This window comes from Leopardus geoffroyi, chromosome D4, assembly GCF_018350155.1.
Source record: "Leopardus geoffroyi isolate Oge1 chromosome D4, O.geoffroyi_Oge1_pat1.0, whole genome shotgun sequence".
NCBI lineage: Eukaryota > Metazoa > Chordata > Mammalia > Carnivora > Felidae > Leopardus > Leopardus geoffroyi.
In genome coordinates, this window is record NC_059342.1 from 26,361,956 (window position 1) to 26,506,134 (window position 144,179).

Sequence of the window (144,179 nt, forward strand, 5' to 3'; positions counted from 1 at the left end):
TGGCCGCTCACAGGGCTACCGTTGATGCAGGTGGTGATGCCTGGAGGCCCAGCTGGGACTGTAGACTGGAGCTGAAAAGGGAGTGGGACTTTTCACATAGTGCCACTTCCCTTGTAGCAAGGGTCCTAGAGAAGCAGGCAGAACTGCATGATCTTTACAACCTAGCCTCAGAAGTCATACTCTGTTGACTGAAACATTCATAAGCCCATCCAGATTCATGCTGTAGGGACATAGACACCACCTCTCAATGTGAGATGTGCCAAAGAACTTGAGTCTCACTTACTTGATCTACTTGGTTCCTATAGACTTTTGAATATAACCCGCTCCCTCACCCCAGGGGCTGGAATGAATATTGATAGAAACACATCTTCCTCTCCCTGTCCCCTCCCTGCTCTCTGCCCTCCCTCAAAGTGGGTGGGGGACATTTTTACTGGGCACCACCAAATGACGTTCCTTTATCTTACAAATATTTGTAGAGCACCTATCTTGTGTCAGCCACTTTCCATATATTTTTGCAAATTTAATAATCACCGTAGCACTGTGTGATCCATATTATCCCATTCTGCAGATGTGGAAACCCAAGTTCAAAAATCAAATATTTTGAATGGGGTTGTAAGACTTTGAAAGGGTAGACCCGGGATTCTAAGTCAGCTGTTGCACTGTGTTCCATACCAGGAGGAATTATAATTTTTGCTTTGGTCCCTGAACAATATCTTTACAAATGTGTGCTGATGTACTGCGTCTCTAGTCAGAATAACAGACTGTCCTCATGTCCATGAACCCCCTGGTTCCTGTCTCAGTGGAGATAATGCACGAGGCTCCCCACCACCCCCCCCTTTGAAGAGCAAGTGTTTAGAAATTCATGGATCTTTGTTTGTCAGCTGTACCCTGAAAAAATCAACATTTCTTGTATGAGGATCTCCCCTCACCCCTGAAACATAAAGCCACAGTTCTGGCATTTGAGGCCCCCAGCCACAGGCTCTAGAATGCAGGCATGGGCACAGATCCATGCGGTGGGCTGTTTCTCATTCCTCTTCACATTTTGGGTGGCTGGGAATAAATAAGAAATGAATCAAAGAGGCAGAGACATAAGAGAGGCGTGGTATGCAAGGGGGGATAGTAAGTATTTGCAGTCTCAGCAAAGTAAGATCCAGGGCAGAAGTTTGGGGGAATATGCCCAAATTCTAAGGGGACCAGCATTTCTATGTTCTGACACAAGGCCCACATTGCACTGGTATGTTCTCTGGTTTGAGGTTTTTGAAGCCCATCTAAGTCTCCTTCCTTACCAGCTGGTTCTCTTTCTTCCTTCCAGTAATGTTGTTTCTTGGCATGAATAGGAAGGCACCTCTGTTCCAAATAACACAAGAGTCAAGGAGGGGATGAGAATTAATATTTACTAAGACCTTGGGCATCTGGCACATCATGATATTCATTGCAAGTCCCAAGCGTGGGAGAGATCAGCTCCATTTTTCCCTTCTTTCTTTTCTTTTCCTTTTCTTTCGTTTTTTGACATATAACTGAAATACATATATTAGTTTCAGGTGTACAACATAATGATTTGGTATTTGTGTATACTGTGACATGGTCACCACAACGAGTCTAGTTAACATCTATCACCACACATAGTTACAAATGTTTTTCCTCGTGATGAGAAGTTTTAAGATGTATTCTCTTGATCTATTGATGGCATGGATGTACACGAAGGGGTGAAATTAACAGTAGCCATCTTTGGAAGTGATCTACCATAGTATGTATCATGTATTGATATTTTTTGAGGCTATTTTAAGTTTTCTGAGGACTAGAAATTTATTGAAAATTTTAAAACATTTTTTAATGTAAAAATAATACATGCACAGGAAAAAAAAAAAGCTTACAAACTATAATGGTATCAAAGGGAAGGATATAAAATAGCAAGTAAACTTCCTTCCCAATCCCACTTGTCGTTTCTGGGGGCTTCTTTTTTATTTTTGAATTTCTTTAATGTTTATTTTTGAAAGAGAGAGAGAGAGACAGAGTGCAAGTGGGGGGAGAGGCAGAGAGAGAGGGGGACACAGAAGCAGGCTCCAGGCTCTGAACTGTCAGCACAGAGCCTGATGCGGAGCTCAAACCCATGAACCGTGAGATCATGAACTGAGCCGAAGTCGAATGGTTAACCGACTGAGCCACCCAGGCGCCCCATCTGGGGTCTTCGTAAGCTTCTCTTTGTCTATCTCCTTTTTACATCATATACATATATGTAAACTATATTTTTCCAAATATAATATCATGTTTAAATATGATATTTCCAAAAGCCTGTTCCACCTACCCCCATCAATCATTGTGCTATGCAAAAATGGTCACCTTTTAGTTTTTAGTTGCTTCTTGAAAACTATTATTAACTTTCAATCCTTTAGAATACTTGTTCTTGGCAAACAGTAAGTGCTAAATTCATGTTAACTAAGTGGGACTGGATTCATGCAAATTCTCACAAACCTACAGTATGTTGCCCTTAAAATTCTCTTCTTCTTTTTCTGTATCTTTAATCATCACTCTATCCCCCATTTTAATTCCTTTTGGCCTTCCAAACAGCTTTTTGAAAATATAGTAAAATCTCATTAAATGTGAAAATAGATAGAGAAAGGACAATATGAGGAGTGCCCGCGTGGCTCAGTTGGTTAAGCATCCGACTTTGGCTCAGGTCATGATTGTGAGGTTTGTGGGCTTGAGTCCCATGTCGGGCTCTGTGCTGACAGCTCAGAGCCTGGAGCCTGCTTTGGATTCTATGTCTCCTTCTCTCTCTCTGCCCCTCCCCTGCTCATGCTCACTCTCTCTCTCTCTCTAAAAATTAAATAAAAAACATTAAAAAAATGGGCAACATGAAATAATGAAAAGTCCAAATTATAAAATAATTACTAAGAACTGAAGGACTGCACTTCTTTATACCAACTGTTCAAACTAAAAATTAACAAAGTTTGGAAAACCCAAGATTGATAGCCAGTTGTTTTCATGAAAGAGTCAATGTCATTTGAAATTAGCATATCAATTATTTGCTTCCAGGTAGGTGCATGGAAGTCTTGAAAATTCAACTCAGCAACCATTTATTGAGCGCAGACCATGTATTCATTGTTGTCTGGAATTTAAGATGACGAGGATAGAGCCATGCCCTTAGAAGAATCTACTATTCAGCGGTGCCTAGATGGCTCAATTGATTAACCATTTGACTTTGGCTCAGGTCATGACCTCACGATTCGTGAGTTTAAGTCCCACATCAGGCTCTGTGCTGATAGCTCAGAGCCTGGAGCCTGCTTCGGTTTGTGTCTCCCTCTCTCTCTGCCCCTCTCCCCCCTCTCAAAAATGAATCAACATTAAGAAGAAGAAGAAGAAGAAGAAGAAGAAGAAGAAGAAGAAGAAGAAGAAAAGGTCCACTATTCAAAGGAGGGGAGAGATAACAGAAATGAAGAGTACAAGGGAATGATTATGGGACTGGCAGAGAGGGAGAAGTGTTAGAGGGGCATCGGTAGGTATCCTCAGAAAATTATTATTATGGTTCCACTGTTAAATTCCACCTGGACACAGCGTTCATGGTAGATTGCTCATCCTGAAATCTGGTTATGCATATTCCTTTTTACATTTCTTTAGAAAACGCAGGGAAGACAAATTTAGGCCCAAAGTAGCTTTAAAAAAGAGTCACACATTCAAAATCATCCAGGTTCAAAAGGATACCGCTTTTTACAGCATAGGGAATATAGTCGGTGGTATTTTAATGGTGTTACATGGTGACAGATGGTAGCTACATTTGTGGTGAGCACAGTATAATGCAGGGACTTGCCGAATCACTATGTTGTACACCTGAAATCAGTGTAACCTCGTGTGTTACCTATACTTCAATTTAAAAAATAACAAAATTAGGGGCGCCTGGGTGGCTCAGTCGGTTAAGCGGCCGACTTCGGCTCAGGTCATGATCTCGCGTGGGTTCAAGCCCCGCGGCGGGCTCTGTGCTGACAGCTCGGAGCCTGAAGCCTGCTTCCGATTCTGTGTCTCCCTCTCTCTGACCCTCCCCTGTTCATGCTCTGTCTCTCCCTGTCTCAAAAATAAATAAACGTTAAAAAAAATTAAATAAAAAGATACCCATTTTCATTATACATATGACGACAGTCCGCTAATGTCCTAATTTCCAGTAATCATGAGGAATCATTCTTACTAGATAGCTGAGTTCCGAAAGTAGTGGACACTTAACTGTCCACTTACTTAGCCTGCAAACTATTCATTTTCTGACCCCTACCTTTAATACCCTACAAGTCTCTGACAGACTATTGGAACACCAAATGAGTGTTGACATGGTACAAAATCTTTAAAAAATGCACCTCTTGTCAAGGTTTTCTGGAAGAGAATCCAGGTCAGATGCACATTGCCTAACCCGAGGTAGATAACAACCTAGATTATTCAAGGGGGGTGGAGGGTGTGGAAGGGGGGAGAGGCTGGAATGTTAAGAAAGAATCAATTAGAAACAGATTTGTATTCTCAGAGTGCTATATAGAAAGCACAAACTTCCCTTTGTCTTTTTAAGCATGACCCCTCCCCCATTAGATGCTCATCATGTAGTTATTCTTTTTATTTCTTTTTTTTAAATTTTGTTAATGTTTTTTTTTATTTATTTTTTGAAGGAGAGAGAGAGAGACAGAGCATGAGCAGGGAGGAGCAGAGAGAGAGGGAGACACAGAATCTGAAGCAGGCTCCAGGCTCTGAGTTGTCAGCACAGAGCCCAACGCGGGGCTCGAACTCACAGACTGCAAGATCATGACCTAAGCCAAAGTCGGACGCTCAACCGACTGAGCCATCCAGGCGCCCCTCTATCTTTTTATTTCAACTTTCCTGTACAGGACAGCCATGTTGTGCTTATGAAACCTCACCATGGAAAAAAGAATATGGGAGAAAAGAAACTCTGAGCTGAGGCACAATGAAGAAGTAGGAACCTGTTATCTTTGATGTCCTTACTACCCTTTCAAATGCCTTCCATACCCACCTGTCTCAGGACGGCTGCTCCCAAAAGCAGACCTTGAGACTGGACAATCATTACAAATAGTTTATTTAGGAGTTGATCCCAAAATCTCTGTTTAGGGAATAGGGAAATAAAAAAGGAGATATTATCAAGCAAATTGGAACTAGGACATCTGAGGCTTAACGCAGCAAGAACACTTCTGAAGAGTCTAGAACCTTTGAGTTATCCCCAGCAAGGAGCGAGGAAGCCGGGTTATTCACCCACCAACCGCCATCCTTCATGGACTGGACTGTTCCCAGAGGCATTAACTGCCCAGCTCTTCTGGCCTTCCCCATTCGAGACCATGAGAAAGCCCTCAAATGGTGAGTTACTGGTTTACAGTAGGAGGTTGTGGGAAGGCCCTAGAATGGTATGTGCCAAGATTACATGGGCAGGACACAGACAGAGGCCACTGCACCATCCCATTTTTTTAATTCACTCAGAATGCCCCAAATCTGTTCTCGTCCACATCTTTCTATCCTTCTCCCAGCATTTTAAAGTTAGATGTCTTTTCTTCTGTAGGGGGAAGAGAATATGGGAGGTGATGAGAAAAAGAACAGTTGAGAATTTAGTGATATTAAAAAACCTGAATAAGAATTATTTTGATGAGATTTAGGCCATAGGGGAGGGTTCCTACAGAACCGATGGGACTTCAGGGGAAAATTCTTGTCTTGTATTTGTACTAAATAACTGCTCTGATTAACAGTAATGATTGTGGGAATGATGCAGTGAGCTTTGTTTCTTCTTGTCTCCTTATCTCACATACCAATATCTGCAGTAAGAAAAGAAAAATCAGTAAATTCATACACTGTGTTTTGTTTAAGCCTTCTACTCCCAAAGCAAATTTTTTCGTGAATAACCTAAATTGAACTGGAGCCCCATGTGGGCCAGTCTTATGATGGCATCATATTAAAAGAAACAGTTGGTTCCGATTACCAGACAAAAAGTAACTGAAATACTTCAAATCTCTGCCTGCTCTGTTGAGACTTCATGCGCCCAACATCGTTTTTACAATTTTCTCTCCCCATCTCTCTGCCTCCTTGGTATCATTTGCAGGAACAATAGCTGTTCCCCCAAACTTTTCTCCACTCCTCACTTCCCACACCTCAAAACTCTCCCACTTTCAATCCCCACAACTTGTTTCTGTCCCCCAACTCCCACCTTTTTTTGGTACGATCCACACAGCCTGTTTATCATCTTTGGGTCTTTTGTTGTTGTTCTTTTTTTCCATTGCGTGTAATCTCTACAATGAACGCTCTCCAGAAGCATCTCTTCTTCCAGCTGGGAGCCAGAGGGAGATGTGTGTGTGCTGGGGATGGGGGAGGGTTCAATGTATGGAGTAAGAAAGGTAATGAATACTGGCTTACAGGTTAACAATTCTGTTCTTGTTTTACCTTCTTTATCTATCAATGTATATTTATCTATATCTGTCTGTTGAAAGGGTCTAAAATGAGCAAGAGTAGATAGTTCCTTGTTTCTTCTTGCCTTCTACCTTCACCTCTTTTCTTTCTTTTGGCCAGCTACCACTCGTACCTCATGAATTTTGACTAGCCAATAAACCCTAAGGCGTGCATAAACAGTTCTTGGAAAATAGTGTTCTGCAAGGAGCACAAAATAGGAGTGATTCCCAACCCCGAGTGTCAGTGAATGTTGCAAATTGCTGCCTAAGCCAAAATGGCAAAGACAGGGACGCAACTTTGCCAATCTTGGGAAGCTTGAGCCTGCTTCCAAGGTGGAGTCACCAGGTCTTCAGGTGAATCAAGGAATCCACTGGACAAAGCCCTACCTACCTTTATTTGAGTCCCTTACATCATTTTCTTTTTGCTTTACACATACAATGTGTGTATACACATATCCATCTACCTGTGAGGTGTGTGAAGGCAAATTAAGTTTAAAGCACTGTCACATTCACAATACTTACAAAATGCCAACAATGAAGTAAATGTCAGGATGAATTATTTTCTTCATTCTACGAGTGAGAAAATTAAAGCACAGAGGAGTTAGATGGATTGGTCCAAGGTCACACAGTTTGTTACTGTATGTTCGAACCTGGACTGCTAAGCCCTCTGCATTTCACTGTGGTACACCTTAGCATTCTCTGTTACTTTTGAGGAATCTCAAAGGACTTTGCCACTCTTTATCCTCCATACCAAGGAGCACCCTAAAATCCATGATAAAGTGAGGACAATCCAGAGCCTCAGAATCAACAAACTCTTCATTTGGCTATAAGTGTGTATCGACAATTGCATCCATGTTTGCATGAGTGATTTGTGATCATATACAATTTTGTCTCATTGTGGAAAAGGAGAAATTGCAGAAAATTGTAAAGAAGACAAAAATCACCCTTGCTTGATTGAATTTCATAATCACTGTTAATAGCGTACGTATATCTTTCATCAACATACACATTATTGAATCTTAACTCTCGCTATCAAAACAAGAGATAGATACTACAGGAAAAGACCATGATAAGCTAATTTCATTCATGTACAGCAACACAAAATTCTAACCAAAAATCTTATCAGGCTGAATTACACAATTTATAAATAAGATCATACGCTGTGATGTAATTGATTTATTCCAGAAATTTGGCTAGATGTGACATTATGCAAGTCGTTATTGCAATGTACCACATTAAAAGACTTCTTTAAAGCAGGAAGAAAGTATGATCTCAATAGTCACAGAAAAAGCAGTCAAAAATATTCATTCGTTCTTGAGAGAAATGTGGAAGTAGGAAGAGAAGGAAACTTCCCTAGTCTGGCAAAATGTATCTCCCATAAATATATCATATGCAATAGCAAAATATTAAAATCGTTCTCTTTTCTATGAGAAATAAGACCGGCATGATTGCTTCTCTTCAGTATTCTCTTAGAGGCTCTACCCAGCACAGCAGAAAAAGAGAAAAATATAAACATATGCTAATTAGAAAGGAACAAACAAAACTGTCACTATTTACATATAATTGTCTATAGAGAAACGTACTGGAATTAACTAGAGAATTTCGCAAAACTTCTAGATGTACGTTTAATATATGAAAGGCAATTTCATTTCGATGCTCCACATCATGTGGCCTCAGAGAAGTGCAAATTTAAAAAATTAAAATAATGTGTAGAATACAGCTGATACACTTATCAGGATGGCAAACATCCAAAACATCGGCAACACCACACACTGGTAAAGATGTGGAGCAACAGTACTCTTACTCCCTACTGCTGGGAATGCAAATTGGTGCAGACACTTTGAAAAACAAGATGTCGGCTTCCTATAAAGCTAAACATACTTTTACCACACCATCCGGCAACCATGCTCCTTGGTTTTTGCCCGAAGGAGCTGAAAACTAGCCCCACAGAAAAACATGTACACAGACGTTTAGCAGCTTTGTTCGTAACTTCCAAACATTGGGAGCAATAACGGTGTCCTTCATCGTAGGTGGATGCATAAATAATGGACAATGCACTGTTGGACTGTGGACGAGGGACAATGGACTGTTGTGAGTAAGCACTAAAAAGAGATGAGCCATCAGGTCATGAAAAGACGTGGGGGAACCTTAAGTGCATATTACGAGGTGGAAGAAACCAATCTGAAAATGTTTTATACTGTGTGATTCCAACTATATGATATTCTGGAAAAGATACTATGGAGACAGTAAAAAGATCAGCGGTTTCCACAGATCGGATGGTAGGGAGGGATGAATAGGCATAACATAAAGGATTTTTAGAGCAATTGAAACTATCCTGTATGATACTATAGTAGTGAATACCTGTCATTATACGTGTGTCCAAACCCATAGAACGTACAACACCAAGAGTGAACCCTAATGTAAACTACGGACTCTGGGTGATAATGATGTGTCAGCGTAGATCCATCAATTCGAACAAATATACACTCTGATGGGGATCCTGGGAGAAAGAATATATCATATGATAGAAAGCAAAAGTGGTCCTTTTCCTGCGGACATCACAAGAATAAGCTACTATTCCTACCTTGTGTTTAGAATAATAGCTGGGTTTCTTTTACATTTAGTTTTATTATATTAGAAAAGACTATTGATAAAGGGTAGCGTGTGGTACCTTGAGCCTGGGCTCTGGCTTGAAACCTTAGCAGTGATGATAGAGGCTGGGTAAGCTGCCATTTCAAAGCTACCGTTTTCTGAACTGCAAGAGGCAGGGCTTTGAACACACCTCCATTCAAGGTATTCCCTTTTCTGGAAGTCAGCTCAAATGGGCCAGACATCCATGCAAATGTCAAGCAGAGGCTAATCAAATAGTGACTCTGCAGAGCCAGGTGCTCTGTGTGACTATGCAGACGGCGGACGCTGTAGGCAGGATGACATCTCTACAGGCTCTCCGATGTCTCTGTTTGATGGCTCCGTGCCTCACCCTTGCTCGTTCCCCAGCAGTTAGACATGCTCTCATTCAAGCTGATGCTCCCAGGAAAGCAGAAATTTGGGGAATCGGAAGAGTGCAGGAAGGACAGGCGGGATGGACAGGAAGGAGGACGACGAAAAGAAACTTGGGTGGGCTTGGTAGAGTTTAACCTGGACTGAAGGGCTAATGACCCACATATGGTTTTACTTGAGTCTGAGCAACCCAGATTCAAGAAAATATTGAAAATTAGAAGAGCCATGCTTTCTCTGCAATACAGAGGAGAGATGTAGTGGGAATAGCCTCCCACCCCTTCCCTCCTTACTTTTAATCTTTTTTAAGTGTGTGGTATTATTGTTTTTTGATGTGAGTGTGCTGTGGAGGTCACACATTTTTGAGTTTGGGTCAGGGTGTCCCAGCAAGGAAGTGGCTATTTTTCAACTGTCAACGATCCTGGGAAAAGGAGGGTCCCCAGGGAGGAAATGAAGGCTTAGAGATCTGACCTTAGAAGGAAGAAGAGGAACAAATTCTGCTTTCTGGGTCTTATTTTCTTGGTCATGGAATTTGACGACATGTTTCTGAAATCCACCAACCAGTGAGAAAAAGACAGCCTCTGCCCTAAGGAGACACCCAAGGGAAAAAGGAGAGAGGCAGACCCTAAAGTCATCTGATGAAGCTGGGTCAGACAAGTCCTGTGGGTTCTGAAATCAGCCATCCCTCTGGCTAGAGAATATAGACCTTCCCACCATTTCCTGGAACGCAAGTCAGGCTCAAGCGTAGAGTATGATTTCGCCAAAGGCTTGAATAGACAAGAGGGAGGAAGCTTCCGTTGGATTTGCCTTGACTTGTGGTTCTCAAAGTGCAGTTCCCAGATGAGAAGCATCAGCATCCCCAGGCACTTGTGGGGGATGCACATTTTGGGCTCTCATCCCACACTTACCAAACCCAGAGCTCTGAAGGTAAGGCTCAGGGAGCTACGGTTTATTTAACAAGTACTCTACGTGATTCCAATGCATACCCAAGTACGAAGGAACACTAGGCCTTCAGGAAAATCTCACACAGGTGAAGAGCAGCACATTGAATTCAACTTTGAATGTGACCACATTTGAACCCTCTGCCTGGAAAGGTCAGAGTCACAATCATTAGTGCTGTTCACGTCCTGTTGTTAGCTATCTGCTTTCTGGGCATATAGCAGTATTATATTTCCTGGCCCCCTTGTGGTTGAATGGGACCCTAATACTAGGACTTGCCAATTGTGAGAAGTGAGAGGATTCATTCTTAGAAATATCAAATAAAGGGGCGCCGGGGTGGCTCATTCGGTTAAGCGTCCGACTTTGGCTCAGGTCACGATCTCGCGGTTCGCGAGTTCAAGCCCTGTGTCAGGCTCTGTGCTGACAGCTCAGAGCTTGGACCCTGCTTCGGATTCTGTGTCTCCCTCTCTCTCTGCCCCTCCCCTGCTCATGCTCTGCCTCTCTCTCGAAAATAAATAAAACATTAAAAAAAATTAAAGAAATATCAAGTAAAAGCTGTGCTGTCTAGTTAACAATAGGTTTACAACCTACTGGAAATACGTACAAACCCCTCCCCCACACACAATGGAATCCCAAGCCCTTAGACCCTTCACTTCCTGGTTCTTCCTCCCCTCTCTGTTTTGTGGGGAATGTCCGTTTGTTCTAATCAGACTACTTTTTCCCTTACATGGGCATAGGTGACATCTGGGTAAGGCTGTAACCTCTGTAGGACTCAGCCAATGAGGAACCAGGGGAGGAATTTGCACGCCAGGAGATAAATTGTCTGCTGTGACTGCCCCGAGTGTGCCTGTCCATCAGACACCCACTCTTGCAAGAATGTCATGTAAAGCCTTGCTTCACTGTGCTCCGAGTCTCTGCGTCCCTCCTTGGATTGGGTCAGTGGGACGTCTCACACCAATGACTTGTAAAAGGGAGCATTTGACTGTCAGTGACCGACCCGGCAGACCTTCCTCTTCCCTTCTTTAGTAACATTCAAGATAGTGGCTGCTCCATCAGTCTGGATCCCAGAGCAAGGAGACAGGAAACAGAACAAAACAACTTTTGTTGTTATAAGCCACTAAGATTGACTGGTTAATTGCGGCTGCAGAGCAGAGCTTATATTACCCGAATAACTGCTATCAGGTTAACTGATAGCACCTGAAACTCTGACCGCCGGTTCTATCATTTCTGTCGATGCTCTGATTTCAAATATCCTGGCCCCTCTTTAAAGTACCAGTCCCCATTCCTGTCCCAGTCACATATAATTTGTTGGTTCTTTCTCCCCTGATGGACTGTGAAACTTGGTTCTGTGGTCTAACACAGAGCTGGGGACACCGTAGGAGTTTAATATGCATTTATTGATTGATCTGTCATAATCCACATCCATTTTAAAAGGATGTCCTCCCTTTATAGCCCCTGCTTCTGTCTGTAAAAATCTACCACAAAGCACTGTTCATATTTTCCCCTTCAAATGGTTTCATTCCCTCCTGATAGTACTTACATTCAGCATTTGAGTCTCCTTGCTTTGTTTTAATTATTAACTGTGATTAGATACTCCAAGGGTTCTGGAGCAACCGGGCAATTGAACACGTATAATTTTCCTGATTATTTCCCTGACTCAACCCGGAACAAAGAGAAACAAACAACAGAAGTCAAAGAAGGAGTGTTTGTTTTCTCGGCTAGATCACTGTGGATTTACACCTCTTTCCCATTTGCACTAATGAGAATTACATGAGTAATTCCCTCGCAGCGAACACAACCCCTGAAGTCCTTCCAGGGAATTTACAGCTATTCTGGTGCATGTAACAAAAAAATAGCAACTACCACATCACACATGTGAGGCTAAACCTCTTTCTAGAATTGGGCCTTGGGCTCCTGGAGATACAGGACTGTATCTCCTCCTATCTTTGAGTCCTTAAGACCTAGCATAGAATCTGGCACATTACAAGGTCTCAGTACATGTTTTTTGTTGAGTGAGTGAGTGAGTGAAGGAATGAATGAATGAATCAATCAATCAATGCAATCAAAGTTTTCCTTTTAGTCATTTTACTAAAAGAAACTAAAAACCAGATCTTAATACCTCTATGAGAGAAATATAATTACCATAGGTGTGCCTTGCTCAGTGCAAATGAACTCTTTGTCTAAGGGTTTCTGCCTTGACTAGAACCATTAATCCCTGAAAATACGTTCGTCTCATCCCAGGAACCCCTACCTGCCAGTACTTTTTCACATATTAACAGGCCCCATAAAGGCAAAACCCCCTATTTAAACAGATGAGAATTATTCTCGCATTATTTTTCAGTAAACGCTGACAATACTAATTAAACAAATAAAACCAATGAGAACAAATACCTTCCTCAGGAAAGGAATGGCCATCACACTGGTTCCTTAACTCCGCAATTCACTCTAAGCAGCCAACGGGTCAACAGGGTAACCCCACAGTGTTAAGCCAACGCTCCCGGGGTTCTCTTGTGGCAGAGAGATTCAGAGTTTTATGCCACGATATTTAGATATTTAGCAACCTGATTCTCTGATCCCATGGTCCAAAGTAGACCCAAGGACTCTATTCTCTGGAGGAAGCTCTGGCACAGGAAGTGCACCTAGGTAATGTGAGAGGCACCTCCCTACGGCACCATTTCTTTCATCGTATCTGTTCCTATCCACAATTCTTTTCTGGATAGCTAGGATAATTTGAAGTGGAATGAGACAATTTGCCCAATTAACTTGCGAAAATCTTTTCACTGTGCCTTAATTAAAGATTTGCTTGAAATATAAAATTCTATTTTCAAACGTAAATTAGTCATAGAGTAGAATCATTTACACTGTAGTGTGAATTAGTTTCCATGCCATGTGGGTTTTTTTTCCTGAATCTTTTGTCCACTTAGAATAATAGAATAGTGAGCAGCTCAGTTCTCCTCAACTCTCCTTATCGTGTTTCCTATATAGCATGTGAACAATTATGATATTAGAGAGAGTTTAACAGTGAACAGAGAGAACACTTGTCAATGTCACCTTTTTCATGTTTACTGTTCTAGAGTTAGATCATTAAAGCACTCGGGGTGCTGGGGTGGCTCAGTTGGTCAAGCATCTAATTCTCCATTTGGGTTCAGGTCATGATCTCACAGTTGTGAGATGGAGCCCCAAGTCAGGCTGCACGGTGGGCATGCAGCACGCTTAAGATTCTCTCTCTCTCTCCCTGCCCCTCCCCAAATCTTGAGCACTCTTTCTCTCGCTAAAAAAAAAAAAAAAAAAAAAGCACAAAATTCCTTTGCATTGTTCTCTTTTGATTACATTTATTAGTTGTAGCCACAGAGATCAATTCTGGCTGAGCTGAAGCAGAAATTGTGTTTATTGTAAGAATGTTGGGCAGTTTGCATAATCACCAAAAAGGATGACCACTGGACTCGCAAACAATGCAGGCAGGAGCAACACCCCAAATCAGGTCAAGGAACTGGTGAGATCTCTATGGCCAATGGCTTCCAGCTCAAGATGCCACGGCTTGTGCCACCAGCCTGCTGGTAGGAGGGACTGGAGACCAACATGACCCTCACCACCATCCCTTCCCCTGGAAATTCAGTCCTACTGCTCTGCCCCTGCCCCCCTCCAAATCGGTGTTTCTTGGCCTTCACTGGTTCCGATTTCAAAGTTGGGGGCACCTTCTGCTGGTGGAATTGATCCTGTTGCCTACAAAATAGCAGCCGAGGAGGCTGAGAGGGGACTTTTGGTGTCTGATATAAAAGGCCAATTCTGCTTCTAACGAAGACTCACAAAGTGAAGATACTGACAATTTTCTAGAAATTGTTAAAGATTTTAGTCTCCAAAGTTTGCATACCTGCCATGAAATATGCCTCTTTTCGTGAAGGTATTGACCCATTAAAAAATATGTGTGTACTTATACCCAAGTTTAAATATCCTAGAAGTTTGTACCTTCAGATAGCTTGCACTGGGCAAGGCAATTGTTATGAATTAGGACACAGGGAAGGGAAGGAGTATGACCCAATTTTTCTCATACTGAAGAAACCCCAACATGAGTTGACATGTAAGAGACTTGAAGATCTTTAGGGAAAGAGCCTGCAAGTTAAATCCAGGGATGAATGCACTTGTTTTTCTTCAGGTCAGAATTCATGGCCTAATGTGATGTGCCCACACTGTCGTTTGATTGTGGTAGAGTTGCCCTCAGTGTTTTATCTGGTTTGTGTTATGTTATTTCGGCAACATGTGACGATACCAGAGTCAAGACACTTCCCGGATTATATGCTGTCGAAGTCTGCCTCGACCAGATCTTAACATTTTGGAATCAATAAATCCGGTGGGCAGAGCACAGCGAATTAGATGCTAAGCGGTTTGGGTTTATTCCTGACCTCATTGCTGCATCCTAGAGTCACTGTGGTGGACAGACACGGAAAATAAGTTTGAAATGGCTTTGGTAGAGAGAAGCGAGTTTTCCTACCCGAATTCCCTCTCTGTTCCTCTCTGTGCTTCCTTAAATACCTCCATTTCAGAATAAGAAGTGCAGATCTATTAAGAGTGCTAGGCAAATATCAGGACATTATTACTTGCCTGGAGACAGTCTTGCAGGATGCCACACGGAGTCACGTCCACCGCAAGAGAATCTCGGAATTTGAGTAGACATTCAAAATCACCTACATCAAGTGCCACATAGGACTGTCCTGGTCAGCATCCCCAAAAGGAATTTGCCCAGACTTCTGCTTGAAACCTCCACGGGGGTTCAGTGAGGACTTCATGGCCTCCTGAGTCAGCCCATCCCACTGTTGAACCATGCTCATTGTTTGGAAGTTCTGTCTGCTTATAAAACTCCGTTCCACCCAAAGGTCCCACTTCTGCCATGGGGCCACAAGAACCTTCAGATGACAGTCTTTCAAATATTTGAAGACATCTGCCTGTAATTTTTTTCAAACATCAAATTGTATCAGGTCCACTTTCTCAGTATATCTAGTACCTACCCATTCCTTTCCATTCTCGCTTCCGTTACATCCTCTCCCTTGAATTATTCCTGGTGTCCTAGGAGACATCCCTGCCTCCAGTCTTGTCTCCTCCAATCCGTTTTTAATACATTAGCTTGAATAATACTTCCAGAATAAACATCCTTTAAGAAAAAAAAAAAAAAAACCTCTCAGATAGCTTCTTACCGCCTTCAAGAGAAAGCTCAATGTTTCAACCCCGTTAGCACAATAACGTTTCTGTTTTTCTCCATGCTAAGTACTCATCACTCCTTCCCTTTTGCACAGGACCTATCAAACCCTGATTCACTTGGAGTTCCCAGACCCATCTTGCTCTACCACATGGACTTCAATCCCACCATGCCCTCGTTCCCCATCAACTGGAGAATTCCTGCTCATCTTTTCAGACTCATTCCCCACCATCCCTCTCACAAAGCTAAATCAGGCACTTCTCCCATGGCACTCTGCTCTTAATTCATACTATAAATATTAATGCAGTACATTAAAATCATCTATTCACTCTGTCTCTACCACTAAAATGAAGCTCCATGAAGAAGGGCATTCTACCGCCTTGCTCACTGCTGTATCCCGAGAGGGCAATTCAGTAGTTGGTACAATGCAGGAGCACCATTATTTTCGGTTTAATGACGAATCTAGCTTCTTCAATCTTTCCTCCTATGATGTGATCACCAAATCCATGATTCTGGTTGCTCCCACCCCTACCCCCTCTACCCTCAACTTTATCAGTGTTCCACCTACAATCTGACTTGTGAACTCAACCTGGATCCCAAAGTCAACAGAAGGAGGGGAAAGCCTAAGGAAAGAAATCTAACTCTCTGACTATCCCTCCTTCAATTCTTCTCACTCTGAGGTCACTCCGGACTTGGTCAGAATCCTAACATGTGGAATCCTAATAGGTTAGTGACTCTGCCAAACACCCACTGGAGTTTTTATTTCTCTTATGGGAATTAACAATAACTTAGCCATATACTGTATAACATATGCATTAAGCAGAACTTAATAGCTATTAATAAAATATTGATGCATTTGTTTTTCTGGCCAAATATTTGAAAGTAACCGGGACCATTTCCAGGTGGTGACTTCATCTTGGCATCCTGCAATAGGAAACTCATTGTGGAGTTGTGCTGTTTAGTATATACTTTGTGGGTTATTTTCTTCATGTATATACACAATGATTGTATTACTGAGTCACTGATTCAGACAGCGGGTCCAGAGAGACCTTTTGATTGAGGGATTTCATTCAATATATTTAAAGATTGCTCCCCAAATCTTTTATTTTCAAGTTCTCAACTATAACAGATTTTCTGCTTAGTGTTCTAAAGCTTATATATTTCTTGATCACCCACTGCTTTTTAACACTTCTAATTATTTTTCTTGTTTTTCAAGTTTCCTATCCTTCTCCATCATCATCAACACTGAGTCGCAGTTCAGTTTGATAGTCCATTTCATCTTTCCTCATTAGCATTTCTTCTTTGGCTTCTCAGAGTTCTTGTACATCACTTAACCATTTGCACACATCTTCAAATTTCTACCCCTTCAAAACGGTACATGAATGTCAAAAAAAACCCACACAAAGTTCTGTTATTTAATAGCAAAACACACAGAAATGCATGCAATTCTTGCAAACAGTTACTGCATCTTTCATCGTGTATAACATCTATCAATAAACAGACAGGGTATCACATGATCAATGGAGACCTCCATGTTAATTGGCAATTTGACAGGTATGATCCTGTGCAAGTTATACACAGCTGCACTTTGAAGAAACTTACCTAAGCAATTTAGATGATGGAAGAACAAATAGATGGAAAGAGAAAGAGAGAGGAGAGAGATAGGGAAGAATGAGACGGAGAGAGAGAGAGAGAGAGACTGACTTTCCTTCTATCCACTTTATGATTTGAAATGAGCTTTAGGATAAAATCCTTTTTCTCTTTACTGAGCATAGAGTGATGAGAAGGGACAGGAGATCAGCCTTCCTGAAGAATAAAACCAGCTGAACAACTAAACCAAATATATAATCTTGAGCAGTAACTTTATCTCTCTGGACCTGGTTTCCATATGCACAAAAAGCAAAACGCTTTGTGAGGTTCTTTCTTCTCCCCAAAGCTTATGATTCTATGATATTAAAAATTACTCTGCAAGTGCCAAATCATGTATGTGGTATATGCTTTTATTATACCTGACGGGAAAGATATGTAGGAGGAAGGGGGGTGTGGGAATGTGGCAGCTCTGAAGACAGAGAATCAAAACAACCATAATTAATTGTCACAACCTGGTTTAGTCAGAGGCCGGAGGAGCAAACCCTGTGAGCCAGAAACCCAGAAATGGGATGGATTCCCCAGGACAGAAGAATCACAGTGATAGAAAGAGACCATCGGGATAAGTAGACTGGATGAAAACCGTCAACATTTATTGGTCGCTTAACCATTGCTCTTTAAACACATAGAGAATAATCTTGAAGATCAAATGAGTCAATACTTGCCAATCACTGGAACAGTTCTTAGCACATTGTAAGTGATCAAGACTTCTTAGCTGTCACTGTTAACAGTTTCACATATTTTACAACAGGTAGATTTCTAGAAATACCGTGAAACTCAAACATAACCCGCAAATGCCTTGCTCCATTGGTAAGGTTAGGTTCGGGAAAGTTGGAAGGTTCATTGGCCCACTGGAATTTGGAAATTCCTTTTACTTCTTCAGCCTTTCCCAGGATGAAAGTGTCAACAAGTGGAGAGAAGAAGGGAGATGGTTCTTAGATTCTTCTTACTTCTCTCCAAAGCTAAGGGCTTGCTCTCTGTGGAACAAGCCAAAAGGAGTGAGTGGGTACGAATGCTAAGAGAGCATGTCCTGGGTGACTCTTGAAGGGAACAGAAGTGAGCACATTCTGTGATGTTCTGGAGAGTAACATATACCAGAAGGCTTCCAGGGACAGTCCAGAGGAGGGATCCAGAGCCCAAAGACCCAGAGAAGGTAAACGGGTGTCCCCAGCCTGAGGTGGCCAGAAATTCTCACTGTTCCTGCCCATGTTGACTCACAAGAGGTATATCCTGTAGTGTTACCTGCCAATATGAGGTGTGCTTGGAAGAAAAGCCACGTAAACAGGAAGCCTCTGGAAGAACAGCTCCCAGGTGTACCATATTCCAAATGAACTGGATGGTTCCTGGGAAGCATGAGCTGGGTGGCCCTGCATGGAAGTCATACATGTCTTGTAAAGTTAAATTATATTTCCAAACGTCCTAAGGACATCATATTCAATGATAACATGAACGATTCAGTGAAGTGAATAATCCTCTTGTGTAGGCATCTATTGGAATGAGTCTGGATGCTTCATATACTGTGGGTTTTTTTTTTTTTTTTAAATAGTGGGATACATAGCTGTACCATGGCAGCTTTGTAAAAAGTGTCTCCAAAATGTAACGTGCGCCTAGATGTGTGGTAAGTTCACATCTGTATCCCCTACATCTAGACTAGTGTTTGGCACGTTAAGAGGTGCTCAGTAAATGGTTATTGAATGTTGTTTGAAAGGAAACAAGCCTTTTCTCTGACCACGATGTGGCCCTTTAGGGAAACAATGGAAGTGTGAGCCCAAAACTTCAAAGGATAGTCTGGCAAAAAAAAAAAAAAAAAAAAAAAAAAAAAAGCCAAACAAGAAGTCACAAGAAACTGCTAATGACATAACAAAGAATGTAAAATGTCAGCCTTCACCTATTGGTAATTGTTCCAGCATATTCTGTCTCTGACTGAATGTTCCACAAACAAGCAATTAAGGTAATCTTCATCACAGGAGGTAGTTTGAAGAACTCAAAGCCACAACATGTTTCAAACAGCTGGGGAACAACAGAAATACTGTAGAAAAAAAAAAGACACAACATCCTGTGAACTGGTGTTTTCGTAGAATTTAAAAATAAATGTCAAGAGATGGAACATAATCATTTATGAGGCACCAAATTAGATTCTTGGGTTGCTGCAATTATTCAGAGGACAGAACAAAGATTTCTAGATGTTATCTGGCGATGAATAGAGCAATTGCTTGTGGGCGTTTGTTAGTTTGTAAAGGTAGCCAAGATTCAAATTCACGGGTCATAATAAAAGAGAAAAACTTCCCATGTGTTTATAATTTGTCCTCCTCTTAAATAGATATTTAAAATAAAAACCATTCTCACCGAATTCTTCATAATGGGAAATAAACTCTTTCTGAATTTTCAAATTCTTTGGAGTGCAGGGTTAATTAAGGACTGATTCCCTCCTCGGTACTTATACGATACCTTCATACACACCCTGCACACTCATGCACAACCACACACATCCCTTGCCTATAGCTCCTGCTGAAGCCTAGTTCTGGCTTAGCACCCTTATCTGGGGTCCTGTGACATCTCACCACGTGGACTGATTGCCCTTCACAAAGAGTCATCTGATCTCAATGACTCCCATTCTGCCAAACATACTGGTTTCTAAACATAACCTTTGCCCATTCTGTTCACCTCAGGAAATACGATATGGAGCTGAAACGAACACGGTTTTATGATTTCCCCCAGGCACCCCTCCCATGTCAGCAGTGACTTCTAGTTGCATATTAGCCCAAGTGTAGCCCATATTAGCCCACAGTGCTTGTCCCCTGTCCCCTGGCCATTTCCCTCCACGACGTGAAAGTTCTGAAGTTTGCTGAATGCAAAGACCTGTGACTGACTGAGGGCTCTCTTATTCTGGCTATGGGAGTCCCCTCAGCTGACCCAGGCCTGGAGTGCCAGGGACTTAGTCCCCCGAAGCAGCCCCAGCAAGAAGTTCCATGATAACTTCTCTTAAAGAAGAACTTTGACTCCTTCATCATGGGACTTCCAATAGTATAAACGTTGTAATTTGTTCGGAATGGGATATTGACATGTCTTAAAGAAAACAGGCACCCCAGCTTGAGTGATTTGGGGTAAAGCACAATAGGGCGGGGACCTAAGGGTTTGATTTAAATGCAGAATTCCTGTTAACATGTTCAGGGCATCCCCGGAACACTCTGCCATGTATTGAATGTAGTTGAATAAAAGTTGTGATCCTTGCCCATAATAGATTTTATAGTCCATGAACTAAACATACAATACTAAAATACATTTGTCTATTTTTTAGAGAGAGAAAGAGAGAGGGTGTGAGCAGGGGAGTGGGGGAGAGAGAGAGAGAGAGAGAGAGGATCTTAAGTAGGCTCTACACTCAGCATGGAGTTGGATGCAGGGCTCAATCCCATGACCCTGAGATCATGATCTGAAGACCCTGAAATCAAGAGTCAGACACTCAACTGACTTAGCCACCCAGGTGCCACCTAAAATTGATTTAAAATAACCAGTTACTTCTCCCAAAGTAATGCCACTTTCAGTTAAGATAATAGTCAATATTGTATATTGTAGCCACTTTACTACCACTGCTTCCCAAAAAGGAATGGGGACTTTGTTAAAATACATCCTTGTGTTATCATTTGTGTCTCCCCAAAATCCATATGCTGAAATCCTAATGCCCAACGTAAAGGTACAAGGAAGTGGGGCCTTCGGGAAGTGCTTCGGTCATGAGAGTGGAGCTGTCATGAATGGGATTTGTGCCCTTAGAAAAGAGACACCCCAGAGCTCCCCAGACACTTCCTCCAAGTGAGAATACAATGAGAAGTCTGGGGACCTGGAAGAAATCCCTCACCCAATCATGCTGGTTCCCTGATCTCAGACTTCTAGCCTCCAGAACTGTGAGATACATATTTCTGTCGTTATTAAGCCATCTAGACTTAGGTATTTTGTTATAACAGCCTACAAGGACTAAGATACCTGGTTTATATATTTTGAAATTATATCCAAATGGTGACAGCAATGACAAGAAATCACATTGGTACTAGCATTTGTTACAGCATTTCATTTTTGATAAAGACCTCTGTATGTGATTGGTAGGTTATACAAACATAGGATCTCTCCAGTGGCATCTGTTCATTGCCACTTGACCCTAGGACTCAACTAAAATACCTTGTCAAGGCAACACCAGTGGTCAGCTTCATGAAATAATTTCTTGCAACGCAACTGAAAACGGCTTATCAAATCTGAGAGATAAGAAACTTGATGGGAGAGCAGATACAAGGGAAGAGAAAACCCAAACCCCAAAAGCTCTTTCTTGGCTATCATCAGATTCCGATTTTGTTCATTAATGGCATTGATATGCATAACAAAAGCAAACTTAATTTGAATTGTTTCTCACCATTTCTTTCTAAACTTGCTCCATTGACCCATTCTTTACTGTATTTGGAGGAAATCTTGCACCTGTCCTACAGCATTTGAGGTCAATCTCAGAAAGTAATCAGAGAGTTCCTTTACTAGGGCATGAAAATGTCCAGGCCGTCTTCATAATCACACAGCGCTCAGTCCAATCCGGGAGAGATTATCATAACTTTGAATTCTTATCCTGTGAGAGCTTCTCCCTACCCAGCTCATGTCCAATCCAGGATTAACAGCCTGGTATGAGGGGCTGGAGTTGGTCAGCTTCTTCACTATCTCCCAGCTCCTTTCTCACTCACCAGCTATGGTTCTCCTGGCTCTGCCCCCTCTGGGGATGGAAGAGGTGGAATGACAAAAGGAATGGAGCCTGAAGAGTTTTGTCTTGACTGTTGCTTGGCGGTTGTCGTCATCGTCATCGGTGCTCTCTGAGCACAGTGGAAGTCCAAGGCTAATTCTTCTTTGTGGACTACTTTTGTGGGTTCCTCAGACATGCTCTGCTGGGCACGTCTGCCTACAGTTGGACACTGTGAGTGTGGAGTCTGCTGGGATTCTCTCTCTCTTTTTCTGTCCCTCCCCTCCTCGTGTGCTCTCTCTCTTTCTCTCAAAATAAATAAAGAAACTTAAAAAATAATAAAAGATGAAAACAACCAGATCAAGTTCCTTCTGCGGGGGGGGGGGGGGCATGGGAAGCATGGGGGCAACGGGGGCCATGGGGGCCATGGGAAGTGTGGACCTTTGGCCTTGTTCAGTAGATGAGCAGCCTTTTCTATATACAGCTGTGTTGTCTCCCATTCATCTGCACATGCCATCCTACTCTTAGACTTTTCCTGGCAACATCTAACACTCTAGGTTCCCAAATTCCACGGGGGTGCCTTACGCGGTTTGAACTGAGAGAGAAAAATCCACTCCATTCCCCATGGGGCAGGAAACCAATGCCCAAAAACTGCATCAACCCTCCTCCACCTTGCCTCTCTTCTACCCTCGTGACAGGTGATAGGCTTGCACTGGCCAGACTTCATAATCTCCTAAAGTAGTCTACATTCTGTATATGTACTCCAATCCCTCTCTCTAGGCCTTTTGGGTATTTGGTGCCTACTTTATTATTCACAGCTTCAGTAGACTCAGCCAAAACTGAGAAAGAATAGATCTCCTTTTAAATACTGCACAAGAATGTGAAATTTAATAATAGCATAATGAGAGGGAGAAAATTATATTCACTAGAAATTCTTGAAAGGAGAATGCTGTATTTGTTTGGAATAAATTCTATAAGAGAGAAGTGGAGATCTCCCAAGGGACCTGACTGTGGGTAGAGCCTCCTTACATGGCAAAGGAGGTAGTTTTTAAAAATTGTGCTAGGGAGGGGAGAAGCTGAAATAAGGCCAGAGAAATGGGAGAGACTATATAAACCCTCCCCGTTCTCATTATACAGGGGGATTTTAATATGCATTAAAGCATTAAAATCCTCATGGTGGTAAAATGCCCTATGTGCATAGATTTCTTGTTGAAAGCAATGAACAGTATGATTTATGGGTTGTGGAAGGCCCAGGTAGAGTGTGAGAGTTCACATAGTTTAAGAATACAGTAATAGGGGGGCGCCTGGGTGGCGCAGTCGGTTAAGCGTCCGACTTCAGCCAGGTCACGATCTCGCGGTCCGTGAGTTCGAGCCCCGCGTCAGGCTCTGGGCTGATGGCTCAGAGCCTGGAGCCTGTTTCCGATTCTGTGTCTCCCTCTCTCTCTGCCCCTCCCCCGTTCATGCTCTGTCTCTCTCTGTCCCAAAAATAAATAAACGTTGAAAAAAAAAATTAAAAAAAAAAAAAAAAAGAATACAGTAATGGGAAAAAGCACAAGCAGGGCCAGGTCCAGGAAAGCGAAGAACTCCTAAGGAGTCACTGGGGCAGTGCCAGGCTGTGGAATGGGGGCTCTACCCAATGTCAACCAGAAGGCCAAGTGGTGGGGCATCTACAGCCCACTCACCTTTGTATAGTGACAAAAATAAGATACTATGTTTATTCCTGTCAACCAACTTTCTAAGGTCACAGTGGAGAGGATTAAGATCACATAATACAATTGACAGACATTCAAATCCCCTCAGTCCCTGGTTCTGCCATTTTGAGTGATCTCGGCAAGTCTCTTGATGTCCCATTCTTAACTTCAGTTTATTCATCTATACACTGATGCTAACACATGTCTTACAAAATTATCTTCAGAAGGGAATCTATACTTGTGAAAGTACCTGCAGGATGGTAGGCATTTATTCAATAAATGCTAGTTTCTTTTCTTCCTTCCTGATGTCCTGATTCCCTTCCTTTCTTCCTGTCATGTGTAAGAGGAATTAAACAGTTGAACTGAAAATAAGCTCCGGGGGCACCTAAGTGGTTCAGTCTGTTGGGCGTCCAACTTTGACTCAGGTCATGATCTCACTGTTCATGAGTTCGAGCCCTACGTTGGGCTCTGTGCTGACAGCTCAGTGCCTAGAGCCTGTTTCAGATTCTGTGTCTCCCTCTCTCCTTGCTCCTCCCCTGCTCACACTCTGTCTCTCTCTCAAAAATAAATACAGATTAAATAAATAAATAAACAAACAAACAAATAAATAAACTCAGTAAGACTCAATAATACAATGTGGCTTCCCAAAAGGTAATGCAAACTTAGATTGCCCTACAGAAGCAGGGTGTCTGGAATAATGGAGATGATGTCCAAACACATACATCTCATTTCATATATTGTTTTTAGTTCTGAGCACAACACTTAAAATCGGGGGGGGGGGTGGGGGCGGGGAGGGGTCAATTTAAAGCATAGATATAAGAGGGCAAATGGGGGTGGTGAAGGGCTTCAAAATGATTTCATTGGAGGCATTTTTTTTTTAAGTTTATTTATTTTGAGAGAGAGAGTTGGGGAGAGGAAGAGAAAGATAATCCCAAGCAGGCTCCACACTGCCAGTGCAGAGCCCGATGTGGGGCTCAAACTCATGAACCATGAGATCATGACCTAAGCCAAAATCAAGAGTCAGATGCTTAACCGACTGAGCCACCCAGGCACCCCTGGAGGCATTACTTTTTAAAAAGTAAGTATGTTTCTCATGGAAAGAAAAAACTCAGTGGAGAGGCAAGAAGGCTATCTAATATTTGAAGTACCAATACCTGGAAAAATGGTCAGATTTGTTCAGCAAGGCAGGCTTTTGGTGTTGTAGCAGGAACAACGGTGGATATAGGTCAAAAGAATTCCAGACTCTTCCCCCAGTCAGTTGTGGGATCTTTGACAGGTCATTTTTATTCTTCTGGGTCTAATTTATTGCATCTGCAAAATGAGGGTAAAGTCTTTAAAATTACCAATGGTAAACAAGTTTTGCACTGTAGTCCAACAGACGTGCATATATTTCTAGGTAAGACAAAATTTTACAAAATAAAATGTACCCTTACTCCAAGTGTTGTATTCCGATATCCTGTTCTATTTTGTTTTTATAAAATGCTGGTTGTACCCCCCTAAATTGGTTTTTATAACCCATTAGTGGTATCTGCAGTTTGGAAAATATCATAATATGACATCTAGAAAGTCCTTCACAATTCCTATGTTTAGCAATTCTGCGAACAATAACTGGTTTCTGGAAATTTCTAGGAAACTTATTTCAGCTCTACATATAGAAGACTTCCAAATGATCAGGGATGTCAATAGAGGCAACGGGATTCACACAAGGCAGTGTGTTCCTGTCTTTGGTGGTATGCAGGCAGAAATTGGAATGACCATTTAGTTGGACACTGCAAAAGGGATTTAAACATTAGGTGGTTAATCTTGATCTACAGGATCTTTTGATTTCTTCTCCAATGTTCAGCATCAATGATTCTATGATTAAGGTAAGCATTTATTTGCAAACAAAAACCAAAAACCAATGTAGATAATTATTTAAAAATAAGACAATGTTTTTACCATTATCCTTTCTTTCTTAAATATTTTGGAACAACTACAAAGGATTAGCAACAGATAATTGGGAAATCTGAGAAACAGAAGTTGTTTGTTGCTCATCTGTCAAAAGCTATTCCAGCTTTCGTCTGGAAAATTTTTTTTAATGTTTTGTCCAACCTGATTTTTCCCTACAGCTTTAAGAAAACCATATTGGAATGACTGAAGGTACTTGCTTGTTCAGAAATTAAAATAATTGGAATACCTCTGGATTAGATCATACTAATAAAAAGAACCATAAGGTTTATGAAAGGATTAACCTCTAACTGAAACATATATTTGATTAGGTCCAGTTGAGCAAGATATCTCCATCTCTTTGAGCCAGTTTTGACACACCTATGAACAGTTTTTGACATACTTATGACCAGGGACGAAACTATTCGATACAACATTTTCTGTTGTAGAATTAGAGGCTGTGACATAACTTGATAAAGCAACAAGTAGAAACACAGCCTCCACATCCCATGGCGACAGTAAAACTCAATGCCAGATAACTGATTTGTATCTAGAAAATGTAACTTCTTCCAAATTCTGTATTGGATTATGCCTTGAAGTGGAGAGACCACAGTAAGGAAGATGAAATGGTTGTGGCTGGAAGAAGGCTTGCTTCAGTAACTATGTCCATTTTTCTCTGATGCACATGTCCTAAAAGGTCATTTCAATTTTGCCACCCCCATTCCCAATCCCCATCTTATGGGGAGGAGCTGAGTCGTGAACATAGTTACACATGAGTGAGGCTTCAAAATGGTTGGTTCTATTTACACTAAACCCCTTCTGGTTATAATTTTGCAACTGGTTATGATTTTGCTACGATCTTCAAATATAATTATTAATTGTTTCTAGTTGGACCCAAAATTAAATTTCCATCAGATCCATTAAAATTGTTTGGTTCCACAATTCACTTAATTTCCAAATTTTCCTACTTAAAACATTCTGGAGTGATGGAAAGAGAGTTTATAGCAAGTCTTGTAGATTTTAATATTTCCATTATCCTTTACCCCTCAGATACATGATAATTTTCTGACTGAGCTTACTCCCAAAGGAAAAATAATTTCTACTGATATTTGATTTATCATCTTTTTTCCTAATATACATAATTAGGATTGGCTTTGGGAGATTTGTGTGCCTTCAAAGGGAAAATACACAGACCTGACCTGGGGGCCCTTGATCATAGCCTTTAATATGGTGGATGGCTGGGGCAGCAAGAAACTAAAGACATGATATGTTAATTATCTGTTGCTGCCTGATATTTGATGGTTTAAAATTTAGTGCCTTCAAAGAGCAAAAATGCAGCTCCTGAATCTGTGGGTCAACCCAGTGGTTCTGCTGATCTGGGCCAAGATGACTCATCTGTCCCCAATTTGCTCTGCTCACCAGTTGAGTGTGGTCCAATGGCCAGAATAAAGCTCTTGGGCAAGAATTTTGTAGTCACCAGTGTTTAGAAGTGAAATCCTCAGCCAGTGTTTAGAAGTGAAATCCTCAGAGTGTAGTCCGCTGTAGATATAACCTCTCTCCCATTTCCTTTGTGACATTTATAACAGTCTACATTCAAATTCATAGCTAAAATTTACCAAGTTAAATTTTCATGTTATCTCATGTATCCTACCTGAGATAGACATGAACAAAATTTCACAGGTGAGGATACAGAAGCTCCAAGGGTCAAGGAACTCGTGTCGGATCAAACCACAGTTAAATAGTAGCAAAGACGGCTCCCAATTCTCACTGTGATCCCTCCACCTGAAATGGCTACCTCTTTTGTTCACTTGACAAACTCCTGCCCATCTGTCTTTGTCCTAGCTGAAAAGTTGTGATGTTTAAGCGTCGGAGTCTTGGTTTCAGCTCAGGTCACGATCTCCTTGTTTATGAATTGGGATCCCACATCGGGGATCCCACGATCTCCTTGTTTATGAATTGGGATTCCCAGAGCAGAATCTGCTTGGGATTCTATATCCCCTCTCTCTCTGCTCCTCCCCCCTCTCTGAAAATACATCAAATTTAAAAAATAAAAATAAAGGGGCGCCTGGGTGGCTCAGTTGGTTGAGTGACCGACTTCTGCTCAGGTCATGATCTCACAGTTTGTGAGTTCGAGTCCCGCATCAGGCTCTGTGCTGACAGCTCAGAGCCTGGAGCCTGCTTCTGATTCTGTGTCTCCCTCTCTCTCTGCCCCTCCCCAACTCTTGCTCTGTCCCTCTGTGTCTAAGAAATAAATAAGCATCAAAAAAATTTTTTTAATAAAAAATAAAATAAAAATAAAATGCATAAATGAAGAGAATTCTTACAGATCTAAGCAAGAAAAAAAAGGAAAAAAAGAGATAAGACAGGAAGAAAAAAAAAACGATTGGCAGTGAGACAGGAGGCCTTCCCACACCCCTTAGAGAGAGGAAGGGACTATAACTGCCTAGCAGATAGGAGATAGGAGGGAAAATGCCAAAACACAACACTGGGAAAAGCATTTGGAGATCTTATCTTAAAATCCAGACTGAGAAGTCAAAGGAAAAACTTTTTACCAGAACTTTAATAGAGGCTCTTAAGTTTGTTTAGTTAGTTGCCAATTCCTGTAATATCAGAAACAGTCATTAGAAGTTTGCCACTGATATTTGGGTACAAAGAGCCAAGGGTGAGCCCAACCAGAGGGGAACTTCTGCACTGAGGCCTAGACCACTCAGCAGTCCCTTAAAAACTGCTCCCTATCAGTGTCAGCAGCTGGGATACCAGGATGCCTTATGGTGGGAAAACTGGATTTTCAAGTCCCATCACTTGTGCTTGGCACATAAGTTTCAAGCAAAGAGAGAAATCAAGGAGAGAGGGAACCCTTGAAGGGGCAGGACTGGAGTTCAAGGGAGTGGGGCTGGCTTAATGGAGGGGGCCTGGGGGGAAGGACAGGAAAGGAGGGAAGTTCCAGAGAGATTAACAGGTAGACAGGCCAGGCTGGGGGGGGTGGGAAGTGGGGGTGGGAGGTGCATGGCTGGGTCTCAGGTCAAGACTCAAAAGGCAGGCAGGAAATGAGGCCTGGCCTGGAGTTCCAGATCCCTAAAGGCTGAAGTGGCCTTCCTGACAGCTCGGCCCTGCTTTCCATTTACTTGAGGAACAAAGGTTCAGAGAAGTACAATGATCTGCTAGAGCAAGCTGTGGCTGACGGTGAGTCCCCCAGCCCTTAAGTTCAGGTGTCCTCCCTTCCTGCCCTGAGACAGAAACTTGAAAGGACCAGAGTGATGGTTTATGGAGACGAGATTTGGCCAGATGCTAGACCCAGGGCACCACATAGACACTCCTCACAGTTGTCATATGACATGTAGGGGCTGAGGGCAGGCCACCCCAGGAAGAGCCACTCTGACATGAAGATTATCTTGAGCTGAAGGCAAGCAAGACCCTTCAGGCCATATATAAACATTTGCCCCTACTTTAATGACATAGAAGAATCTAAATTGGGGGTCTTTCCCAGAATAAGGGTTATTAGCAGAGATAAATTTTATGTAAGTGACCCATCTACAAGGCAGGGAAAACATCTAATTACCACACATCTGCTTCTTCTCCTTATCACCCAGGGAAATGCATTCCTTTCCTCAGAAATCCCAGACCCCACCCCCTTCTCCTTAGCTCAGGATAACAAATGTGCCTTATTTTGCCTGTCTTTGGAATTTCCATGTCTACTTGGATTCCCTGTACGCACTCTATTACATTTGATCTTCTCCTGTTAATCTGTCCCATGTCAATTTGGTTCTTAGTCCAGCTAGAAGGACTTTTGAGAGGACAGGATTTCTTGCTCCCTGACAGACAGATGACGTGAGGATCAGAAAGCTGAAATGCTGGCCCAAGGTGGCAAAAGTAGGAAGCTGAAGATCTGGGATTGAATGTGAGCAGACTCTGTACTCCAAAACCTGCACCAAGAATGCGATATTAACAATTGGAAACCTTCGATTCCATTGAAAATGAAGTATAAAAAATATATTGCAAGCCTCATGGCAGCCATGTTCACCCTTCCCACGATGTTTAATGCCCGACGGCATGTGATTAAGAAGTCAATGGCCAACTGTTTGCATATCCATTAAAACAAATGGTGATGCTCAGTTAAAGCGGGAAGACTGAAGCCACATGTCTCATGCAAACAGGTCAAAAAGAGGCACTGCACCCAACATAAGGTGGGGATTTTTTTTCGGTTTTGTTTTTGTTTTTAAGCAATGCAAGCAAGTGAGAAGTGGGTGGGGGGTGGGGGGTGGAGTATATTCTAACACTCTTCCCAATTGTAACTGTTGGCTCAAGAATCACTAAGTCAAAACCTAAGAGTCGGAAGCAGATTCTGTGGCTTCTGGAAGGATTAAAGTCACAAGAGGCGTAGAACCTGCACTGTTGCAGATGTCAACAACATGTTGTTGTCATCCGTTCCGGGTGTCCAATGGTATTTGAACAATGGAGCACGAAAACGTGTGTACTGATCCTGATTCTCAAAGCGTGTGGTGATGTATGGCCATCTAGGTCGCTGACGTATAAGGTTTCAAGGGCATCCACAGTAAGAATTCCTCACCCCCCCAAATCACCCCCTTCTCCTACCTTCTATTTCAGCAGTGTGGCCCATTCTAGGAGGAGACAACATGGTGTGTACCTCAGAAGTCCCAGACCCTTTGTTAAGAACACATTCTGAGGGGAGAAACAGGGTCTCTGAGAGGGGGAATTTGGCAAAAAGTGAAAAAACCCTCTACCCAGAGAAGAGAAGGATTAATGTGCTTTTGGTCTGTCTTGTGGCCAGCACAGCCCCATGACGCTGCTCCCCCCAAATTCTTTTCAGTAGAATAATCTGTCAGGATGTGAAAAGGTAGTGCTCCAAGGCTTAATTCAGAAGAGCCATGAATGAATTCCAGATTCCACTACTATTTCCGGAGTAGCGGGAATGGCTGATATGTATCACCTACGGTTTACCTGTGCAAGAGTTTGGTTGGCATGCCTGTGTTTATATGGCTCAGAAAGCCTCCAGCTGGAGCAGGGAATGCACTGTGGCGTGTTTTGTCGTCTGCGTTGGGTAGGAAGCTGTGGTGCATGCTTTTCATGTGGTGCATGCTTTTCCATGTTTAGATAATCAAACATCTGAGGGGCGAATTCAGCGCACATCCATTTTGCAGGAACGTTTTCTCTGTGTCTGAAAGCTGAGCTCTCTGAGAGGAACGTTTCACGAGTTTTTAAATAAAATCTTTTTTTAAACAAGATAACAAGATATGTGCCCAAAAAACAGCGATGAAAGTCACAGAATGAATTGGGAGTATTTGTACTCAGTCGTCATATGGGGACATTTTTTTCACTGTTAAGCACCAAACACCAAACAGCTATGGAGATAATAGGCAATTTTTATTCCCGTGCTTTTGAGATGCTGTGTGTCATCTGACCACCAATCATTGGATGACCAAAGCTTTCCACCTGCTGGGTGGGGCAGGAAAGTGTCTAAAAGCTGGACCACCGCTGGAGAATCTGTGCCAAGGGAATGGAAGCCTTAAATCCGAACCTGCAGGCTTTCCTTCTGATAAACTTTCCCTTTTTAGTCAGCACCCCCATGTTTACTCTATGCACACCTTTTCTCAAGGAGGGACCTAAAGTTTATTATTTGGATTAAGGGTTACACGGGAAGAGATGGGCTGCAATCTGTCAGAAATCAAAATCTTAGTGATTCTCCCTTGTAGACAGTTTAGGCAGTGGCCAGGGGAGGTGGGGTGGTTGCTGAGCCTGGGAGAGCCACGGTCGTAATGCAAATCTCTGAGTGAGCAAGGTCTGCATGCCGCCAGAACTGCCTGTGCAGAAACCTGGGACAGTTTGGTGTGGAAATGTCTCTGTGTCCTGATTTTGTTAAAAAGAAAGAAAGAGAAAGAAAGAAAGAAAGAGGAAAGAAAGAAAGAGGAAAGAAAGAAAGAAAAGAAAGAAGAGGAAAGAAAAGAAAAGAAAAGAAAAGAAAAGAAAAGAAAAGAAAAGAAAAGAAGAAAAGAAAAGGAAAGAAAAGAAAAGGAAAGAAAAGAAAAGAAAAGAAAAGATGGACTTGGAAGGATCAAGAGCCAGGGCCCAGGAAGGATGTTTGCCTACCGGGTCTCTCCCACGGGCTCTAACCAGGGGTCCCAGTTGGTGCTATTGTCAGAGGGCTTCTTGTTGACGTTGGTCAACTGGAGTTAGAAAAAGCAGCTTTTTGCTTTTATTTTGATTCACTTTTTTTTTCTTTTTTAAATGGCAGTTTGCACGAGGCCTTAACTTCAAAGAGTGTCTCAGTGGATGTACCTAAACTTCCTTAAAGGCACAGGGTCAGGCAGGGGCTGGGCAGGACCATGCTCCCATGCAAACAAGGTGACCGAGGTGCACTTACAAGGGGTAGATGGGCTATGGGAAACCCAAAGAGTGCCCCTGGGGGAAAGACACCCCACTCCTCCACCTGATGGGCCTAGGGTGTTCAAAGTGTGGTCCCTGGCCCAGCTTGGCCCAAGAACTTGCTAGACAAAGATTTATGCACAAATACAGCAATTGTGGTGTCCCACATGTTTTACACAGCCTTGATTACCAAGAGTAGAAAAATGATTAAATTGGGGCGCCTGGGTGGCTCAGTCGATTAAGCATCTGACTCTTGATTTGGGCTCAGGTCATGATCTCACAGTTCACAGGACGGAGCCCCACATCAGGCTCTGTGCTGACAGCCTGGAGCCTGTTTGGGATTCTCTCTCTCCTTCTCTCTCCTCCTCCCCTCCCCGGCACACTCACTCACTCTTTTGCTTTCTCTCTCTCAAAATAAATAAATAAACTTTGTTAAAAATCTTTAAAGAAATGAAAAGTGATTAGATTACATTTAATAAGATATTGGGCAGCCCACTTAAGAATTAAGGTTTTCGTGGGGCGCCTGGGTGGCGCAGTCGGTTAAGCGTCCGACTTCAACCAGGTCACGATCTCGCGGTCCGTGAGTTCGAGCCCCGCGTCGGGCTCTGGGTTGATGGCTCAGAGCCTGGAGCCTGTTTCCGATTCTGTGTCTCCCTCTCTCTCTGCCCCTCCCCCGTTCATGCTCTCTCTCTGTCCCAAAAATGAATAAACGTTGAAAAAAAAAATTAAAAAAAAAAAAAAAAAGAATTAAGGTTTTCGAAAGAAAAATTTAAGAAAACTTATTAGTTATTTAAAATAACTTATTCTCTCTCTCTCTCTGTCATACATACACACACACACACACACACACACACACACACACACAGAAACATACATATATTTATTTGTAAAAATGTATACTTAGATGAAAATAGATTGAAAGAAAACACAGAAAACTGTGAACAGTAGTGATCTGCTTGGTAGTGAGTGAATTGCCCCCAGGAATATCTTCACCAAGTAACAGCATTAGAGGCGACACGGCCAAAGCACACTGTGGATTCAACAGAAAACGGGTGTTGAGCTAAGACTGATTGCCAGCCAATATCTGTAGCTGAGGAAAAAAATGGAAAGAAGAGGAGTTTCTTCCCTTTTTATTAGAAAGGATACATTTTTATTAGGTTACAGAAGAACTTCCTGACTACCGATGCCAACTCTGCACATTTTCTGTTGATGTATCTGAGTTTTAAAACAATTATTCTCTGAATTGCATTATGTAATCTGGTTAAAGGTATTTCCTATAATCCTGGTTTATATTGTTGGATTATTTTCTTTGGTGGTTCGGTTCGGTTTGGGGGGCTTCTGGGTGGACAGAAGCTCTTAACTTCAGTTAATTTGAACTTATCTATCTTTTCCCGTGTTGGTCAGAGGTGAGTCAGGAAAACAGGCAGTTTAAAAAAAAATGGGAACAAGAATCACCCCACTTCGTTCACTAGAGAGAATTTTATATGGAGAACTAGTCACTAAAGGGATTGCTGAAAAGCCAAGCAGAGAATGCTGAAGCTTTTGGAGATTAGCTAGAGCAGGAAGTGGCCCCCACCCCAAGGACTGGAGGGACAAAGGCAAGAACTGGTTGGCCAGAGCTAAGGAGCGGGCTGCCCTGGGGAGTGGAAGGCAGTGTGGACTGTCTGGCCAGAGCTGGTACCAAGGAAGGAGGGACTGCTGGGGGCAGGAATCATAGAGGTGATGAAGTTGCTGCCAGAAGGGCCCCCCCAAGAGGAACGGGAATTTCTGTCTTCCTTCCTCGCACTCAGCTCCTCCCAGTGAATTCCAGTGGCTCAACCTAGCCAGCTGGCGAGGGAGCGTGGGCACCAGTGTGCAGGGGTCAGCCCCCTACCATACACAAAAGAGCAGAAGAATAGAAAACGAAGCCGAGAGCAAGCAAGCTATCAAATGACAAATCTCTGAGAGTAAATGTCTTTTGGGTCTTTAAAATCCTTTTAGTGTTCTGACAGCATAAATATATTCTTCCCCATTATCTTCTACAGGCTGTAAACTTCGACTTTTTAAGTCAACAATCCACCTGGAATGGCTTTTCGTATGTGAAGTGAGGTAGAGATAAAATTGCAAGTTCAATGTGAAAACACCATTGCTCCTCCATGGCTCTGTAATGCTCTCTTGTCATAAGTCAGTTGGTCTGTATGTGTGTTTCTGGATTCTCTATTCTGTTCCAGTAGTCCACTTTTCTCGATTCTTCTGTGAACAGTATACTTTTTTTTGGTATTATTACTGCTTTATAATAAGTATTAGGGTTTTCTTCAGGTAAAGCAAGTCCTCTCACTTTTTCTGCAAGAGTATATTTGAAGTTATTGGCGTTTTGTATTTCTGTATGAATTTTAGAATCACTTTGTCAGGTTTCCTCAAAAATATTTTCAATTGGGACTTTGACTGAGATGGCCTTGAACCTATAGGTCAATTTAGGGAAAATTAACAACGTTTTTGAAAAAAATTTTTAAATGTTTATTTATCTTTGAGACAGAGAGAGACAGAGCGTGAGCAAGGGAGGGAGGGGCAGAGAGAGAGGGAGACACAGAATTTGAAACAGGCTCCAGGCTCTGAGCTGTCAGCTCAGAGCCCGATGCGGGGCTGGAATCCATGAACAGTGAGATCATGACCTGAGGTGAAGTCAGACGCCCAACCGACTGAGCCACCCAGGTGCCCCAGAAAATTAACATCTTTAATTGGGTTTCCCAACTGATGAATATAGTATATCTTTAATGTCTCTCAGTAAAGTTTTACACCATGTTTCTAGTTACTTGTATGTTCCTGGTCCATGAAAATACATTTAGTTTTACGTTTTTCATATAAGGAACTTGCTAAATTTTATTTAAAATTCTAATAGTTTGTGTGTTCTTTTGACTTTCTACACATGCAAACATATCATCTGTAAGTAAAAATGATTTTTTCCCTTCTACCACTTAAAATTTAAGTTTAGGGATTGGCTAAGGATTCTAGTACAGTGTTGAATACAAGTGGTAATCTCAAAAAATCCTTATTTTGTTCTCAATTACAAAGGAAATTTCAGTGTGACCTAATTTAGTATTATGTTTGATGCATGGTTTTGTACATAATTTTTACCAAGCTTAGGAAATTTTCTCCCTGTCTTCATTTTCTACACCTTTCCTTTTTTTGAATGCTTATTTATTTATTTGGAGAGAGAGAGAGACAGAAAGAGAGACCAAGCAGGGAGGGGGCAGAGAGAGAGAGAGGGAAAGAGAGAATCTCGAGCAGGCTCTGCCCTGTCGGTGCAGAGCCCGACGAGGGGCTCAGTCTCACGAGTCGTGAGATCATGACCTCAGCCGATATCAAGAGTCAGACGCTTCACTGACTGAGCCACCCAGCTGTCCCTATGTGTCTCTTTATTAATTATAAATGGATGTTGAATTCTCTCAGCTGCTGTTTTGCATTCACTGAACTACCACACGATCCTCCCTGGAATATTTCAATGAGTATATGAACTGATTTTCAGGCAACCTGAAATTCTAGATATAAGCATAACTTGGTCATAATGTATCTTCTTTTTTATGTATTGTTAGGTTCAGTTTGCCAATATTTTGTTTAGAATAACATTTATGTTAATAAGTGAGATTGACCTGAGATTTTTCTTCCTTGTAATAAACTTGCCAGGTTTTGGAATCAAAGTTATACAACGTGCTAGTTTTCTACTGCTGCCATAACATACTACCACAGACTTAAGGGCTTAAACAACACAGATTTACTATCTTACAGTGCTGGAGGTTGGAAATCTGACCCAGGTCTCACTGAGCTAAAATCAAATCAAGGTGTCAGCAGGGTGGCGTTCCTTTTTGAAGGCTGTAGAGAAGAATCTAGTCTCTTGTCATTGGCAGAATGCAATTCCTTGAGATTATGGGACCAAGATTCCTGTTTTCTTGCTGGCTATAAATGGAGGGTTGTTCCCAGCTTCCAGAACCTTCTGTACAGTTTGCAGCGAGACCCTCGCCCTCCATCTTCAAAGCCAACAACAGCTGTTCTTTTGTACATCAATCTCATCCTTCTTACTAGTCACATCTTGCTCTGACAGTGGCCAGGAAAGATCGTTTGCTTTTAAAAGTCATATGATTAGATTGTGCCAACTTGGATTAGCTAGAATAATCTGCCAGCTTAAGGACCATAACCTAAGCATATCTACAAAGTCCCTTTTGCTGTGTAAAGTAATCCATTCACAGACTCTGTGGAGTAGGCCATCGGCATCCTTGGGGAGCCATTACTCTGCTTAGTACAACTGGTAAAACCAGGAGCTCACTACCTTCTTCTAGTCTCTGAAACTGTTTATGTTAAATTTCAATTGTTTCACTTCCTTGAATGTTTAATAAAATTTGTAGTGAAGCCACAGGGGCATTGAATTTTCTTAGTGAAAGGATTTTTTCATTCCTACTCATATTATTCAAGATAAGATAGGCTTTTCTAGAGTAACAAATGCATCCAAAGTCTCAGTGTTGTAGGACAGCAAAGCCTTATTTCTCCCTCATATTGCACTTGGATGCAGGTCGGGTGGGTCTTTTTGGTGACTCTTGTCCAAGCTGCCACTCAGTGAAGCGGGCTTCTTCCAAAAAGTCGAAAAACCAAAATGTTCATCAATAGTAGAATGGATAAATAAATCATAGTATTTCATGCTTTGGAATAATACATAGCAATGGAAATGAACAGCCATTCTATGGTATTCAATGGTATTACAGCCATTATTACCCCATTGATGATACTGGGGTCTCAATAGACATTCTTTGACAACCACAAGTCAAAATAATCACAACTTAAAAAGCCAAATCATGGTGGCTCAATCATGGAGTCGGTTATAAGCCTCCAACCCTTGGTTTCGGTTCAGGCCATGATTTCGGAGGTTTGTGGGTTTGAGTCCCACATCTGGCTCTGTGCTGGCAGTTCAGAGCCTGCTTGGGATTCTCTCTCTCTCCTCTCTTTCGCTGCCCGCCCCCCCCCCCGCCCCTCACGCTGTCTCTCTCAAAACAAATAAATCAACTTAAAAAAATAAAACATAAAAATAAAATCGCCAAATCACAACCTGAAAGAGGGTGGTCACATCTTATAGTTAATGTAGCCACGTGTGTGGGTCTGTGACAGGCTGTGATTGCACACAGATGTAGGTGGTGTTTTCTTCATTACCCCTAGGCCTCCAGTTCCCACACTGTTCTCCTCAGACCCCTGGTACTCTTTAAGAGATTATTAGACACGTCATGAGCAAAAAACAAGAGTGGGTTTGCTTCCTTCCTCTTTAGGTTGGGAGAAAAGGGTTAAACAATGTTCAATACTTGCATCAACCACGTGGGAGTCTTCATGGGGCTCAACACATCATGCATTACACCTGCGGGTTTTGGTTTGGAAATGCTACTCACGAGTAGCGATTCTCAGATAAGTTTGATCAGTGCACACATCAACAGAACCAAAACAATAAAGAAACAAAAGACATCAATGGCTTACTTTACTCACCCATATTCAATTTCCAATGAAAAGAAAAAACATCAGTGGAATTGCATGTGTGCCCTGACAAGACCCACATGGGAAACAATAACATTTTGATTCATTTTGTGGTCAGTTGGCAGACTTCCGTGGTGCACCGTGGACATACCTTAGGAACGCTGCCCAAGAGCATGCAGCTTCTTACAAATATTTGGCTGCAACTCAATGGAATCCACTGTGCAGATGTAAACTTAACCTAAATAGCTGATTATGTCAGCCGAAATGCAATAAATTATTACCAGCGACACAGAAAAAAACCCACAACCTTTCCACTCTTTAATCATTATAATCTATTATCTACCACAGAAACGCTTCCTTCAAAAAGATAGTATTTCTATAATCACCTATACTGAAATCAAAACATTTGGGATTATTTTGCAAGTATTCATGATGAAGAAACAGCCACACCATTAAAGCATTAAGTATCTCACAAGCTACTTAATGAAGTATAGGGGCTTCTTTACCCCATCGTTGGAGTTGTTTGCCTTCAAGATAACTGAACTCAATAACCCTACAAAGTGTCAAAGGGGGAAGCATTTCCATATGTTAAATAGCTTCATTCTAAGGAACATGAGACAAATGACCAGGGTGAAGGCTACTAAAACCACATGTTAGTCCTCTCTGACAACAGCCAGGAAATCGTGCCTGTGCTACAAGCTAGTGAGCGTAGAGCATTGCTATACAGCAGGTGTGGCCTCTAGAAATATTTTCATGATTACGAACAATCTTTGTTCCCAACCTACTCCTCACATTCACATGGGCTGTTCTGGAAGGGGGACGGAGGCAGAAGTGTCACCTCAGGCCAGAGCCATGACTTACTTACAAACAGCTACGGACAGATGTGTCTCTGAACTGACAAAATATTTTCTCTACAGTTGGCTTAAACCAGTTCTTCTAGTCCTTCATCAGGTCTGTCCAAACACACACACACACACACACACACACACACACTGTATATTTATCCTCTGAGTATCACCTGTTAGCGACTTACATAACAGCATGGCCATTAGGTCTCTCTGTCAGGAACAAGCTGCTGCTATTGAAGTGTGTTTAAACCAGAAATAAATAAGTTATTGGACAATTAGCCCAAGAACAAATAGGCCGGCAATAATTAACTAGAGATGGTCTTTTTCATTTTTTAAAAATGTATTCTTGGAATAGTAGGAACTCTCTATTAATTATTAGATATATGCTTTTTTTTAATGTTTATTGATTTCTGAGAGAGAGAAAAAAACAACATGAGGGAGAGGAGGGGCAGAGAGAGAGAGAGAGAGAGACAGAATCCAAAGCAGGCTCCAGGCTCTGAATTGTCAGAACGGAGCCTGATGTGGGGCTCAGACTCACAAACTGCGAGATCATGACCTGAGCCAAAGTCGGACACTCAACTGACTGAGCCACCCAGGTGCCCCTAGATATGCTTTCTTTAGTAAAGGCATCACTACTGTCTCTTATAAAACCCCCTGTATATGATCTATATTACGTATATGTGCAAACCGAAAGGCAGAGATGTTTTAGCCAATAGTACAAAGTTGAAGTCAAGCATGTTTTCTGATATCTGATTTTTTCATTCTTCCTAGAAAGGAAAGGGAACAAGTGACAAGGAAATCATATTTTTCATAGCGAAAATGTTTTATTTAGTGGACCCACTAATTCCTTGAATACATGTTGAATATTCACTGTGTGCCATACACAATGCTGGATGAAGGGAATAACTAAAAATCACTGGCAAACTTCCTTGTGTTTTTTTCTACATCATATTCCCTTAACTAGATCAAAGCTCATTAAGTGAGGGTCACAGGTCTTATTAGTCCTTGTCATTTTAGTGTCTAACACAGTCTTGTAAGTCACAACAATCGCGAAAACAATTGCTGGCACTTACTAAGCATTTGTTTACATGTGCTGTTCTCAGTACTTCACATAACTCACTCCCTGAAGTGGATGTCACTGTCGTCTACGTTTTCCAGATAAAACCCAGAGACACTCATGTAATTTGCCAGGGTATTGGAAACCGGTGGTCTTGGATGAGAACGCACTCTTGATCTTGTCTATTAAGTGAATTAATGAATGAATGAGAGAAAAGATTGAGCTGTCTCTCGAGGCTCTCTTGAAGCTTATGCAGCAGACAGAGGGGCCATATATTACTAGAGGGGGTGACAACATGCTCAGAGGTAGAGACCTGCAATGTGCAACAATAGTAATCAGCCACATGAGACTATCGACTGTGTGAAACATAGCTGGCTAGTCTGACTTGAGGTGCACTGTAAGTGAAAGTACTTACCAACTTTCAAAGAATGGTATGAAAAAAAGAATGCAAACTATCTCCTTAGAACAAGAGAACTACGAAACAGCAGGAAACAATTAATAACATGACATTAGTAAATCTTGGCCAACAAGAATTACTCTACATGTGTATTTTTTAAACGTTTATTTATTTTTGAGAGACAAAGCATGAGCAGGGGAGAGGCAGAGAGAGATGGAGACACAGAAACCAAAGCAGGATCCAGGCTCTGGGCTGTCAGCACAGAGCCCGACACGGGGCTCGAACCCATGAACCATGAGAGGATGACCTAAGCCGAAGTTGGACCTTTAACGCACTGAGCCACCCAGGTGCCCCAACATGTGAATTTTTTTTTCAAGTAGGTTCCATGCCCAATGTGGGGCTTGAACTCACAACCTTGAGATCAAGAGTTGGATGCTTTACCGACTGAACCACCTAGGCACTCCCAATCAATAATTACTCTAAATGTAAATGAATTTAAATTTTTCTAATCAAAAGGCATAGACTTCCTGAACGGATTTAAAAAGCAGAACCTTACTATATGATGCCTACAAGACACCCACTTCAGTTTTAAGGAAATACGTAGGCTCAAAGTAAAGAGATAGCAAAAGATACCCTATGAATGTGGAAACCAAAAGAGAACAGGCACAGCTATACTTATATCAGACAAAGTAGACTTTAAGTCAAAAATTGTAACAGAACATTTTTTAAAAGGTCATTATGTGATGAGAAACAGGTCACTCACTCATCAAGAAGATATAACAGCCATAAATATATATGCACCCAACATTGGAGCACCTAAATAAATATATGAACAAATACTCTACTTTAGACCAAATGGGTCTAGCAGACATATGCAGAACATTCTATCCAACAGTAGCAGAGTGCACATTCTTCTCAATTGCACATGGGACATTCTCTGGGATACCGTATATAACAGATCCAATAACAAACTTTGGCAAATTTAGGAAGATTGAAATCATACCAAGTATCTTTTTCTGACTGCAATGGTATGAAACTAGAAATTAATAACAGAAGGAAAATTGTTCATAGCAACATTATTCGCAACAGCCAAGGTATGCAAACAGCCTAAATATCCATCAGCAGATGAATGGATTTAAAAATATGATAGATAATAGATATAGATAGAGACACATACCTATATATGATGTATAATATGTATATGATGCACACACAATGGAATATTAGTCAACCTTTAAAAAGAAGGAAATTCTGACATTTGCAACAGCATGGATGAACCTGGAGGGCATTATGCTAAGTGAGATAAGTCAAATAGTGAAAGACAAATACTACATGATCTCACTTATGTATGGAATCTTTTTTAAAAAATGTCAAACTCATATAAACAGAGAGTAGAATAGTGGTTGCCAGGGGCTGGGGGGTGGAAGAAAGAGAGAAAAGTTGGTAAAAGTGTACAGATTTTGGTTACAAAATGAAAAAGGTCTGAGGATCTAATGTATAAAACACTTTGACTACAGCTGATAATTCCGGATTGTATAATTGAAATTTACTAAGAGAGTAGAACTCGAGTGTTCTCACACACAAAAAACGATAAGTATGTATGTGAGTTAATAGATATGCTAATTAACTCAGTTGTGGGAATCCTTTTACAATGGGTACATCGTCACGTTTTATACTTTAAATATATTACAATTATTTATTAATTATGCCTCAATAAAGCTGAAAAAATAAAGGAAAACAATCAATGCAATTCACCAGATTAACAAACTAAAAAGAAAAATGATATGATTATCTCAACAGATGCAGAAACATCACTTGGCAAAATCAAATATCTACTCTTGATAAAAACTTTCAGTAAACAAGGAACAAAAGGGAAGTTCCTCAAACTAATAAAGGACATCTATGTAATATTTACAATTTGCATCAATCTTAATGGCAAAAGATTGCTCTCAGCCTCCTATGCAACATTATATTGACGTTTGTAGCCAGCAATGAGCAACTGAAAATTAAAAGTAAAAATAACTACCACGTATAAAATAGCTTCAGAATATATTAAATACATAAGGATAAATCTGAATACTTGAAAGATCTGTACACAGACCTATAAAATGTGGCTGAGAGAAGTTAATATCTAAATAAGAGATATATAGTATTTATAGACCAGAAATCTCAATATTGTTAAGTTGTCAAATTGATCAATAGATTCAACACAATCCCATCAAATCCAGCTCACACTTTTTTTCTAGAAATTGACCAGCTGATCCTACAATTCATATGGAAGTACAAAGAGCCTAGAATAGCCAAAACAACTTCGAAAAAGAATAACAAATTTGGAGTGCTCACACTATCTGATTTCAAGACTTATTATAAAGCTTCAATAATCGGGACAATGTAGCATTGATGTAAATATAATCAAACAGAGGATTGGAACAGAATAAAAGGACCAGAAAATACCTCACACATATATGGACAAATGGTTTTTAACAAAGTTACAAAGACAATTCAGTGGAGAAAAATGGCTCTTGTAAAACTGGATATCCGTGTGCGAAGAAGAAGAAGAAGAAGAAGAAGAAGAAGAAGAAGAAGAAGGGGAAGGGCAAGGGCAAGGTCAAGGAGAAGGGCAAGGAGAAGGAGAAGGAGAAGAGAAGGAGAAGGAGAAGAGAAGGAGAAGGAGAAGGAGAAGGAGAAGGAGAAGGAGAAGAGAAGGAGAAGGAGAAGGAGAAGGAGAAGGAGAAGAGAAGAAGAGAAGGAGAAGGAGAAGAGAAGGAGAAGGAGAAGGAGAAGGAGAAGAGAAGGAGAAGGAGAAGGAGAAGGAGAAGAGAAGGAGAAGGAGAAGAGAAGGAGAAGGAGAAGGAGAAGGAGAAGGAGAAGGAGAAGGAGAAGTTCTATCCATACCTCTTTTCTTATACAAAAAGTAACTCACATGGTTCACAGGCTTAAATATAAAATCTAAAAACATAAAATGTCTATGATAAATTTAGGAGAAACTTTTGTGATTTTGCATTAGAAAAAAATTTCTTGGATATGACACCGAATGCACAATCCAGGAAAGAAAAAAAAAAATAATGAATTTGAATCCAGCAAAATTAAGACCTCTGCTCTTTGAAAGATACCATTAATGTAATGAAACTATGAGCTACAGATTGAGAGGAATTACTTGTAAATCACACATCTTATAAAGAATTTGTAAAATATATAACAAATATTCAAAGCTCAATAATAGGAGAACAAACATATCAATTGGAAATGGACATAGTACTTGAACAGACCAAAGAGAATATATGGATGGTAAATGATCACCTATAAATATGCCCAGCACCAGTAATTAGGAAAATGCAAATTAAAACCATAATGGGGAGCACCTGGGTGGCTCAGCTGGCTAGGCAGCTCTTGATTTTGACTCTTGATTTTGGCTCAGGTCATGACCTCACCGGCTGTGAAATTGAACAGAGCACAGAGCCTGCTTGGTTTCTTTCTCTCTCTCTCTCTTTCTCTCTCTCTGCCCCTCCCTTGCTTGTGCTCTCTCTTCTTTCTCAAAATAAATAAAGAAACTTTAAATTAAAAAAAAAAAAAACATAATGGGATTCCACTACTCGCCTATTAGATGGCTGAGATTGAAAAAAACTGAAACACCAAATGTTGACTAGGAAGTAGAGGAACTGGAATTCTCAAAAACACTTAGAAAAACCAGTTTGGTACTTTCTTTCAAATGTTAAGCACACAGTATCACCCGATCCAGCCATTCTATTCCTAGGTATTTACCCAAGTAAAAGGGGAAAATATATCCACACAAAGACATGAATGGAAATGATCATAGCAACTTTCTTGTAATAGCCCCAAATTAGAAACAACCTAGGGGCGCCCGGGTGGCTCAGTTGGTTGAGCATCCTACTTCGGCTCAGGTCATGATCTCACGGTTCGTGGGTTCGAGCCCCGCGTCAGGCTCTGTACTGACAGCTCAGAGCCTGGAGCCTGCTTCAGATTCTGTGTCCCCCTCTCCCTCCGCCCCACCCCTGTTTCTGCTCTGTCTCTCAAAAATGAATAAACATTAAAAAAAATTTAGAAACAACCTAAATGTTCATCAACAGGCAGATAGACAAACTGTCAACATGTTCATACAATGGAATACCACTCAACAATAAAAAGCAATAAACTACAACATGGATGAATCTCAAGTAGTTATCCTAAGTGAAAGAAACCAGATGTAAAAAGAGTACATTTCTCATTATGCCTCTTTATATTATACAAAACTTGAGAACATGTGAAGGACTGTCTAGTGACAGAAAACAGATTAGTGGTTGCCTTGGAGGGAGAGAAGGGGCAGGAGGGGAGCTTCCAAAGGAGCATAAGGAAATTTGGGGCTGATAGAGATGTGCAGTGTCTTGATTGTGCTAATGCTGTCCTGGGTGTATACCTATGTCAAACCTTATCTCAAATATTTTAACTATGTGCAGTTATCATACCAACCATGCCTCAGTAGAGCCTTAAACAGTTAGTGGCTTAAAACAACCACCATTTTATGATAGCTGATGGTTTTATGGGTCAGGAATTCAGAGGAGTAAGAGCACAGATAAGTTTGGGGAAGAAAGGGGAGAAGTGGATGATGTCAGAAGAGAGAGGTTCAGAGGCCAGGTCATGACAAAACACAATCGAGTCGAGGGTAAATGGTACCAAGCTCGTGGTTGGCACTAGTAGATGGAGTGGTGAATGCATTGTAGTGAGTCCTATACATTAACTTAATTCTCCAAATCTCCAGAGTAGACCTGATAAAAATCGCTAATATGTACTAAGTATTTACCATGTGCCAGGCACTGCTCTAGGTGCCTTTCGCTTTAGAGTCGACCAGTGTGTCTTAATTTGGGTTCTCCCCAAACCAGCCCCTGAGAGAAGGGTTTGGGTGCAAGGAGTTGATTTAGGCAGGTGAATAAATGAATGAACAAATGAATGAGGGCATGGTGAATGTGAGACATGAAAGGAAGACTGCTCAATAAAGGATATGTCATTGTGGGCAAGGGGGCTCAATCCTGCTGGTGACCTTCAGAGGAACCAGGTAAGATGCTCTTGGGGCAGCTGCACTATTTATCCAGGACCCTCATTCCCATTGCTTGAAGGTCATATCAGGGCATGTGTTCCCACAAGATCAGACCTTGGCTGTCCAATGGAGAGAGCCTTCTGCTGCCAAGAGATAGCCCTCAGCCTTCTAGAGAAGAGATGGGAAGCAGTCAGTGTGAGAAGCCCACCTGTAGTTAAATTCAGGTGGGCCAGTGCAATCTGGGTCTGGGTATCGACTAGTTCTGCCACAAGCTGGGCAGAGGGGGAAACAGAGGCACAGAGAAGTTAAACAACTTATTCAAGGTCCTATGGCTTTAAAGTAACAGTGAACAAAACACATGGGGCGCCTGGGTGGCTCAGCCGGTTAAGCGTCCGACTTTGGCTCAGCTCATGATCTCACAGTTCATGAGTTCAAGCCCCATATCAGGCTCTGTGCTGACAGCTTAGAGCCTGGAGCCTGCTTCAAATTCTGTGTCTCCCTCTCTTTCTGTTCCTCCCCCACTCATGCTCTGTCTCTCTCTCCTTCAAAAATAAATAAAAACATTAAAAAAAAATTTTTTTAATTAAAAAAAATGAACATATGGGGGGGAGCAGGGGGCGGTTAGTGTAGAGGGAGGAAACAATCCATGAGAAACTCTTAAAGACAGAGAACGAACAGGTTGACGAAGGGAGGTGGGTGAGGGAAGGGCTAGATGGGTGGTGGGTACTAAGGAGGGCACTTGTGATAAGTACTAGGTATCGTATGTAATTGAAGAACCACTGAATTCTACTCCTGAAACCAACATTGCACTCCATGTTAACTAACTAGAATTTAAATAAAAAACTGAAAAATAAAAATAAAAATAAAGTGACAGACTGAGATTCCTACCCAGCACCCTAGCTGTGAAGTCCACATTTTTAACCATGATGCCATTTTACCGGTGAGGTAGGGATGATCAAAGAAGCTAAGAAACAAGCCCAAGGTTACACAGTTATTGACGCAGTGTATATGTGATAAACTTGTGTTGGAAACCACGATCAGCTGACCTAAAAGCCCGTACTCTTTGCAATGTAGCATGCTATCTCCCCTAAAGGCACAGCTCCAAAGCGAATCCTTATGGCACCCAGCAACTTGTCTTACCCAGAGCAACTTTCAGTGAAAGGTCATGGCTTGAGTGAAACTCCCTTTCATGATGGACAATAGCCCATATTGAGTTTTACAGCCTAGACACTCTCACAGTGCTTCTTTATGATCTGGAAGCCTTAATATCTGAAACACATCACCATCTATTTACGGGAAACACATAACCCCTCTGTATTACTGACAATCTCTGCTATTGTCTCTCTCTCCAAGCGGCCACCTTAATAAACAAGCAATTACTGGGAGATAAATAAACAGTGTATTTCTTTTGAGGGATAATAAATCTTTGAGTCCACTTTCTCAACTTTTTCTTCTACTTTATTTCTCTAATTGGCCTACGTCCACATCTAGCCATGCAAGGGAAATAATGAATCAATTGATCAATTAGAGAATCAGTGGACCTGATTTGACATTCTGCATTAAGCGAGAACTAATTGCCTAATTCCAGATGCTTTTTAAAACATGTTTCAGCAATCAATAGGTCATTGCCTATGCTTTAGATAGAAGAACAGCTTGGGCTGGTCAGAAGAAACAAGAGGCTCTACAATCCCTGTCTCTGTCACAGAAACCCCAGGTTCCTTCTCCCTTGTTCTGGGGAACTTTGGCTTCCTTCATAAATGCTTTCTGAGGTGACCACTCCCCCAGTCAATGCCTCTCACAGATCTCGGAATACTTTGGAGCGGGAGTCTCACAGACTCATGGAATTAGTAAGGAGGCAAAAGAGCAAAGAGACATCCAGGGCTCTTTACACTTGAGCAAAGGCTGAAAACGAAGTAAGGTTAGCCAAGACGGGAATTTTCTCCACCCAAGAGAAAGCAGCAATTGATAACTGACGATGCTTTCAGGGAGAACGAAACGTTTTCCAGAATGCCATGACAAAACCTCCGGAGCACACAGAATGACCCACAGCCTCCATTGGCCCCATTTCTCTCCCCACATCTGCTTGTTCTGAAGTCATCTGCTTTAATGGCATCCTCCTCGTTTTCAGAAGAAGCTGGCATCTTAGTGGTTTCACCCTGCCTGAACTCCGTAGGGGATACACACAAGAGGCAGGGAGTCTGCATAGACAGAAAGGCTCTGTTTTTCTTTCTCCCAGTGTCCTGTGTAAACTCACAGAAACTGCCTGACCCCTCGAGGGTGTAGTCTACCCATCACCCAGACCTTACACTATTTCCCTAGAAAGTATGCCCAGCACGATGCATGCCCACGTATTCTGTAATCACAATGAAGAGGGAAACAGAGAGCTTGTATATGAAACCCAAACAAAGATGATGATGCCATCTTGTCCTGCTAAACTGCCTTGGAGGCAAGAAGAGAAGGAATTTCCCTCCAAGGAGTCATATCTGTGGTTCCATGGAGTCTGAGTGGGACCGGCCAAATGCCTCAATGGCTAAACAGTCTCATCTTTTAAAACCCATGCATGCGTCCCGGTAGTAAAGTCTAGAATGAAAAATGGAAATAAAAGCATGATCTCTGAGCACATTTGCCATTAAAAACAGAACCTTTTTCAATTCTTCCCACAGGGCATCAGCCATCCCCCAAGGAAAAGTAAGGGAGACAGGAGCTGAACAACTTCCCTTGGTCTAAAGCCTCTTTTTTTCCATGGTTTATTTGGGGAGGTCCAGAGAGCCACTTTTTGCTACCAAGGGAGAAAATCTCTCTGCTCCCCGGAGAAACAACTTGTTTTCTTTGGTCTCAGCAGGTCTCTGCTTCCCAGACTCCTCTTTGTTCACAGAAGCCAGCTCTGGGCAGCGTCTAAGCTGGTGGCTTTTACAGTTTCTACACGGGGTCCTTCCGGTGTAGGAGGCACTGCACGAGAAAACCCGGTTGTGCCAATGGAAGCTTGTCTCAAAGCAGATATAAGAATTCTGATACTATCTTGTATGGCCAAGAACCACCAGAAAGGTTTTATTGACGTGACTCTAATTCATCATTCCAACGATTCTCTGAGGTAGGTACTTTCAACTCAATTTGATAGATGAGGAAACCAAGACATAGAGAGATTAAACAAAGTCCCGAAAGCCACACAGGCAGGAAGCTGGGACTGCTTCCAGCACTCGGGCTTCCAAGACAGAGCCCGTGAGAAGCTGCAGCGTAAGGACACTGAGTGTAGAACATGACATTGCCACCATGTCCCCAGGATCATGCCTCCGAGGCGGTCCCTGCCATCAGACAGCAAGTGGAAGGTCCACCTCTTGAAACTGATTACTCCAGGATGCGCTTAAACTCCCCACACATGTTTTCCTCAGAAGTCTCATCATCTGGAGATGGGTCTGGCTGCAATGTTCACACATTGCTTTTCTAACTTCTTACTCCAGAGCTGACTTTCAACACTTCTTGGCAAGCAGGGGACTCTGGACGCTCCCTTCAGGGACCACAGGTTCCATTACTAACGAAGAGAATTAGCTCATCCGTCTCCCCAGCTTTCTTCAAAACATAGGGACATGCTCATTTAATAAACACCCCACTAATGAAAATTCCATTTGCTTTGTGAAACGCATCAACGGCTCCACTGGAAAATGTTCTCCCTTTAACATGTGCCTACGCGCTCTGAGAAACAGCACACCCCCTTCCAGGCTTTCCAGACTAAAGGAGGGTCAGAATAAGTCAGTCATCCGGTTGATTCAGGAGTATCTTTGGATCCCAAGACCACAGATTTGAAAACAAGAGGGCAGCACAAAACAGCAAGTATTTCTGGAGACCTGACGTTGTTCATCCCTGTGCTAGGCATCCTGAGGCTACAGAAGGACTCTCTGTATACTAAAACTCTACAGTATAAAACCAAGATGAACAATTTAAAACATAGCAAACACAGTACAAAAACGTATTTAATTAGGTGCAGAATTATGCGATGCTGGGGATACATGCATGGAATAAGGCAAACGAGGACAAGAACATGCAGGCAACTCTAAGGACAAAAATATGATTGATCTGGCACATTGGCAAGAAAATATCAAGAAATTAACTTCTATATGCACATGTCACAATCCTATGAAGGAGGTATTATCCCCATTCTTGAGAGAACATACCCCAAAATACTCTATGCAAATACTCTAATGCGGCTCATGCAGAGTGCATCCCTCCAGAGATGATCTGAAACCTGACGTTGACTTACCTAATTTACTTTCAAATTGAAAATAAAGAGGCAGTAGTAGGAATTCAAACTGAACTCCTACTTTTGACAAGAGCAGAGGCAATGAAAGCCATGACTGTAAAAAGTTTGGACAGAATTGCCAAGAAAGCTCTGGACAACTGGGTTGATAATATTCCATTTTGCGTAAATATTCATTTTTATAGATACTCACTCCAGACAGTGAATCAATACTCTTCGAAAGGAATCTCATCTGAATGCAGCGTATGGCTGGCCCAGAATTATTAGCTAAGCAGGAAAATTACAGACAGAAAAATTAAATATTTCCTTTAAATTCATGCGAGTAGGAATCAGAACACTTCAGAAGCCTGAGGTGTTATTTTTTAATTAAGCGCGATAATAAACATTAAGTCTTCAAGCAACTTCTAAAGGGAAATGTGATCTTTCAGTTGAAAGGACCAGTAAAACAATCAGCTTTACAGAGGAAGACTGGGCCTCCTCCAGGCCAAAGCACAGAGATTAAAGGCTTTTCTTACGCTAAAGCAATTGCAAGCAAAAAAGAGCACATTTGTTAAACTCTCCTGCCCTCGCTTCTAAATCCTAAATTTAACTTAATTTCCTTATTCCATGTTTTCTGCTCTTTTTCTCAATATTAGTTGAATGAATTAACTGAGTAGCTACTATGTGTCAGTCATCGTGCTGCGGGCAGGGTGTGCAGCAATGAACAAGGCGATGTGGGCTGATTCAGTACCCCAAGTAACCAATTACCCCAAAACGTAGTGGTTTCAAACAATGATTTTATTTTGCTCGTGATTCTGTGGCTCATGAATTTGGAAAGGGTAGTGCTGGGCCATTCTCATTCCACTCTCTTATGCGGCCACAGTCAGATGTTGACTTGGACTTCGGGGCACGTGAACGCTCCTCTGGGCTGGATGTCTGAGATGCTACAGCACATGGCTGGCAGCTGTGAATGGCTGATGGCTGGGAGTTCAGTGGGGCTATTGACTGGAACATCCACAGTGTGACTTTCCCAGTATAAAAATCTCAGGGTAGCTGGACTTCCTGTATGTGGCTTCCCACTGAGCGAGTGTCCCAAGAAAGCCAGCCTATTTGGATGTCAGGCAGCATCATTTCTGCCACATTTTGTTGTTCCCAAGAGAGCTGTATGGCCAGCCAGGATTCAAGGAGAGAGGAAATAGGTCCCACCATTTGATAGGAGATGGGAAAGTCTGCATTGTGGATGAGCAGGTGAAAGGAAAGATATCATTGCAACAATCTTTGAAATATATAACCTGTGCCTGAGACTCACATGGTCAGAGCTCTGGAGGCAGGTGACTTTATACTCCTGAGTCAAGCATGGACATTAAAATGACTGCTGGGGCAGGTGTCCTGGTATGAGAATCTAACAATCCATAGGGACACCCGGTACACCTTTCTGAGGTTCTCTGGCCTTCCTGGGAGTGCTGCCAGGGAGAAGAATGCCCCTGGCTACCACGGGTCTCTACTTCCCTTCTGACTTGGGAAATATTTCTCCCTTCCCTCAAGAGGACCCGGCATCGTCTCTTCGTGAGTTAAGACTTTGGGGAACAAACACCAGGTAAAAGGTTGTACTCAGGAAGCTTCTCTTCCTGCCCTGCAAACTTGAAACCTGACAACACCAAGGTCTGGTTTCTTGAGATGGAGAAGTGGGGAATAACAGAAAGAGCACGGTCCAGTACAGGCTCTTCAGAGGGAAAGGGGTTTCGAAGAATAAGGTGGCATCTGTCACTGGGAGATGTCCTAGGGCCCCAGTTGGTTCAAATTTTCTTCCAGATCAAGGGGGGAAGATGAAGCTACTGAACTCTATGAAGTATCCCTTGAAACTTTATGAAAAATGTAGGGGTACCACAATATGCTTTATCCTCCAGATGCCAAGGTATCAAAACGGAGGAGCAGCCTCTCCCCTCTTGCCCGGAGCACTGTGGCTCCCACGTCTAATGTCCCAGCCTCCACAACCTCACCTGAACATCCCAAGGGCTCCGAGGGAGGAGGGGACAGCAAATGCCCAGTTCAACGGGGAGGTTCTACTGGCATCTGGTGAGTAGAGGCCAGGGGTGCTGCTAAACATCCAACAGTACTCAGATCAGCCCTGAACAACACAGAAATTTTGCCCCGAAAGGTAAATAGCAACAACATTGGAAACGTGCCATAAATCAATCCTGAAACATCTTGGTGGGACTTCTATGTCTATGTTTATGCTACAGAAGCCTGTTCATGGTTTTCTAGAAGGAACATGATAACCACTGAGATGTGTTCTCAGTTACAGAATCCTAGGCATTCTTTCTTAATCCAACCCCAGCCAGACCATCATCTCTCCCCTGTTTGCTATGGCTGCAGCTTCCTCATCGCCCTCCTTCCTGAAATCCTAAAGTAGGTGTTAGCTATTTATTGTTTGTCTTAACTATTTGCCAACTAGTGCACACATGATGCCAAACTCTGTCAGATGTGAGTAGAAAGAAAGAAGCTGAAATATTATTGTCAGTTACCATCTAATTTCTCTCCAGTGCTCTTTCTGCCTAGATCAGGGAGCCCTTCTTGTCTCATTGGCTCTTCCATGGGTCCTGGACCCACCTGGTCCTCAAACTCAGCCTGCTTTATTTTAGGACACAGCCTTATTTTAGTTTAGTGCCCAACAATTTTAACACAAGGCAGATTGGTCCCAGTGTTACAACAGAGTAACACTCAAAGGGCAATGTAAGCATCGGTGGGAAAAGATGAAGGCCAACTGGGGTGCCCTTAGCCTGCTAAGGAATAAGAAATAACTGACTGGGAGAGGTGCATTAGCTATTTCATACTATTACACTTTGTTTTAGTGAATTATCTTTCTTAGAATACCAAATGGTCCCCTAATGGCCTGAAAGATTTGAAACACTTACAAAGCACTAACAGTTTTCTCTTCCCAGTCACTGGGAAGTCTGGACTTCAGACCTTAAGTTGGCCAACAGCCAGAACATACCAACTGAGAATGACAGATTTGCAAACTCTGTAGTAACCCAAACAGGTTAGCCTCCGAGGTCAAGATGTGGATTCTGTCAACATCATAAATTCGGACCTCTGGTGCACTCATAGCCAACTTATTGCACGTATATGGGGAATTTTCCCCAATGTGCCTCCTTGTTATATATTTTTTGTTTCCTTCATTTTTCTAGGTCCCTTTTCAGTTCTGTCAAGGTGATGCAGTCACTCTCAGAGAGATTACTGTCAAGAATTGTACATGGTACCCACTTGTAAAGAAGCGACGGCCAAAGAACCTGTCTGCGTAATATCGGGTAGTGGAGTAAGCTTTCTAAATATTAATCTGTGTCTCTAGTCCATTCTAAACTCAACAAATTCTTTCAATTATACCCTGAGGAATTCTTTCCTCCCTGTAACTAAACAGATGTGAGTCATCCACTGGGAAAATACAAACAATGGTTGAGAATAACATGAGAGACAGGAAGAGTCCACAATTAGCTTTCCACTCACAGATATTACAAAAACATCAAAGACGGATAAAGGAGACAGGAGGAGTAGGCAGAACATCAACAACAGGGAAAATAGAAATAAATACACTTGACTTCTTAAGGGAAATAATGTTCTAGAGCACAGTAAGGCACCAAGGGGAAGCATACTCAGCCTTGAATTGACCCTCTCATAGCTATCCACACAGGGCCACCCATCTGTCCCTACTGAGGGTCCAGTTGTAAATGAAGATTGTCCGAGCCTTAAGAAACCCAGCCCAGGTCTGTCCCTCTCCTGTCCTGTGAAGACAATTACCAGAATAGAGACCACAGGGGAGATGGTAACATGAGGGCGACACTTTCTACCTTACCAAGTCAGTGCCATAAGGAAGCAATCTGAAGACCAAGCTAAGACCAAGAGGGGACACACATGCTTTTCAACATTAACAAATCTGTGGAAGAGGGCACTTGCTGAATGCTAGCTTTTTCGGGGAAAGTCACAGCTCATTATTAACTTTTTTTCATTATTGTCTTCCCCCTCCTCTGTTATTCTCTGTGTCTCTTCCCTTCTCTCCCTTCCCTTCCCTTCTCTTTTCTCCCACTCTCTCTCTCTCTCTCTCTCACACACACACACATTCACACACACACACACACACACACACACACACACACAAACACACACACACTTCTGAGAATGTATAATCTTCCGTTTATCTTGACCTCTTTTCCTTCCACCCCATTTAACTTCTCAAATCTATCTGCCCTTAAGAGGATCAAGATTAAATATCAATATGCATAGGAGTGCATAGCCATTAAATTGTCTCTATACGATTATGGGTTCCCTTCATAAAAGATTCCTTGCTTTAAAATGTACTCCCCCCCCCTTTTTTTAGTTTCAACAGATAAAGTAACCTGAAAAATCATAACTTGTATTTAAATTTTCTCAACTAATTATTGGTGCCAAGTAGTACTTCAAAGGAGAACTTTTACTCCAGTCTGAACTTTACACTTAACATACCACAGGGATAACAAGGGAAAAAATTTTAAAGGGTTCAAACACATTTATGATATTTAAAAGGATCAGATTTAAAATCTGTAAGATCTAGAGGTGCCTGGGTGGCCCAGTCGGTTAAATGTCCAACTTTGGCTCAGGTCATGATCTCACAGTTTGTGAGTTTGAGCCTCACATCAAGCTCTGTGCTGACAGCTCGGAGCCTGGAGCCTGCTTTGGGGTCTGTGTCTCCTTCTGTCTCTGCCCCTCCCCTGCTCATGCTCATGCTCTGTCTCTCTCTCTCTCTCTCTCTCTCTCTCTCTTTCAAAAATAAATAAACATTTAAAAAATTTTAATCTATGAATACAAATGTTTATAGGCCAGACATCCCAGCTCTGTCACTCTTTAATTTTCTGAACATGTGGTCACTTCCCAAACCTCTCCAGGGTCCCACTTTTCCTCACCTTTAATATGAAGAGGTTAAATGACATGACACAGAATGTCTTTGCAGCAGACTTTCATCATTTGGGAGAAGGTTATTCCATTCCCTATTCTCTTTTATCCTTAATAATCTGTCTATGGAACTTCCCCTAGGTATCCTTCTGCTGCCCATTTTCATGCGAATTGCATTTTCCTGACCTTTTAGAAGAGTTGGTACCAGCAGACTGTCTGACTTCACAGAACTCCCTCTTCTGTTGTCCCCATGTTGTGTTATGATTTAACATTCCTTGTTTCCTGAGATGCCCTTGCCCCATTCCTCCCCCACTTTTGTCTGTGTCCTTTCTTTTCATCTCCCTTATCCCTCTCCTGCTAACCTTGTCCCACCCAGAGGTGTCTCCCTAGTGTGGGCCCAGTTCTAGAAGGAAGCCATGCTTGCTCAGGCCTAAGAGCTTATGGTAGCAGGGCTCCAGATGCCTGTGATGGAATAAGGGAGCTCAACCAGCTTCATTCACTTCCCAGGGAACACCCACTGGCCATGTGGGGATTCTCCTGTTCTCAGATCCATCACATACACCAATGTCTACCTTGGTTTCTCCCCTTTCTCGCACATGGAAGCCAACAGCACACAGTTCTTGTGGCTGTTGGTGGTTGGTCTTCACCCCCCTATAGTTTCAGGTGCCTGGGGATCCCTCGTCACTTAACTTGGTTGATGTTGCTCCTGGGCTTTTGGTTTGGCTCTCTCATCGTGCTCCTCCTTTTTGTGAATGACTGGAAAATTCCCCAAGACTATACTGATGCCTCCACCACCATCCCAGAGCTATCGTCACTGGGGGTTTTAATTTGCTCTTTTGAATCACAGACAGCATCTTCATATTGGCTGTTCCTTCAATTAGTTGTGCCTTCCGTGTCTTAAAAGCACAAATAAGTAAAATGAACAAATGAGGCAGCTATTGACTTTTCTAAGATAAATGAGCTCTGCTTTCCACAGCCCGGACAGCTCTGTGGTAGAATTGAGCTGCTCCTCAAATAAGGTAGGTAAGCTGGGCTTCAGCCTCCTGCCTTCAGCATGCACTTCCCTTTAGCACAGCGTAAGCAAGCACAGGAAGAAGATTCGTGTGACTCTCTCCTGAGAGAGGACCCACTTGGCGATGGGTCCTTACTGTCCCTTGCCAGACCACCTCCAACCACATGGCTCCTCAGTTCCCAGAATGCCCCCTGCCTGTGCACAGACTCCATCAAAGTTCTGGATGAGGAGCAAGACATTCCATAGCCACCTCCACTGCCTTGGCCCTCTTTTCTCCACCACATCACACATACGGCTTTCCTGAAGAATTGAATTACCAGGGGAATTACAAATCAGGGGCTGGTGGGAGGGATGATATGTGTCTTTCTGTATCCTAAGTAAGGCTTTTCCGTTGCTCTAAAAGAAAACGGTATCCAAGAAGTCAAAACGCACAAAGAGCCTTCATGGATTCTCCCAGCTCCTAATTGTGCTCTTCTGTACTTTTTGCAATATGCTTTCTTCTAATCCCTACTCTCATGTGAATTTCCACCACCTTTCTAGAAAACCTCCTGCCCTACCCATAGCAATCAGTCTTTGTAGTGATTTCCTCAATGCTCACAGAATATTTATGTTAGAATAAGTTCTGACATTTCCAGCAGAACAGAGATCAAATTTACCTCTGTCTTTGGTAGGTAGAGGTGCCCTAAACCCCATTCTCTTTGAGGTCTCTCCACCAGTTTGAGCAATAGTTTTGCTTCTCTCTTCTTTTCATTGCCCAAAAGGTAACTGTTAAGTCAGTCAAACAGACCAAAGCATGCATACACACACACACACACACACACACACACACACACACACACACACACCTTTTCCAAAAACAACATAATTCTCAGAGACAGTCAAGTTTAAAACCCAAAAGAACACACACATTGTTCTACCATGCCATGACATAACACCACTTCTGTCACAATGGGGTTTCCTCTTTACTTTGCTGTTCCCAGGATTTTGGGTTGGTCCCTCCTTCACCACTCAGCACTCCACACCCACATACTTTCAGACCTGCTGGTGCTGGAAACAACTTGTCACTGAAAGAGACACCTCACAAGGGTCATTTCCTTGGCTGACAAAAGATGCTACCAAAACTTTGAAATCACTGCCTTTAAGAATGCAATCATGGGGGGTTCTGGGGGGTTCAGTGGGTTAAGCATCTGGCTCTTGATTTCAGTTCACATCATGATTTCACAGTTCGTAAATTCAAGTCCTGTGTCTTGAGATTCTCTCCCTCTCTCTCTCTCTCTCTACCTCTCTCTTTCTGTCCTTCCCCCACCCCAATGCGCAGGCACACTCTCTCTCTCAAAATAAGTAAACTTCAAAAAAAAAAGAATGCAATCATGAGTAAGTTTGCAAATGGTAGTTACATCTCAGAGAGTATTCACAGAAGTCTATTCAGCCCATGTTAAAGCTCAGTGATGGAAATTATGTCACTAGCCCAAGGGCGGGTCTAGGAACAAGAGCCCATGTGATCAAAGAATAAAAAAAAAACATACAGAGGAAAGTTGATATAGAGTGTTCTATCCATTGCTCTGTAATAAATTATTCCAAAACTTACCACGTTAAAACCATAAACATTATTACTTCACAGCCTGTGGGGCACTGGGAGTGACCTAGCTGGAGGGTTCTGCTCTGGCTCACACTCACTTACTCACATGGCTGTTGACCTCAAAAGAAAAAAAAAATGCGATCAAGTTCTTGGGCAAGAGCCATCTTCCTCCCCAGTCTAGGAAAGAAGGGAAGAGTCAAAGTCACTTTCATTCTTCCATTTACATTCAGCAATATCATAGCATGCTGTAGTGCTTCTCATACTTGGTACTGAAGACACAAGCCACTTATAGATACAATACAAGCCTGTGCTGAAGAAACCTCTCCTAGTAGCCCAAGTTTTCCCCAACCAGCTGGATGCAAAGGATCTCTCAGAATCAACCTGCCCAGGAGCGGTTCAGATCTGCTGCTTCCTGGACTCAGTTTTGTCCTCTTCTCTCATGAAATCAATTTGGGAACCTGGCCTCTTCTTCCCATCACCAGATGCCCGGTGTCCTTCTCTATTTCACTCGTGCCTCTTCTTGCAATGAATTATCAAGATGATATTTTATCATATTATCAATATGATATATTTCATCATATTATTTATGATGATATATGATGATATTTATATCATCATGTATATTAAATTAAATATAATTATAAATATATTAAATATAAATATATATAAATAAATATATATATAAATTTAATATATAAATTTATAATATATAAATATATAAATTTAATATGTAAATTAAATATATATTAATATATTATCATATTATCAATATGATATGTTTCTCCTGAAAACCTACAGAATTCTCTTTCCCAAAGTGTCCTGTGCAAGAAGGTAGCAACAGCCACAGCACCTAGTGATACCCAACCAAAGAAGTTCTCTTTGAAAGAAGCTTTCTTTTAGGAATAGTATGAAACATTCAGAAAAGGTTTGTCTTTGGAATCAAAGAGATCTGAGTTTAAATCCCAGCTTTGCCAGTTACATGTTATATAACCTTGGACTTACCTCATTAAGCCTCTTTATAGAACATTGGAAAACAAGAATAATAATACATAACTCAGAAGATTGGGTCATAACTGACTTTATATCTGCAAAGAACTCCAATCTGTGTATACAGGAGTGGGACAGATATGAAACTGCCACACATTTGGTCGCAAGAAATTCAGTGATTTTCCCAAAATCAGTAAATCTGATGTCAAGTCCCCACTCGCAAGGGGTTGAGAAATTAAATCCTAGGTTCTGGCATAAGTAACATTTGGACTGAGCTAAACCCTCAATTGCCAACAGGAAGTTAATAAATAATGTCCAAAATTACTAAGAATTAGCCTAACTGCTATTTCTATAAAATACCATACTGTATGGAAATATGGGTATAAGTACCAGAAGAAATAGATGAAAAGGAGTTTCTTTAGGAAGAAAAATGACATAGTGATTAAGACAGAGAACAGTTTTTTATTGTTATAAAATATGTGCAGACATCCATCCTATAATAAAATTGACTATAGAAAAGACATCCATTTACTAGTTTCCATACACATAGAGTTTCCTTTATATCTATTATCTATACTCAGGGTCAAAAAATTCTACTGGTTTGGAATCCTTAAGTGTTTCTTTGTACAGAACATTTTGCATTTAGGCAAAACAAACTTACAGAAGCATGGAAGGCCATGACATAAAGATTGCCCAAGAGTTCCATGCACCAAAATATTTTCCTAAGCATTACCTGGACATTAGTCATTGTTCCTTTGTCCAAATTCTACCATGAATTCTGGATCATTAGACAAGTTGCTTCACCTCTGTGAGACTCAGATTTCTTATTTATAATGTTAGACCATTCGAACAGTTTTCTTCCAAAATCTGATATTATTTCTGTCTTTGCAATTGGCTATCAGAATGGAGACTGAAAGATTTCTGAAGCCAGTTTCATATTTAAAGCATTGAAAGCCAAGCAGAGAGGGTCTTTGTGTTTTCATCTTCCATTCCCATTTCTTAGATCCTTGTGATACGAAACAGTATGAGTTTCAGGGTCTGATGAAATCCTCTCTTGCCTCTCTCCTGGATTTCAAGAAAATAATCTAAAGACAGACACAACTGGGCACTGTGGGATCTGCAGACGGCTCATAAAACATAAACTGAGTCACTAACACAGAACAAGCAATGGACAGAAAGAAACAGCTTGAGGTTAGATGTCTGAGGATTTTCCAAGAAAAACCAAGAACTGCATCTTAGGGTGCATTTGATACTGATGTTTCTTTCTTGACAGCATATTGGGAAGCTTGAAAACCTTCAGTATTTACAACACCAGTAAATACTAAAATTCATTGTCTTAAATAATTCAGAGGAAAGAGAGCTTAGTTTTATTGTATGTTGAATTACACATTTTCAAAAGTTAGTTTCAAAAATTACTCTGCAGACAAGACTTACGGAAGTATGGTTTATTTTAGGGTCGGCTCAAATATTTTAAAACAATCATGAGATTATTGTAATTTTTTTAAATAAAGTATGTTTCTGTTTAAAATCCTGTAAACCTTGATTTCCAACCAGGTTTCCTTAGAAGACAAATATTTTTGTTGCTATCGTAAATCTCAAATGACTCTTCCTTTTTCAGATTTGCTCTGCACTCCCAGTTCTGGGGCCATAAAACCATCCACACAGACATGCAAAAGACCTATCTGGTCCTCCGGGGTGTGCCTTTTCTCACGAAGCATTGCTCAGAATTCTCCTCAAAGGCATATTCTCCAGCGATTCATACAACCTTACAGTAACTCAAGAAACTGTGCATCCATAGCTCCTTTTAAGAGGATATACCACAAATTTCCATCATTACAATTAAACTTACGTTTCCCCCCAAACCCTACTTTTCTCATGAGCCTCAACTTCACTCTTGTGTGCCTCTCACACAGTCTGTCTTTGCTCGGCAATAACATCTTACAAATTCTTTAATGGCTTTTTGTTTGCTTGTTTGTAAGGCATTTAGCACCACCATAGAAGTTTGTCCCCAAATCCTCTGCATTTCCATAGCATCCCGGCATTTCTTCTCTGTTGTATTTGTTCTGAGCAGGAAAAAAAAGAAAGAATTTTCTCTCCCAGTGCCTCAGTTACTGCAGTCAAATACCGGCACAAAGCCTTTTCCTTTGGGACATCGAAGGAAAATATTTTCCACTTGGGACCCCCAAGCTCCTTCATATTTCCAGTCTTTCTTTTCCAAGTTGGGAAATAGTAGACATTTACTTTAGTCAATTCAACAAACATTCCTTGACTGGCAGATATGTTCCCACCAATGTCCCAGGGGCTGGAGACATCACAGGAGCAGGGAAGGCCAAGTCCTTGTCCCCAAGGAAGCTAACACTCTAGGGAGAGACAAACAACAAAAAATAAAGGGTTGTGTAACGTTAGGTAGAGAACAGCTAGGGAGCAAAATAAAACACAATAAGGGCATACAAAGTGGCGGGTGCTACCTCAGATAGGATGATGGAAGAGCTCTGTGAGGAGATGGTATTTGAACAAAAGCCTGAATGAAACAAAAAGTTCAAATCAGGAAACGTGAGAACATAATATGGTATTTCGCACACGTGGTAAATATAGCTGGGCTGCAATTTTCCTTCTGGGCAAAGAGAAACTTACTAAAACTCTTCATTTCGTTTTCGCAGACTAGTGTTACGACTTCCCCCAGGTTTAACTAAATACTTCCATTACTCAAATGAACATTGAGTGCCTGTTGTCAGGGGGGTGGACACCCTGCACCCTTGTCCACTGGAGGAAGAATTAAGAAAGAGTCAAGTTAAAGGGAATGTTACAAGTCCTTGTAGGGAATAGTGTCTTGGTAATCTATCACTATATAACAAGACAACCGAAAACTTAATGAATTACAACAATTTAATATCTCTCACGATACTATGGCTTGAGGGACTCAGTGGGACACTTCTGCTCTATTTACTCAGGGTCTCTCACGTGGTTGCCGTCATGTGATGAGCGATTCTGGTGTCTTCTGAAGCTCGAGTGGGCTGGAGCTTCCAATCTGGTATCGTCCGTCTCGTGCCCGTTACCTAAAAGCTCCTCAGTGACGCCTCACTGTGGCGCCTGGCCCTCCGACTCCCTTTGCGTGGCTTCTGTCCCCAGCAGGACACTCAGACTTCTTGCATCCGGACTGGCTTCCAAGACCACAGAAGCAGAAGCTGCCTGGCCATCTAGCGCAGCTTAGGTAGTATCACTTCTCCCACATTCTATTGGTTAAAAGGGAGCCACAGCACCATTCCTGGTCACACTGGGAGGGGACTGCACAAAGGTGTTAAGTAGAGGCAGAGTTCACTGGGGGCCATCTTTGGAGACAGCTGCCACCTACAGCAATCTGATGTGACTTTGCCCAAGTGGTATGTTTAGTCAGTGGCTGAACCAGTATTCAAGCAACGTGTTTCTTCGTTCTGTTTTCCTTTTTCAACCTGATCTGGGCCAAAATTCTTTTTGAGCCCAAAGTAAATAATATGAAGTTCAATGACACAAAATGCCATGAATTCCCTATACCCCCAACTTGGTCTCCTCCTTTCTAAGCCAGAGCCTTCCTGCAACATGCTGTTTGTTTTGTTCAATTATGGTATATATGTATGCTATATCTCTAATTATAGTATATATATGGTATGGTATATATATGTAATATATATAATTATGGTGTGTGTGTGTGTGTGTGTGTGTATTCATGTCCAGAAGCACTTAACAGTGTTTGCAGCTCAGAGATAAGTTCCAGACACCATCACCAGTATTTCAAAGAGCTACTATTCAAATACATTAGCCAAAACGTAAAAGATAAGGCAAAGAGAAGTCATGTCTTTTCAATGTCATACTAGGGCATGCCTTAATAAGCCTGCCAAAAGATTATTCAATTATCTAGGAGAACATGCCTGTGTTTGACTTTGCCGTCCATGAATTCTATCCTCTGATAGAGATTTCTGTCCAGGAGAAACACTAATGATTTCTGCCTAGCACATAAAATAACCCAGAATTTTTGGTTTTATTTGCCCTGTAGGGCATTAATGCATATCCAACCTAGCAATTTATTCTAACATTTTTTTAAATGTTTGTAAATAAATACTCAGTTCCTCAAATCCTCTGTGAGCCAGCTTTACCATCTTACTGGCTTCCTCATTAATGAGTTGAAGAAATCTTTGACACCAGCTCCTTTTACATTTCTATGAGAGTTAGGTTTTCACCTTTCTGAAAATTATACTTTGACACTACAAAGGTTCCAATGGAACTTCCTGGGGGCAAGAGACGGAGGGCAGCAGTGGCTGACACAGGCTGTGGGCCATCATTCTTGTCTACGAAGAGTTGGTTGACTATCTTATTTGGCAGTAAAATTTTGCCAGAATTATTCATGGGAGCTTCACTTCACACTGCTTAAGGCTCTTATTCTGAGATTCAGGCAGCTCAGGAAGGAAAACGCTGAGCGCTTAAATTCCAACTGGATTTTTACTACCTGGAAGAAAAACACCAAGATGAGCAAAAGGAAAGAGCAACCAGCAGAACTTTCTGGAGAAAGGCCACCATTTCTACTAATTCAATACTGGAATCTTTGGCTTTTGATTGAAGAAATTAGCAAGCCCTATGTACCCATAGCATAGCACGTGTGAGAATTACTACAGGAAAATCTCACCTAGCCCCAGGGCATGCTTTTCTATGGCTCCACTCAATGGCTATTTTGAGTTCTCAAGAAGTGTAGAGGAATCTGGCACTCTGTCCCCACCACATTATTGGGGGTCGGGGGGGTGGGTTCCTCACAAGCACATATATTTAGCAAAATCTCATGCCATAAAAGTGGGAGTATAAGACATGTGGTGTATTGTATTTTCCTTCACCTGAGATTTATTTCTATTTTGAGTCCCCGTTGTGTTGACTAGTGGTAACACAATCTGATTCAACACAGAGCCAGTTCTGTCCCTACCCCTATGGGTGCAGGTACAGTTTAACAGGATGTTGAGAATGCTGGGGCACTGTGTGTGGCTGGTAGGCAACATGGCCTGTCTCCTCTGGCACCTGTTGGGCTGTGGGTAGCTGCTGTCACTATACCCTTCACTTCCGGCTTCTGATCTACCCCAGGGCTGACTACCAGCTGAATCCTGGGGACTTGGATCTCCCAGAAGATATGGTTCTGTTCTCACATCTTTCCAGGGATTCTGAAGCTAGCTGCTCCTGACCCATTCTGTCTAGATGTCCCACATAGCTATTTCTACTCTACGGCTCTTAAACCACTAAGAGTAGTTTAAGAAAAATTATCCACAACTTGAAAATAAGATGAAAACATGGTTTAGTGCTCTTTAAAATTAATTGTGGAGTATCATCGAACAAGCCCTCTTATAAGGTCATCTGATCCTCTATCTAGGATAGTGTTTCTCAACTCTTTTTCATTATCCTTTCCCCAAGAAAAAAAAGTACTTACATTCCAGTTTAATTTTAATTAATTAATATAGGATAATTAATTTAATTAATAATGAACTGGTTGACTAATTGGTATAATTTACCCTTAATAAGAGAAAATAAATAATCAAGAAGAACATTGAACTTTGGAGGGCACGTACACTTGTAATACCGAAGATTTTTTTTTGACCACCAAGAATGAATTTTCATTCCAAGGTGCAATACCACCTCTCAGTTGAGAATTCATCATCAAAAGAGAAGCAACTTTGACTTACTACTTACTATTAATGAAGGTCCTGAGTCTTACAGGAAATTGGTAAGTTGCACATTATCTTTGTCGAATAAAGTTTAAATTATTTAAATTATTTCCATTCAATAGAACAGATAATCCCAAAACTTAGGATAGTGTTGCCCTATAAGAATGCATTATTCACCGACAGGTCAGTTTCTTATACTCTCCTTGAAACTAACTTTACCATCCAACTGGTTCCTTTATTAATGAATTAAATTCATTTTTGTCACATGCTCACTATATATTTCTACTAGAGTTATGTTTTTAACTTGGAGAAAATTATATGTTGATATTTGCCATTTTAAGAAATTGTAACCTAGGGGCCCCTAGGTGGCTCCCTCAGTTAAGTGTCTGACTTTGGCTCAGGTCATGATCTTATGGTTCGTACGTTCTAGCCCCACGTTGGGCTCTGTATTGGCAGCTCAGAGCCTGGAACCTGCTTCGGATTCTGTGTCTCCCTCTCTTTCTGCCCCTCCCCTACTCATGCTCTGTCTCTGTCTCTCTCTCAAAAATAAATAAACATTAAAATAGTTTTTTAAAAAAAGAAATTGTAAACTATCTACAAAGAAGATCGCATAGGTCCTCTCCGTTATCAGATCCCTACCGTTCCCAACTCATCAGGAACCAGCCAGGGTGGGGGCAGAACATGGGGCATCTAACTTTCATTATCCTTTCTCTGACATTTCTCCATCCCTATCTTTGATAATCTTTATTTTCTATTAGAAGTTTGGGGATAGAGAGTAAGTGAATTTCACTGGAAAGAAAAAATTTTTCTAAGGGTCATTCAGGGTTTAGATTTCATGGCTCCAACACCCAGGTCTTAAGAATCAGATCAAGTTTTTGAACCTCAAAAACCAAGAAATTAACTATTTTGTTTTCTCCTTCTGCTTGTAACAAACTGTACCCATGGTAAGATGCTTTGAGGTCTAGTTGGAAGAAGAAAGGGTTGGAGGGTAAAAAGATACCACCAAGGAGGAAGCAACTCAATAAATATAAAGATGTATTATAGGTAAATAAATAAAATAAGATAAGGCTATTTTTCTACCATTAACAATATTAATAAATGTTTTATCTTTATAGGTTAAATCAGGCTACCCACTGTTTAACTCTGAAAGTCATGGCTGCTGACTTGCTGGAGGTCATTTACAGTTTTTAAAGAGACTCCAGACAGAAGACTTAACAGAGTTGTGGATCTTAGGAGACCCAGGACTGTTGCTATCTGGTGCAGGAAGTCAGAGCATCAGTTCCTTTGGTAATGCTCTCTTTTTCTAATCTATGTTATCCAAATGAGAGCACTGGAAGTAGAGAAGATACTCTCTCCAACCTTGTTCAGTTGTGTCTGAGTGTATCCCCCCGCCAAAATAAGTGGGTAATAGGAAAGATTGTTTGTCAAATTATTTCTCCTCTTTCCTTTGCCACTGAGAAAACAAACCCTAGGGAGCCAGTCTGTGACATCCTCAAAGGTTATCCTGGCTGAACACAACACCTCTTCCTTTACTTTCTGCCTTTTTCCTCTCACCACTTCCCTAACACACACGCAGCCATGGCCATCCTTTCCACAACGACATGCCCCCATAAAATTATCAGGGGGTTCTGTACCTCAGTGAGACTCCCATTCAACGCATTACCTTTCCCAGGGTTCTAAATCCTGCCTTTAACTGTGCAGGCTTTGGTAACCAGTGCAGAGTATTTCAACCCTCAGCGAATGGGGTAAGGATGTCAATGTGGGAGCTGACAGAAGAACAAAGCTGACTCTACGATCTCCACAATAATATTGTCAGCCGGCAGTAATAAGGACAAGTGACTCCAGTCCCCCAAGGGATATGCTAATGTGTGCCAAGTTGATATTCTTGGCCGGCACTTTCACCTCTCACTTGGGGTTCTAATAGAAATCCAAGTTCTAGCAATTCCTCTTGCACTGCGAAGGGAAAACATTAACAATATGGAGGGAGCACTGAGCGTTTTCGGTACGTGTGTGTTAGTGAGCCACTCTAGTGCTGTGTGCTGCCATCTCTGTCCCCCTGCCATGGGCAGAAGGGAAACCATGAAGATACAAAAATGCAGCACAGTTAAGAATATCAAAATTAAACGCAAAGTATAGAAAGACAAGTACCCAAGTTGAAAAGTGTTTTTAAAATAAAAGACTGGCTTCTGCTTCCAGCCATAACAGAAATATAGGTATTAGATTTATCCTCATGAGGAAACAATGTGGAGCGAATGATTTTGGACTCAAGACACCAGACATCTTGGAAGAGGTGAATGCACGAGGTCAATTTCACATTCTCCTTAGCTTTCAATTTGGTGCCACTTTTCAGATTTTTCTTTTTTTAATTTTTTTTTTCAACGTTTATTTATTTTTGGGACAGAGAGAGACAGAGCATGAACGGGGGAGGGGCAGAGAGAGAGGGAAACACAGAATCGGAAACAGGCTCCAGGCTCTGAGCCATCAGCCCAGAGCCTGACGCGGGGCTCAAACTCACGGACCGCGAGATCGTGACCTGGCTGAAGTCGGATGCTTAACCGACTGCGCCACCCAGGCGCCCCTAGATTTATTTATTTATTTATTTATTTTTAATGTTCATTGATTCTTGAGAGAGACAGAGTGTGAGCGGGGGAGGGGCAGAGAAGGAGACACAGAATCCGAAGCAGGCTCCAGGCTCCCAGCCGTCATCACAGAGCCTGAAGCAGGACTCGAACTCAGGAATTGCGAGATCATGACCTGAGCCGAAGTCAGACGGGTAACGGACTGAGCCACCCAGGCGCCCCTTGGTGTCACTTTTTGAATGAATCATAGCACAGAGAAATAAAGACCAAATAAAGAGAAGAGTCATGATGCACAGAAAACAAAATTTCATGGCTGCTTTAGGGTAGCTGGGATTTGTGAGGCAGGGTGAAAGCTAAAACTAGAAAAGAAATAAGTGGAGAATATTTTTTCAAGCTTGGGGTAGGGAAAGAAATTTCAGGATACATACATGTCTTAATTATAGGAAAAACTGATAAACTGGATTCATCAAAATTAAGATACTTTGCTCTTCAAAAGACACCAAGGAAATTATCAGACAAACAATAGTTTGGAAGAAAAAAATATATATATCTCTACACATATACATATATATGTATATATCTCTGTGTGTATATATATATTCATATATGACAAAGGACTTATATATATATATATATATATAATAAAGAACTCTTATAACTCAATAACAAGAAAGCCCAATTTTTTTTTTGAGTGGGCAAAAGACAGATACTTCAAAAGGAAAATCCACAAATGGTTAATAGATACAGAAAAAAATGTTCAACATCATAAGCCCTCAGGTAAATGAGGAAAGGAAATCCATAATGAGATACCACTACATACCTACCAGAATTGTTAAAATTAAAAACAGCACTGCCAAATAAGGATGTTGAGTAGTTGAAACTTTCATACATTCTGTTGGGAAGCCACATTGCACACCCACTTTAGAAATGTGTAAGTGATTTTTTAAAGTCGCATATAACATGGGGTGCCTAGGTGGATCTGTCAGTTAAGTGTCCGACTTTGGTTCAGGTCATGATCTCACAGGTCTGTGGGTTCAAGCCCCTCATTGGGCTTTGTGCTTACAGTGCAGAGCCTGGAGCCTGCTTCAGATTCTGTGTCTCCCTTGCTCTCTGCCCCTCCCCCACTCACACTCTGTCTCTCTTTCTCTCTCTCTTTCACAAAAATAAACATTCAAAAAAAATAAGTAAAAAATAAAGTTGCATATAACATCTACTTTTAAGACCCAGCATTTCCACTGGGTATACTGAAAAGAATTGTATACATATGACCACCAAAGATATGTATAAGAATTTTCATAGTAGTTTTCTTCAACTGGAAACAATGCAAATACTCAGTAACGGGAGTATAGATAAATAAATTGTAGTTTATCATAACAATGGAATTTTGTTCAACAATAAAAGAATGAACTCTTGATAGATGCTACTACATGGCTGAATCTCAAAAGCATTATGCTAAGCAAAACAATCTGGACATAGAAGAGTTCTCACTGTATACTTCCAATTATTAAAAGTTCTTAAAGAGGCAAAACTAATCAAAGGTGGTAAAAATCAGAGCAATGGGTGCCTGGTACAAGGTGCGGGGATTGACAGGGAAGGATACAAAGGAACTTTGGGGTGATATCCCAGAAGTTGACACGGTTGTGAGTTACACAGGTATATATATTTGTCAAACTCATGACACAGTGTGCTTAAGATCTGTGTATTTTGTTGTAGGTAAATTATACCACCTTGATTTAAAAAAAAGGAAAGCAGAGGGATGCCTGGGTGGTCCAGTTAGTTGAGCATCTGACTCTTGGTTTTGGCTCAGGTCATGATCTCACAGTTCGTGAGTTTGAGCCCTGTGTCGGGCTCTACGTTGGCAGTGTAGAGCCTGCTTGGTGTTCTCTCTCTTTCCCTCTCTCTCTTCCCCTCCCCTGCTCACTCTCTCTCTCTCAAAAATAAATAAACCTAAAAAAAAAAAAAAAAGGAAAAGAGAAAAAAACCCTCAGGCACAATAAACAAAAGAACAATTCACAATATGGGAATTGCAAGTTGAGAAAGAGTATGACCCCAGTGAGGGAAGTAAAACTTTATTTTGCAAATCAGAAGGTTTTCTTTATTTGTTTTCACCAAATTGATTGAAGACCAATCAATTGGAGGCTGACAGTCAAAAATGTTTTTGATGAGAGATCATTGTGTATTGTTATCATAAAACCCAGAGGATTTCAAAAAACTGGATGGACACAAGACTTCTTCTACGCATATGTACTTATTTATGTTCTAATACTTCTCAGCATTTTATTTCTATAAAAATAAAAAAAATAGGAAAATACGAAGGGAAGAGAGAAGTCTAGGGTAAAGGATTTGATGGCGCACAGCAATGAGTTAACTTCTTTCTCTGTGAACCACAGACTACGCTTTCTCATCCCATCCTTTCATCTGTTCTTGAGGTCTTTGAAGTCAGAAATGCAGAAACCAAGTCCTCAACAATGTGGTTGTTTGTAGCTACCATTTCTTTGGCATACACACAGCATCCTCTCTCTTTTCTAGTGGTGGTAAATTAATAGTCTTCATTGCTTGGCTAACCATGTTGCTAGAAAATGAGTCCAGTATGTTAGAGAAAAGGAATGAACACAACTGTGTTAAAACAACAAAGCATAAATGCCTCATTTTTCCTAGGGAGTAGAAACATGTTAAGCCCAGATTTTATTTATTTTTCCAAGTGGCATCTGAGAAACTGTTTGTCATGCCAAATCCTAATGCGGCAAAGATTCGAAGGGATTTTTGTCACTTATCACTTAAAACCCAACCAAGGTGGCCAGTTCTTAACATCGGAGATAGCCTCTTATACCGCACCTTCTCTTAGTGGTCAAGAGACACCCGTTTCTATTTTTTTTAAGTTTCTGTCATATTAGGAAATTTTTTTAAACTCCAGAATAGGTCACAAAACTGTAGAATATTTTTAATGGTGGCACTTAGCGAATTAACACTATTAATACTATTAACACTGATAATTTGCTGTTAAAAAATCACCAAAAAATATAATTATGAAAGTTCCAACATAATTATAGCATTTATGAAAATATCTTCCATGATGCACTTCTGGCCATGTGCTTTGATAAATGAAGTACATGTTTAAGATTTCAAAGCCAGAGGGTGGCTTACATGTTTGGAGTTAACATCAAAAGTACCTATGTGAGACCGAGCTGTGAACTGAGACAGACTCTACATATTTCACGAGATTAACTCAACCTAGATCACAGATCTAAATGCCAAATGCAAAACTGTAAAACTTCTAGTACAAAAGATGGAAAAAAAAGTATATATGACCTTGGATCTGATGCTGAATTTTTACATGCAGCACCAAAAGCACAATTCGTAGAGAAAAAAAAAAAAGAGTAGATTTTGCTAAAATTAAAAACTGTTACTCCAGGAAAGACATGGTTTAAAGAATGAAAGCATAAGCCACAGACTGTAAGAAAATATTTGCAAACATGTCACTGATAAGAACTCATATCCAAAATAATCAAAGAACTTTGCAAACTCAACATCAAGAAAACAAACAGTGCAGCTAAAATGGGCAAAAGATCTGAATAGGCATTTCATGAAATAAGACATACAGGTGGCCAATAAAGCATATGAAGAGATGCTCAACATCATTTGTAATCAGAAAATTACAACCTCAAGCAACGAGATACTACTATACACATATTAAAATGACCAAAATCCAAAAAGCTTATAATATCAATTGCTGACAAAGATGCAGAGCAACAGGAACTCTCACTCACTGCTGTTGGGAATGCAAAATGGTACAGCTGCTTTGGAAGACAGTCTGGCAGTTTCTTTCAAAGATAAACATAATTTAAACATAAAATTCAGCCATCACATTGCTAGGTATTTACTCAACTGACTTGAAGACTCAGATCCACACGAAAGCCACCATGTAAATGTTTATAGGAGCATTATTCGTACTTTCCCCAAACTGGAGACAACCAACACGTCCTTCAATAAGGAATGGATAAACAAACTGGCACATTCATACAATGAACTACTATTCAATCAAAAGCAATAAGATATTGAGCCATGCAAAGACATAGATGAATCTTAAATGCACATTGATAAGTGAAAGGAGACAGTCTGAAAATACTACATATTGTACGATTCCATTTCTAGGTCATTCTGGAAAAGACAAAACTGGTGAGCCAGTAACCAGATCCATGACTGCCAGGTTTCCTGGAGGGGAAGGGGAAAAGAGTTGCTGAATTGGTAAAATACAAGGATATTTTAGGGTAGGGAAACTATTCCATAGGCTACTGGAGCAAGAGATACATGACACTAGACATTTGTTTAAGCCCATAGAACTTTACAGTATAAAGTGGGAACCTTAATATATAAACATGTAAACAAATCATTTAGGGGATCGAAGGATATGAGGATGGAACACAGAACATGACAAAATAACTGAATTAAAAATGTATGAAACAACTTCACTAAAAGGGGTGGGGAGAAAAGGTGCTGACCTAAGTCACTTTGGAAACTAGTGGGGTCTGTAAGATGAAGGGCAGAAGGAACTTCACGTGAGTGCTGTGCTTTAGCAAAGCTGTTTCCCATGAGGGTCTGAGTTAATCCTGAAAGTACTGTGCATGCACGCTGGAATCGAACAATGAAGTAAATGATTGGCAGATGGGGGGAGCCAGATTTCTCACTGTTGGAGTGGGGATGTTACAGACAGACAAGATTAGAGGGATCCATGTGGCAATCTACCAGAGCTAGAGACAGAAGTATGAGCTCCTGTTTGGTTTAATATAGAAACAAATATTGACATATAGGAACGTTCGTAGACGAGGGTACATACGCACATATATTGCCTTGTTCTGTGGCTCAGAGGCCCCAGAAACAACAAGAAGCACACAGTAGCAATGAGCACCCTTCCTCTTGCCCTGCCCCCACCACTTACCCTAGACACTTCATCCTGAAGACTCACAACAGACTAAGTACCCACTTCTCTGACCTCTAAGTACTCCGTGCAACTCATTTTCTCCATTCCCATGTCCTGAGATGATCAGATAATAATTTTGGGGTTTTTTTCCAGCCACTCAACACTAAGCTCTCCACCGGCTGGGAACTATGTCTTACCACCTTGCATCATCAGTCGTTAATATTGTATTCATGGGAGGAAGTGTTGCACTCAGTTCCAAAGCTCTATGTACCTTCCAAGTTTCTCAGTCTCAATCTGAGCAGGTAGCAAAGCCTCTCCTCTCCAGACCCAGGTGGGTTTGCTTTTCTTCTTTTGAATTTGCGGAAATCAGAAGAAACAATGCCAACAAACTGCCACTTAAATACAAAAAAAAAAAGGGTTATTGCCTTTAACCATAAAAATATCTGTTCCAATGAGAGTACTATGCCTCAGCAAAGCTGGGTCCCAACATCTAGTGGCTTTGGCAGGTTCTGTGTCCAAGCTCCTGCTGCTTCCTTTTTGTTTGTTTGCTTTTAGAGTGTATTTATTTTGAGAAAGGGTGTGCGTGCACGTGCACACACACAAGTTGGGGAAGAGTAAAGAGAGGGAGAGAGAGAATCCCAAGCAGGCTCCACGCTCAGCACAGAGCCCAACACGGGGCTCAATCTCATGACCGCAAGATCACAACCTGAGCCGATATCAACAGTGGCACCCTTAACCAATTGAGCCACCCAGGGTCCCCTGCTGCTTCTCGATCTAATTGTACAATCATTGAAAGCCCAGGACCCATCCCATCGAGCACAATCAAGAGAGGATCTCAGAATGGAGTGCTAAAATGGGAAAGGGAGTTCACAGACCGGTCCTGACTTTCATGACCACAACCATTTCTTTTGAGTGAGTAGTTTCTGTGGTTTCAGAAGGACCAGAAGGCTGCCGTTCCAAAAACTGGACTCTCATTTATTAATCTGCATGAGTCCATGACAAATTGTTCCTCTGATTCTTAGAAATTAAGAGGGGAATGGAAGTTAGAAAATTAACTTTTATTAACCCAAAACATAGAAGAATCCAGATGAACAATACTTCTCTGCTCTTTTCTTTTGCCAAAACACCATCCCTACAACTCTGGGCTGAAAATATCAGACATTTTCCTGTAGATAGCAGTTGGTGGGCTAGCATCCAAGGCTACAAGTGTGAACTGAACATATATGTGTACCAAGCATTCAAAACCACCCTCAGAGACCACGATGAACATGGGCGGGACCGAATATAAATATCTTTTCAATAAATGACTAGATAAATGAATTAATTTTATTGACTAATAGTTTTATAAGGGGGAGCTTGGCCAAGACAGGAATGAAGGATGCATTTTAGGGCAGAATGGGAAATAACATGGGAGCGAAAAAAGCAGTATTAAGTGACTTAAGAGTGGCTTGATATTAAGTAGATGCAGTGAATTTGGGCAGGAAAATTATAAAATATATTATATTCTTCCAAAAGAGTTACGAGGGTTTAAGTACAAAAGTGGTCCAGAAATCACAGAACGATTTAGCTACTGGGAGAAGTATATGAACAAATCAAACTTTGGAACAGTGTTATGAAATTTTATGGAGAGCCAAAAGGGTTTCAACAGAAGAAATCCCTTCTTTTGTGGATCAAACAAACGTCATCACTCTTGCCTTCCATAAACTCCACCCACGATATTTGTGTTTGTTCTGTTTTGGGGTCCAGGCAACAGTATTTTTCATAAGTGGTCTCAGTTCATTCTTATTTGCAATCAGGGTGGAGATGCTGTTACATACAAACTGCAGATACAAAAGGCAATAGGTCTTTCCCAGGAGCACAGCACAGTGAGACAGAGCACAGTCAGATCTTTTCCTGACCCATTTTATTTTCAGTCTTTTACTTAAAGGTTAATAGCTTGATATTTATGTGATCACTATGCAGGCAATTGGTTACTGGGCTGCTATTTTCACTCTTGCCTGGTGCCTCACAAGTATTAGGGATGGTCTAGAACCCCAATCACATGCTACAGGAAACTGCACACCTCTCTGCACCTCACTGGGTCTGTTTGCCTTGAAAGCATTTCAGAAGCAAGGAGAGAGAGATCTGGGGTTGGGTGAGGACACAGAATGCCAGGTGATTTGAACCCAGTTCTGGCTTTCTCGATCCTCACCCAAAGCCGTTTCTGAGACTGCTTCCTCCAGCCTCTTGGAACGATAAACTCCTGGAAAGCCCCAACATCATCAATGACTTGCAGAGAGGGAAACAGGTTCATGGAGAGGAAGGGTCTTGACTCATCCAGGGACAACAGACAACTTGAGCTAGCCCACACTCCCCTGCCCCCTGGCCATCCTTCTCTAGGATGAGCTAGGAACTTGGGCTCCCCAAATAGTCCTCTCCATCCCCCTTGGTCAGGTTGAGGGGTGCCATTTTTCTGAGCCATAGTATTCTGGTCTGTGAAGACACTCAAGGATGAATTGTTCCTAGGTTGAGTTTTGCAGCCCTAACCAACTGCCTCTTCATGCAGAGGCAGACAAACAGCCACACAACAGTCCTGTGTGCACAGTGCTCATGGATCACACGGCCATGGAGTCTGTGTGTTCTGAACGTGCCATGTGATCATTTCAATCCTAATTGGAGCACTAAGCCTGCATATCTGATGTTTGAGGGCCCTGGCCCACAAATAGGCTGAATCTGGGGACAGAGATGTCTCCCTTTACATGGCTTCACACTACTCTTTCACCTTGCTATCCTCTCCCACCCTCAACAGCCCTAATCCCCCGACCACACTTCCAGATAGCTGTTCAGTGCAAGGTTCCAGGCCTGCTCTCTTCCTCGTCCATCGATGGTTCTACTCCCGACACAATAAGAAGTCTGAGAGGAAACAGTGCAAGGCTTGGGGAAGCCAAGCAGAAACCCTCACACCCCCTAGAAGCCCCTCACCCACAGCTTCTCAACACCCCCAGCCAAAAGCGGTTGACTATTTATCTAATTGCATGTCAGACTGTCATTGAATAAGACTATGCTTTAGACCTCTGGATGTTTAAACATGTTTATTTCATTTGGACTTTAAAAGCAAATTTCCTCTTTCTGAAAATAATTCATAGGTTTAATTTGAAAAATATTCAGTCTTCAAAAGAGCTCTTGAGTGTCTTTCAATTTTTTTGAAGTTCAAGTTTCACAGAGTAAGAAAGGAAACCAACTGATGGAAACAAAATCCACTGAAAAAGGTAAAACATGTCCTATTCAAATGTAAACAGAAGGCAATTTAAAGCATATTTCACAGATAATAGATACCATAAATCCTTGTCTGATCCATTAACAAATAATTTTTCTGATAACAAACAGCTGAGTTTTATACATAAAACCCCTGAATTCCTATTTTAGTCTTACAGTTCACATAGATTGATCAAGGTGGACTGCCTAGTGATGCCAGTGGGATTTCCCTGAATTTTGTGCACTTTAATTTCTAGTACCGGCATTGAGAGAAATCAGGAAAGAGTCTTTGGCTCTGAAGCAGGTATCTAAAAAAGATTTCTCTCTATTTTTCTTCCATTGCATTTCCCCTTTGCCGTACCTTGGTCAATGAATGAGAAGTTATCTTTAGACAATCATACTTGAGTTTCCGTGGTCTAGTTGCGGTTTATGTTGTTAAGTAGTCTGCCTTCAAAAGCAATTATGCTAAGTGAGAGAAGTCAGAGAGAGACAAACACCGTATGATTTCACTTACATGTGGAATTAAAAACAAAAGAAAACAGAAACAGACTGATAGATACAGAGAACAAACTGGTAGTTGCCAGAGAAGAGGTGGGGGGGGGGGGCAGGGAAGGGCAAAATGGGGGAAGGGTATTAAGAGGTACAAGCTTCCAGTTATGAAATAAGTTAAGTCACAGGGGCGTGATGTACAGCATAGGGAATATGGTCAACATTATCATACTAACTTTGTATAGTGACAGATGGTAACTAGACCTATCAAGGTCATCACCATTTCATAAGGTATAAAAATACCAAATCACTATGTTGCACACCTGAAGCTAATATAATACAGTAATTTAAGTTATAAACGATAAAAAGATTTTTTAAAATAATTCGTATCTGAACTCCAGTTTAAACTCACCGAACGCTAGACTACGGCCTGGCCGTTTTAATGAGCAAGATGGATCTCAGCACAGTCTACTCATCCCTGTTGATTTATGGCAGTCATAACAATGACCGAAATGCTCAGATTTCCCAGGCCAGCTTATATATAAATCAAGTCCAAATCATTGTCACCTTCAGCATCCTCTCTGTAACTAATTTACTGCATTTTGCCAAAAACTGGCCTAAGAGAAAAATCCACTGGGTTGACACAACACTTTTTCTTAGGCACCAATCCAGCATTCAACAAACTTAATTAGGAGAGAGGAATCCAGATCAAGAGCTAAGCCAGTTAAGCTATAGCCCTTGAGTTCCTGAATCAGGGAAATCTTTCCTAGGTATTTAAGCACATGAGTTTCAAGAGAAGGGTTTAAAGGCAAAACAGGCCATATATTTCCATATATATTTGTCACGTTCATGCGACAGTCTAAGGGTCAATCACTGGGAGCGATGAGATGTATTCAAACATCAGCTTAAATATATATATATCCAACCACAAAGTTCCCCCAGACCTCAAGGGTCAGTTTCCTCCCCTTTGTGGCCACGTTGGCTTCTGAGTTATTATTATAAAGTGTCTATTTTGAACAGTAAATAAGTGATAATGCTAAACAGCCTCAGGGCACAGCCTAGAAAAATGATTGACGGAGCAGCTGTCAGCCCTGCTTTCCATCCTCGCACTGGTCTGAAATCCAACGTGCCTGTTTAAATGGAGCACATTAGCAGTTTTACAGGGACTAATAGGCTCGCCACATCGTTACTCAGAACCCGCGGCATGTCTCTGTGGGGGAGGGCTCAGATTTCACTAGGACATTTCACTAGTTATTAGCAAGGTGGGGTTTGCCTGGGCATTCCTTTACACAGCAAAGCTCTCATATCTGAGCCTTAGAAGTGTATCACTAAATAAAACAAAACTCCCCCCCCCCCAAGCCTGAATCTGAAGGTCTGCTAATAAGATAGCGTACCTGATGTCCTCTGAGGAAGTACCAGATGGAATGACTACGATCTGTCTTTACACTAATGAAAAGCACACAGAAAGAATTGTAGGTGTGGCACAGTGCCAGAAGATGCAGAACTTTATTATTTTCCTTGGAGGGAGATAGGTTGCTGGAAGTTTGTTTCTAGTGGAGAATTGACGGAGTCAACTTATGTCAGATTCATTTTTTGCTTGGGAAAGTCACTGAAACGGAACCGTTTAGTTATATGGATGCAATGCAAATTTCACCCAATATCCTGAGAGAAGCATCTAACTGGATTTTTTAGCTTGGGCTGGAAATTTGAGACTCTGTGAGGTGTTGCAGTGTTTCTTTCTGTACCCTTGGAATATGATGAAAAAGGGGTGAGAGTATTTGCATAAGAGTCATGAAATCTTACAGCCAAAATTCTCTTGGAAGGGACTTGTTTCAGACCCAACCTGTATCTATTGCTGGAACACCCCTTGGCCCAGTGTCACTGGTAAAGATGTACCGTTGTCCTATCCTGGTTAAAGCAAATTATTGGTGGTATTTTCTGGTTGTTAAGATGCAGAAATAGTTGGCAAACAGCCTAGGGGCTGGCTATCTGTATTTGTAGATAAAGTTTTTACTAGAACATGGCTCTGTCCATTTCTTTATTGTCTACAGCTACTTTTGCACTATAGTGTCAGAGTCCTATGGCTCCACACACCTAAAATATAGACTATATAGTCCTTTTTTAAAAAGTTTGCCTACGCCTAGAGAAAAAAAAGGAGTCCACTGTGTTAATAGTTGCATACTTTTATTAGAAGATGTATTGATCGATTGTATTAGATGAGAGAGCACATTTGGAGCAGAAAAGCTGCAATAGAGTCTTCTGTTATAAGCAAACCAGCTTCAGCATAAGCCCAAGCAGTGAGTTAGATGAGTATGTCATATGATCACCATCCCCGCATCTTTCAGAGTTTCGATGGTGACCTTTCACTTTGGGACTTCCCCCAGCAGTGGGGCGTTGCTCTTGGTTTGCTATTTTGGCAGGGAGAGAAAGGTAGAAGGACTTCCACTGGCCTCTTCCTACCACATTAGTCAGTACTCTAAGGCAAAAGGCCATTATATGGATTCTGCCAAGTGATGTGTGTATTACAGATACATTCTCATAATGGGACATAACCACGAAATGTATTTAAGGTCTCCAATGAGCCTACAGTAGAGAAGACCTAGGGTAGAAATTCTGTGTATTTTCCATCCCCCTGTAAGCCCTATTCTGACAATGGTTTTGTAGGTCTCCAGTAATTAGTGTTGACTTTATTAACCTATTGGACTTTATGTCCAATAACCCCCAAAATGTTTGGGTAGTTTCCTTTCCATAATCCATTTATCCCAATGAATGCCTGCTGGTCCTTCAGTGAAATCTAAGAGGAAGAATCACAATACTAACTTGTAACAGGTCCTTAGCCTCTAGGGTACCTGATCTGTCTTTATTCAACAGTCTCTATATTAGTATACAGACAGACTCAAACCTGAAGATTGGATGGGGGTCTTGGATTAACCACGCTTTTTATTTTCTGTATCTTATAATGTTTTGAGATCTCAAAAATCTCACTGGCAGGGAGAGACTGCCCTTCCCAGGGCTAACCAGTTGTTAGAAATAGCAAAGAATTCAGCCAGAAGCACAATGGTTGGCTTCTTATGCAAACAACCAATCATGAGTCTATTTGTCTGTTTATTCCTCTTATCTCTTTATCTAAATCTGTCACATCAAACTAGTATTTCTCTGGCCGTAAATCACTCCAGGGCCAGTTACCAGACAACTGGAGGCCACCTCTATGGCCCAGAGTCAACCAGCATTATTCAAACTGGCCAATCCTAAACCGTTTACACTGCCCTGCCTTTCCCACCATAACCCCATTAAGGGTCATAGCTTAGGATTTCCCCTTACTCCTGCTTCTACCTCCAGACTAAAAATCTCCTGCTTCCCCTGTGGCCCTGTGTGGCATGCCCCTTTCTCTCAGGAAATATAAGTAGTAAAATTCTTTCAAATACCATTGATTTGCCTGTGTCATTACTTAGCTTTGTAAATTAAGACCCAGGCACAAAACAGGACCATGTCTCCATTCTGGTAGCTCAAATCAGGCCTCTATTAACCAACTTTACTGTTTTATCAGTCCTATGAATCAAATTATATTTTAATGGGCTGCCCATCATTTCTATCCTACTGCTCTGTGATTAACTGACCATCATTGAAGATTCATGTGGATCAGATTATTCTGGTTCAGATTCCACTTTTGTCATCTAGTGTAGTAACTACATAAGCACCCTCTGATTTCCACACTCAAAACAGAAAACACATTAACATCGTACACAAAATCCTCAGCCTAAAGAGAATGGACACTGTAGGATTTTACAAAAGTGTCGATGCTTCTCTTCCACTATATTTATCAACAGGATATAGTGAATATATCCAAATTAAAGGTGATAAATCCCCTCCAACATTCTCATCTTCAAGGAACTGGGATTTCTTCATCTATGTAAAACCATGGGCATCTTGACATCTCCGTTTCATTTAGGATGGCCACCATTGAATCCAGATTTCAGACCCTACAATAAGCAAACAATTGGAACCACTCTCTACCACTTGAGTTAGGACAAGAAATACAGAATATTTGCTAAGGATACCTGTATTAATAGGTTTAACTTCATTTAATATTATCTTCTTTCTTCCTTTATCTGGCTACCTGAGAATGCACTCCTATACCAATTCTTGGACGTCAGGAAATGTATAACTCGAGAAAGTCTTTCAGTGCCTTCCCGATATTACTTGACTGGCAACTGTCTCATGACTGTTGTGCAACAATGTGTCCTTAGCTACAAGGGCCCAGGCCTTGCCGCATGGTTGCATTTTCACAATCTTCCTCTACTTCCTTCAAAGTGAAGGGCTTGCAACCATTCTGGTACCAACTTAGGTATCATTGAGGCTTCTCCTATGAAAAGCAAAGCATCAACCCTGACTCACACAGGTACAAAAGAAAATTATTAAAAGATCTTGCGCATCTATGGAGTGCCTGGGTGGCTCAATCGGTTAAGAGTCCGACTTCGACTCAGGTCATGATCTTGTGGTTGGTGGGTTCGAGCCCTGTGTCAGGCTCTGCACTGACAGCTTGAAGCTTGGAGCCTGCCTCAGATTCTGTCTCCCTCTCTCTCTCTTTCTCACTCAAAATTAAATAAACATTAAAAAACAGATATTGCATATCTCAGACTTTCAAAGACAGGAGAACAGGTTTAGGGTATGCAATCAGGAACAATGCCCGAAATGTTGCAGAACCGTTAGCAAGGATGCTCCTGGCCAAGGCCATCAAGCAATAGGTACTACTTGTGAACCATAAACCTCTCCAGCCTGTGATGCTACCCTGAGACCACAGCTTCTGCTGCTCCAGGAACTCTTCTCAAAACCATCACTCCCCAGGGGTGGCTCGGTGACTCAGTCCATTGAGCGTCCTACTTTGTCTCAGCTCATGATCTCAGGGCTCATGAGTTCAAGCCCCATATCGGGCTCTGCGCTGGCAGCTCAGAGCCTGGAACCTGCTTTGGATTCTGTCGCTCTGTCAAAAATAAACATTATAAAATTTCCAAAATAACCCTCACTCCCCTGAAGGAGAACCTTCACAACCCTTACGAATCTCCAATAGACGCCACTAATTTGTAGATCCTGGACGGCATCCCCATGACTTTGCTGCAGGTAAGTCTTAGAAACGTAAAATAGTTTCTGCAAACCAAAGTGGGGTCCACCTCTTCCAAGGCTTGTAAAGTGAAGGAATTCCCCAAAACACAGGGAGGGAATTCAAATGCTGCGTCACCCCAGAAGCATGACCCCTGCCCACTGCTAGACGTTTTGTATATAGTCCAGCATAGTCCGTACATGTAATGTAATTACATAGTCCGTACATGTAATGGGTGCCTCATAATTGCTCAGAGAGGAAGTCTACACTCATTCTTTTCTTTCTCTTTGACTTTGGACAGCCACACACATTCCTTTTTTTTTTTTTAAGTTTATTTATTTATTTTGAGAGAGAGGGTGCAGGTGGGAGAGGGGCAGAAAGACAGAGAGGGAGATACAGGATCTAAAGCAAGCTCCAGGCTCTGAGCCGTCAGCACAGAGCCCAATGTGAGGCTCGAACCTACGAACCTCTAGAACATGACCTAAGCCGAAGTTGGATGCTCAACCGACTGAGCCACCCAGGTGCCCCACGTTCTTTTTCTCCGAGCAACTTGAGCTGCAATCATTTGTTCTTGACACAAAACCTTGATTTGTTTTCAGTGTGATTTTTTTTTAATTCACAGAACGTTACAGTTGCAAAGAACTTGAGATGTTAGCAAGATCTATCTTCCATTCAGCAGAATCTTCTATAGAATCCCTCATAAACAATTAAATGGTGCCGGTCAGAGAAGCTAATTTGACAAAAGCTTGAATTTAACCTCTTAAAGCAACTCAATCCACCTCCTGGATATTTCTTTCTTTTTTTTTTTTTTAAACATTTATTGATTTTTGAGACAGAGAGAGACAGAGCATGAACCAGGGAGGGTCAGAGAGAGGGAGACACAGAATCCGAAACAGGCTCCAGGCTCTGAGCTGTCAGCACAGAGCCCGACGTGGGGCTTGAACTCACAGACTGCGAGATCATGACCTGAGCCGAAGTCAGCTGCTCAACCGACTGACCCACCCAGGCGCCCCCTTCCTGGATATTTCTAATTGTTACTTGGTTCTTTCTTCTAGGGAGTTGAAATGTAATTTGCTATATAACTTCCACCTGTATGCTAATGATGCTCTTTAACACAGAACAAATTTACTTACTCTTTTCCAAGTGGTAACTTTCCATAGAGCCAGACAGCTTTGGCTGCCCTTCCTCTTCCCACACTTAATATCGCTACTTCCCTCCGACCCCCTTCAAGTGACAAGATTACAAATGTCCATCTTGGCTGGTCATCTTGTGTGAAGTCCACCAGTTTACCACTACCTCATAAACTGGTATGGACATATGTTGGGGAATACGCTTAAAAGCTATTTTTAATATATTCATCACTCATTTTTATAGGATTTCAGTCCATCCAAAATGCCTACGGCACTGACATCACTGGCTTTGTGTGTTGTCTTTAGATGAAACAAGAAACTTAACTAACATTCCTCGACATTCTTTTGCCTCTTCGGGTGCTGTTTGGTTGTTTATTTTGCGTCTTACCATATGCTCCAGGAACTGTGGCTTCTTGGGGAAATCAAATCCCATTTTTCTTTTCCTCAGGTAATCTCATAGCTTGAGAGCTAAATTAGAAGGCTCATGGGAAACATTTGTAGTGGCTGCTTGGTCAACATCTGCAATGTGCAAGGCATTTGACACACCAAGGGAACTGCAGGGAGAGGGCAAAAAATACAGAGATGTGTGAATGGAAAGCACTAAGAGAAAAGAACTTTTGTTTGTTTTTGTCTTATGGTGGTGCTTTTTGTCGGTTTGTGTTCAGTGATTCTTGGTTTGCAAAGTTAAGCAACATTAGGGAAACACAATGAAATTAACATCTGTTAATTTCCTGAAGTGGGGGAAGAAATAGGAGTAGCAATTGAAACAGAGAAAGATAAACTTGTTAATTATAGCAGTTTTAATAACTTTATAATTAACTTTAATGAATCCACATTTAGAAAAGATTTAACTCCTCTCCAGATAAATACATCAGAAATGAACAAATCTCTTCAAGGGATCCAGAAGCGAATTGCCAACCTAATAGGACATTGATGAAAGTGTATCTCCACAGCTCATTTAGCTTTCAGGTAAGGAGGCATCTATGTTTTATGTATGATCGTTAATGTTGTTCACAAGCTTGTTTACAATGAGTCAAAGTCAATTCATAAAACTTTACTTCTGCTTCTGAAATATATAGCAAACACACAGCATGTAACATTTGCCAGCTCTTGTTCTAAAAATACATATTTATATATAAACACATTTATATATAAATATATTTCTGCATAATATATATGTACATACATCTAGAGTTTAATTTTTTTTATTTAAGAGAGAGAAAGCGTGGGGCGGGGGGAGGGAGAGAGAATCTTAAGCAGCCTCCGTGCTCAGCACAGAGCCCAACACAGGGCTTGATCCCACAACCCTCCATCATGACCTGAGCTGAAATCAAGAGTCAGATGCTCAACTGACAGAGCCACCCAGGCGCCCCCATATATAGTTTAAATATATACAAACTCATTGAACCTGAGACACAGAGAAGTAAAGTAACTTGCCCAAAGTCGCACAGCTAGTTATTGATGGAGCTGGAATTTGAACCCGAGTTGGCTGACCCCAGAATCCATGTTCTTAACCTTGATACTGCACTGTGTCTCAGGACAACAAATGGAAAAAATCCTAACATTTTACTCAATTATTAAGGACAAATGGTGTACTGACCCACTTTTTCAGTCCCAGAGAAAACTGCCTTGAAATGTGCCCTTCTCAAAAAATAAAAAGAATAAATGATAAAGTGGGAATTCTTACGGTGCTTCATGAATTATGTGTGTCATTTTGCTTTGCCACGCCAAATATTGAGGAGAGCGGAGTAAAGTTGCATCTTCTGCTGCATTAAGGCTCTCTTGGGTCTGAGAAAACATCTTTACGGTCTTCAAGATGCCAGTTAATGACGTCCAGTTTTTCAGACTTGAGACGTATGTCACTCCAGAGCATGTCACTTAGCCATAAAAATTGATAGTGGTTGGTTCATGTTGTAAGTTAAATAACAATTTATCAACCCATATAACTAATTTAAGGTGTCTTTCAGAAATAGAGCCGCATGTGCATGCCCTGATTTGTCCCAACAGCCAGACCAAAAGGGCACCATATTGCCACCATAAAATAGATTTTATCTTCCTGCCTCTAGTGCAATATACATCTCAATTCCAACGTGATAGCCCAGAGGGCAATATGCTCTGCTTGCCATCATAGATACCAAACAGACCTATGGAAAAAAAGAGCACAGAAGTCAAATTTGAGCAGGAAAAGAATGGATGAAAGAGTGAGGTTTTGAAGGGTTACTTACGAGCTTTTCTTTGTCCATAAGAACTATTTTACAGTAAGACACAGAGAAAGATTACAGCTTCAAGTTTAAACCGACAACATATTTTGCATTAGCATCTTTGTTGGAGCTCAGGGGACAGAGTGAGAGACTGATTCCCAGTGTGCACAGCAGGATTTCAGTGGGTTTCACTGGCTTGTTCATGTACTAGCGCCCGATCAGGAAACCACACACTTGTGTTCCTGGCCTCATACTCCATTATTTTACTAAGGTCACATTGCTCATCTCTGCTGTGTCCCCAATTTCCCTTTTTTTATGGTGTGAGAAACTAATAGTATCTCTTCGCAAGCTTAGGATTTGGGAAGTAATTGAGTGACACTTGAACTCGACCTTGTCTTTCTCCACTGCATTTTGATGTAGTTTATTGGCATAAACTGACTTTAAGTAATTTCGAGAGCTCTTTTCTCAAAAGCCCTGCTCCAACACCTGATGAATTGGTACATAATGATGCCATTAGGTTTTTATAAATTGCTATTTCATACTTCGGGTTGATGCTATTGACTGAACACATTTATTCTATCAATATACCTTTCAGTAAATACCAGAATAGCTGACAATCTTGAACATATTAATCTAGTGTTTTCCCATTAAAGTGTTCGAAGTGGTTGGCATCATGTGATAATCTAACTAAAAACAAACCATGTTCCTATAGACGTTGTAGGTAGACCTAAAAGGAAAACTGTAAGTCATTGTCTAAAATCTTCAATTAAATTTGTGGCATTAGAGGAGAAACTTAATTAACTTCTGCCTTCAAGAAGTTTAATTTTCGTCAGCCCCTGGTGAGCTCAGAAGTGCTTGGGGAAAAGACTGATAGAGTATTTCCAGAATAAATAAAGGAAGAAATGTTCTTGAAAATCCTCAACAGAGTTGACTGACTAGAAAATAAGGCATGGAGATGCTTCGAGAGAGAAATGGCAGCTTGGAAGCAAAGGACCTACAAGGACTCTTACTGATTGCCTGTTAAGCAAGATACTGTGCTAATCAGTCACCTATGAATGATAAACAGAAAGAAATGAAGCTACTCTTCCTGTTGAAAGTTAGTGTGACCTCACTGAGGCCAGAAGAGGGAAAAGGGCAGAGCTCACCGGGTGCTTTCCCAGACCTTCCTCACTGCCCAGCTTGGCTTGAGGACCAGTGGTCTCATCCAGGCACCACCACTGACCCCTGGGGAGACCACGGGGAGCTCCAAGGTGAAGTATACTCATCAGCAAGAAAAGCACAAATCTTCATTGCAGGGTGGCTTTGAATATTAAATAGAGAAAATCTGTAGAACACTTAGTAGGCAGTTCTGGTTTCTGCTTCTGCATGCAACAAGTGTGGAAGTTGCCTTGCTACCCTAACAAGTAAAAAACTAAACCAACTAAAAAATCAACAACTCTTCTTAGATCTGTGAAAGAAATGAGGTCACTGGGCCACCCGCTGTCCCCCAAAACTGGAGGCACTGACACGTGAGAACAGAGGATCACAGCTTACTAGAGCAGAACCTCATGGCTGAAGTCTCCAGGGGAGCCAGTGGGATCCTCTCACAGAGGGAGAGGATATTCCTGACAAGGTCCGCCTTCAGGAGAAACTATTTAACCAGAGCTTACCCTGCTGGGGCCTTGTGAGAGCCTAACTGAACTGGGGGAAGAAAAACACCCAACGCCAGCCCACTCCATCCATCCTGTCCACCTAAAGGGTAGAAAAAACTGAGAAGCACTTGTGAGGTTCAAAGTCCAGAGGCATGAGTTCACTGAAAGACTAAGATTTAATCAGAGGAGCACAAAATGCTTCCCCTCCCCCCACACCTCACCACCACATTACTAAAAGCCTGTTTATGACGGTTTCTTTGACCCAGGGAAGCATGTCTGGGTACCAAGAAAAAAAATTATGAGGCATATCAAAAGATAAAGGACATAATCTGAAAAGACAGAACGAGCATCAGAACCAGGCACGGCAGGGATGTTGGAATTACGTGACCACATTTAGAACAACGAGGATTAATATGCTAAGGACTGTAATAGAGAAAGTAGACAGCACGCAAGAATAGATGGGCTACGAAAGCAGAGAGATGGGAATCCTCAGAAAGAACCAAAAAGAAATTCTAGAGATTAAAACACTAAAACGAAAATGGAGAATTCTCTTGATGGGCTTAGTAGTGAACTGGACACAGTTAAGGAAAGAATCTCTGAGCTTTAGGATGTATCAATAGAATCCTCCAAAACTGAAAAACAAAAAGAACAAAACCTGGCTGGGGGGAGGGTAGAGAAGAGAATATCCGAAAATGTGAGACAATTACAAAAGGTGCAAAATACACGTAATGGAAAGGAGAAGAAAAAGACAAAGGAATAAAAGAAATACTAGAAATATTTGAAGCAGGGGGTGCCTGGGTGGCTCCGTTGGTTAAGCATCTGACTCGATCTTGGCTCAGGTCATGATCTCACGGTTCGTGGGTTCAAGCCCCACATCATCACAGCACAGAGAATGCTTGGGATTCTGTCTCTCGCTCTCTGTGCCCCTCCCCTGCTCTCTCACGCTCTCTCTCTCAAAATAAACCGGTAAACTTTAAAAAATAGAGGGGCGCCTGGGTGGCGCAGTCGGTTAAGCGTCCGACTTCAGCCAGGTCACGATCTCGCGGTCCGTGAGTTCGAGCCCCGCGTCGGGCTCTGGGCTGATGGCTCAGAGCCTGGAGCCTGTTTCTGATTCTGTGTCTCCCTCTTTCTCTGCCCCTCCCCCGTTCATGCTCTGTCTCTCTCTGTCCCAAAAATAAATAAACGTTGAAAAAAAAAATTAAAAAATAAAAATATTTGAAGCAATAATGACTGAGGATTTCTCCAAAATTAGTATCAGACATAAAACCACAAATCCAGGAAGCATGATAAATGCAAAAGCCAAATCCAAACAAAACAAAAACACTATACCTAGGTACACCATATTCAAACTACAGAGAAATAAATGTAAAGAAAAAAATTCTGAAAGAAACAGAAACAAGCCAACAAAAAAATCACATTACCTCCATGGGAACAAAGGTAAGAATTGCATCTGACTTCTCAGAAACGATGCAAGCAACAAGAGAGCAGAGTCTAGTATTTACCTTGAGTTCTATATTGTGCAAAATGATTCTTCAAAAGTGAAGGAGAAATAAAGACCTCAGGCAAACAAAAACTTAGGGAATCGTAGCCAGTAGACCTGCCTTGCAAGAAATGTTAAAAGAGGTTCTTTTGAGAAAAGGGAACTAATACACATCAGAACTCAAGTTTACCTAAAGAAAATGAAGAGTACTGAAGAATGAACAAGTAAAGGTAAGATAAAAACTTTTATTTTTCTTACTCTTTTTTTTTTTTAAAGTAGGCTCCACCCAGCGTGGAGCCCAACACAGAGCTTGAACTCACAACCCTGAGATCAACACCTGAGCTGAGATCAAGAGTCAGATGCTTAACCACTGAATCACCCAGGTGCCCCTTACTTTGTTTGCTCTTAATTGATCTAACAGATAACAGTTTGTTCAAAATAATAATAGCAACAATGTATCCAATTGCATATGCTTATATCATAACTCTAGTGGCACAGTGTTATTTGAAAGTGGGCTCAGATTAGTTGTACGTGTTATGTATATCGTAACAAGAGAATATATTCTTTTTTTAATTTTTTAATATTTATGTATTTTTGAGAGACAGAGAGTGAGAGACAGAGCGTGACTAGGGAAGGGGCAGAGAGAGAAGGAGACACAGAATCCAAAGCAGGCTCCAGGCTCGGAGCTGTCAGCACAGAGCCCGATGCGGGGCTCGAACTCACAAACCGCGAGATCATGACCTGAGCCAAAGTCAGACACTTAACCGACTGAGCCACCCAGGAACCCCAACAAGAGAAGATATTCTAAAGAAACACTAAAAAGAGTTTTTTGAAAGAGTGTAACTGATATGCTAAGAAAGGAGAGAAAACTGAATCGTAAAATCCTCAGTTAAAACCACAAAAGGTGGAAGAAGTTTGGAAGACAAAAACAGGAACAAAGAACAAGGGCAAAAAATAAAAAGCAGTAACAAATATGGTAGATATTAATCCGACTATATCAATAATTACTTTGAATGTCATTGCTCTGTATGCACCAATTAAAAGAGCTTGTCGACGTAGATCAAAAAACAAGACCCAAGTACTTGTGGTCTACAAGACATCCACTTGTATAAAGACACATACAGATTAACAGTAAGGGATGGATAAAGATATACCATACTAATAATGATCCACAGAAAGGCTGAAGTAACTGCATGAATTCCAAACAGAGCAGACTTCATTGCAAGGAAAATTATCAGAGCTAAAGAGATGCATTGCATAATAAATGGACCCATTCTTCAAGAAGACATTACAATCCTTAATGAGTATGTGCCTAATAAACAGAGCATCAAACTATATGAGGCAAAAACTGATAGAACTGCAAAGAGAAATAGATGAATCCAGTATTGTAGTTGGAGACTCTAACACCCCTCTCTCAGAAATGGGAAGATCTGGGCGCCTGGGTGACTCAGTTGGCTAAGCGTCTGACTTCGGCTCAGGTCATGATCTCATGGTTGGTGAGTTCTAGCCCCACGTTGGGCTCTGCGCTGACAGCTCAGAGCCTGGAGTCTGCTTCGGATTCTATGTCTCCCACTCTCTCTGCCCCTCCCATGCTCATGCTCTGTCTCTCTCTGTCTCTCAATAATGAATAAACGTTAAAAGAAGAAGAAGAAGAAGAAGAAGAAGAAGAAGAAGAAGAAGAAGAAATGGGCATATCCAGGGAGGAGGAAATCAGGAAGGACACTGTCGAACTCAACAATGCCATCAGTCAACTGGACATAATGGACATCCACTGACTACGTCATCCAGCAACAGCAGAACGCACGCATTCTTCTCAAGCTCACGTGGAACATTCGCCAAGATGGACCACATTCTGGGCCATGAAAGGCTTCTCATAGTGGCTGTAGGTATGAAAGGTATGGTTATTGTTGCTATTGTCATTGTTTCTGTTTTTAATAAAGAGTGTGAAAATAAAACATGCAAACCAATAATTCTGTGGAACTACATTCTAGAACATTATAAGACGAGCAGATTCTGTACAGTCCAGAGGCAAGTACAGTCTATCCTGCTACCACACATGTGACATGGAGCTCACACGTGGGTGTCAAATGAGGGAATGGTATCTGTGTAGTGAGCAAATTCTGGTGGCTCATTGATGAATTTACTTAGGCAAGGGGGACCAAACAGAAAGAAGTTCCGGGGGCACCTGGGTGGCTCAGTTGGTTAAGCATTGGCTTTGGCTCAGGTCATGATGTCGCAGCCAATGAGTTCAGGCCCTGCATTGAGCTCTCTCCCTGCTTGAGATCCTCTGTCTTCCTCTCTCTCTGTCTCTCCCCCTCCCCCACCTGTGCACCTGCTCTCTCTCTCTCTCTCTCTCTCTCTCTCTCTGTCTCAAAAATAAATAAACATAAAAGAAAGAACCTCCATCAGCAAGTGAAAAGTGCTAGGTTTGGCTGCCGCATAAACTGGAGCTCTTTTAGCTCAATTTTAAGAAAATTTAAAATAAGTTCCTGCTGTAAGGATTCCCCCACACCCACCACCAGCCTTTAGCTCTCTTTGCTGGTGGCAGGTACACACAGGTCTCATTTCTATCTCCATGCCCACAGGCTGGCGTCTGCCTTCTATTGGTTTTGCACATTCTAGTATTTCCTAAAGCCTTCTCCAGCCACCACCACCCCCTTCTAAGTTCTCTCTCAAGGTGGCAATTCTTATTTGCATAAGGTCTGTGCTTAGGGTCTGCACGGGTTTTGAGTGGCTGACCCCTAATCTTAATTTCTTCATAAACCCGGTTATGTTTAATGCAGTTTTACAAAAAGCACTTTTCCCAGAAATGCATGCATTATTTTGTAGCACAGTCTATCACTAGTTTCCAGCAAAAAGATTTCCATTACGTAAACAGCATCATTTACAGGAAAAGGCTGAGTATCAAACATTTATTTCTTAACAAAACAATTCTCAATAAATACTAAATACTAAATACCAGGTTTGCACTAAGATCAAAGCTCAGTGCTACTACCAGAGAGAATCAAGAGGAGCATGAGTTATCATCTCTACTCCCTAGAACCTTACAAACTGCCCGTGGAGGCTTGCAGAGTCCCCGTGCTGGGTAAGTGAGCGATACAAGCATTTTATGCTGTGACAACTGTGTGGTACACATAATTAGTGCTCTGGGTACTCAAAGGAAGAAAGAGGGTGCTCTCTGGGTTATGTGGCTGGGGACACGTCTTCAGAATAAAAAATGCACTCTACCTGGGTCCCTCATTCAACCCAGCTATTTATTGAGCACCTATTATGCATCGGGTTCTGCGCTAGGTGCCAGAAATATGGATGTGAACAAATCAAGTATTGACCATTGCCCTCATGGAGCCAGCAAGGAAGGCAAACCTTAAAGAAGTGCAAGAAATATTTCATTGCTATTTTGGTAAGGGCTCAAAAATAAAACAAAACAAAACAACAACAACAGCAAAAACCTACCTTCAAAGTCAGAGGGAATTTAGAAGGATGAAAAGGAAGGTCATTCCCAGCTTGGGGATTGAGTTTAGCAGTTTTCCTAGTACCTCAACTGTTGTAACGACATGGGCATCAGATCGTTTCCTCCTGCCCTTTGGTTATGCAATAGCCAGGGAGCCCTTGGTCGCCTCCCAAATGGCCACCATGGCACTCCCAGCATTCTGCAGCAATTCGTCCTGGGTGCTATTTACAAACTCTTTCATGAAAAGTCTTCCTTCCAAAGAGCAGTTGAAACCAGAGTCTTCCTTCTCATTATTACATTGTACATATGAATTTTAATTGCTCTTCATCCCAAAAGGCAAAAATGCTGCCTTCCACATGGGATCTCATACTCAATCCTTGAAAAGACTGGGGAAATTTCACCTACCCAGCCAGCTTTGTGTTCCATTTAATTAGAAAAGAACCCTGGACATCTGAGCTAAAGGAACCCAAGCATTTACTGGAGCGGGGGAGGTATGTTTTCATTCACATCCATCTCCTGCCTCCACTTCCATGCAGGTAGCTGGGCTTTTGTGCTTCCAGAATGGAGTGAAATTTATATAGATGGGCAGGAGAAATGAAGGAAGCTTCTGGAAGACAGCTCTTTCATTCTTTTATGAAAGCCTGAGTCCTTGATGAGATTGAGGTAGGCAGTTCAGAGGGAATGGTCTCAGGCATTCCAAAGGCAACTGGAGAGAAGTTTTGCTTTTGCAGGAAAAGAAAGGCAGAAAGAAGAAATGAGGTGGCCCTGAGTTGGCCAATGTGGTGGACGGCCGCTGGGTTTCCACCCACAGCTGGCTTCCTTAAGTTCATTGAGAGGCAATTGAGGGGAGGGGTCTACCTCAGAAACCCTTAGGAAAACTTTTCCTGTCCCAAGCATACCTCCGAGCTAGCAAGAACCCTGGAAGTCAGACACACTTGCATAGGCTTAGACTCCAAGCATCAGAGAGACATTGGAGCATCAGTTTCATGTAAGACCGGCTTTTTCTCCATAAGGACATTTGCATGGTCCTGGAAAAGGGTGGGAAAAGAATAATGACACCTGAGATTGAATTTTGTATGAGACCAGTGGAATGAGTCAGGTATGATATGACTTCAAATAAGTCAAGATTTATGACAGGCATTTATTTCGCGCATGCCTTTGGAGCCTAAGATTCATACCCATTATACTTCATCTTTTTTTCCATTCTTTACTTTGTACAACTAAATAATTAATTGCCTTGATAGCCTATCAATATGGCTTTCTTTAATTGTTAAATGGGTGTTAATAATTCAAAAATCGACTGGTGACCTTCCAACACCCCTGGGATTTTTGTAGGCCTCAGACCTCTTTGAAGGTCTGTCATTCTGGAATCCAGAGTCAGCTAAAAGCTTTCTGGTTTTGTCCGCTCTCTAGAAGGCATCCTGATCACCAGTAAGGTCTTGGGGTTAAATGGAAGACAAGAGTTCAAGGATTTTGAAGCTCTGATTCAATTATAGCAAATGTGTGTGAGAGAATCAGATATGTCACTGTTGAGTGCACTCACCCAGACCTCGAGGACATCTTTCTTTTTTTTTTTTTTTAAATAAGCTGGAAAACTCTCCAGTCACTGGAGAAATCTCCCTCCTGGGATTTGGGGTTTCACTAAACCCTTGTACTCAATTTAACCCCCATTTCAAGCAGAAATAGGTGAGAATGAATGAGTACTATGGTTAAATATAGGCTTCCAGTCGGTCAGCTGGCCTTTTGCTTCGTCCAGTTTTTCCCCCAGGAGATGCTCTGTTGTTGAGGCAGCGGGGGAGAGTGGTAGCTAGAAGTTGAGCAGTGCCTCCTGCTGTGAATTCTTACTAGATTTTCTAACGCTCATGTGGTCTGTGTGGAACTCTAACCACTTCAGTACGGATTCTTGCGACAGAAGTCATTGTGCCCACTGGGTCTAAATTGTACAATTTTTAGGATGTCAAGTATCTTAAAACATAATAAAATAAAACCCCCCTCACAAAGAAAGAAAGGGCAAGAATCTTGTCTAAGACCAGTGAGGATGGCTAAGGAGAAAACTGGGGCAGGAACAGAGCCCCAGTCTGGTGCTCTTTCCCCATCACGGGCTTTTCGATTTGTCACGAATACCTTCTACTTCATTTCTACCCTGTTCTCTGATTCTCAGAGATCTGCTTTTTTTTTTTTTTTCTTGCTTGAATCTAATTTTCTCTGTGGCATTTTGGGAACCCTCCAGTAACTGCGCATCAGCAGGAAGATTATTTTAAGCTGAAAAAATCTTGCTATTCTGCAAGCTCTGAATATCATTAATTTCCATATGTTCTGAGTGGTTATTAAACGTTTTTCATGTGTTTTTATCCCTGACATCATTTCCTTCTTGCGTTCTCTGCTGACTGGGACAGTATCACCTATCCAGGTAAAATGTTCTATCGCTTTAGTGCCCTTCTGTTCTTAAACGATATTTGACACATGATACCTGGGTTCTCTGCCGCATAAATGGCTCCGAGCCAGACTCAATTTGCTGCTTTCATCAAACTATTTGTCAGCCTTTGAAGTCGGGACATACAGTATTACTCATTTGTGATGTCACTGCGCTAGGCAGAATTTTAGAAATTAAATACTCTAAATATTCATGATGAAGAACATTTTTGGTCAAATACCAAAAATTGCCCAAATTAGTTGTGGCAGTGACTGCTGAAATGAAGTGATACCTAGTTCTGAGGTTCTGTCTAAAAGCTTGGCTCCCATCTCCCAAGCGAATGGAGCACCGGGCCTGTGCATCTCTCAGGTGACAGCATACCGTGCTCTTCCCAGAATGCAAAAGATGTTAGGCAGGCCTGAGGTTTTCCCGTGTAATAATCAGAGAGTTTAGGGACAGACATAACCACGAAAGGGATCACCAATTCTTATCCCAGAGACCTCCGAGGGTGAGCCAAGAGAGCCAATTTCAAGAATCTCTAGGGGCTCCTGGGTGGCTCAGTTGGTTAAGCATCTGACTTCAGCTCAGATCATGATCTCACAGTTGGTTTGTAAGTTCGAGCCCCGCGTTGGGCTCGCCTTGGCAATGCGTAGCCTGCTTAGGATCCTCTCTCTGCCTTGCTCCCACTTGCTGTCTCTATCTCAAAATAAGTAAACCTTAAAAAGAATTTTAAGAATCCCTAATTGAAACAACTACTTCAAAGGTGTATGCGCACTGCTTTGCTCATTGCAGAGTTGTTCCCAGTAGCCAAGACATAGAAACAACCTAAGTGTCCATCAACAGATGAATGGATAAAGAAAATGTGGTATACGTACCCGAAGAAATATCACTCAGCCCTAAAAAGGAAGGAGCTCTTGCCAATTGCAACAACATGGATGGACTCGAGGGCAGTATGCTGGGTGAGGTAAGTCAGACAGAGAGAGAAAAATACTGTATGATCTCACTTATATGTGGAATCTAAAAATGCCAAACTCACAGAAACCGAGAGTAGGGTGGGCGGCTGCCAACGGCTGGGGAGCGAGAGAGAGGAGATGTCAGTCACAGGGTACAAACTTCCAGTTAGAAGATAAATAAGTTCAGTACACTAACTCTACTTAACAAGACTGTCTTATGTGCTTGAAAGTTGCTGAGAGAGTAGATCTTAAATAATTTCACCACAGCATCAAAAAAAAAAAAAAAAAAAAAAAGGTAATTACATAAGGCAATGGAGATGTTAACTAACCTTATTGTGGTAATCGTTTCACAATACTTAAGTTCATTAAATCATCACATTGTACACCTTGAATTTACACAATGTTAGCTCTATCTCTACAAAGCCGGGGGGAAAAAAAGAAAAAAGGTGTAAAAAAGAAAGGTAAACTTCCTTTGGGGGAAAAGAAAAAGAATTCCCAAAGAAGGACTACACCATGTCACCAACTAGGTAACGAGGGCAAGATACCCTTGCAGGGAAAGCACATGGTGAAACTTTAAGAGCCTGGGATATAAATCACCTTGGCACAAAGACAAAGTGGGCCAGTGGTCATGCTTCCTGCCAAAGGGCTCATGTCCAGGTTTCTGGAATGGATGAGATGCACCTCAGATGAAGGAAAACTGAAAAGCTTAAAAAGTATCCTCATTCTCCTGTATGAACAAATCACCTTTTTTCATTTTATGTGAAATAGACACATTAAGAATATTTCTACAACTTAGGGGCACCTGGGTGGCTCAGTCGGTTGAGCCCTCATCCGACTTCGGCTCAGGTCATGATCTCACGGCTCGTGAGTGTGAGCCCCGTGTCAGGCTCTATGCTGATGGCTCAGAGCCTGGAGCCTGCTTCATATTCTGGGTCTCCCTCTCTCTCTCTCTGCCCCTCTCCCACTCATGCTGTCTCTCTCTGTCTTTCAAAAATAAATAAACATTAAAAAAATTTTTTAAAAAGAATATTTCTACAACTTAAAAAGTATCACCAGTACAAGTGTTCCCATATAATCTTGTATGTGAATTATACTTCAATAAAAAAGAGAGAGAGAGCGAGTAAAGCATTCCTCAGTCCTTCCCTGTTTGTATACCACGATCCGTGTAATAAATCTCAATTAAGAGTTAGGGCTTGAAGGAGAAAACTCACCTCCTGGTAAATTAGTATGTATCCTTTTATCATCAGATAATTAAAGTTTAGTCCTTCACTACATTTCATATTTCAACTGCCTAGGAACCCACTACTAAAATTAGTGCTATGATAATAATAGCTATTATTAGCCGACGTTTATCATTTCATATATTATATAAGTTTCCATTTTTTTATCTGTGGTGTAAGAGCCTAATTACTTTTCTTTCTTTTATCGTAAGTCACCTCAAAGATACTTTGGCAGTAGGTAAGGTCTAAATAATAAATACATTACAAAATAATAATGACCATCTAGGGAAATACAATGATCCCAACTTACTTCCCACCTCTGATGTCCATCCAGGCCACACATCAGCTTCTACACACCGGGGCCCATAAAGTGAATCAACCCAACAAGGGTAGCTGGGTGCTTGCTGTAGGAATCCTAACCAGCCGGCCAGGGAAGTGAATGAGAAGGAAGGGAGAGTGAGACACAGATTTCCACCCAAGCCAGCGTGGTTGTTGAAGCAGAAAGGAACAGCCAGAGTTGGACAGGAGCCGCCTCATCTACATAGAGGACTTCAGATTCACCACTTTTAGAAACATTTAAAGAGCTGAAGTTGAGGGAGTCTGGGTGTATCACACTGCCCACAATGTGGAATATGTCCAACAGAGGGATGTTCACGGATGCAATAGGAAAAGACAAGACGTTTGCCTGTACCTCAACTACATTCCTATTACAGACATGATTTCTGCTCAGAATGATCTGGAATTTTTAGAGCCCTGATTCTCCTCCCTTCCTTCCTTCCTTCCTTCCTTCCTTCCTTCCTTCCTTCATTCTTTCCTTCCTTCCTTCCTTCCTTCCTTCCTTGTCCCTTCTCTCTCTTTCTTGGGACAGAGCCAAATATCAGTGAGAAGAAGCTGTGGGTGGTCTATATGAGAGCCTAGCAGTTCTGCAGAATTCCGGACAGGCTGGCCAGCTTAGTATTCCAGAGTCAGGCACAAAGTCTGTGCTCAGCAGGGTATGTGGAATTGAACTGAGTCTTTTCCAAATGACCATAGAGATTACTGAACAACAATAGCAATGAAATCCACAAAACACTTGACAGTGTACCCATTCATTTGAAAACATTAACAAAACAGTGGTAGGGGTGGGGCAAGAATAAACCTTCCATATCTAGACCATTCAGATGGGAGTGCTCTATAAAGGTTCACTCATAAAGATGACCTTTGATTAGAAGGGTAAAAAAAAAAAAAAAAAAAAAACAGCATTTAACTCAGTTAACAAAGAGGATCTCTTTTACAAGCATAGATCAAATGCATTGCCTCATGTGAATTCAGATGTGCATATATCTCAGACTGACCCGTACAAGTTAGCATAGGTAGACCCAGAGAACAATTGCATCCGTCAGGCTAAAAGTGTGAAATGCAATGAGAGTCTTTATTAACCTGGGAAGGTGTTTATGCCCCTTGGAAGACACCCTTTGAATGGTTCCATCATCATTTAAACAAGTTATCTCTGGTCTCCCTCCAACTCCTTTGTGCTCTGTACAGTCAGTAACATAGATGCCATTACTTTTTAGGAAGAAAACTGCCTCCAGTATTAGTCTCCCAAGCTACAAATGTGATTTAAAACCTCTCAACCAGCACTTTATCCATGGTAAGATGCATTGCCTATCCCCTGAGAAGTCATGAGTGCAGTCTCCCTTTAAGGGCACTTAAAGTGGACTGAAATTGAATAATCTTTGTAATTTACAATGGCTATCTCCCTCTGGTATAGAATAAAGTTGGAGATGCAGAGAGCCCAGGGAATCAGAGCAAGCCAAAGGATTTGGGGTTTGGAGAAGAGCCCACCATCATTTCCACTCCTTATAACCACCCACCGTCAAGCCACAAATGAAAGAAAAGTATTTGTGCCCACAGATAATTTGAATGATTTCTCTGAATGTGAGTCATTTAGATGAAACATATGGAAACTCACTTTGGCAAAAATGAACGAGGGGAGGTAACGGGGAGCAGGAGGAAGAAAATCATCCATTTGACTAGATTACATCAAAAGCAAGGTTTTCTCAGGATGCCCCTTCCACATAACTCATATCCTCAATGAATTATTCCACATTTATAAAAACAGCTTATGCTCCATAGAAAGACTTTAAAAAATTGTCATGCTTCTTTTCACTTGGATTCAAAGGAGACAGAAGGAAATCTCTAGGCCTTAAATGTGATTACATTTCTATAATTTGGAGTACTGAATTTTTTCATTGGGCTGACTACTCTAATCAAAATAATAGGCATCCACCCAATCTACACTTCCTCCATTCCTTTGGTCCACCCTGTGGTGCGCAAGCTGTGCTCCTTGAGGACTTCGCCATTTGCCCGATTGTTAGACTGCAAAAAAACTGTACCAATACATAGACTAGTCATGATGGTAACTACTGGCCAAAACGTTGTGGCATGGATGAAGCCATTCATATCCTCAATATGATACCATCAACATACACGTGGGAGAGTGGTTCTACATAGTACTGTGCAGGATGCTGTGTCAATAAAATCTTGTAAGTCTGCCCCACCTTGATTTTCAGGAGCATACAATTTCTGGTGAAGCTGATAAAGTTACAGATCTAAGTCAGAAGTATTGCACCAGATATTTTGGCGCTTATCAAGGAAGTGGCTACTGAACATTTAATGTAGGATGTCTGGCAAAGGCTACCAGTGCCCCTTCCATGTCCCTTCTCTTTGTGTTTTGGATGACCCCCACCAGCAATTACCTGCCTCTCTGGACTTGAGAGTCTTCCCAGGCCCACAGAAGACCACTCAGCTCATGCGTGCAGGCCAGGGGTGCTGGGGAATTAGCACATCTCAGAAGTAGCCCTCAACCAATGACCAATGGCTGCTGGAGGGTAAATCCCTCAGCTCGTTCGTCTCTCAAGTGGGATAATTCTGAGCCTTGTGTTTTCCACTATTTCCTAGACTTTCCCTCCCAATATTACACTCCTGTTGCTCACGTTGATGACTGGTTTACTAATTCATCCTTTATTAACTGCCTTCCCATCATCCCTGGATCAATTTCCACGTCCCTGCCATCCCTGCCGATGTTCCCAAAGAGACTCTTTTGCACTGAATGTTTTGCCTGGGGTCAGCTTCTGAAAAGAACCCATATTAGGACAAAGTGAGTCCGTCCTTTAGATGTGGTCAGGAAATGCATCAGTGACAGCATAAAGAGAGGAAAATAGACATCTCTTCTATGATCAAACTTGAGGGGATTCATGGCTACGCCTGGGGGAGAGACACTGCTGGTCACCTACTTGACAGCAACTGTTCCTCCCTCCATAGTCAATAGAAACCAGTTTGGTTTGGCAGCTAAGCCACTTTCTAGGCCCCTGAGGATGAGCTGAGCTCAGTGCAGATCAAGCATGAACATCCCTTTCTCATTTGCTGATAATCTTTAGGTGAGGATAGTTGACGGAGTGCCAGCTCATGAGACATATGCAGGAATGTGCTGAGGAGTTCTTTTTCCTTCTATAAACAGAGCTGGAAAAGTAAAAGGCTCCATCTCTCTCTCTCTCTCTCTCTCTCTCTCTCTCCCTTTTGTCTTCATGTTCCTTCCTGTTTGAAGCACCATTGGGTGATACTTAGAGTAATTGTAGTCATCTTATATCCATGAGAAAAATGTTCTCAAGTTGCTAAACCAACCTCAGAACCACCTATCTCCACACTTCATTTATGTAAGATAAATGCTGGTTAAGACTTCTGTTACCTATACACCCATATTGTCCTGATTGATACAGATGCAATTCTAGAAGCCAGCTTAATGAAGAGGCAAGAAGTCTCAAATGTGGCAATGGAAAGAGAAAGTCCCATATTACACTTTTCCTGTGTACCATAGTTCACTTGAAACTTTTTAAATGAAACAGTCTGATATTAATATTCCATTTCTCTCCCAGGATACTCCCCTTTCTATGCAGGGTCAACCTACTCACCACAGCTTGCGGGCTTAGGCCTGCTTCTGCCTCTGCCTGAATTGCTGTCCCCACAGGTCCTCGTGGTACCATCTCTTGTTTCCTTCAGTCTCTGCTCAGTTGTCATCCCTTCAGGACAATCCCCTATATAATGGCACTACCCTGACCCTCATCATTTCCTCTCGAGGAAAGAGTGGATGGGGAACAATGTGATTTGCTCCATAAAGCAAGAAGGTTATTACCATCCTTATAATTGCTGTGTTAAAATTTGTGGGGTGGCCCAGAGTGACCACATTATCAAGAGCTAATGCTATGAATTCATGCACCATCAAAGAGACTGTCTGGCCAATGCAAGATCAGGAAGCCCATTCCTTGCCAATTATTTTTAAATTTTTTTTTAATGTTTATTTATTTTTGAGAGAGACAGAGACAGAATGCGAGTGGGTTGGGACAGAGAGAGAGGGAGACACAGAATCTGAAACAGGCCCCAGGCTCTGAGCTGTCAGCACGGAGCCCGATGTGGGGCTCGAACTCACGAGCTGCGAGATCATGACCTGAGCTGAAATCGGACGCTCAACCGACTGAGCCACCCAGGCGCCCCTTCCCTGCCATTTTTAAGGATGTCTACACGGAATTTGGGAATCCTTATTTTAAAGGCCTTTTAGTCACCTATCTATAGTAATCTTGTAGCTAATATTAAGAAATCATCTTTTTGGCTGGCAAATTTCTTGTCCAGAGCTTTTCTGCTTTCCTTTTGTTTTGAGTAGATGGGAAAATTTGGGTTATATGTCTTAATTGCCTTATTTTAAGATTGTCACCAAATCAGCTTTTTTCCCTCAGGAGGTAAAAGAGGAGAAGAATAGCTCTGAGCCAGTATGTCTAACCCTCTCCTTGAAATCTCTACTCGGAAGACACAGCACTACCATAACTATGGTAGACATATGCTAGTCCTAAAAGCTATTCACATGGCCCCAATCCTTGGCCTTCCTCTACCTGTAAAGGCAAGAAAGCTAAAATACTGGATTTTCAAAACTCCATTTAGCCAGAAGTGACCACAAAACTTAATTCAGGCCAATATGATGTAAGCCAAGTTCCTGGGTAGAGATTCCTCCCCAAATAAACAATAAAAATCTTTGTTGGAATAAACCCCTTCATTTTGTAGCCCTCCATGCAACTTTCTACTTGGAATGCAGGTATGAGGGCAGGGTCACAGCAGCCATCTGGAACCCATGAAGAAATAAGCAAAAGGGTAAAGGACTACCCAACATGGTAGGTAGACCAGAAAGCTGAAAAGAGCCTTACCATCCCTGAATTGTTGAACAGCTTTACAAGACTTAGACTGCACAGCCTTGGACCTCCCTGTCTTGTGACTCACATACATCCCTAGCTGTTTCAGCTATTCCAGGAGGGCTTTCTATTCTATGCAGCCGATCATTAATATAAAGACAGAGACTGACCTCATCAAACCCCCTCTCACCTGCCCCTTCTTCCAGTGTCTCTATCACAGTAAATGACACTGCCATCCTTTCGAGCCTATAGACCAAAACTCTGGGCATTATCCTTGACACTGTTCCCTCCTTCATGGCCACATCCAATCCATCACTGTCTGAACGTCCTGATCCAAGTCACCATCTTAACTGTTAGTTCCAGATACCACTGTATCTCATCAAAACAGCCTCCTTGCTTATCTCTTTGTCCATATGAAGGCCTCACTGTATCCAGTGTCCTTTTCAAAACACAAATCTAATCATTCACACACAAACTCACATACACACACACACACACACTCTCTCTCTCTCTCACACACACACACACTCACATACACATACGCCTGCTTAAAAGCCTTCAATGGTTCTCCATATGTCCTGTGATCATGATATAAATATTTAACATGGCCTAAAAGGCCCTTTGGGGTTTATCCCCAGCCCATGTCTCCAGCCCCAGCTTGTGCCAGCTCTCCTCTGAGTTTCAGCTTTCTGACCTTCATTTCTAAGAAGCTTCCTACTCCCTCCCTCCAAAAGGTCTTTGCACAGACTCTTTCCTCTGTATGGAAAACTTCTTTTGCCCCTACCCTTTGCTATTTGACTTCTGGAAAGTTCTTTTTGTTCATTCAGAACACAGTCCTGGCTCTTCAACCTCAGAGAATTCTTCTCTGGCCCAGCTCAGGAGTTAACCAAAGATCCTCTGTTTAACATGGCCACAGACCATCTTCCCTTTTGCAGACTCTCCAGTTGTAATTACGCATCCTTCGTGGGATCAGTTGTTTACTTGAGAACAGGGTCTCTGTCTGATTTTCAGCTTTACCTTTGATTGCATTCTCCATGCCAAATATGATGCCTACCACATAGTAGGCGCTCAATAAATACTTGTTGAACAAGGATTGAATGGAATGAAGCCATATAGCCCATTTGGTCAACCATCTCCTAAATAATTGATGAGTAACATTATATTATCTAATCAAAATGAAACTAAAAAAGATGATTGAGATAATACTAAAAAGATACAGAGCTTTACTGGGCCACAAACATTTGGCAAATTGCCAAATTTTGCCATCTCACCAACGGTATCTATGTCAGGCTCTGCATCATCTGACACATGGATGGACTAGGTTAAGCTGTGGTGTGGAGTGGGCACGTGCTCTGGACAGCCGAGGCCCCACTATGATATTGGTGGCCGTAAGACCTAATCCAGATTCACAGGTTCTGTTGCAAATATGTTCTAATTGGAGAAATAAGCTGTGGAAGAGGCCTTTCTCCTTTACCCCCAAGTAACTATCCACCGAAGATTCCTTAAACATGGGGGTGTGAGTCTCAAACCACTGACTGAAAAAAGAGGCCGCATGGGAACTTGCCCTCACCGATCAGAAACCCCCTCACCAGGCAACAATAAAAATGGTAAATGGGAAAATTGAAGACAGGGGGAAAAACTGACAGGAATGACGAGAAATTATATTGGTCTGGAGGGTCTCAGTTTTGAAAAGGTCAAGTTTTTCCTCAAGAAGGGGGTGCTCTTCCTTCCTTAATTGTTCTCCCAGTGATTGGATCACCAAGATGTGTAGATTCTCACTTTCCATCTAATTCATGTGACACAACCAAAGGAAGCACGGGGTGGGGAGACAGGTTGTGTTTTGTGGGAGAGAATAAACAGGTGTCTGGGTGGTGCCTAGAATCTAGGCAAGACCTTTATGTAGTGACCCTACCAGGGTGGTCAGAAAGGAGTGGAGAAAAACAGGATGAATGGTATGGCATGTAACATTTCCCTCCTCTTCCCCCCAGGCCCACCAAACTCCATTTTATTCTATTCCTTGTAAGAACAAAATTTTAGGGGTCAGAAGCCATGGATTTAAACCTCTAATCTGCCACAGATGACCTTTGTGATGCAGGCAGGTCATTTAATCTCTCTGATTCACATTTTTTTTCATTGGCAAATAGTAGGTGGAACCCAACTGGCAAATAAAGATGGACCCCAACACAGAATTGTCCAAGAATCAATAATATCATGTATGTGAAAGCCATGTGTACATTGCAAAGCTTATATCTTCACTAGCAAATTTAATTGGACTTCTCATTCCAGACTGTATTTACTGTATTTATATTTTTTCAAATTAAAATTATTTTATTTGTCCATAATTAAAATCAAGTGGATTATAAATATAATAGGGTGACTAAGAATATTGATTTTTTAGATAAAAAATAATTGCTTATTCAGCTTATTACGATTCTCTTTAGCTCATCTCTTTACTGTATTAGGACACCATAGAAGTATGCATTTATTCACCTCCGATGAAGGAAGATGATTCTCCCAAGGGCCACACCATAAACATTGGGCAGCTTTTCTGAAACTTGGTACCCTCTCTGTTGGCTCCCTCCTTCATACGACATTTCCTCAAATGCTTGTAGAACTTTTCTTCCCTAACCCTATTCAGTGGTACCTTGTAGAAAAAAAGGTGTCAGACTATCTCCAGAAGTATATTGCAGTTTCTACTCATAGGCACCAGCTGTTTACGATGTGACCTCCAAGAGCTTTCATGGTGGCTGGGAGAGATGTATTAGAGGCTTTCTTTGGGCAGGGGATTGGGACATCTTATGTGCAAATCTGTATTTGAGGATCCCAATCCCAATGAAAAGTGTGACTCCTCTGGTTGTAACATTACAGCCTATGTGGACACAAACCCAATGCCCCTGGAAACAACCCCAAATCCTCACCGCCACTGACTCATGGATAGCATTGAAAGTGCCCACATTTTCCCACAAGGTGATAAAAAAAAAAACCTGTGTGGGTCCCTGACCCTACAGTGACGAGAGTGTGCATGCATGTGTGTGTGTGTGTGTGTGTGTGTGTGTGTGTGTGTGTGTGATGTATTAGAATGTTTGCAGTTTGTCAAGAAATTTTATTGGCATTAGCTATCTTTTGCAAAGTGTTCAACTTCCCACTTTGGAGAAAGGACAGTACCAATGTTAATTATTGCAGAGCCCCTGTGAACAAATTGTGAAGCGACAATGGAGGTGCAGACAGAATTGTGTTTTGATTACCCAACTGCCACAAGTCACATATGCTGATGGCCAGAAATCTCACTATTTGATCATCTGGATTGATTGAGAAGACTCCTAATTCAGAGGTGTGGAGGTAGGAGGATCTTTCCTGACCTTGCCATTTCCCATCCCAAAAACTAACGCTGAGTTTGAGGTTGAGAGATCAAACAGTATCTTCCTGCTGGCTAGCATGACCCTCTTGGAAAAAGATTCCAGTCTGCTCACGAGAGAACTCCAAAGCATCTGAAGTCCACTGGAACACTCCAGTAATGAAAACACAGCACCACTAGTACTTTTCAAAGTGCTAGAATGGACATAAAGAAGAACTAACCCAATCGCCTCTTTATGCAGGTGAGGAAGCTGAGCCCCTGAGCAAGGTTGGAGAGATGCAGAGAGGTAAACCCAGTCTCCCGTTTCCAGACAGGTCCTTTCTCACTGGACCGTGCTAGGTCTGCCGAGTTACAGCTGTAAAGGGTCACTTTACACGTCTCACAGAGAAGTGCTCACTGCTTTCGATCTCTAGGTTCTGCGGGTCCCTCTCGGAGCCGTATTTCATACCCCATCTCCTTTCTGTCTCAGTCAGCTTGGACGGCCATTTAAAAAAAATCATAGGCTGAGAGGCTGAAACAACATAAATTTATTTTTCTACAGTTTTGGAGGCTAGAATTCCAAGACCAAGGAGTGTATATAGCATCTACTGAGGGCTCTCTCCTTGGGTTTTCACTCAGCCACCTTCTCATATGGCTTTTTCTCTGTTGGTGCATGCAGAGAGAAAGAGACCTCTTCACCCTCTTCTTATGAGGCCCCCAAACCTACCAGATTAGTACCTGACCTTCAGACCCCATTGAACCTTAATTATCTCTTAAGAGCCCTGTCTCCAAATACAATGACAATGGGGGTTAGGGACTTCATTGTATGCCTTTTGGGGGGACACAATTCAGTCCATAGGATTTTGCATCCTTCTACTCAAGAATCTAATTTTGCAACGCTTGAACTTCAACTAGGCATTTGAAGAACATCAAATTGTACTAAGACTATCATTTATGGTTTCCAAATACAGCCACAGCAGGACAAATGCTACAACCCTTATCCTATAACAAGCAAGGTATTCCCTTCACGCAACACACACAATCCCGATCTACTATGTCTAAGTAACGTGAGTCCTGAGCATCTGTTTTGCATGAATAAAGGAAACAAATAATTCAGTATACCATGTCTTAACTTTAATAACGTCCAGATAGACTACAGCAAGATTGATGTACTATGAACTTGCTTTAAGTGGGACTCAACCCACATTGTTTTCACTAGTCACCAGGCAGCCAATTAAATACCAACCAGCCAGCGAGCTGTTTGCCAGGACAGAGGCCAGGCAACCTCATTACCGATAAGGTTAATTTAATCAGTTACTTTTGCTAAGTGCCTGTGAGTCACTCCCAAAATTTAAAACACAAATACAAAACATGAGTGGAAGCATTTCCTACGTGGGTATCATTCCTCATGCCTCTCTCTGCCCACCCATTTCCCCTCACCTGCCTAATCACCCCTGTGTACTGACAACCAGCATTTTTTTTTTTAATGAGACTTAAGCTTAGGAGCCTCAAAACCAGGAACAGCAAGATGTGCCCTCTTTTGTATATTTGCAAATCTGATACAGCTGCATGCATTTGTGTGCTATAAGAAGAGTCCTCTGAGCCCACAACTGGAAGGTGTTCTCATGTTGGGAGCTCCGCAAAAGAAAGGAAAAAGAAAGAGAAAGTTTAACTCTAAAGCAGGAAACAATCTGTGCTGCGGCTGGTGGCATCCAGAGATGGGCAACCCGGAAGAAGCACTGTGTGTGTGCACAGGTGTCTGGGACTCTGCAATCTGTCCGGTTGGGCATACTGGACATGGAGGCTGAACCACTGGGTCTCCCCCTTCCTCTTCTGCATACCTCAGGGGAACTTCTCTCACAAACTACAGACTCTGGCCAATGGCTGAAATATACACCTTTTTTCTCATAGGCGTCAAGGAAAGCACAATATGACCATAACGTTAAGTCTCTGAGAAGCCAAAAACTGAAATTCGAGTGGGCTGGCCAGCATTACACCGATGGCCTTCTTACTTCTTCCAGGCCAGGATGGTCAAGGCCAACCCTGACTTTTTTGCAGTTAAATGGTGATGCTCACAGTGAGGCTTAGGCCCAGGTGTGGATGTAACGGGGAGAAACTTAGCATGTCTGACTCCATATTGCTTCTGTTACCCTTACTGCTGTGACTTATAGCTTAGAAACTTCTGCTTAGCCCTGCACATAGGCATGTTAATCATTGAAGGAAGTTTGGTGACAGCTAAGATTTCCAAAAACCACTCTTTGCCCAAAACCTACATCGCCCAAGAAGATAAATATGTACAGAAACAATAATGTTATGTTTAAGATTTAGAGAAATGGCATGAACAGATCCTATACTCAAAGATCAACTGACCAAGGACAGAAAAGTTCCAAAACCTGCCTTGCACCCTTGTGGGCGCCTGACTGGCTACAGACCTCAGTCACCTCTTGACCCCAGCTCCCTCCCACTCCCCCCCTTTCCTAACATCAAAGTTCATGCTGAGGAGAGATGATTCTTTACGACAACAGTCCATCATCTCAGTTTGCTGACTTTCCAAATAAAGTCACTTTCCTATCCCAACACTTTCCTACCCCCTCTACTTATCAGCCTGTCATGCGGCAAACAGAATGAGCTAGTACTCCGTTACGTGAATAAGGATATTTAGCGATAAAGACGTAATGCATGCAAATGCATTCACTATAGAAAAGTAACAGTATTGGTCAACAACCATCCTAATGGCTGCTTTACAAAGTTAAATTAGAATGGGATATTTTGAAGCTGTATCTGAGATAAGACCTTTCATTGAAATAAACCACAGATTTAAAATAAAACAGATTGCAGATTTGAGATTAAGTGATTAAGGACTAGGAGAAAAGGTGGACAAGTATTATATGACCTAAGGATGGGGGAGGCATCTTTAAGTATGATACCAATGGCAGAGGTCACAACAGTCACAGCTGTGACTGCCCAAAAAATAAAAGCAATCAAATAAAAGAAAAAAAAGCCCAAAAGAGTAACCCCCAAAACAGCAACAAAAGTCACTATCGTAAACAAGTAGTACATCAACAAAATTGAAAGCCAACAGCTAATGAAGAAAACATGTTGATAACAGAAAACAACCAAAGTATGCTTACGTACACAAAGTAGTTAAAATTCAGTAAGAACCCTGGTGTGATCTCATACCAATGACTGTTTTCTTGAGCAGTAGACAGCGCCCACCTCAGTGCACATTGCCACCCCATGGCTGACTTGATGGGGCTGGACATGAACTCTCTTCTTTTGTCAACTATGGCTGACAGTATTATTTATCCACCTTCGTGGATGATGATTACAATGAGCACCACCCATCTCTAAGAACAGTTTAAGGGCTGGTGCAAAGGCAAAGAATTAGGAGGGCAGTCCAATGAAAATAACAGCAACTTTGAAAATGTCTGTACAAGCGATGAATTCCCTTGGCGGCTTTGAAATAACAACACCTGTGACTGGTGGTTAAAGGGTGGTTCGGGGCTCATGCATATTAATGGGCAGCACTTAGTGCTGGAGGAAGAGGCCGAGTCAGAAGACAAAGAAGAGAAGCGAAATTCCTAAATGTATCTGGAAAACAATCAGCCCTTGGAAGTGGTGGCAAGGTTCCACACCAAAAATCAAACTTGCTATCGAAGGTGACGATGATCATAATGAAGGAGGAGGTACAGGTGGAGGAGGAGAAGGAGGGAGAGAAGAAGAAGTAGGAGGAGGAGGAGGAGAAGTGGAGGAAGAGGAGGAGGAGGAGAAAAAGGAAGAGTGGAGAAAACACTCCAGTGAAGAAATTGATATGAGATACTCTAGCCAAAAATGTACAAAAATCAAACCAGAATGGAAAAGACTCAAAACCGTGAACATCAAGATCAAAAGGTCAAGAATTCTCAAAAAAAAAAAAAAAAAAAGAAAAGAAAAGAAACTAAGAAAAAAACTTCTAACACATCAAACGGACCTAGTTCTGTAGAAGACATTAAAGCAAAAATGCAAGCAAGTATGGAAAAAGGTGATTCTCTTTCTAAAGTGAAAGCCAAGCTCATCAATTATATGAGGAACTGCTTCTGGATGACTGATCCAGAGGCTATTTAAGATCTCTGGCAGTAGAGGACGTTTCTTTAGGAAAAAAGCTTAAACGGTTTGTTAAAATTTTCCATCTCATTTTATCTCTGTTAACACTTGATATCTGGCTGTCCTTTTTATAATGCAGAGTGAAAACTTTCCTTACTCTGCCTGATAAATGTGGTCCAGCTTGCGTTGCCAATACGTTGTCCAAAATGCCTGTTTAGTTTTTAAAGGCAGAACTCCACCTTTTGCTTGGTTTTAAATATGTGTGGAATGCTACAGCAGAACATAATAGTAGGGATGGATGGTCAGACAAGTTGGAAAACGGTGGAGAAACAAAATCATATGTGTGAAATAAACTCGGTTTTTTAATAGAGTTAAAAAAATCAATGAGAAAAAGATGAGCAAGCACCTCAGTGGAAAAAATAAGTCAAAGGAGGGCGCCTGTGTGGCTCTTGTCAGTTAAGAGTCCAACTTCGGCCCAGGTCACGATCTTGCAGTTTGTGAGTTCAAGCCCCGCATCGGGCTGTCTGCTGTCAGCACAGAGCCTGCTTTGGATCCTGTCTCCCTCTCTTTCCGCTACTCTCTCTCTCTGTCCCTCTGTCTCTCTCTCAAAAATAAATAAACATTAAAAAAAATAATAAAAACATTTCTTTAAAAAAATAAATAAAATAATAGTCAAAGGACATGAGCGGGCAATTTACAAACACAGACACCCAAATATTTTTTAATATGTCCTTCCTAACCGGAAAAAGTGAAAAATATAAACACGCGCAATTTTTCATTGATCAGATCGGCCATTCAAAAAAAAGAAATAATGAAACCCAGTGTTTGGAAAAAATGTGGGGAACCCCATAAACCAGGTGGGAATGACAGTTGATGCAGTTTTTTCCAGGTTGACAATTTGACACCAGGAATCAAATTCCTAAAATTTCCATCCCATTTGACACTGGAATTCCAAACTTAACCTAGGGAAAGCATTGTGGATAAGCACAAACTGAAGCTAAAACATCCATCAGAGAGAGAAATAATATCGGGTACATTAACTAAACATACCATGGAGCACTCAGCAGTGATTTAAAATTACATTGGGAAGCTATTAAGTTTTGAGGTAAGTGTCTAAACAGTTTGATCCTATACTTATAACCATATAATATATACACATAAATACATAAGTAATAGATATAGAAAAAGACTAAAGGAATATAAGTAGATGTCAGTGGTGGCTATCTAGAATGAGATCATAGATGACACTTATTTTGTTCTTTTTGCTTTTCCATTGGTCCTAAATTTTCTTCAGGTAACATGTAGCTTTCTATACCAATAAACAACTTGTTTTTTAAAAATAGAATTTTAGAGGAAAACCCAAGAGTACAACAGGCTTATATTTCTCCCACCAAACTAAATGGCTTTCACTTAACTGCTTCCAAAGATCACGCTGCCTCTCTCTCCCCCCGATCTGCATCCAACTTTGTAATAATTTCCTTCACATCATGAAAAAATTATCCAAAACCCCAAGCTCACTCATCCAATTAACTCTCTACCTCTTCCATACTCAATATTCAATTAACATCGAATCATTTCAAGTCTTGCTATTTTAAAACCTGCCCTGGCTAATCTGTTTTTTTTTTTTTTTTTAAACGATCAGCCCTTCTTTCTACTTCCGAGCCTTCAAAAATATCTGAGGACAAGAGAATGTTTGTAGACAAGTCACTCTTTGTTCTGTGCAGAGATACTTCACCGACCCTCCGGTGTCCATTCTCTAGAGTGTAATGGGGGTGGAAAACAACTTAGAAGCTTCTAGCCTATAGCAGGAGGTGTGCCGCAGAGAGCAGAGCATGACGGGTGTGACATGAAAATACCAGACACAGGTCAAGGCACAGGTCCTTCTAAAAATGCATCACCCCGCACGGTTGGGTAGGAGGCCGTGCGGGCTGGGGTTCCGAACGGACTCTGCAGACAGCAACTGGTCTGATTTTGGACAAGCAGTTCAACTACTCTGGGCATCAGCTACATCATTTCCAAAACTATGACTTTATTTCTAAGGTGACTTTGAGACTGACGGACATTTACATCCTTTTTCCTAGCCAGTCAGTTAACTCTGTATGATCACAAAATCGCCCTGCAAGTAGTCTGCAGCCCAGGATCACTACAGACCCATTTTGCTTCCTCACTGTGTACACTGAAGATATTCAGCCTATGTCGTAGTTCCAACATTCATTACATCTCGCAACAATAGATTGCTTCGGTCATGTTCCTCTGGTTTCTCCATCCTTCATTTTCTCCCCTCTTCCATTGTCCCTCGTTGATTCAGGCTACATGGGAGGCCTTTTATTTATCTCTGTAGACTGAGGATCGGCCTTTTAGTTTTTTAAGCTGAGGGAAGTTAGTCATTTGAAAGATTTTAATCTATTACAGCTTATTACATATGTTATTCTTTCAAGGTTAAGAGAGAGGCAGTCAGACAACAGAAGGGCAAGGATTATAAAAAGTATCACATAAGCGGCCCAAGAATGGGACTAACTTCCTATAAAGCTGGCAAACACCAACACTGTTCCCAAACTAAAGCAAAGACGGTCTCCCTGACCCCCTGACCCAGGACAAAATAGATCTAATAAACTCCAAATGCCGGCAGGGGTGTGGGGAAATGGGGTCACTCATACATCACTGGTGGAAAGGCACAATGGCATAGCCACTCTGTAAAAGAGTGAACCGCACTTATCGTATGGCCTCTCAATGGCACTTGTGGGCATTTATGCCAGAGAAATGGAAACCTGTGTTCACATGAAACCTGTACACAGAGGTTCAAAGCAGGTTTATTCACAACATCCCCAAGCAGGAACCAACCGAAAGGTCCTTCAGTGGATGAACAGTTAAAGAAGAACATGGATACATCAAAACCGTGAAATACCCCTCTGCGATAAAAAAGCAACAAACGATCGATGGACACAACTTGGATGGATCTCAAGGGAGTTATGCTGCATGAAAAAAATTCTCAAAAGGTTACACTTACATGATTTCACTTATACCACATTCTTAAAATGACAAAATTATCGAGATGGACAACGGCTTGATGGTTGCCAGGATCGGAGGTGGATGGGGGGGTAGGAGGTGGCTGTAGCCAGAAAAGGTAGCAGGAGGGATCCCTGCAAAGAAGCTGTCCTGTATCTTCAGTGCAGTGGTGACCAAAATACACAGAGCTGAATATACACAAATGAGTGCATGCAAAGCTGGTGGAATCCAAATAAGATCAGTCTCATCAACATTACTTTCCTGACTTTGACAATGATGGTGCAAGATGTTGAGGGAGAGACAGAGAGGGAAAGATCAACGACAACAGCACATGTGTGGACAATAAAGAACTAGAATCAACTTACAGTGTTGTATTTTCCCTGTAAAGTCTTCCTCTCAAACAGAAATGCAAATCTGTCCTATAGTCCACATTCCCTGAAATTTTAAATTACTCCTAACTTTGGGTGTTCTACTTTGTGGTGGTTGTCATGGTGATGCTTTAAAGAAGAGGAGAACCACAAAGTGGTGTACAAAGATCCTACTTTCTCTAAGGAGCTAGGATAGGATCCCCTGAGTGGGCTCCCCACGCACATGGGATGGTCGGCCTCAGAGCTTACCTGCAGACAGAATTACCAGGGAGTGGACACTTCCGTGTCAACCCGGAAGCCATGAAGACAAGAGCTGGCGGGTGACACCACAGTTTCCTTCCCTGCAGTGGGACGAACCTGAGGTGATTCATCTCTGAAAGGATCCTCGGCAGAAAGAAATCTCATGTTGCCCACAGCACCCATCTGCTCACGGCCATGCCTTTTATTGGCTTTTCCTTCTCTCCTGCTTCCCTCTCCCCTCACTCTCATTCCATCCCCCGAGCAAACTACTCGAACCCAACTCCTTATCTCAGGGTCTGCTTTCGGAAGGACCCAAATCCAGATATCCACAGTGAGGATACCTGGATGCAGACTGCAAGGCCTGTCTCGAACAGCTGAGCTTTACTTTCCCTCGTCAATACCAGAATTTAAAATATATATATGTATATATATACATATATATACGTATATGTGTATATATATACATATATATTTTTTTTTTTAACCTGCTACAGATTTCATGGAGATGTGACAAAATACAATTTGTTTATTCAAGACAGATGACAACACCCTCAGGTAAATATAGTCTTGGCCATTTCCGAAGCACCTCTCCCATGTCCCCAGCAACAAATATGAACACTGGCCATGAGGCTGTTTAACAACTAACTACAAAGCCCTTTTCATGCCGGTTAGAGTCACTGAAGCGACTTTGCATTCAGCACACACATCTGTAGAAAACTGCGATACGGTGTTCTAGATTCTGGAAGAAGACCAAAGAGTGTCCTGGGCCCACAACTCCAGTAAGTCCACCAAAAGAGCTGAGGTGTTGGCCAGTTCCCAAGAGGTCACATAAGTGACTTAGGAGAGTCAACTTAAAGAAAACTCTGGTCTGAAAAATTTTTTAAAGGGAAAGATTCTTTGAGATCCTGAAAACCATGCTAAGTATAACCCACCTGGACTACTAACCAGCCATAGTCGTATTGGTAATACCTTGAAACATTCTCCTTGGAATCATTGGAATTCACCCGGCTGGGTGGCTCAGCCGGTTAAGTGTCCGACTTCGGCTCTGGTCATGATCTCGAGGTTCGTGGGTTCGAGCCCCGCGTCGGGCTCTGTGCTGACAGCTCAGAGCCCGGAGCCTGCTTCGGATTCTGTGTCTCCCTCTTTCTCCGCCTCTCCTCCACTTGTTCTCTCTCTCTCTGTCTCTCTCAAAAATAAATAAACATTAAAAAAATAAATGAATAAAGTTTATTTATTTTGAGAGAGAGTGAGTGCACACGCAGGTGGGAGCGGGGGAGGGGCAGAGAGAGGGGATGAGAGAGAATCCCAAGCAAGCTCCACACTGACAGTGTGGAGCCTCACCCAGGGGTTCAATCTCACAAACTGTGAGTTCATGACCTGAGCCAAAATCAACATTTGGATGTTTAACTGTCTGAGCCACCCAGTTGCCCCTGCCACCATTTTCAACGGTTCTGCTATAAATATGCTTGTGTCTGTGTAGCATCCAGTTAAATAAGCAAGTATCTAAATATACCTTTAAAGGCTTGGGAGACAGAGTGGCTGAAAGGAAAACGGATGGGGACTGGGAACATTTAGAACCCAGCCCTGCCTGCCACTGGGGAGTGGCACGTAGGAGGAGCAAATGTGGCCACAGCCCTTGAACTTCTAGCCTCTCTGTTTACTTATCAGCAAAATGAAGGGTTGGGATTAGACGAGAAAGAAAAACCATGCTCTGTTCCAGCTCGACAAGTCTGTGATTCTAGGCAGTGTTTTTGTTTAGGAGAGGATCTGCTAACAGTATTAATACCCATGCACTGATTCATTTAACAACTCCTAAGCATCCTCTGTGTGGCAAACACTGTGTAAGGGACAGCAAATGTCACCACGCATGAGCAGACGGGCCTGCCCCAGCCTTTGACACGGCTCAGATTCTCACCTCTATGCTTCCCATCATCCAGGCTTCATTTGCTCCAGATTCAATGTCTCGGGAGCCAGTGTCCATCAGGCCAAGCTTCGGTCATGTGCTCGTCCCCAGGCTCTGTGACAAAACAGAGAAAGAATGTGGTCTCTGTCAACTTTCATGGAGGCAGGCAGCAGGAAGTGGCTGTCACCAAGAATGGCCCACCCACCCAGATGACACGCAAAGCAAACTGCCCCGGTAGGAAACCAGAGGACTCAAAGGAAGAGGGGGATTTGAATCTTGGATGACACACGTCCCCCACATCTGCCTCCCTGAGCTCTCTGACACCCAACGCACAAACATATGTGTGCGTATGCGCATCTCCGGGAAAGGGGGAACCCCTAACCCTCACCCAGCTTTCTCGTGATTCCGGCTCAGGCAAGGAGGAGTTAAATCCACGGGGGTCTCTCACATCAGGGGGCAGATTGCTTCCCGTTTCATTTTTCCTGGCATTCTCACGTGAGACACGGCCGTGAAGAACGTACTCAGGAGTCCGGTGGTACAGGTTGGGATCGCCTAGCTGGCTCTGTTTCTCAGTGTATGGTCACCACCACATTCACCAAGAGGCCAGCAGAGAACACGTTGAGGACAATGTTCAGGACAAGGGTGCCACGCGGGGCCCGGGTCACAGGTCACGTGGGGAACTTGCCATTATTCCATGGATAAACATCCCTGGTTATGTCGGCCCAAGGTGCAGTGGATTTGACTCTCCTCTGATGATCAAAAGTCGATGGCATCAGGCTGCCACAGGTCCCAGTCCCTCCTTAGCATCTGAAATCCTGTTTCTATCCCGGTCCTCTGCCGCAGATGCTCTCTCACTAACTAATCAGTGTACCTAGAAGGCCAACACAAGAGCAAGTTTGACATTAAACCCTCAAGCAATTAAACCTTGCTAAAATCCACAGAGAAATGCAAAGAACTTAGAACAGCCACAACACATTTGGAAAATCAGTCAAAAATTCTCAAAGTGTATAGTGTTTTTTAATTTATTTCAGCTATTTCTCAGGAAAACTTGTTTTTTAATGAGAGAACACAATGTTTGGATATCATGAACATTCCAGACACAGCCCGCCTGTGCAAAGGCCCGTCCACGGTATCATTTACAACTGTGCCCCTCCCAAGCCCACCCAGCCCCAGAGATTAAGCTCTGGCCTGTGTTTGGTGGTTAGCATCCCCTTGCTAAAATATGCTTACTACAGATGTAGTTTAATCCTGTTGGGTTTTGACCTTTGTCTAAACCAGGTCACGTTCAACATATTCTTCTGTGACTTGCTATTCTTATTCTACAAATTTTTAGTAATATTTATGCACGATTGTGTGTGTGTCAGTAGTAGAGTACCTTCCAAAATTTTTTTTAATGTTTACTTTTGAGATAGAGAGAGCGCGTGTGAACGTGCACCAGAGAGAGGGCGGGGAAGGGGCAGAGAGAGAGGGGAACGGAGGATCCGAAGCAGGCTCCCTGCTAAAAAGGAGAGCCCGATGCAGGGTCTTGAACCCACGAACCGTGAGATCATGGCCTGAGCCAAAGTCGGACACTCAACCGACTGAGCCACCCAGGCGCCCCCCAAAATGTTTTTATTCACCCAATGGACATTTGTATCCCTTCCAGTGTTTTATGTTTCCAACATTACTGCTATGAATTTCTCCTGAGTATGGACTTAATCATAAACTTCCCCACGCACAGTATATGTGCATCTTCCTTTTTAAATAATATGAAATTTTTTTCCAAGTATGCGTATAAGAGACCTGGTTGCTTTACATCCTCAACAACACTTGGTATGTTCAGACTTTCTAATGTTACCAATATGGGATATTGGCAACCAATAACATTGCAAGCTGGTCCAGCCTCTGCATTTCCAAAGATGACTTTTTTGCATGTCAGTCCTCACTGCCACATATTCAGATGCTGAAAAGCAAGAAGCATACGGAATTCAGCTTCCTGGCTTCTGCACATACCCCTTTCTAGAACACAGGACCAGTTAATGGTGGTGGAGCAAATGATGCTAGCTTGTGAGTTTCCTAGTCTACCAAGGCTCAGAAGGGAACAAAACAGGAAATCACGGGCAGAACAGGGCAGCGAAGGTTGCCTGATCCCTCTCTTGCCAAGTTAGACCTCATAGATGGGGAGAGAAGATACAGGGGAACAGACGCACAGAGTGTGAAAGAAGGACTCTAGCTTCATTCTATTTCTCTTGTCGTTAAATCCTCTGTCGCCTGCACTGGGGTTAAGAGTGGAGGGGAACTGCTTTCCACTTCAGAGAGATTTGCACCCAGAACAAATAGGGATCGCAGGTTCCTCTGCCACCTTGACCAACTTCTTCATGTCAGGGCAGTATCTGATGTCTGCCTCTATTCCTCATATAGAGACCAAAGACGGGCGCCCTCCAGAGCGGGAGTGGCGAGCTGGGCGAATGCTGAGTAAGTCCCCTGAGAGCCCGCAATCTGCCATCGGGGGCGCTGGTGCTGGGGGGATGCTGCTGTCACCCCAGGCTGCACTGTTAGACCTGGTTCCCGCTTGTCCTTCCCAGCCACCGGTGGTGCATTCCTGGCAGCTGCCTCTTTGCAGAAATCTGCACCAAAATTAAACCCATCAAGCTGTCAGCCCCGTTGCCGGGGCTGCTCCCATGTCAGCCCATGTCATGACAACCGATGATAGAAATTCAGGCTTCACGGGGAGCATCTGTTTCCTTTTTAAAATCGCTTTAAAAAGAAGCCTGAGCAAGGCGCCTGCTGCTCAGGGCAGTGCGGGATGCCGAGGCAGGCAGGCAGGCAGGCTCAGCACCTGCCAGGGGTGGCGCTTCCTCTAGAATTTAGGAAGCCAGTGGGGGAGGGGCGCCGCGTTCCAAAAACAGCAGCCTTGGGACGGAGGCGGGGGGGGGGGGGGGGGGGGGGGGGGGGGGGGAGGAACCGACGGGAGTCACGCCTTCTCCTCCCTGGGGGCCTCCGCTTCTTAGACACCACCCAACACATGCTTCTTCGTTAAGTCCAGCACTGTGGCCCAGGGTTTAAAACGCAGTCTTGCCTTCTCAGGACGGACTTTGTCCCAAGACAACTCCAAAACCTCCAAAATATTGGAGATTCTCTCCTCCGACCACCTATAGAATGGAGAGAGGGCAGAGGAGAACTGAGGTTTCTTATCCCAAACGCTGTCTCTCCTTTGATGGGCCTGTGACTCAGGATTGCTCAGCAACATAAAATCTGGGGAGAAAACAGCATTAGTTAAATTCCTCCTGTTTCCCAGTTTACCTTGGCCTCTGCCCAGGATCGCGTGTGCTTGTGTGTGTGTGTGCATGCACACACATACGCGCACACGCACACACACACACACACCCCCCACACACAATGTATATATTCTTGTGTTGACCAAAAAGCCCAAGACACAGATGAAGCACATTCATATTCAGCATCTGAGCATAGATATGGAAAGAATCTTAGCATCCCTCTCTCCCATTTCCTTCAGGAAACTGAAGCCCAGAGAAGTCAGGTGACTCTTCCAAAATTGCCCAGTTGGATACCAACAAACAGAGGAAGAGATCCCAGAATCTTTTGCTCCTGCCTTCCGGGGCTGAGTCTGACCAGATAAACAAACAAACAAAAACCAACTGGGAAACTTTTCTCTAGAGAAGCGCAGGGCCTATTGAAGCATGGCAGAGGAAAGGTTTGTCTGATACGATTTTGGAAATGCGAAAAGATCAGAGATCACCTACTTGAAAAAACCAGATGTTTTAAAATGTGTATGGGCCAACTTTACCCTACTGCAGACAGGATTAGAGTGAATGGTTGAGGGAATGCTTGTAACATGGGCAGTGAGTGTGGAGGTCTGAGACCTCAGTCTTCAGGGATGCGGAGGCCCCAGAATTTCTTGGGCAGCTCGCTGCTGGGTGGCTGATCTTCCATGAGCAACTCCTGGGAGATAACCTCTGAGCTGTTGGGATATCCTGATGGACAAAGTGTCTCTGTGTGCTTGGAGCCTCGGACCACACTCTATAGTTTGACCTCTGAGGGGCAGGCTGGGGACTGAGCAACTAGGGTCAGTCACTCAGGCACTACGTGCCTCGGTGACTGACTCCCCAGTAATGGCCCTGGCCACCCCGGCTCTAGTGAGCCTCCCTGATTAGTAAGCGTTCACATGTGCTGTCACAGATTGGAGCCGGGCAAACGAAGCACTGTCGGTTGAGTACGCAGCGACACGGCACGAAAAGCTCACACCTGGTTTTTCCTCAACTCTGCCCTCGGATTTGAAATCCGTATCCTTCCACTGTAATAAACTGTAACTGTGAATACAGCCGTGTTTCTAAGTCCTGTGAGTCCTTCTAGTGAACTATCAACCCAGAGTGTAGACTTTGTGAACCCCGACACAAGTCAACTCACCCCTCCAGCCCTCAGTAGCTTCACATATTAAATAAAGGACTTGACCTACCGCTCTACATGATTTCCAAGTCTTCTTAAGTGCTGTCTTACACCCAACTTTGCAACCGTCTGGTTTTGGGGGGATTTTGTTGTTGTTGTTGTTTTTTACTGCCCTGTCTGCGCTAGGGATTTCTCTGCTCCTGGTCCCTGCTATTACTCCCAAACAAATGAACCTTTACAGAGAAGGGGATGTTGTCAGGTCTCCAAGTCTTAAATATGTGTCCAAAAGTCTGCTGGCTAAGTCCCAGTATCCATTCTCCTTTCCTTCCCTACTAAAGGAATTCTATTTTAGCTGGGCACCTGAGAATCTTTATTGAGAATAAATGTTCCAACTAGTATGAACTGAATGTCTGTGTCCTCCCAAAACCCATTTGTTGAAACCCTACCCCTCAATGTGATCGTATGAGGAGATACCATCTTTGTATCTCCTTCCCAAGGGAGCTTGCTTCCCTTCCCTGCTCTCCTCCTCAGGAGGACACAATAGGAAGTCAGCAACCCAGAAGAGGGTGCTCACCAGAACCTGGCCATGCTGGTACTTGGACTTGCATGCACTGCCCTTGGACTTCCAGCCACCAGAACTGGTAGAAATAAATTTCTGTTGCTAAAAAATTGCCCAGTCTAGGTATTTGTTATGGCAGCCTGAACTAAGATACCAGGATTCCTAACAACTAGATGTGGCCACGTGACTTAGTACTGGTCAATAGTGTGTAAGCAAAAGTGTAACGTGGGGCCCCTGGGAAATGCCTTACAGGAAGCGCACACTCCCTTCTAATCCGTCCCTCCTCCGGGGTGGTGATGGTGGGGTCCGGATGATGTCTCTATCCGTCCGTTGGGAGGAAGCCATGTTCTAAGCATGACAGACTCGGGAGAAGGAGTCTGGTTCTCTGGGGATTTAATGAAGGCACCAATCAGCCATGAACTAACTGTGTCCTCCATATTTCTTTTTCACGAAAAACAAATAGCATCCATCTTGTCTAAGCCATCTTTATTTTGGATTTTCTGCCACGGCGGCTAAGCCTTTCCTAGCCAAACACAGACTGCATCTCCCACCTAATGAGCGACTTAGCAGGGCTCCCCATCTGAGCCCATCTAGTGCCTGTACAAGAAAGCAGTGATGATTCATTTAAAAGCACTCTATTCAGAATACGATCTTCTCCTATTTCCTACAAATCAAATTACCAAGAGACCAATTGGATTTTTCAAGTCCCTCAAAATGTTCTTTTTAGATGTTCTTGGTATTAAATAGTAAGAGAATTTAAATGGCATCAACAAAACACACAGACGTGACTGTGAGGATAAGTTACATAAATCTGGGACAGAAAGAACCTCACCAGAGCACATGGATGCAGCGGAGATGGGAAAACAATGAGCTGGAGCTCACAGATTTGCTTCTAGCTACTGCCATCTTTTCACAGGTGACCATCTATTTGGATTCAGAAGCATCTTCCCTGTCCCTAGGGAGAGTGACATTCAGACGGTTTAGGGTAGCACAAGGCTGAGAACTTCCACACTCATTTCCTGAATACACATTATCTCTGGACCCTGAGCTCTTTGAAAACAGAAGCTGAAGTGGGGTCTCCTTCCTAATGCACATTCCTTGGGCTCAACGCAGTGCTGGCCACGGAATAAGCCCAATGGCGGGGGGCCTGCCCTGGAGCCCCAGCTATGTCAACTCTGAGCAGGTGGTATTAATGGGGTGATAAAACCTGAGCCCTTGCAAACACTCTCCTTTTTGTAACTGTTCACTGATCCCTTACTATGTGCCCAACATTTTACGCTCATCTTCTGTAATCTTCCCAACAACCCTATGAAGTAGGTACCATTATTTTTTTTGAAGTAGGCACTCTCGCGATCCGCATTTTACAAATGGAACAACTGAGGTGCAAAAGAAGATAGACCTCTTGCCCACAGGTTTTCAGCAACCAAGGGGCAGACCATGGGTTCAAAGCCAGCAGTCTGACCCCGGAGTCCAGGCATTGACCCCACTGCACCGTGAGCAGAAATCCTGACACACATGATGTTGTTCTTGTTCTCGTTCTCAATGTTACTCTTGTGATTGTTGGTGTCGCAGACTCAAAAGAGGGGAGGGAACTAACATTGGTGGGAAGCTGGTGTTGGCCTGGGCCCGGACTAGGCTCGATGTTTTATCTATACTGTTTCATTTCATCTACACAGAGGCTTATTCCCAACCTACTGATGAGGTCATTGAGACACAGGAGGTCTAAATAAAGCCCTCAAGACTCTGCAGCTGTAATGGTAGCATGCGGACTTCTTTTCAGGTCTCCCCAACTTCCAGTCCCGCGCCATCTTCATTTCTCCGTTCTACCTCCAGGCCCACTCCTCCTGGATGGGCCCTCACCACACAGCCCCTCCCCATACCCCTCCCGCCATCTCATCCTCAAGAGCCGACACTTTCAGTTGTAACAAAATGATTGCCATTGAGTAGGAAAGCTTTTTACTTGTACTTATTAAGATCATTTACACTCCCACCCATCCAAAAAAATGTTTGAGGCAACACAAAAGACCATATAGAGATTAATAAAATAATTATTGCTAAGGGGGGAACAAAGTGTTGCCGATCTGTCTTAACAAAATCATCTGGGTCTTGATCTGGCACATAGTGGTTATGGGTCCAGGTTGGTAGTCAGATCCCAAGACACAGAGGCTTTGACCTGGTACCATGTTTCTGCAGCTTTATGGAAGGATACAGAGCTGGGGATACCGGTATAGCATTTTTCGCTCCCCTGGAGGCCCAGCACCCACCCAATGGCACAGTTTCTTCTACCTTCTCACCCACATGGGACATGTATGACAGCCAATGGTGGGAGTCAAGGTGTGTGGGGGTCACCTTGACACAGAGAAGCACAGAGCACCTTGGTCCCCCACCAATCTTTGGTACCACCCTCACCCTGTAAGCTCAGGGCCTGCATGCCCACTCAGCTCCCCCGACCGATGAAGTCTCCCCAGTTGGGGACCTCACAGACTTAACAGTCGCCATCTGTCCACCCTTGGGAGTTTCCACAGAACAATACTGTGAGAAGACCAGCTCTGAGGTCACCTAGGCCTGATGTCAACTCTTGACTCCCAGGTGTCACACTAAGAGATAAAGACATTCAAAGGAGCCATGTTGTGTTGTGTAAGTTCTACATCAGTAAGAGGAGGGCTGGAGGGAACAAGGAAAGCCAGCTGATGTTTGCTTAACACACAGGGGTTTGTTTTCACACAGCAGAAGTCTCGCGATACAGTCCTGTGCAGCTGCTCGGGGGGGTGAATCCTGAGGTGCCGACTCCATCCATGCCTGTTGCCTTATGACTGCGATAGAGATGCTGCACCTTCTGGTCTCCCATCGGCAGGACAAGTAGAAAGAAGGAGGGGGAGGGAAAAGTGGGTAGAACCTGTAACAGGAAGCAAGGAGTTTCCCCCAAATTCCCAGCAGACATCCTCTCTTATCTCATTGGCTCTAGCTACATCACACAGCTACCGTTAGCTGCCAGGGAGTCCGGGGAAGTGAATGTTCTTAGCTCACTGCAGAGTTGCCCCAAACAAAATGGGGCTTTGTTAGGAAGAAAGAAGGATGATCAAGTAGAGGGTCAATGGGCAGGTACTCTGCAATGTCTACCACATATGGCAACCTCGAAAACAGTTTTCAAACCCACCAGGCCCCACATTTTAGGCAGCCTGCTTTCTGCACACGGGCCTCTTCCCGGCAAGCAATACCCCTTCCATCTGGCCCCAGTCTCTTCTTCCGGCCCACCACCCCACCCCTGACAACAGTGTGCTAAACAAACACAGGTCTCTGTCCTCAGCACACCCCTCCTTCTCTCCTTAGCCCTCTGCCTTTTGGGGAAACCACCAAGGAATTTATATCTCCAGCCTCATTTTGAGAGCTTTAGCAAGGGCATGATTTTTACAACTGGAATTTAGAAAGAATGTTCAAGACCACCATGGTGGTGGCCACCATTCTCTCAGGCAGGTCCCCGGGTACACATGGTGTTCTTATTTTGCCAACCAGATGCTGGCCCCGAAGACATACTTTAAAGACAAAGTGGCTATGGTGACCTAGATATTTCCTTGGGTATCTTGGAGCTATCCGCAGAGTGTATATTACTGTAGCCCTAGTTAAAGCTGCCTTGGTAGGTAGAGCTCCCAGATAATGAGACAGCCAAGACGTTGGCCAGACACTTCTTAAAGGCCGCAGAGTATGCGTGATATCGGAGAAAGGACGTACATTCCTTCTGACTCCAAAAATCAGTGGTTTGGATCTTTGTGGCTTGCTGTAGTTTCCCTCTTAAAACAGCATCACGCGAAAGTTGTGGGGCTCCCGACAAAGGGGAAGATGAGACACAGAGTTTAAAAATTGGGTTAAGGGAAGCTTGGTGCTAAGCTTGCCTTGTGGTTGGCTTGTGGAATTCTAGATGCTTCTGTGGACACCAATTTAGACATTTGTATTTTTTGTTGTTGCTGTTGTTTTTAATCTCCCGAGAAGAGGTGCCTCACGGTAACTTCATGAGGGTGATGGGTTGGTATCTGGCAGCTGCCTCTTGAGGACTCCCCAACCCGGCTCATATTTTAGAAGTTTTGAATTGAAAAGACAGGAAAATATTGTGATGATTGTTAATTATAAAACTATCAGAATAAAACTGCCCTCTCCTCTCCTTCAAGTGGGGGAATCTGGGAGTGAGAAAATATTGTTGAAGGCAAAAAAAGACAACCCCGGCATGAAATTTTTTAAATCTTAATCCTGGAGTTTTAGATCCTGAAAGATCTCCGAGGAAGGTATGCAAGTTCCTAATGTTCTGTAGATCAAATCCTGCTGATGTGCTTCCAGATCCTAACGCGCTCTAAACCAAGTCAAAGCTGCTTCTACACAGTGGGTCTCAAGATCACAAAGTATATTTGGAAAGACAGATAAATATAATTTTTTATCTACTGGGAAAATATTTAGGAAATAATAATCTATATGTAGTAGACTGATTACAAAAATGGCCTCGATTACTCACCACTCCTTGTACCCACAGTCTTTATCATGTGACTGCAGATCCTACCATTGAGAGGTAAAGTCTAGCCCTCCACCCTGGAGTCTGGGCCAGGACCTTAGGCCAATAGAATGTGGCAGAAGTGATGTTGATCAGTCAATTGTAAGTCTGGGTCTCAAGAGAACTTGCTCGTTTCTGCTCTCATTCAGAACATTGCCACTGCTATGTAAACAAACCCAGGCTAACCTGCTGGAGGGTACGAGATTTCATGGATAAGAGCTTAGATGTCCCAGCCAAGGGCATCCTAGATCCACCTACAGCTATCCAACCTCCAAAGATGTGAGAAAGACTGGCCAAGATGAGTGGAGATGCCTACCTGACCCATAGCTAACTTCAAATGCATGAAGGAGGCCATCCAGGAACTGAAGAACTCATAGACTTGTGGGCAGTCTTAAATGCTTATTGTTTTAAGGCAGGGTCAGCAAACTTTGTCTACTAAGGGCCTAAAATGTGGTCCCTTATTTTTGGTTTTTAAACACTTTAAAATGTAGGAACCTCTTTAGCTTATAAGTCCTATAAAAACTTGCTATGGGCCAAATTTGGCCCATGGGCCATAGTTTTCCAGTCTGCCTTAAGCCTCTGCGGTTTGGGATGTTTGTGTTTGTTTGTTTGTTTGTTTGTTTGTTTGTTTAATAACAGTGATAGCTGGCTAAGATACCACATGGGGGTTTTGTGGCTCTTAGATCTTGTTCCCCTGCAGGTAGAGACTAAACCATGAGGGCTCTTGCCTCTGGGATGAAGAGGTTGGCTACTGTTAGAAACAAAAAGGCCACTGATCAACTCTGAGTCTCAAAGCTGATTTTCTCAGTTCCTTTAATAAAACAATAGCCTGGGGGCGCCTGGGTGGCACAGTCGGTTGGGCATCCGACTTCAGCCAGGTCACGATCTCGCGGTCCGTGAGTTCGAGCCCCGCGTCAGGCTCTGGGCTGATGGCTCAGAGCCTGGAGCCTGTTTCCGATTCTGTGTCTCCCTCTCTCTCTGCCCCTCCCCCGTTCATGCTCTGTCTCTCTCTGTCCCAAAAATAAATAAACGTTGAAAAAAAAATTTTTTTAAATAAAACAATAGCCTGAAAGCCAGGCTTCATGATGAGAAAGATTTCTAAATTTCAGGGACCACTGGCCAAGATAATGGGATTCCAGAGGAGAGTGCCAGCATGCAATCCCCAAAACTCAGGTAAAACCAGTCTACGTCAGTGGAAACCATTACTAGAGCAAGACCAGAGCTGACATCCTACAGCAGGAGACTGGCAAGGAGCCTGGGTCACAGGAAGTCTGCTTCTTCCTCTATGACCATGAAGTCATGCCAACCCAATCCTCTAAACTCTAGCTAGCATTTATGGAAATATAAGGAAAAGAAAAAGGAAGTAAGAAAGACTGAGCATCTATCTGAGTCATGCCTGTGGAGAATGAATAGACCATTTAAGTCATTCAATTGGACTGAGTTTACTGGATTGGACTAAATTTAGTTTTTCCTTGCTACTCAGTGGGTTGGAAACTTAAAAAGAAGATAGATCAGTCGCAGGAAATAAGTCTAAGTTGAATTGTGTCCCCAAAAAGATATATTGAAATCCTGACACCCAGTACCTGTGAATGTGAACTTATTTGGAAGAAGTGTCTTTGCAGATGTAATAAATTAAGATAAGGTCATTAGGGTGGGCCCTAATCCGATGTCTGGTGTCCTTACAAGAGAAGGAGATAGACACACAGGAGAAAGCCAAGTGGTGATGGGGGCAGAGACTGAAAGTCTGTAGCTGCAGGCCAAGAATCAGCAAGGATTCCAGTTAAACCAGAAGCTAAAGTTAAGTGAACTTAAAACTAAGCTAAGTGAAAGGCAGGAAACAGATTCTCCCCTAGAGCCTGGGAGGGGGGCCCCAGGGGCCAAACGTGGCCCTGCTGACTCCTTGACTTCGGGCTTCTGCCCCCAGAACTCCAAAGGAATAAATTTCTCTTGTTTGAAATCACCCAGTTTCAGCAGCCACAGGAAACTAATACAATGTCCATTTCTTTCTTGGAAGAGCAGCTACATCTCCTAACTGATAATTATTTCGACATTGTTTTTCTTAAGTCCCACTTTTGAAATTCAAAGTAGTCCTTAAGGGCCCCTCAAGTACTGGCAGAGATAAGGGCTTGACCACCCCGCCCCCCCCCCCCCCCCCCCACAGCAGGTTCAGATGAACTTGGACACCCAGGGTGAAGGCATATTCTCTGAAGACTTCTGTTTTGGTTTGGGCTTGGGTTTGAAGGGAAAAGGTGTGCATTAAAACCATCCAGAAAATAAAGACTTCTGAACCTTAAATTCAGATATTCTGATTCACTTTGTCCAGAGAATGAAATCCAAGAACCTATATCTTTAGCAAACACCTTCAGGGATTCTGGTGAAGCAGACAGAAACATCCATGGAGGAACCCCAAAATTCAAAGCGGCATGGAGTTCCCTGCTCACTCAGAAAGCTGTCCCAATGTAGGGATTGGCCAGGGTGGGAGACTTGAACATAGTGGGCTTTTCATCTGTGGTCCCCTCGGGGCAGAAAAGGAGCCAGGCGGAAGTAGCCGCCCCCCCGCCCGCGCCCCGGCCCGGGACTCCCCTCACCCTTCCCAAATTTGGACCCTGCACAAGACTCCGGGAGAAAGCCACCCCTGATGGCCAAGTTTAGTTTTCCAGGTACCTAGCAACGGGAACCATCGCCCCCACATAAATGGACGGCACTATATCAGCTACGCAGGGCAATGAAGCAACTTATTGTGATCTTGACTCATATGGCAATAAATATGAAATCGAAACACAGAAGCAGAACATCCACAGGAAATGGCAACAGCATTTTATGGGTCTTAAATTTCATAGCAGAAGAGAAAATCACTACCGGGCTCTGAAAAGCTGCAGCCAGAGTCTTTTTTCATTTTTTTTTTTTTTTCAAATCCATTTCAGAAGAAAGCAAGACAAAACTGTGGCATACAGAGTTGAGTTAGGGGGAGGTCAGGCGGAGCCAAGCCATTTGGAAAGAAAATCTCTGTAGTGTTAAGATGGAAAAATGTGAGCAACATAAATCAAAAGAAATTAAGATTCTTAAAACGCATTTGATTTTTTAAAAGCAGCCAAGAACTAGTACAAATAAATTGTGTTTTCTCCTTCCTATCCCATCCCACTGATTAAGTTACAAACCAGGAAAACAGTGAATCTCAAAATTCAGTCCCTATGCCCAGTCGATCCCTATCATTTGCAAGCACTTGATATTTGTGACCATTTCATGAGTTCACTGAACATCTACTATGTGTCCAACCCTTCACATGCATTATCTCTAATCAGCTGAGCAGTCCTGCTGATAGATATTACTTACCACACTTTTCAGATGAACAATTGACGTTCCAGGGAGTTAAATTAGCTCACTAGCACTAAGGGGAAAAATTGGGATTCGGACTCAAGCCTTCCTTGACTCCAAAACTCAAGGCTAATCTCACTGCTCTGAAGAACTTGGAATGTCTTAAACCTCCATTTTCTACAATAAAAATAATACTGGAAAGGGGGGTTCACATTTACCGGGCATAAGAATCTCACAGGGTTAATGAAGATATTCTAAAACTGGATTGTGGTGATGGCTGCACAACTCAGTAAACTTACTACAAAATCATTGAATTGCACACTAAAATGGGCAAAGTTTCTGATATGTCAATTGTATCTCAATAAAGCAAGAAAAATGCAGTATAAAAAAGAATAATATACTGAAACCAAAAGTATAATAACAATAATAATAATAATATACAAGTCTAAGGGAGATAGATTTGTTTCCCCACAAACTTGGGGACAAAATTAAGGATAGATCTGATGGAGTGATAACTGCTCACCACAAAGCAGGCCCAGGGCTTTATCATGAAGACAGACTTGGGCAATTTCAGCTTCCCTCTGTGGCTGAATTTCTCTCTTCAGTGACAACCACTTTTCCATCATATGGGAAATATGTGGCTCCTTGTTTTTTCCTTCCTCTAAAACCTATTTGCAGACCTTTGTTCATACTAAAGTGTAAATGACTGATTTGCATTAAAGGCTCTCTTTTCTGAAAAAAACACATAATTTTAAATTCCAAATCTTCAATCCTCCCCTCTCTGCTGAAGAACATGACAGACCACTTCAGTTGGATGTCCTAGTGACTTCAAAATCAACACACAAAATATAAACCCATTATTATCACACCACCAGTTATCCCACAAGTCAAACTGTCTGCTATGCCAACTTGCCAAAGCCTGCTTGTCGTCCATGTTTCTCTGGCTCCCTCCCTTCCCACCTGCTAACATAGGTCTCAACCCCTCATGATGCCCCCTAACTCCAAGTACTTCTGGGGAGCCCCAGAGAGTATGTCCTGTCAGTTCTCAGATCATCTGCCGCTGTCCCACAGCATCTGCCGTTTTTATCTTCCTCTGCTGCTCCAGCCTCCTCCGTTAGATACATCGCATCCTTGGGACACAAGCACCACTTTGCTATGGACCATCGCTCCCACTGTGCCCTTCCCTGGACAGCTGGCACGCTGCTCTTGGGTACTTGCACATCCTCTGGACACGGCAGTCCGCCAGGGATCTCTGTCGGCACACGGAAGAGCCGGAGGGCCAGAGGGGCACAGTGTTCTGTGTAGAAGTGGGAGAGTCTCTTCTTCTTTCATGCGCTACACTGTTGGAAGGTCTCAAATCAGTCCTGCCTTCCTCCTGACACCCCATGGAAGGGAATCCATGATTAAATCAAAGGATGATGTCTGAACAAGATCTTCCACCTGGAATGACCACCAAACACAGTGTCTTTCTTCAATGAATAGAAATGCCACCGAAGGGCCATTTTTAATCTTGATGGACAAGTTATCTAAGCCTATTGCAGTGTGTTACCCAGAGCAAAATCACCCTGCAGTCAGCTTTTATAGCTCAACCTGCAGTGATCTGTCCCTCTCCAGCAAAGCCTCAAGTTACCCCAGAGAAATTATCCGACGTCGTTTTAGGTAACCCCAGCCCAAGGTAGATATCCGAACAGGAGAGAAGGCTGCAAAGCTCCTTATTCATGGGGTGTTGTTTAGAAAAGCCCAGAGCAAAGCTGTAAAGTTATTCTCCAAAGACAATTGACAGACGATTGTGCCAATCAATTGTTTTAGAAAACTAACATGGGGCGCTTGGGTGGCTGAGCCAGTTAAGGGTCCAACTCTTGATTTTGGCTCAGGTCATGATCTCTTCAAGGGATCGAGGCCTGCACTGAGCACAGAGCCTGCTTGGGATTCTCTCTCCCTCCCTCCCTCCCTCAACATAAACATTAAAAAAAAAAAAAAAAAAAAAAAAGAAAATCAAGTATTGGCATGCTGTGAAGCTACACTCCTTGATCTGAATGGATTGAGGGGTTTTGCCTCGGTTTTTCTCCCCTGATTTTAATCCTGGGTAACCCTCTGAGTCTTGCCTTTTCAATAGATCATTCTCCAGCAGCACTTGAAAAAATCAGCCTCGCTTTTTTTTTTTCCTTCAGTCAAAAGAAGCAATAAAATCTGTTGATTTCATTTATGTCTCCCAGGGTTCTAAAGACTCTAAAAATATCGGATGCAAGCCCTACCTGTGATCCCGATGCTGGATAGTATGGTCTCTTGGAAGCATTTCTTTATCTGCACTCCCTTCTTGTACTTACTACCTGGTTCCCATACACACTTTCATTCCGGGGATTTCCAGTCCTCTTGTTCACCCTATTAATTGCTCCTTTCTTCATGGACAAGGTTTGCAATGTATTTTCCTAAAAAGCTTTCATGCCTTTGTTTCCATTGCTATTCCGAGAAGGAAACCAGAAAACCAGATGAGGTCTTTGGAATTAACTACCATGTCTTAGGGAATGAGGAGAAAGCATGACCCCCACGCAGCGCTGTCTCCCCCAGATCCCCACCCATCAGGACAGCGGTGAAAGAACTCACCGAATTTTCCTGCCCTGACACTGGCAATCTGATAGCCTGCCGTATGAAGGCGGGGGCCCAGGCAGCCACAGACTAACACAGTCACCACGAAGGATCTGTCAGGCAGGTGAGATGCACCTAGCACTCTGTACATCATATAGAACACCCTGACACGATCTGTCCGATCTGTCCTTGTAGAAGGCGAAAGCGTAGCTGGAGAAGTACAATCAACTTCTGGGAAACAATGAGGGAACAAGGGAGTGAGCACAAACCGATGTGGCAGCTGGTCCGGAGAAAACCAGGAGTTTGGGAAAATGGAGGGGGGTTGGAGGAAGCTTCTGGAAAAGCTGGGCACTGAATGAGCAAGTTTAAAAGAGGCAGAGGGGGCCAGGGAGAGCATTTTAGGCAGTGTGTGAGCAATTACAGAAACGGTAGAAAGAAAGCTGGTATGGCGTGGAGTGGAATCAGTCAGAGGCCAGGAAAGACAGAGCAAGCCGCTCAAACACACTGTGGGGAGTAGGTTTAATAACCACGTGGTCTGCAGAGGTGGAGGCAGATGGGGAGTGAGGTCTCCTCGGGCCAGCGACAGCGGGGAGCTGCTGTGGCCATGATCATAAGAGGACAAGGTGAGGGAGTGAGTCCCAGGGCCCAGAGAGGGCAGAACCTGGGTCTTGTAGAGAAAAGCAGTCCCCCCCCCCACCACTGCCAAGGGGGAGCCCGCAGGGATGGGGCCTGGGGATGGCCCAGCCTGACCAACTGCTACCCGTCACCATGCTCCAATCTTGTGCTAGTGGCCAAGCAGAGAGCAGAGAGCCACTGATGGCTGTAATGGTGAGCGTGGGACACCTGCTTGGCAAAAGGCAGAAAGTGCTTCTGGAGGGACAAAGGGGTGGGAGCCAGCAGACCAATCATCCCGAGGCAGCAGCACAGGTGAAGTCCTGTGGTTGGATGTGAAATGTAGTAGAGGCCCCCAAACAGGTGAACTGGAATTGGCCCTCTTGTCCCCCAAGTCTCTGCTCAGATATTACGTGAGCCCCCAAACCCAAACACATTCTAACACATCAACCCTGTTTTACTTCCCTCACAGCATCATCGAACACGGTCTTGTTCCCCTTTTTGTATCCTACTGTCTGCCCCTGGGAGAGCACACATTTCCCCAAGAACCTCTCTCCTTTGTCACTGATCCACCAGCACTGAGAACAGTGTCTGCTGGGGTCATCACCTGGTGAAATCCACACGATGGTGAAATCCACATGATGATCCCTCAGAGAACAAAACACACAAGCCTGAGGCTCAAACTGTGCTAACAGCAACGTCCCAGCAAGGTCCCATCTACAAAGGGGTTAGGGAGCAGGACAAAATGGGAAGGAGAGAGGAAGAGGGGGAAACTCCCTTCTGAAGGTCACATGTTCTGCCCCCGTCACAGCAGGTGGCCAGAATGTCTGCCAGTTTGAGTTTTCTGTCACCTCTGAGATTTCTCTGCCCCTTCTCAATACAGAGCTGGAGAGAGCCACCAATCTGGTGGCCCAGCCCCTGTCTTAGTGGTCCCTCTTGTTTGGCTGAAGCTCCTGGAGCAGGTCACTGAGCCCAGAGAGCCTTTCCGGTTGGAGAGGCCCCAGCCATACATGGATTTATGCCGCACCCGGTTCCTGGGGGAGGAAGGTCTGTTCTGACATCAAACAGTCCGTCAGCATCGCTGTTCCAGAAACTGTTAGCATGATGAGTGGGCCGCACAAAGGTAGCGGGGTAACGGTTAGCTCATCTCTAATTATATGGGATTTACGATTAGGCAGCAAGTTTATTTTGGAACACTGCAATAACAAGACGCACAGCAGTGGCGAGGACGAGGGGGCGGAGTTCTAGCTTGGCCTTTAGAATATAATAGCTTGTCATTGCCATGGAAACCAGCTCCCTGGGAGTTGCAGGCACCTTATTCTATAATTATAAGAGATCTGATAAGGGCTGGGGTTGGGCGGGGGGGGGGGGGGGGGGGGGGGGGGGGGGGGGGGGGGGGATGGTGGTGTGTATTTTTTTTTCTTTATAAATTGTATTTGGTGGCTGAAAATAGAAGAACCTGGAGAACAAAGCCTGTTATTAACCACCATCTGCTAAAAGGCGTCTGCACTTCAGCTGCCGGGAGAGGCTCTTCCTGCAAGCTCTATAGAAGCACCCAGAATGCCAGGGGTTGCTCAGGACGCATGCGCGGAAAGGGAGGGTGTGTCCAGGCAGGCATACCACGTGCAAACGTGGCTTCAAGCTGAAATGGCCATTCTGGCTTGTTGGGACGGACTATACCCTGTATGAAAAGGCAGGCTCCTCCTGTCCCTCGTTGGGCCATCGGCAGGGTCTCCTTGTTTCCGCTCCACGCCTGCCCCCTCCTTCCCAGATTTCATCTCCAGGTGGAATCAGAGCCATCCCAACCCTGGGCCTTGGGCCTGAGCAAACTTCTTAAGCTTTCTGAGCCTCCCTTCTTTTGTGATTGAAGATTATTTGGAGGATTGAATGAAGATGAGGGGGAAATGTTTGGCAAACTGTAAAGTTTGTTTGCACGCAGCTGGATTCTCTGAAGAACAGAGCCAAACTTGCCTTGGGAGAAAATCACCCTTCATCTAAAAATCAAACCCCCTATTTTCCGGTTGAATGATTTTACCAATAATTCCACAGTAGATATTAAAGAGAACAGAAGAGCCCCTAATAATAATGATGATGATAATAATAATAATACCTTCCATTTGTATAGCATTTTATAGCTTAAAGTTGTCTTCACCGTATTCTACTGTGGTTGTACGTTGCCTTGATGGAGTAAGCACTCTCTGTGCTGATTCATTTATCAGGAAGCCCAGGCAATCTGGAAAGCTTCTTTTCTAAAAGGCCTTCTTTTTAAAAAATGGGTCATGGTCATTAAAAACTGAATCCCAACAGCATCAAGTACGGCTGTGTATGTTAAGGGCACAAAGTCAATAAAATCACCAGGAGCTGTTTTCTAAAGCTATCCAAACTCTACAAAGTTCATCCAGTAGCCCTGCAGAAGCAGGAAATGAACGAAAAGAATAGAGAATGCTTCATTCTATTCATGACCATGGTCAGCCTGTTGTCCCACATTAATACTCTTTAAAAGCCAAAGACATATTTGGGGGGAAGCATCACTATTACATTTTGCTTCCCCTACTACACATGACTCCCATGGACTGACCATCACGTCTGGAAGCAGGACGGTGCTCACTGCTCAGTGGCCACCATCAGGTAGGAACGATGGCTAAAATGAGGTAAAAATATGTCTCAATTAAAGCTCTGGAGGGAGACAGCACAGGGCTGATATGGGGGTGCTGCTCATCGAGTTCCCAGGGACCTAGCTCACCATTCTGTCATCTCCACGGCCTGGTCTCATCCTCATGGTCCAGCGTGGCAGCCAGAGCACTGGCCCTCACAAGTACATTCCAGAGAGCTGGAGAAGGGGCAAAAAACAAGGGAGAAAGAGTGTAAGCTGCCTACCCTTTAAAGAAGGTTCTTAGAAGCTTCCATATAGCAGTTCTGCTCACATACCATTGGCTTTAAGTCAGGAGTTCTGGAAGCAGGAGACGTGTATATTAGGGGACAATCAGCAATCTCCGCCCAGATCTTTCACACTTTGACTTTGCTTCCACATCATTTTTTGCCAGGTGATACACTTGAGGTCATCTTCAACTGCAGGTTCCACTACATGGAGCCAGGAGCTAACCTGACGCCCTTGTACTAGGTTCCCAACAAACACCATCTCACACTCGGGGATGCACAGCCATGTTACTTTGAACCTGAAGTGAAGGTGTACTTTGAACCCCACTCCTATCCTCAAGGAGCTTGCCTTCTCTTATGGTTCCTCCCCTAATTTCTCATGAGAAGACATCCCAACCTCAAAGCCCAGGTTGACAATAGCCAGAAACTTAACCCAATCTGGTCTAAGCAAAAAAGGGGACTTTACTAGAAAGATGATGGGTTATCTGACTGAAGACAGAGATAGGACAATGGGTGGGTCTCAGGAGGACTGGAATCAGGTTCTGCAAAGCCATGCAGGCTCTCGTTCTTTCTCTGCCTGTGTATCTTTCTTGCTGATGGCCTGCTTCTTCCATGGAGGGAACAATTGGTCTGCTAACCACTTCTAAGCTTTCCGTATTACAGCTTCAGCCACTTACAAAAGAGAGAAACCAGATATTCTCTCTGGTTCAAAGTCAGGAAACGCCCCTTGGTCCAACTGAGTCAGGTATTAAGCCTGGGTTAATCAGGTATGTCCAGGAGGGCATGGCCAGCTGAACCACATGGACAGAGCAGGAAAAGGACAGTTCCTAAAAACAGGGAGCTTCTCAGACTAGGTAAGCCAATAGGTATTCATGATAAGAGTCATTGTCTAAGTTCCAATAACTGATTTTCACCACAGGTCAAAATTCTCTGGGAAACAGCTACAGAGCGGTTGTCACGGAGTGCTCACTCGTGTACCTTTGCTCACACAGTTTCCAGAGCCCCAGGGCACCTCTATGTTTATGTTATGTTCCCAGATGAAAATAGGATCTCTGGGCACAGCTCCAAAGGGTAGACACGGGCGCCCTCCAGGAAATGCTGGCCTTGCCCCGGGAAGTATGCACCCTCCCAATCAGCAGCACATCAAATACCCGGGAAAGTATCAGACTAGATTGTTTGTCCCCGCCATATGGTTTAAAACAGACACAAGAAAAAGGACTGTTGAAAAGTGAGCCCAAGTACAGTCATATCTACCCAGGAGAAAGTGGTACCTGGGCACTCAGACATCTCAGGAAATTGATTAACCCCCTGAAGGGATTCTGAAAATCCTCTGCGTTTCCACCTCACCATGGAGCAATGAAGCATCATGGAAAGCAGGTCAAATGAATCACTCATGAACTTTTTTAAAAACTGTATCCCCTGTCAGAAAAGGTTGACCCTGTAGCTCCTGGCTCAATACACTGCCTTAAATGGCCTCCCTCCACCCCCACCGAGGTCTGCCAGCCAGGATCATTTTTTCCATCTCCCGCCATTTTTCTCTCAGGTGTGAGAAAAACAAAAAGACTAAACTTGGCAGTTCAGTCACCCAAGTCATTATGAAGCCATAGTCATTATTCATTAATAGGCCGTAGTCAACTGTCACTAGACTATCCCTGCTTTCCCATGAGTGGCTCCCTTGAGAAAAACTTAGTTGTTATTTCTCAAATCACAGAAGAGCATTCTCTGAAGAGCTGATTCACCGGCTGACAGAGCAGCAAGGGACTCAGAGCCCCACATGGACGTCTTACCCAGACTACACTGTGTGGTCCTCAGGAACTAACGGGGGAGACTTCCTCCACCAGAGAGTGTCATGGCCGCTAGCATGGTGGAAACAATACTGACTTAGGATTCAAGCCACACCTCCATTACTCTGAAGGAGACCTCAAGTCACATCACCTTTTTCATCCTTGCTGACTGCCAAAATAGAATAATACCTACCTCAGGGGTGACATGTGTGTATATGAAAGTATTTTGGAACTGTAGGTTTTTAACTGCAGATAACATGAAGCGTGTCGGCATCATAAGCACAGGTATTAACAATAGAGCTATTGAAATGGAGAAATTCATTCCAGAAGACCTCTGGAAGAAACGATAACTTATATGGGTTTTCCAGGTGCTAATGAGAGTAAAAACCGCATCAGTAATGGGGCCAGGGTCAGACCCCCAAATCTCATCTTCTTCATTCTCTTCCTGGGGAAGCTATGTCACAGAGCTCCTGCAAAGGCACATCCAGCTTCGTTTATGAATTAAACTTGTACTTTTTTATTTAAAAACAAATAAAAGAGCCCCTTTTCACTTTATATCAGTGCTGCCTACTCCTAATGTATAAATTCTCATGATAAAATCCATTTCACTGCCATTTGTAAGAATTCATTTTATCTGCCTTGTCTCTAGCCTTTGAAAGTGCCTGCCAGGTCTCTGAGCCAAGGTCACACAACACACAGGCGAGCTGCAGGTATCCCCCTTCATCCACAGTAAATGCTTGAAGTGTCTCTTTGTCCCTCATCCACTTTCTCCTCAGACTCTCATCTTCACCTGTCAGTGACCTCCTGGCTCTTCAATTCCAACTGCAATCTTGCCTCTGGACTTTGAGACATATTTATTCAGAAAACAGTGAATGCCTGCTGTGTGCCAGGCACTATTTGTTCACAGTGAACAAAACCATCAAAAACCTGTGGCCTCCCGGAGTTCATGGTCTAGTTTACTCCTGATTCCTAATGTTAGAATCGCGGTTTCCTCGAATGGGTTCTGACGTGTCTGGACCTGGCACGGTAAACACTTGGGCACCAAATTTCAATTGTCAATTCCAGCATCAAGAAAAGGAGAACTTGAACTCAATGGCACATGGAACTTTCTGGAAAGCAAGCTCAATAAAACCAAATAAACTACAATAGGGCACACTGGGGCATCTGGTGGCTCAGTCGGTTGAGCGTCCGACTTCAGCTTAGGTCATGATCTCATGGTTTGTGGGTTCGAGCCCCGCATCGGGCTCTGTGCTGACAGCTCGGAGCCTGGAGCCTGCTTCTGATTCTGTGTCTCCCTCTCTCTTTCTGCCCATCCCCTGCTCACGCTGTCTCTCTCTGTCTCTCAAAAATAAATAAATGTAAAAAAAATTCTTTTTAAATAATAAACTACAATAGGGCACACAAATCCAAAACATAAGCCTCCTTTTATGGATTTTCAACAGAAAATGGCCAAGGTAACTTTCGCTCCTTTACATCCCCTCTTCTAGACGGATATGCCGGGCTGGGTCCCTTTCCCTCTATAACTACCTTGGATGTGTCCATTATGTTTCACAGGGCTGTCTCTCTCCGGAACCATTTAGAAAGTTGAGGAAGGGAAATAAAACAAAATACCTTCTTTAAAACAGGAGTTCTAAGTAATCGAAACACCAAATTTACTTATGTTCCATTCCTGGCAAACTTGATGCTCTATCTCTGTTCTTGAATAAGAGTTTGGGTTAAAAACTAAGTAAAGAGCTTTATTTCCAGCTAATACTCCAGTTTGAATATTAGCCATTGGGTGATGGGTTTTGTTGGTTTGCTTTTTCATAAATTTTAAAATGTTATTCATTTGGCACATGTAGAGTTTAAAAGAATAGCAGAGTTTTCTAGTTAAGTTGGAGGCCAGCTAAGTGCCTCTGGATCCACATGTCCCAAGCAGCACACCAAATACTTAAGAAACCAGAAAGATGTCAAATTGCAATAATGCTAGAAACAAAGGAAATTAATATTCCAGTGTTCTCTGGGAGAAATTTACACTAACCAAACCATAGATGAAGCCCTGGGACAGAAGAACAGAAATGTACCCCTCATTGGACTGAAAAACTCTGGCTCGGAGACATCAGGTCTTTGCTGCCCATACAGCTGGTAACCACTGTCCTACTGTAATGAAACCACTTTCTAAAACAACTGTTGTTTGTTTCATACTGGACTAGTCATTAGTGCTGCCTACAAGGATCTCTCTCTCTCCTCCTGTGCATATGATAGGATTGCATTGCCTCGATTCCTTGATTAGATATAGACATATGGCTCACTTTTGCCTCAGAAAGGTGATGTATGTCACTTCTGAATGGAGGCTTTAACTCCCAGTGCACATTAGCCACACTCCTTTGTCTTCTGGTAAGGGGACCAAAAGCTCTCCAGATAGTGGCTGCTCCAACAGCCTAGAGTGAGAAACTTACCTATTGTGTCAAGGCACTGAGAATCAGGGACTATTTGTTACTGCAACATGACCTAGCCCATCTGACTTCTACTCATATATCTTAAACAAGGGCTGCCAGATATTCCTAACAAAATATCAGAACCCAGTGGATGCAAGAGTGAAAAATATGCGGGCGTCTGAGTGGCTCAGTAGGTTGAGCGTCTGACATTGGCTCAGGTCATGATCTTGCTGTTCGGGGGTTCGAGCCCAGCGTCAGGTGCTGGGCTGAGTGCTCAGAGCCCGGAGCCTGCTTCGGATTCTGCCTTCCTGTCTCTGCCCCTCCCCCACTCACACTCAGTCTCTCTCTGTCTCTCAAAAATGAATACACGTTTTAAAAAAAATTAAAAAGAGTGAAAAATATGCATTTAATTTTTTACTTAATCAAAAGTATTTACTTTTTTTATAAAAGTTGCATTTTCAAAACTGCTCTTTTGTTTTATAATAACTAGACAGATCAGGGTTGGCAAGTTTTTCTGTAAAAGACAAGATAGTAAATACCTTAGCCTTTGTGGGCCATATGTATGGTCTTTATTGCAATACTCAACCCTGCTGTGGTAGCACAACAGTCATAGACATTGTACAAGTGAATGTCCATAGCTGTGTTTCATTAAAACTTTATTTACAAAAATAGATGGTGGGCTACACTTGGCGCACATGGCATGATTTGCCAACCCCTGATAAAGATCACTGAAATAGGAACAGTATAAACTTTGCACTGACTTCCTCCACCATTTTGCTTCATTTATTGACTTGCCCATTGTTCATTACACTGAAAGATCTTTCCACAACTACATTTGGGAAAGGAATCAAAGCCTGAAAATGAATTAATCTCAAAAGTTTTAGAGCTTCTGTTAATTAAATAACCATGCTGGGCCCACGAGGAGAGAAATGGTATAGTTAAAGAAAGAACTTAATCATAAAGGGAATTAGGAAAGAGATGTTTTTTTCCTAAGTGAAAGCCATTAAAGTTTTCTGATTTCATCATGGTTGGATATTTTCTACAAGAAACACAGCATGTGTGGAGGCCACAAAATGCAATATACAGAATTACTCAAAGGACACATTTCCCTAGGTAACTTGCATAAACATTTAAAGCTTCTTTTTGTAAAATTTTCAACTAAATATACTGGAAAACAATTGCTTATACAATGCAAATGTAACTCTTTTCTTAAAAAGCAATTATTTTTATCAAGGAATTGAATTTTCTCAAAATGAAAGAAAGCACCAATTTATTTCTTATTTTGAGCAGTGAATATAATGAGTACAGAAATAAGTGAATAAAATAGAGACAAGCTTCTGGAACTGTTGGCTATTGTAGTAGGGTGTATTATTGGCTCATAGTTCTTGCTGCCTCCCTGATCCTTGCTGACATCTTCCACAGTTTACCTCCCATCCCATTGATATTGTGTGCAGCCAAGTAACTTGTTTTGGCCAATGGAGTGTCAACAGAAATGACAGTGTGGTGTTTCAGAGCAGAGCCCTTTAACAACCTCTCACAAATTTGTTTCCTCTCTTGCCCTCTGCATCTTCCATGGGAAAAGATGGCCCTTTGTAGTTGCTATCTCTAATCTAGAACACACAGAACAGATTGGAACTTAAACTTGAACCCAACACTTAGCCCAAAGCAGAACCATTCCAACCAATCTACAGATCTGTGGGTGACAAAATTTTGTTGTTATATGCCACCGAAATTCTGAAGTTTTTGTTATGCAGTTTTATTACATTAATAGTTGATTAATAGAATTATTACTTACCATTTCATATTAGTTAACATTTTACTTTACAATTTTTTCTTGCTTAATCAGAAACTATTTTGGGGGTGCCTGGGTGGCTCAGTCTTTTGATTTCAGCTCAGATCATGATTTTTGATTTCAGCTCAGATCATGATTTTTGATTTCAGCTCAGATCATGATTTTTGATTTCAGCTCAGATCATGATCCCAGGGTTGCAGGACTGAGCCCTGCAATTGGGCTCCACACTGAGTGTGGAACCTGCTTAAGATTCTCTCTCTCTCTCCCTCTGCCCCTCTCCCTGACTCATGCTCTTTATGTCTCTCTAAAATAAAAAAAAAAAGTGTTAAAATATTCTTTACATTCCCTTATAAAAAATCATGACTTGTAAATAAATTGTCATCAGTTGAGTAAAAATGTCTCAACTCTCTTTTTTTTTTTTTTTTTCAACGTTTATTTATTTTTGGGACAGAGAGAGACAGAGCATGAACGGGGGAGGGGCAGAGAGAGAGGGAGACACAGAATCGGAAACAGGCTCCAGGCTCTGAGCCATCAGCCCAGAGCCTGACGCGGGGCTCGAACTCACGGACCGCGAGATCGTGACCTGGCTGAAGCCGGACGCTTAACCGACTGCGCCACCCAGGCGCCCCTCAACTCTCTTAATAAATCCGGCTATCAAGTGTGATTAAACCTAATAATTTCATGGAACTCATTTTCAAAGACATCTTAACCTTACTAATCTTTACATGGTGCAGCAGGGTAGTTTTTTGAAATACTAACAAACATGTCCTCAGCTATTCCCTATGTCTCATTGAATTATTCCCTGTAGGACCTTTACCCAACCCAAGGGCTAGAAAAGAGACACCTATTAACTTAAGAGCTAATGCTTCAACTATGGATTGCAAATCATTAATAGAGCACCAAATTTATTAAGTAGGTCATAACCAAGATGTTTTAAATGAAAAATAGATTAGAAAACATCCAGTTGTATCACACATAAAAGGTTAATATTATTTTGCAAATATATAGGAGAAAAAGACTGCAATGTGATGAAAGTCCAAACAAAAACAACAGGGAGCCACTGTCATAAAGAAAGGTTATTTTAAAAGAATTAGAGGCACCAAATATTTGGTTCTAGTCAATACTAGATCCTTCTCCCAACTGCAATTGCCACTTGACTCTCCGCATTATTCTGGGGCTCTAACTACATATAAGGTAAAATAGAAAGACATCTTTTACAACATGGAAAAGACCACAACAAATAGTATACTAAACAATGAATAACTAAAGTCATTTCCATTAAAATCAGGACCACAATATGAACGTGGTCTATATGACCTCTAATTTTAAAAAATCTTTAGAAAGTTTTAGCTAATGCACTAAGCAAAAATAAATAGAACATAAAAAAGAAATATCTTTCTTTCCTTATTGCCTTATTGATGACATTATTGGATTCCTAGAAAACTTAAAATGTAAGAGAAGGCAGAATTAATTTGGTAATGGGGCTAAATACAAATAAATACATAAAATTAACATCTTTATTCAGACTAACAATAACCAATTATAAATATATGTGAAAAATTGTGATGAAAACTATATATTATATAGGAACAAGTGTGATTTTTTTTTAAGTTTTAGGACCTAAGTGATAAGACAAGTGGAAAAGATATTCACAAAGAACATATCCAACAAAAGAACTTATATCCAGAATATATTTTTTCAGACTCTTTCAAATCAATAAGAAAATGGCACCCAGTGCATTTAAAAAAAATCAAAAGGCAAGGGGTGTCTGGGTGAATAAAGCATCCAACTTCAGCTCACATCATGATCTCATGGCTTGTGAGATCAAGCCCCGCATCAGGCTCTGTGCTGACAGCTCAGAGCCTGAAGCCTGCTTCAGATTCTGTGTCTCCCTCTCTGTCTGGCCCTCCCCAGCTTGCTCTCTGTCTTTGTCTCTTTCTCTCAAAAATAAATAAGCATTTTTCAAAAAGGCAAAAACCTTAAACCAGACACTCTATAAAAGAGGCTATCCAAGTGATAAATAAGCGTGTGAAAAATATTTAACATCATTGGTCACAATGAAATACTATGTACTCATCAGAATGGCTAGCATTCTAACAACTGACAACCTAGGTTGGCAAGCATGGGGACATCTGGTCTGTCACAAAGTTGGCCGTATTGTCAGTTGGCACGGGAACTTTGCAGAACTCTGGCATTCTCTGTTAGAGGTGAACATCTGCATACACTCTGCCCAGTAATTCCATTCCTGGCACATACTCGATGGAAATGTGTGGACCAACACACATGTATAAGAATGGTTTGAGTATCATGGATAACAGCCAAAACTTTAAACAACCCAGATGTCCACCAAAAGGAGAATGGAGGAATAGAAACATAAAACGATGCAGCCACTGTGGAAATGGTATGGTGACTCCTCAAAAAATTAATCATATGGTCCAGCAATTCCACTTGTGGGTACATACTCAAAAGAGTGGAAAGCAGAGATTTGAATGGATACTTGTACACCCATATTCCCACCAGCATTATTCACAATAGAAAGTGGAAGCAACTGAGGGCCCATCCACAAATAAATGGATAAACATGGAGGAAATAAAATGAGGGGAAAAACAAAAATATTCCACACGATGGAATATTTAGCCTTAAAAAGAAAAGAACATCTGACTCATGCTGTAACAGATGATGAACCTTGAAGACATTACACTATGTGAAATAAACCACACACAAAGGACTGATATTATAGGATCCCACTTAATGAGGTACCTAGAGTAGCCAGACTCTCAGAGGCAGAAAGTGGAATGAGGGTTGCAAGGGGCTGGGGAAGGACACATGGGGTGTTCAGTTTCATGAATATAGATTTTAGTTTGGGGATGACAAAAAAGTTTCTGGAGATGGACGGTGGCGAGTGTTGCACAACGTAAATATACTTAATGCCACCGAAAGGTACACTTAAAAATGATTAAAATGGTCAATTTAATGTTATTTTTATTTTACCACAATAAAAAAATTTAACGGAAGTGATAAATTGTCATATATTCATATAATGAAATAACATATAGCAACAAAAATGAAGACACTACCTTCATACAACATAGACTTTAATGTTTTTAAATCAAATAGCTAAAAAAAGGGGATGTCTGTGTTTGTATATAAACAGTGACAAAAAATAAATGCAAAAGGATACCTTTACATCCTTAGAAATGGAGAAAACACATTTTTAGCCATTTTAGAATTGCATTGTGCTCCAGCTTTATCCTTAAAGCCTTCTGAAAACGGAGGCCAAGAAAATTTCAAATGATCAAGGCAAATATTATGTAACTTTTCTTTTACTCATTTTTAATGAATATACAAGAAGCAGAAATGCCAATGTATCTAATTCCGTCCTGGACCCTGACATCCCTTCCCCAGCTGCCCTGACAGTTCCCCCCTGCACCATTCTGGGATTAGAAGTACCTGGCTAGGAGCTGAAGGAGAAACCGCCGTGAATGTTTGTGTCTCAGGATGAGATTCGGAGCAAGGAGGGACAGAGTCAGGAATGACCTGGGAGAGGTTTCTTGCAAAGACTGTCATTTTTTATTTACTGACTCTGATGCAGGCAGAATGATAGATTGTTTCAAGTGGCCAAGAAATACAATCCCTTCCAACTAGTCAACAGCCCTTTGGGTGAGAGAAGGTTCCTGTGCAATTCATATGGGGGGTCCCATCAAAAGTGAACCAAGTGGGATACGCAAGGTACTCATCCTGTCCCCTTAAGATCTGAGATGAGGACACTGACAGCATGGGTAGGCAGTTTGGGGGGCCAAGACCAACTCAGACCCGGAGCCAGGTGCGTCAGGCTTGACTAGCCGTCCACTGCTTCAATGTCAAGTGAGCAGAATAAAGCAAGGAAGGTCCAGAAAAAAAGGCAACAATCCACTCAGGCTACCAAGGAAAATCCACGATGTTCGTTTTTCTAAAAGAATGAGAAACACTCAAATAGGGAGAAAAATTATTTGTGAAACACGTAGCCCTATACTACTCTCCTAGGATTCTCTCCCAGAGCCTTTGGAAGGAGTGTGGCCCTGCCCACACTTTGATTTAGCTGCCAGAAGTGTGAGGATAAATTTCTGTTGTTAAAATGTGATGTTTTTATCTTTGTGATGTTTCATTATAGCAGCTCTAGGAAACTAACACAATGAGATACAGGAAAAAAAAAGTAGATATGGTATAAATGGACAGTTCAAAATCGGTAACAATAAAACACCCATTTATCCATGACCTAGCTTATGAAAGAAAAGTTACTGGTAGTTTCAAAGCCCTTCCAGAGTGCCCTTCCCCAATCACACCTTCCCACCCTTATCTCCACCGTCTGAAATTTTGTGTTAAACATTCCTTCCCTTTTCTTGTAATTTCTTCCTATATATCCCAAACAACACAGTATTTAGTTTTGACTGTTTTGAGCTTTTGTATACACTGAGTCATACTTTATATATTCTTCTTTATGTGCTCCTTACACAATATTTTGTTTTTGAGAGTAATTCATGATGTTGTGTAATATTTGATATACCATCTATTTATTCATTTTGCTATGAATAACACTTCAATGGTGTCCTTTATTTTTGTTATTATAAACAATATTACCATGAAAATTCTTGCATATGTCTCCTAATGCACATGAGCATTATCTCAGAACTATAAAAACCTGAACTGCAATAGGCTTAGCATTGAAATAGAATTTCTACCTATTCAGCAATTCTACCCAGGAGAATTGCTAGGGTATGTTTTGTTCAACTTTATGAAAAGTATTTTAAATACATAGGTAAGAGAATTAAGAGGGTCTTTTTAGATGTCAAAATCACAGACTGGAAACTAGAAAAGATGAGATAGCTTTAAGTGGGGTAGTCTGCTACTATCATTGTATTGGAGTTTCTTTATGTTTGTGATTAATTGATTTATATATCTGGGTGTTTTCCAGTGGGGGGCATAAATATTTACAACTGTTGGCACTTCTTGGTGGATAGATTCCTTAATTATGATATAACAACCTTCCTCATCTCTTGTTACAGTCTTTGTTTTAAAATCCAGTTTGTCTGTTATAAGCATGGCTACTCCGGATTTCTTTTGACATCCATCAGCATGACGGATGGTTCTCCATCCCCTTACTTTCAATCTACAGGTGTCTTTAGGTCTAAAATGAGTCTATTATAGACAGCAGATAGATGGATATTGTTTTGTTTATCCATTCTGATATTCTATGTCTTTTGATTGGAGCATTGTAGTCCATTTACATTTGGAATGATTATTGAAATATGAATTTAGTGCCATTGTGCTGCCTGTGGAATTAGTGTTTCTGGTGACATTCTCTGGTACTTTGTAGTCTTGTTGCTTTTGGTCTTGTTGGTTTGGTTTTTTTTCTCCACTTCCCCATTCAGAGTCCCCCTTAGAATTTCTTCCAAGGTTGGCTACTTTAGTAGTCGCCAACTCCTTTAGTTTTTGTTTTTCTGGGGACCTCTTTTTCTCCCCTTCTATTCTGAATGGCAGCCTTACTGGATAAGGAATTCTTAGCTGAATATTTTTCTGATTCAGTATGTTGACTACATCCTGCCACTCTTTTCTGGCCTGCCAAGTTTCTGTGGACAGATCTGCTGTGAACCTGATCTGTCTTCCCTTGTAGGTTAAGGACTTTAAGAAAACAATCAGTTAATAATTCAAAACATCTGACAAGGATAGGAAAAAAACACAGAAAAATCTCACTTATGAATATAGATGTGAAAATCATAAGTAAATATAAGCAATTCAAATTTAAAAGTACATTATAATAATATACCAAGTTGACTCTACTCCAGGAATGCATTCATGACTAAATATTATGAAAAATTCATATAATTTATAAAATAAGTCTAACTATGAGACATAAAAGTATACAGTCATCTCCATCAGTATTAAAAAGATATTTGATAATATTCAGAATCTATTTAACTTTTTTAAAAGACTCATTATGAATCAATACTAGAAAAACAGATTCTTAACATGATGAAAAACATCCACATTAAATTAAGAACAAAGATAAAATGCTTTCACATCCATTACTCAAACGAAACTTTCTAGTCTATGTATTAATAAAGAGAAAGTGGGTATAAATATTATATAGGAGACAAAAATTAGAGGGGAGAAAACTTATTACTCAGAGATGATGTATGATTTGCAAGTGATTTTTTTCACCTAGATAACACAAGATTAAAAATCTTGTATTGTAAAATTACCATTGAAAAATCTCACCGTAAAGGAGACAAACACTCCTAGTGGATACCACTAGGATACCTCTCACTAGTGTGTCCAGCAAAGACAATCTGTCCTACAGTATTGGCACAATGTTTTTAGTGGACCAATAGATTAAGTAGAAGACTGGTATTAATGATCCAGGTTATATGAAAAATATTAACTACTGACACAGGCATCATGAAAAAATGGCCATATCCTTAGAAGAAATAGCCAGTTCACATCCCTTTTCACTCTCAGACATAACTTTATTGGATGGAATAGGGGATGAAATTGTCTAACATTTATATCATTATCTCTTTTCTCCCTTTCTTTCTCTGTGGTTTTTCTGACAGAGCAGACATTTGAATTCATGCACTTCAAATGCATATATAATCTAACATCATTATAATAAATAAAGCCTTGATATCCAGTTGTGCCCATTTGTAGAGTCTGCATTTGCTTTATACCAAGCATGATGCAAAATTCAGCTCGGCTCCAAATCCTATCTATCAACAAATAATCCTCTCACACCAAAAATACCATTGAAAAACTAGAATTTGCTAAGATATGGGTAGTGCGGGAGGCTTTGCATGTGTGGGGACTCGGGTATATAGGAAATGTCTATACTTTTCATTCGATTTTGCTATGAACCTAAAACTGCTCTGAAAAATAAATTTTATTAATTAAAAAATTAAAATTTGCTAATTATGTTGCAAAATCAAAAAGCTCACATCACATAGCACATGTTATTTCCATCAGGCAATTCCTGTGGGCAACCACGACCCCAGAATTCTTGGCCCCAGAATTAAGAGGCCCAATTCTGGCTTCTTCCAGCTGAACCCATGCCCATGACTCCAGGTCTAAGGAGTCAAAAAGCTGTGCTCTCCGGAGCCCATGTCCTCAAACTGTCCTTTGGTCCTTCACCTACTCTCTGTCTTCTTTTCTGTCCATACAACCTTGCCCTCCCTCTTTCATTTTGTTTTTTATTATCTTCATAAAAGTTTCT

General features: G+C 42.2%; 1 long non-coding RNA gene and 1 pseudogene across 1 annotated transcript; one reads left to right on the forward strand and one right to left on the reverse strand.

Annotated features, from left to right (window-relative positions):
* Nucleotides 1–58,879: 58,879 nt before the first annotated feature.
* On the reverse strand, nt 58,880–94,401 carry LOC123592600. Its single transcript, XR_006709863.1, has 4 exons — nt 94,232–94,401; nt 80,961–81,126; nt 60,397–61,929; nt 58,880–59,512 (listed from the first exon to the last, which is right to left on the reverse strand). It is a non-coding gene; the product is annotated as an uncharacterized LOC123592600 (long non-coding RNA).
* Nucleotides 94,402–102,349: 7,948 nt separating this feature from the next.
* On the forward strand, nt 102,350–106,719 carry LOC123592693 (annotated as a pseudogene).
* The last annotated feature ends 37,460 nt before the right edge of the window (nt 106,720–144,179 follow it).